General features: G+C 34.4%; 4 protein-coding genes and 2 long non-coding RNA genes across 6 annotated transcripts in view; 3 read left to right on the top strand and 3 right to left on the bottom strand.

The window, feature by feature from the left end:
* The first annotated feature begins 9006 nt into the window (after positions 1–9006).
* On the top strand, positions 9007–12386 carry LOC127879306 (uncharacterized). Its single transcript, XR_008049003.1, has 2 exons — positions 9007–9054; positions 9488–12386. It is a non-coding gene; the product is annotated as an uncharacterized LOC127879306 (long non-coding RNA).
* A 4986-nt stretch (positions 12387–17372) lies between these two features.
* Positions 17373–21924, bottom strand: LOC127879295 (3-galactosyl-N-acetylglucosaminide 4-alpha-L-fucosyltransferase FUT3-like). Its single transcript, XM_052426073.1, has 3 exons — positions 21707–21924; positions 20152–20492; positions 17373–18279 (listed from the first exon to the last, which is right to left on the bottom strand). Exons 1-3 carry the CDS (start codon positions 21759–21761, stop codon positions 17551–17553), a joined length of 1125 nt encoding a protein of 374 aa, XP_052282033.1. The 5' UTR covers positions 21762–21924; the 3' UTR covers positions 17373–17550.
* A 2937-nt stretch (positions 21925–24861) lies between these two features.
* LOC127879289 (sorting nexin-27-like) lies at positions 24862–78551 on the top strand. Its single transcript, XM_052426065.1, has 14 exons — positions 24862–25153; positions 36788–36870; positions 37611–37759; positions 39909–40101; positions 46111–46181; positions 50617–50718; positions 52859–52937; positions 57126–57286; positions 60364–60453; positions 61463–61612; positions 65896–66024; positions 66688–66747; positions 68109–68147; positions 68774–78551. The coding sequence occupies exons 1-13, from the start codon at positions 24894–24896 to the stop codon at positions 68124–68126; spliced, it is 1545 nt and encodes a 514-aa protein (XP_052282025.1). The 5' UTR covers positions 24862–24893; the 3' UTR covers positions 68127–68147; positions 68774–78551.
* Positions 78552–88387: 9836 nt separating this feature from the next.
* LOC127879293 (innexin unc-9-like) lies at positions 88388–90697 on the top strand. The gene is made up of 2 exons (XM_052426071.1): positions 88388–89520; positions 89790–90697. The coding sequence occupies exons 1-2, from the start codon at positions 88562–88564 to the stop codon at positions 90004–90006; spliced, it is 1176 nt and encodes a 391-aa protein (XP_052282031.1). The 5' UTR covers positions 88388–88561; the 3' UTR covers positions 90007–90697.
* A 6032-nt stretch (positions 90698–96729) lies between these two features.
* Positions 96730–99942, bottom strand: LOC127879305 (uncharacterized). Its single transcript, XR_008049002.1, has 2 exons — positions 99742–99942; positions 96730–97709 (listed from the first exon to the last, which is right to left on the bottom strand). It is a non-coding gene; the product is annotated as an uncharacterized LOC127879305 (long non-coding RNA).
* A 25973-nt stretch (positions 99943–125915) lies between these two features.
* Positions 125916–125945, bottom strand: part of LOC127879304 (L-rhamnose-binding lectin CSL3-like) — a 3475-nt gene continuing 3445 nt past the window's right edge. The window contains exon 2 of the mRNA XM_052426082.1: positions 125916–125945. This exon is cut by the window's right edge and continues 420 nt beyond it. The gene's annotated coding sequence lies outside the window, so the exon portion shown is untranslated.

The raw sequence follows: 125945 nt of genomic DNA, 5'->3' as shown, positions 1-125945 counted from the left end.
GCAACTGACAATGCACTTGTACAGCTCACACTGATTTTAATTAAAATAGCTTTAAAAAATCTAGATTAATTATAATTCTATACCAGAAAACAAAAATACAAAATCATTTATTATTAAACATAGTGAAATGTATTGTAAATATACCAAAGTCACCATACAATATAGCAGATACAGGATTTGCATCAAGGCGATTATCAATTATTAAATCGATTTTTCATATTTTATATTCAATGAAAAATATGTATTTTGCTATATTACAATGTTGTTGTTTTTTTTTAACTTAAAAACGATATTAGAAACATATATAAACATCATCAGAAATAAACAGTTACCTAGTATTTGGTACATGAATTTTGCTCAAACAATGAAAAATAGTAAGATTGCTCATTTGATTAATACTTAAATAGTTGATTGAGAGACAACATTTACTTTTGAAAGTTATTGTGCTCATCAAGTTTTTATTAAACATTTGATCGAACCCCGGATATTCACGAGTGGCATACTATGAACACAATTTGTAGACGAACACATTACGATGTTACGCACCAAATTTTAAACCTTAGTTTTACTGCTGCTGGTCTAATTTAATCTAATTTATAAACTCTTCAATCAAAACTGTAAGACAGACTGTTTTATTGACGTAAACTTTACAGTTTTTTGTCATTCACAAATAGTTAGTCATATATCAACATATACTTATGTCAACGTTAACATAATTGCATTTAACTAAATATAATTTTGATCGCGTAAGGTTTATCACATACATAATAATACATTTTGAGTGATTATACAAAAATAACAGAATATGCAACTGTAATAAAGAGTTTTGTTCGACTAATAAATGATAAGTCAATTTTTGAATATATATAATAAATTCAACAAACACGTCTTTGCAAATTACAAAATATGCAACTACAGTATAAAGGTTTTGCGCGACAAATAAATACAGGTATAAATGCTGGAAGTAATGAATTTAATTTTATCCCATTTTCACAGCGACATTGACGGTATAACACGTTGTGGGATATACTTGCTTGTATTCAACACTGTGGAATATACCTGTCGCGTGCACGGAATACTTTTTAAATGACGTCATGCGATATGCGCTAAAATTAGGTCGATATTGTTTGGTTCATTGATCGAATTTTAAGGTCACCCATTAGAAGAAAATGTGCACATTTTGCAGAAAAACATATATCTGACATATTCACCAAAAGAAATGTTGAAATAAAATATGAAATTACACGATTTTTGTTTTGTTATTTTTTTATTTATAACAAAGTCGACAAAACTTAAGCTTCAAAATTATACGACCTTCAACCTTTAAAACTAGTCATATGACATAATTTTTCGCCATCCGTATAATGAATCAGCTGATTGATGGCGTCATAAAATGGCATACTTGTTGCGTCATTTTCCTCATTTTTTTGACGATTTATTATAAACGCGACTTATTTCACATTTTTTCTACATGTACTGTATGTCGACATATCTGAATTGTCAATTGATCACATTTTCCTTATTTCGTGTAATGTGCATTGCTTATAACCAAAGCATATACTTTTGACATTTAACTTAAATATTAAGAATGTACAACAAGCCATACACATATCGCACAGTTCATGAATAATCTGCTATGTTTGCTTTCCTATTTAATTCACGTTAGGCATAGAGCTGTGTAAAGTATAAGATGGTAAAAATAGCACCACACTGGAATTGGGAACGTCCCATTTTGTACACGGGTATTTTCTACTTATTTATCTGTTGTGTACTGGAATGTTTTCCATTCTTTGTGTATTTATATATTAAATTATTTTCTCGTACAATAAGGGCATTTACCATAGATAAATAAAACATTGTGCAAGTTTAAACATAATTATGTTTGTATGCAGAAATCTGCAAATGCAACCGAGTTTACCAACGGCTATTATTAGATAAACTGCTCCGGTTCATTTGAACAGCAGTAATGTAGAGTACATGACGTAGCGTGTGACGAAGAAGAAAGTTTATCGCGTTCATAAACTCATTTGAATAAAGTGATAGAATGGCATAAGGGTCTTTATTTAACTATGCTAAAATAATTATTAAAGACCCTAGATGCAAAATCGTCAATTATTGAGTTAAATGGATTATTAGATGGATTTTAAAGGATAATTAAAGGTAAGATACTAGTTCTTACGTGTTTTGATTTTTGTTTGTACTTTTGTCGTTCCCTGTTCTCGGGGAAATGATTTTAACATGGGCGCCATTGATGCATCGGATCACACACGGCATACCCATAACATTTTATAAAAAACACGTTCTGCGCGTCCTTAAATTCGTCCGAAGTCGGAAAACGTATTGCCCTGTATATTTTGTCAAATAAAGTGTCAGTCGCTGCAATTGTCTGTTTACTCGTCAAAATTGTCAAGGTCTTCGATAGCTAAAGAAACTTCAGCGTACAGTTTATTAAGTATTGAAAGACCTGTACAAAGTCGCGCCAGTCAAAAATCATAAAAAGCGACATAAAGTTATGGTAGCCAGAACTAGGTCGTCGATGGTGTACATGTATGTTGACATCGACAGCATTTTGTCAGGAGCAATCGCCGCCATATTGGATTTGATCATTTTCTTTCGAAAATAAAATGAATTATAGTAAAGTAAAATCTTCTTTTCGCGGTCGTAATGTGTTAAAATTCGCATACTGCGTAAAATTGAATGTAGGCATATGGTGATATTTTTTACTTGTTTTACAGTTTGTGTGTGAATTTTTTAAAGACTATTTTGCGTACCAGAACAAATACATGTATATCACTACGCATGGTTACATTTGTTAGATTTTAAGCGCTTTTATGACTGAATTAAAATTATTGTTAAGGTTATTAGATCTATTTATGTTAAATGTCACGTTGAAAAAATCAAATGGGATAAATAGAATACTAGGATTAGCGTTGAATACAGAGAAGTTTATGTTGCTCGGCTCGAACACCGAAAGCGCTCGCCAAGGCTCGCGCTTCCGGCGTTCTAAGCCTCGCAACATAAACTTCTCTGTATTCAACGCTAACCTAGTATTCTCTATATTAAATTGTACATAGAATTTAGAGGATGAAACCATAAACATAGTACAAGATTAAAAATGAGTTACTAGTATTCAGCGTTTTGTCAGACAAACAAGTACACTAAAGAATAAATTGAATTTAAATATTAGGTAGCACAAAAAACTGCTTATGCGAATATACTATTCGATTAGTTTCACAAAAAGACGGAGGATTAAAACCATAAACAAAATAATACAGTTATAAAAACGTTAGACAAGAGGAGTTGGTAAGAAAAAACAACAACAACACAACACTTACAGATGAGGAGAAATAGATACATTAATATTTCAACAATTATGTCCAGGATGAGTTATGTTGGATCATGTGTAAGGGCTCTACAGATATACTTGCTCAGTTTTTCATTTGCTTTTTGTTTGACGAACCCATTAATTCAACAAATTTAAACATACTTGTTTTTTTATAGTAGTATGCTTTGATACACTCTTTTCGCAGTGAATTGAAGGCTGGGCATATCATAATGAAACGGTACTCGTCTTCAACATCTCTGACATGACATTTTGTACATAAGCGCTGAGATCTTTCTATATTGGTATGTCTACCTGTTTCAATGGCTAAGTTATGGGACGAAAGTCGTCATTTTGAGAGGCAAATTCGCAATTTCCTCGGCAAATAATCAAGATAAGCCTCGAATTCCAACGTGCATTTAAATAATTTGTAGGTCATTAATGAGCTGCTATTATTAATTGAGCTGTACAAAGATTGTTTAAAACATTTACAACCGTAAACTTAAAACCGATATGGAAGGTATCGAGATTGACAGAAGAGGGATTGAGCCAAACGTATGAAAACCCATATGAATCCAGAGGTTTCTTCACATTTAAGGCCCAATTACTTTTACAAGTTTTCATACTTTTGAATCGTTCATACAATTTAGATATAATTATGTTATTTGATTTGATGAGTTTACACCAGAACTTTATTATCCGAACGTTTCTGTTTATGTAGAGTGGATACCTTCCTAGTTCCCCATATACTCACATATTGCTGCTAGAAGATTTGATACTGAGCATTTTACAAAATGTGAAATGTATTCGTTCTAAATCAATAAACTTATCGAAACCCCAAATTTCGCACCCATAATTCAAAGTTGCACCAACGAATGCGCCATAAAGTTGGCAAGTAATTATTGGTCTCATATCAAGAATTTTTAGATTATGCATTAAAACAGTTAGGGCTTTGAAACCTTTTCCAGCTAGAGACTCAGCGTTAAGAGAAAACGAACCCATGTAATGAAATACTTTTCCTAAATAGTTAAAGTCATCTACTTTTTCTAAATATTTATCTTTAAATGACCACTTTTCATTATGCAAAGAAGGTCCTCTTCTTCTAAAAACCATTACCTTAGTCTTACTTATATTTACTTCAAGACCCCAGAGATCACAATATTCACTTAAGTGATTAATACTTTGTTGTAGGTCAGTTACAGACTTGCCAAATATAACCATATTATCAGCAAAAAGCATAAGTATGAATATCAAGTCGTCATAGGACAGTCCAGAATTGATGTCTTTTTCTAAACATAGTTCAAGGTCATCTAAAAATAAAGAAAATAGTATGGGCGATAATACCTCTCACTGCTTTGACAGTCCAATCACACAATTCAAGAAGTCCGAGTAGAAATTACACATTTTTACGCAGTATTTAACTTGGGAGTACATGTCTTTAATGATTGTTAAACATTTACCGTTAATACCTGCGTTGTAAAGCGTATACCAAAGTCCATTTAAATAGACGGAATCGACTGCACGTTTCATATCGACAAAACAACAATACAATCGTCCGTTAGTATTCACGATATTTTGAACAATAGCATTAAGTACATATATTGCGTCACTAGTAGAGCGGCCTTTCCGTAAGCCGAATTGTGCGTCACTTAAAATGTCATTACTTTCAATCCAATTATTTAATCGACTATTAAGAAAGCTCGTTAAAAGTTTAGACAGACAGCTCACCAGAGTTATGCCCCTATAATTACGCACGAAAATATCAAACACAACTTTGGGGCTTTCATCAACTCATTAAGGAAATTGACATTTTCATTACAATTACAATGCCAATTACAAATATACATTTTGATATTCATTCCTTTCTTAAATTTCTCCGTGATAAGACGTGCAAAGATTATCGATACGGAATTTGTTAGTTCAAGTACATATTCATGTATGTCAATAGTTAGTTTTACATGATATGATTAATGAAATAAATAACAAATATAAGGAAATTGAAATAATAAATATAAAATCAAAACTGTGTTTTCAATCCTTTATGACATTATACATTCATTAGTATTCAACCATTTATGCAATAGAGCACATACATACCGGTAGATAAGGTACCTGATAAAGTCCTACTAGCATATTTTGCAAAGTTTCAATCGACCCTGTGAATAAAGACCACCTGTGAACAAAGACCACAACGACCAAATCCCTTAAGTGGTTTTTATTGACAGATTAGACTGTATTTGAAATTGCGTTTTATATCTGGGATTTCGGTGAAGTAATACACGCTTTCTGACGCGGAGCGGGTACCTTAATTGCCGATGTTATTCCCAACCCGAACGACAAAAAAATCTTACAAGACTCGAGGTCCAATAACTTGAAAAAATTACCTCACCAGATTATCGGACCTTGGACTGCTGACTTTCGGATCGAGTTTTGACATGGAACCGCCGGCAACGGTCGTCTGGTTTACCGCTGCCGATTAGCGATCATCGTAAAATTCATTTCAACCGATTAAAACGTGTTATTTCGCCTACGTCACGAAACAATATTTGACTGGTTCTAAGAATCGCACTTGTAGTTTGTTGCGATAGCAAAGATAGCAAGTTCAACTTATTGGTAAAATCCGTTTTTTTAAGTTGAAGTATATATCAATGTGAAATACAATGTATTCATGAACAAAAGTCCGTATTTCTCCTGGTTGTCTGTCATGCCATTAATCAGAGGGGTTTTCTCGTGATAGTCGAGATGATGACGCTTATGCCGAGACAATTATTTTTCGCCGTTTTATACCCTTTATTACCTTATTTTATGAAATGCAGCCATTTTTTTCAAACAATATAGCTTTAACATTAGCAGCATATATTGGCTAAACAAAAGCAACAATTTTAAGTTTCGGGTAAAACATGGCATAATTTAATTATGAAAATAAGTACTGTCATGAATATTTGTGTTTTTAATTTGAGGGGATAATCGTTTAAAAGGAAAATGAAAAAAAAACAGGACAAGTTTCTGCCACTGCAACTAACTTTTATGCCGATGATTCATTGCAGATACTGTTCTCAAAGTTCGTCCTGGCAGCTGCGGGGCATGTGTAGAATATACAGGAACATGTAGGACTTCGTGGGGTACGTGGCATACGCGACTACGCATCACGATAGCAGACGATGTGCCGAGACCCTTTAAACTGAAAATTTACTATATAGCTGTAGTCAGTGATGATAACTCTAGGGTGAAATAAGACTTTGATATGGAATTGTACATGAATTGCTACACATAAGTATGACCTATAAAGATGGCTTGTGTATTTACAATTGGTTGTTGTGTTTTAAGATATTCTTTAGTTTATTTTTTCTATTAAAACACATTTGTATTTACTATAAGGATGACTTTATATTATAATTAAGCCAATAACAATAGTAAGTACGCCTTGCTAAAGTCAATTTAAAAATGACGTTTGCATAATTATAGCAAAGCAAACAGTGTTGATGACATTTTCGCATTTTGTTTACTACCAAGTTAGTCTAGTAGGAACGGAGGTCCACGGTGCATGATTGAAACTTTTTTTTATATGCTGATGACGTTCTACATTGTTTTGGATAAAAGAACATTTTTGTTCCCAAGAATATTTTTTGCCCACGGCTCCTAATCCAAGATGGCCGCCAAGATAGTCGACCAAAAACATAGGAAATACTGTTGTTTTTTTTTTCGCAAATGACACAAACACCATATATTTTCCAAGATTTTGGTAAACTTTTTAATTTAAGCAATTGAGAACATATTATACGTCCATATATTATAATCAAGCTTAAATCACACACGCAACATCTAAGATTTAACATATCTGAAAGTGATCTTCCGAAATAAAGGCATCCAACTAAGGAACTAACTTAACACCTTTTCCTTTTTTAGAGGACATACTTTCGGATACTTAAATTCGGATCATTCTCGCATAGCACAGCTTTATATGTGTTATTATTGGCGATGTTTAATTTAAGATTTGCTATTTATATCTCCGGTACAGTTCTTGAAGTCTTATCTGACCCTGAACTTTGGTCGATACTATATTATAGCTGGAAACTAAACGTGTTTTAGATATCTCATTCCATGCTCATACGTAAACAGGTGCGTAGTGATATGATGAAGAATGCAAAATGATTTCAACCCGTCACCATCTGAACATTTTCAATGGTGTAATTAGACGTCACATGAGGACCCACTATATTCTATGTGGTGTCAGTAGAAAGTAGTTGACGTGATATAATCGTTACAGGGTTCGGTCTCGCCCCGATATGGTTTTCCAAAGAACCTTATATCCCGTATCGGTCAGTAACTAGCCCTGTAACTATCAATTTCGGACAGCATTGTCATCAGTGCAACGTCACTGATGTCACAATAAAAGCGAGACTTAACCGGAAGCAGCGGCCTAGGTGCCTCTATTAGACTGAAAAGTTTCATCCAAATGCCTCTGTATTTTGTTGTTGTTGTTGTTGTTTTCAATTAAAACCAAAACTTACACAGCTGTAATTGGGTGGTTTTATTTCAATAGATTTTCTATCTCCGAAAGCGCGTTTTCTCGCTCTTGGATGCCTAAGTTACATCCGGCGACCGTCAACTTCGGCGCACGATTAAAAGTCGAAAAGACGAAACTGGAATACGGAACTGGTCCCTTCTTTCACATTCAGCCGCGAAAAAGGAACTTGACTATAAATAAAAACAAACATGTTTCAATGTACTAGATTGCTCTTTTACATTACATACATGTAACATATTATCATATGCTTTAGGTTTTGTTTATGTGAAGTAAGAATTCGAAGTAGAACATGCCGTTCCGTTTTAAACATGAAATCACATGCAAGCGCAAAGAAGAAATATGAATATGTAACATAATAACATATAGTAAATGTATTCGAGCTATTTTGTTTTGATTTACTTAACAAATGTTTGCATTTCTTTAAACCTTATATCAAATATGTTACGCGTGAATTAGGAGCTAGGAAAAAAGAACTTACTCTCAATGGCACCGATTGTCTTCCTTCCAAGCGCCCGGAAGTAAAGATGTTCATCAGTAATGGTGGCTAATTAGCCAAACTAGCTGGCCATAATCGCGAGGATGTGCACATGTACAAGTTTTTCATTTTGATTTTCAAGTGCATTCACATGTGTCCCTTGTTGCACTTGTTTTGGAGATAATTCGAAAGTTTCACAGAAAGCGGAATGCGTATATCCAATGCAGTGCAACACATCGAGGAAATGGAGCGATTGTTTAATCATGCAAATAATGAGTGAAGCGTAATGAAATGAAACCATATCATATCATATTTGTAAAAGAGATGAAAATACATGCACAAATAATTATGTATATCGTTACAACAAATGTTTGACTACAGACGTCAGTCATATTCTCGCTATACTTGATCAGGAGATTCCGTTCAAAAGCGGTGATATAAGATTAAATAATTTTAATTTTTATGTTTTGTTATATGTATTGCCATATATTGTCATTATATCAAAAGGCTATCGTAAATAAAAAAATTATCTCCTGATTGTGTTTCTCAAGTTTCTCTTTTCAGATATATATCGATTAAGCACACACGCGTCATGGCGTTAATATGTTAATATGTTGTGTTTAAACCGATCACGTCAAATGACGCGACGTTAAATGACGCTACGTAAACATTAGTTACAACGTCAAAGTAGAAATCCAGCTAGAGCAGTAGACACCATATCATCAACCGGTAAATGTTATCGTGTTTATTTGATTTTAAGTGTCAATATACAATTGTTTTTGTTGAGTAACATATGGAAAAAGTAGTCCATTTATAAAACCAAGTTTTGAAAAAAATATTGAGGCTTAATATAGCTGGAAAGAGGTGTTTTGTGTTTAAATATTTTGTCCTAATACAAATTATTAAAATGAAATATTCTTTATTTTTTAGCGTAACATTTTATTGAAATACGTTGTATTATCCGAAAGTCTATTAATATATTCAAGCAAAAAATAATAAGAACCCGTATTTATTGAGCAATTGTTTCAGCATAAAAACTGACATACTTTTTAAAAAATGCGCGGCAACCGACATAAAAGTTCATGGGTTAATCATTGATTACAATTAACCGCTCTTATTTTGAAATTCGTTATTAAAAAGCCGTTTATTTCTATTTATATAGATGTTCAATTTCGAGGGAATATTTGTGGTCCAACAAGGCGGCACCATGAAAGCAAATGGTCTGTTCAGTATCTGGATTGGTGAGAGATTCGTAGTCGTCGCCGGCATCAACCCCCGCGGACCGGAGATCGACTACAATCCGGTGTCTCTTACTCCGGTAGGTCTGATCGGTATCACGTACAAAAATGTCAGCATGATTGTTACAATCTCCAGTCCGCTCCACACTGTCTATCATCACCACCGGAAATAGATTACCACTACCAGCGAAGCGAAAGTAAACAAATTAACCATTGAGAGCAGTCAGTATTTACCTAAAATATCTAATAATAACTCGCTCCTGGATAACCAGTGCGTGTTTGGCATCTTACAGAAAGATACATATGCTTAAAAATGTGTATCTATCTTGCAATTCGTATTGACGAAGCGTTATTTACACAAATTTATGACTGCTTGGTACCGGGTTGAAATTAGAACTTCTCGAAGAAAAAGCTTTTCTTTCATGATTACATGGTTTGCCATCGGGTATGCTGTTGATTTCCTATTCTTAATATATACCATATTAAAGCTATTTCTTGTCTTGATTTGATTATTGTTCATGGAAATCTATTAAATTAAAATAACTGTAGTGTACGGCGAATAGTTGTTTATGGCAAAAGTCGTGTACGGTGAATAGTTAAAGTCATGTACGGCGAATAGTTGCAGCGTATTGGCCAAAGTTGTTGCAAATTAAAATGATTTTAAGAAAATACATTTTCAATGTACATATATATTCTTAAAGTCGGACTTTTTCCCCTTTTAATGATGTATAAATCGTAATTCTAAACTTTGTTTTTGCCCACCGAATTAATACGCAAACACAGCACATATGCGGAAATTAAAACAATTGCTACGCCATGTGCGTTTGCGGTTGAACGCTACAACGCTGTGAACAGAAAGTCAGCCGAGTTCCAATAATTACACGAGTTGTATATCAAATCCTGATTGGAATCCACTTGTTAGTAAATATTTTATCGATTCATCTTGATTTTAAAACATAAAGAAATAATAAAACAAATCGCTAAAAAGCTGCTTTTTTAGCGGGAAACAATATGAATTTTATCGTTTGACGTGTTAATAATGAGGTCATGAGCACGCGCGCTTAATATTTGCAAAAAGATAATGTTTTTTGCTGTCTGTGTTGCATTTTGTGTTTAACAAATACCACATCTTGGGATCAAATAGTTTGGCTTGTTGAATCTGATTCGATTTCACTAAAGATTATTACTTTATAGTTTATTCCTAGTAATATGACCATACTCCACACATGACTGATATACCGGTAAGAACTTCCTATTGACCATGATATAAAAAATATATCAGGAAACGTTATATCAGGCAGTTATCAATGCGGTTGTATGATAAAACGTTGCCTGATATTTTATTTTATAACTGCAGCTTTTTAGCGATTTTTTCATTATTTCTTTAAAATTGGGGGCGTAGAGGTATGATAAACAGAAAAACAGGTTAGATCTGTTTGTAATATATTGTAATATATCAGGCTCGGCCTTGCCTGATATATAACATAAAGATCAGGTAGTAACCTGTTATTCGCTATGTAGCATGTGCCCGTAATACAAAACATTTTTTTTAAATATCAACAATGCATCAGACGTATTCTTTGGCCATTAACGGTCTCATCGTAAAGAATATAATTGTATTTGTTTGTTTTATACCAAGATGGTCACGTATTTGCGAAATTTTCATTTATTTTCCCTTACAAACTCAAAACTATCTGCCGTACACAATTTAATTTTATTTTGCTATACGCCGTACACGTCAGGTTCTATTCGCCGTACACAACGAAGTTTATATTTTAGCCAAACATTTGCATACTAACTTGATTTGTGGGCTGAAGCTTGCAAAAACCGATAGTTTCTATAATTATTTGCACACCATTGAAATATTCGGCAAAATAATTATATCTTCCTCGGACAAAAGGAAACAATATGTCCCAATGAACTTAATTTTCGGTACCAGGTACCTGATGATTTATCTATTTCAACACTCGAATGTATTTATAAAGAACTCCAACTACTTACGATAGAAGTTTGATATGTCCACTATTAATTTGTCACACAGTTTTTTGAAAACGTTCGCGATAAAAATGGTAAAACTTATTCTTTTCACGAGCACTACCTCTTGCGTGATGTTTACTTTCGCTTCGCTGGTTATCTATTTCCGGTGGTGATGATAGACAGTGCTCCAAGGCAAGAATTCCTTTCAGTTATGCGGCAGTAGCAAGGCCGCCGCTATATGGGATTATTTCACCACCGCCATTGATAACCTAAATTAAGCGGCGACATTTGGTGCAGCGCGTCACTTAGTGTTTCATCATCATCATCATTAGACGCCTGTGTGGATACAGATCATGAATATACATATCAGAGGGGCTTCATAAGCCTTACCCTTCTCAATTACAGATGTCTGTCTCCGCAAAGGTTTTCCATTGCAGATAGAAGTTTCAGCTCTATTTTTTTGCCCGATATGGTATGTGGACCAACCGATGATAAGCACGGGGCGTGCCGTCAGCATGTTCTGAGAGGTCACAGTTTAGACTGTGTCGACATGTCATTAGACAGCTTCATCAATAATAATGATACCAACCAAAATGCAGCAATTCAACAGGAAGACTTTACTGCGCCCGATACAGTGTATTGGGCAACGTTGCGGGCAACTAACCGACGAGCGACGGACGGATATGTCAAGCAAGCAGCCCAGTTTACTTGAGAGATTCCTGCGCTTCTGTACCTGCTGTATAAGTAAGCGTTGATTTTTTTAGCATTTATCTTAGATTTTTTACTCGAGAAATCAAATTTTCACATTTTCGTTTATAGCAATACATTAAATGCATGAACAACGTCGATTTCGTTCTTTTTATGAAATTGTGTGCGAGTTTTTAAGATAATATATTGAGAATAACCGGTCTCGAGCAAATAGTAACACTAGCATTAAACCTTACGGACTTTAACTACGTGGCCCTGTAATATCAGCTATCTGACGAGATACCGTATTTACGACTGCATTTTAGTGGTTTACCACATAATGACACGCGTTGTTGTTGTTTGTTACATGGAACATGTCTGGATTTATATCACGTAAGGAGCTTTAGGAGCATCGCAGTCATATATACCCGGTAACCCGAATGCACAGGCTTGGCTCGAGCTACGCTGGTCGCATATGGCCTAAGACCAATTTTCACATGACGCGGTCTTTAGCAACCTTATGGCGTCTTGTGAAAAGAACATATAACCACGATACTTTTCGATAGAAAATTGAAAACCGACTGTGTTATTAAAGCAAACTGTCGGTAGCCTATTCTGGCTTTCGGGAACGATTTCAAGCCAGACTGACCGTGTACGTCACACATGTGTGATACGATAATTAAACGATTTTCTTCTTATCATGACTCTATACTTTAAAGTTTTTCGGTAGTGTTTTCTCACAATGCCGATTAGAGGCGTTTACCGATAGTTGGTTGCATTAAAGAAGTGATGAGGCCACCATTTTTGGGTAATTCTCTCAAATCAGCTGATGAAATATTCGGATTTATTCATTCGGATCTACTGCCGGGAAATTTCCCCACCATGTTATAAGCTGTTGAAAGTTCATTTAAGGTGAAAAGCTGGGTTAGTCAGATACGCCGATAAACTCATAATATATAAGTTTATTCCTCCGTTCATATCTATCTTAAATCAAAAACTATAAATGCGATCGAACGTAAGCAAAAGATAAATAAACATGTCTTTACACACATAATGGATTCAAGTCAATGCGTGCCAATGTTTAAGCAACATTAATTTTGTGCTGCAATGTGGCCATTGAATTCATTTTCGTGAAGAAGAATTGAAATCTCGCCAGGAAGACGATCTCTTTGCCCACTTAATCAAGTTTTTTAGCGTTTAGAAAAAACCTAGAAAAGCTAACACCAACGTGATGTCTATGCTTATAGAATACGCGATATTTTACAATTAATTGATTTTGAAGGACGTTTTTTTTAATAGTTATGTGGCAAGTATTTATTATGATAATGCAAAAACGTATAGTTTTTATTCAATACATAGCATTAGCTATCTATAACATGGATTATTGTAAGTTAAACACGCTCTCAGACTCTTGCGCGTATTCCGAAATAAACCGGGTTACTAGATGTTATGGTGGTTTAAAATAAATAACACTTCTACAATTGTATTCAACGATGTCATTTACAATTATATTTACAAAACATTGTTTCCACGTGTTTTTGAAAATACGGTTTATCTGGGATTTCGGTTAACTAATACACGCTTTCTGACGCGGAGCGGGTACCGTATTCCCGATGTTGTTCTCAACCCAGGCGAACGACGAAAGGACATGAGGTCCGATAACGTGAAAAAATTACCATCGCTGCGGTCGCCATTGCAACTCTTTTTCGGACCTCAGCGATACTGGTACCATACTTGGACAGAGTTTCGTCCACGTTCTTGAAGCTGGTCACTATTTCTTGCTTCTCGGCGTTCATGGTAAATGCACTGGTGTTGGTCGTGCTGTTCATCAAGATCTTCGACTTCTCAGTGCTGACCTCCATCCCGTATGATCCTAATCTGTTATCTGTTACTATATCGGGGAACTCTATTACATTTGTGACTTTATCAGTCCATACAGTAAATAAAGCACGTAATTAACACGATCAGTTTCAATACGTAACGTTTACCTATTACTCAGAAGTATGTCGCCGTTTCTTTTTCAGCATTCATATAAAAAGGTTAGTGTACAAATAGCAAAGCAATTTCCGGGGTGTACCTAGTTTAAATTTGAGGGAAATGACTGATTTTTAATAATTTATTTGCGGAATTATATTTACCAAGTATAGAACATAAATAGTGAGGACACCATGAGATTTAAAATGTGTTGTATCGTATGTAATTTTAAATAAGTGGTCTTCGCCTATGATTTGAATATACATATAGGTATATATGTTTCATTCGGTATGTTTAATATTCTTAAAAATAATCTAAAATATAGTGATGCGCTGATTTGTATTGTTTCGACTAATCAAGACGAACAGAGCCATGACGTAACAACGGAGATTTGAAATATTCGTGACCGAAAATTGTACATATCTTGAAAATACACAAACTTTCTTTCATAACCAAAATCCTATACAATAGTGATTTTATTTTTTTGTCCAATAAATGTTTTTTTTATACATTTATTTGCATTTTGTCAAAGAGCGATTATTAATATGTATATAATTTATAATATGTATATATATCTTGTAATATCGACTGCACAAGCAAAACTGTAATTAGTGTACTTGTATTTTATTGTAAAAATATTTTGCCGTATATTTAAAATCTTTTAAGTATGCTTATAAATATATATGTACAAAGTGCATAGTCGCGTGGTAGATGTCATTTGATTTATAATTACATCCAGACACACGTGTTTATGTTAGGAGTGATTTTTTGTATCGAAGGTGTCGACAAATGTTATTCGCATGTCATCATAAAAACACTATCAAGACAAGACAATATCATTCAAACATAACACAGTCAATATTTAAACTTCATAAAATAAAAGTAAATTCACGCCAAACAACCTTTCGCTGCACTTGAATTAAAACAAGAGCTGTCTCCATAGGATGACATATGCCCCTGAAAAACGGTTTGATAGAAGTTATGAGCATTCTTCAAAACCTCAACGCAGATTTCGAAACCTAAACGCGGACACTAAGTTCAAGGTCAAGGTCAAAGGGGTCAAAATGTGTGTGAGTATGGAAAGGCCTTGTCCATATACACATGCATACCAAATATGAAGGTGACATCTGAAGCGACATAGAAGTTATGAGCATTTTTCGAAACCTAAACGCATAGTGTAACGGACAGACGGACGGACCGACGGACAGTGCGATCACTATATGCCCTCTTTCGGGAGCATAAAAAGGAATGGATGATAATTTCTTGCATATGTGCCAACTGCTTGTTTTTGGACTGAGGATGAGCAACGCCAAACATGTACTCACAATCGTTATTAAGTTCATAATAACATTTGTATTACTTGATTAATGTCATTTAATATTTTTATTGGTTTTACAGTGTGTGTGTGTGTTAATAAATTGTGAATGGGGCGAAATGATTTAAAAATGAATACACTGCTGACTGAGTTTCACTCAATCAAGTGCCACGATTAGCCTGGCTTCTTACTACAGTGTGATTACTTTAAGGTGCACAAATAAGTCCCATATACAAGAATAAAAATTTCAAAAGAATTATTTCATAATCTCGTGCACTATTTGTCATATATTTTCAATCTCCAATCGCGTGTGTCGAATGCAAAGAGCAAGTTATCATAATTTTGTAAAACCTCCCTGATGTAATCACTCTACTTTTTAAAGTAGAAACGTTTTTTTTTTTTAAGAACGGATTGATGTTCCTTTCACACTTTACACAGTGCTCCAGCTAGGCATAAATCGAAGGGCGCCGCGCCCTGCCCTCCCGAACCTCCGCCCTGCCCCCCCCCCCCCCGAACGTCCGCCCTGCCCCCCCCCCCCCCCTAAATTTTTTTTTTTTTTTTTATTATTATTTTTTTTACATATGATAATTCATTAATCTCTTATTACATTGTAATTAGTTTAATCCTCATTGTAGACATTATATTTGAATGGTTTAATAATAATGGGAATAATACAATTAACATGCAATAGGAAGCATTCCAGAAACACCCGCGCGCTCGAACGTGCCCTTTTACAAAATACCGCGCGTCAAAAGTGCCCTTTGACAAAATACTGCGCGTCAAAAGTGCCCTTTTGACAAAAAAGCCCCCCTGCCCTTAATGCGTTAGTGCTTGAAAGGGAAGTTATTTTGCATGAACAGTGATGAATATACTGTCATGACCCCATGTTTGACATTTTTATTAAATAGGTGACGAGTTCATGTTTGTTTTTATGACAATGTTTTATATTTTAACTCTATGTCAAGTGTAATTACTTATTGCATATAAAACTAAACATCCTAGTATCAATATCTACTATGCTTAATTTACCATTTGTACATTTCATATCCATGTAAAATCCATTTTTGTTGGTCATTACAATCACATTTGGATAGACGCCATATTTAAAGGAAGTGACTTTTGACCTTTTTGTTGAATTATGGGTAGTGTACATTGACGACCTCTGTCAAACTTTCAGCAGACGGTTTTATCTTGCATTTTCGCAGTACATTTCTTCATCATGCGGAGGTTTGATTTTTATCAAACAATTACAGTCATGTGTATTTATATGTTCTAAACCTTATTATTATACTTAAAGAAACATTTCCAGTCATTTTAATGAAGTTTTTATTGTTTAAACTTAAGGCGGTAACTCTGTTTATTTTTGAGGTGATCGGTTACGCTCGGAAGATGCGCGGATGGTGTGCGGTTGAGTTATTGCTCGGATTTATTAATGTCATGACCGCGCAAGGCTCGGACCTGCTCGAAGCCTTAGTATATAAGCTCTGTAAATTTCACAGTGAAGGACTCTGATTTTTTTATGGAATTAAAGGCACATTCTCATTACTAAATTTTTCTCTATTAAATAATATTTTTTTAGGTATTTTCATTAAAAGTAAGTTAGAAACATTTTTCATATTTTTGCATATAATAGAGTTTTTGAATAAGATTTAAGACTAAGGTATAGGGATATTTTATCGTACAGTTTTAAGACTGATTGAGCATTGTAAATGTGAGTTTGAGGATTGTATTATTTATGATAAATTGTTGAATGCATTGATGTACTATTGATGCAAGTTAGTTAGAATAAAAATTTGTTGAACTTTATTTGGTTGTTTATTATAATTGTTTTTTGAGAGTCATTAAATGACTCAGGCTATTATCTTCAGTTTATTTTAACAAGAGTCCATTTTATTTTAAAATGTTTAAATACAACTTAATGAAAGAAAAGTTGGTTTGACACCAAGAGTAGACCCGCTATCACATTGAAATAAGGAAAAGAAAAAGAAGAACCGCTCGGCTCGTTACAATACTTTGTATAATTATTTAAAATTATTAACGTTGATGCTTCCTTTCTAAATCACTTGGGTGTTTACAGAAGTTGATTTCGTGTAACGTGTCTCGCAAGTTATCGTATCGCGCTACGTTGTACACTTCCGGGTACATAATTCTATCACAAAGGTTACACAATGACTTTTGGTACACGATGTGGTAAGGCAAGCTGGTGTAGGCGCTCTTACGTTCCAACAAGTTTGCGTACTTTTTATCATCGTTTAAGAATTGTTTCAAGTGACCTCCAAGCTCTTTTGGATTTTGAAAATCCATGGCATCTATGTAAACACCATCTGGAAGAATATCTTTAAAATTGGACTTAGTACCTCCCCTTGTAACAATGATTATATCGTAGTTATAATTTTCGAAAAACTTCTCCGTGATGTAATCTTCGCACAAAGAGTTTTCGAATGCTAAGTAGAACTTGTAATCATTAAGAACGGAAAAACAGTCGTCATGTTTCCACCGGTTTCCGCAATTCCATGGCGTCATGGCATCCGAGCACCTCCCGAATATGTCAACGTCGACGTATTTCCGGAGTTCCTTGACGTACATCTCCCGCCAAGACGACGTGTGGCAGCTAGAGGCTATCCATACAACAGAGTGGTTCTTCTTCTGTGCAATCGACAGGAAGTCTTTTTGCGGGATAGGCATTGTGGGAACTATCTCCCCGTAGGGCATGTACACGTCACTTTCTCTGTGGTACGTCATGGTCAGGTTGAATTCTTTGGCCTGTAATTAGAAAATAAAAGACTCATTATGTTAATAGTTCAATTTAAATGTTTATGGCACGACAGAGAACAACGAAAACTCGAGCCGTTAATAGATTAGATAAATATACATGTTTGCCATAACATAAGGCTCTTTCAGTTCACCAGATATTTGAATGCATACAAACACGTCTGATACATTTCAACTTTTTTAAAAAGATACTGATGCATTAAAGTTATAATAGAAATATTTGTTGAAAGTAGGCAAATGACACTTCTTGAATGTGAAGTATATATGTGAAGTTGGTGTACCAAAACCTTACAATGCACCGAGGCTAATGTGCGTAACTGTCATATGTTAATGATTAAAATGCTGAACGGACATACACGTGTAGGCGTTGACAATTGTCCCATGTTTGCTTACATAGAATTTAATGCATTCTCGTCATGCTATCTAAAATTGCAAAGCCGCAAAATAGTTCATGAAGCTGCGTGGTGTACATAGGCGCATAGAAGTATTGATGTTTACTTTAATGTATTGTGTGCATTTTAATGTTTCCATTTCCATTTGCTTATGAATCGCCAAATATTTAAAAATGATGCCAAATTCCCAGAGCGGTAATCTATGCAAAAAATGAATGACCATAAGATCTATCTCAATAGTTCAATCAAGGGTTAAACTGAATATGTACAATTGAAAACGTGAGATGCGAAACTACTACTTACGCATTTTTATTTTTTAAACGTGCGAACATAAATGCTTAGTAATAATTTATAGTTATTTGCGGTTAACAGCTATTTGACTCGTGCTTGTACTCGTATTATCTTGAATAATTTCGATCATGCTAAATGACATTGATTTTTATAATTTATTAAATTTACAATTTAGTTATTTGTTATGGTATATTTCATCTTGATATGTAAAACATATTTAGGAAAGTATCTTGCATATAAATAAAGCAGTATGTCTGTCAGAAGCGTAAGGCTTCGTTTAGTTCTTTGGATAGTATGTGCCTTTCTAATGGAGTATATTCTTATATTTGTTTTTAATATTTATGCTCGAAATAAATATAAGTTTGCGTTATAAAAATGTCTTAAGTCGTATATATGTTTAGTCATTTGTGGTCAACTACTGCAACAACAACAACAATAACAAAGCTCGTTTATTGATCGATCCAACTAAATTAATCATAATATTATTTTATCTTGTGACCGGGCCAATGTGTTTTTTAATCCTTTAATGTTACTTGTGATCGCGCGGTCGAACGCTGTCCAGATTCGCAAACATTTTAAAAAGATTCCTTCTGTATGTATACAAAATGTACAAATCCCATTGGTCCATGCTAGCGGCACTATTTTTAAAACATTTTTAAACAAGAGATGTGTTTGTAAGAAACACAACGCCCCCTATTGCGCCATATATTTGACCTTGAAGGATGACCTTGACCTTTCACCACTCAACATGTGCAGCTCCATGAGATACACATGCATGCCAAATATCAAGTTTCTATCTTCAATAATGCAAAAGTTATTGCAAAACTTTAACCAAGGTTAAAGTTGTGGGACACACACAATGAATGAATGAATGACAGACAGACAGACAGGTCAAAAACAATATGCCTCCGATATATCGATCCGGGAGGGCATAAAAATAAATATTCAAACATAAGATTGTATAATTTGCGATGACATTTAGATTTGATCGCATGTCAAGGACAAGAAGTATATACAAGCTCTATGGAAACAATATACGTATATACTATATGGTTTAAAAAAACTTAATTCATGCGGCATATTATTTCATGTTCTTGTTACTTAAACCAACTTGTTTGGTTTCCATAAAGAAACATCGTGTACATTACTTCATTAAAGATCTTTTTTGGAATTTACTTACGAAGTCCATCCATTCATCACCAGCCTCATTATACTTTGTAGGGGGCTCGTTACCCCAAAACACCCACATCTGGTCCTGGGGTCGGGAAAACGACTTACAATCTTTGGTCATCTGGCGTCCATCGAAGATGATAGCCTTTGAACTCTCCGCCTCACTTTGGTCAAAGGTCAAACGACAATTGGCTTGCGGGCATTCGTCGAAGTTTCTCACAAAGGCATCCGTTCGGCTGGTCACATAAAATGGCGGGTTGTACCATAGCACTATATGGCGACCATCGTGTGATTTTGACCATCGCTTGTAGATGTTGAAGATGATGAACAGGAATAGAAGCGCCATGCACACTGTAAAGAAGTCCACAAGGGTTGAATTATTGTGAAAATCTTGGTTTAATTATATAACGATCAGAATAAAATTAAATAAATGTAACTATCATAAACAATACTACGACTACGACAACGACTACGACGACGACGACCGCCGCCGCCGCCGCCGTTACCACCAACAACTACTACCACCTACTACCACTACGTATACCACTACTACCACTACTACTTCTACTACCACTACTACCATAACTACCACTACTTCTACTACTACTACTACTACTACTACTACACTACTACTACTACTACTACTACTACTACTACTTCTACTACTACTACTACTACTACTACTACTACTACTACTACTACTACTACTACTACTACTACTACTACCTACTACCACTACTATCACTACTACCACTACTACCTCTACTAACCACTACTACCACTACTACCACTACTACTACTACTACTACTACTACTACTACTACCATACTACTACTACTACTACTACAACTACTACTACTACTACTACTACTACTACTACTTCTACTACTACTACTACTTACTACTACTACTACTACTACTACTACTACTACTACTACTACTACTACTACTACTACTACTATACTATGACTCGACTAACTTACTACAACTACTACTAACTGACTACTACTACTACTTACTACTACTATACTAACTTACTATACTACTACTACTACTTCTACTACTACTACTAAACTACTACTGACTACTAGCTAGCCAATACTACTTACTACTACATCACTCACTCTACTAACTACTTACCGACTACTACCTACTACTACTACTAGCTACTTACTACCTACTACTACTTCTAACTACTACTAACTACTACTACTACTACTACTACTACCTACTACTAGTACTAGTACTAATGACTACTACTACTACTACTACTACTACTACACTAACTACTAGCTACTACTACTACTACTACTACTACTACTTACTACTACGACTACTACTACTACTACTACTACTACTACTACTACTACACTACTACTACTACTACTACTACTACTACTACTACTACTACTACTACTACGGACTACTACTACTACTACTACTACTACTACTACTACTACTACTACTACTACTACTACTACTACTACTACTACTACTACTACTACTACTACTACTACTACTACTACTACTACTACTACTACTACTTCTACTACTACTACACGTACCTTTTACTAACTGTCTCATGTCCGCTCTGGTCCGACATTGTAAAAGCCTTTTCATTGTTGTAGAAAGTTATATCTTTGCATTAATTATATAGAATCGCTTTTTTTCTTTTTCTACATCGGGTACCAAGTTACCAACCATTTAAAAGACCAAGTAAATGTACTACTGATTACATTATTTTGCAACAGGTTTTCAATTGAAACGGTCAATGCTTGGTGATCCGTGACTAAGCCGATCTTTGCCAACAGTAAGCATGATCGATTTATTGTCGTTAAATGTTTATACTAAGTATCCTACGATATGCTACCTCTTGTCATACATGATTCCTGTTCCATATTCGAAACAAATCAAAACAATTTACAATTTTTATTACCAATCTGATATTTTATATTACATAATCTTCTTGTTTAGTACACATTTTTAACATTGAGAAAGCAAATAGTGTCGTGTCATGGTTTGCTAATTGGCTGAAGGCTTGTTCGATCATGCGAGTCCATAGTGCGATTTTCTGTAGATTGATGGACAACGGCCTCAACCGAGAAGGTGTAAAGTTGTATTTAATAATCCGACTCTGATCGCTTTTGATCGTTAGCTAGCTTCTTTAATTTCCAAAAAGTGATATACGTAAACGACAGAAAACGGAAACGACACTCTTGTAATTTTGTTAAAACAATACGCTATAACATTGTTGGTAATAAGAACCCGAATGCAAATATTCCATCGAAAAACTTTTGACAAAGAGACAATGAGTCGCGTCGAGCAAAAATGGGTCTTATGCGATTTGTGGCCAGCGTTGCTCCAGACAAGCCAATCCATTCGCGCATTCTGGTCAGTAGCTATCATGTCCGCTTATATCGCTTATCAGACTACGAAACATTACGTGACTTCATCGTGGTAGGCCTTTTCACAGATGTTGGCATGTATTGAGGTTTGTCATTCAATTCTTAATATTGATAAATGTAAGCATTGGATCTAAAAAGTTCAAGTAAAAAAAACAAGAATCTAATTAAAAAAGTAACCCTCAACAGTGATCGAACCACTGACCCCTGGAGTCCTGAAGTAAAAAGTCTACCATTTAGACCACTCAGCCATCCGTGCCCATGCAATGAGTGATGTATTGTATACTTTATATAAGCGATCCGCGTTGTTTCACAAAATATTACGACACGACAACAACAGATCTCTCCAAATTATTCATTCGTTTTGCGTTGCAACGCTTTATAATTTTCATGTTTTTAAATCGTCAAAGATGCATAATTATAATGGCTATTTTAGAGCATGGAAAATGTTCAGTATTTGTGTTTCCTCACAAATGTCATAACTAAAACAAACATTTGCGAATCTGAAACTATTTTTTTAATGGTTTCAATTTACCAAAACGTGAGAATACCCCTTTAAACAAATGAAAAAAAGAGAAAAATTCGGATTCAGATAATTAACTCTAAACATTGTTTGGGTCTTTTGGGGTAAAAATAGTCATTTTATAATTAGCAAAATACACGTTAATGTTTTAAAAAGGAGAACAGTCTTTAACACAAAACGAGGAATTCTCACATGTCATGAAAGTAAACAAACAAAAGCCGGCTTTGAAAATTGGAGATCCATCACTTGATAATATCTTGTATAGAAATACCACTCTGAAACTATAGCTGCAAAACAGACATTTTCAGATCTACGGATAAATCAAGATCAAATACGGTTTCTTTAGGAAAGCTTCGTCGAGGGATTCTGGCGTATGATGTTATCCACGTTACTGGAAAGGATGATTTAGATTGATATATCTGAGTAGGATTCACTTTGAACATGCACCGTTTTTTCTCGTTTTTTTTCTGAAGCACTTTATTTTATCCAATTATGGTTAAAGGGTTTGTTTTGATATACCGGTAAGTGTTTTATCATACATGATATTATGTTGTGCATCGAATAGTATCGTTACCGAATTCTTTTATTATAGTCAGTGGCTAAATAAGGATCCAGTTAGTCTATCTTTTTAAGTTTATATGCTGAATTGTAATTGATACCATTGAGAAAATACAAGAAAACCAACTGCATTTACTACCGGTACATCTAAAGCAAAGAATATAATAAACACAGCAGATAAAGACCTCGATCTTTTACCCATATTTTCCCAAACGCTTAGATTTATAAAACATATTAAAATTACCCCCTCCCCCTCAATCCGACACACGACACACATCGGTGTGTGTAAGTAATTAAACTCTGTCTAAATTTCATCATATATTTGTTTGGGTTTAGCGTTTTTCTCACCTTTTATGCGATATGTTTTATTAAATTTAGAAATCAGTCTACAGTAAATGATCAGTGGATTGCTTTGCGACTTACTCGAAATATATAACTAATTTAAGACCCATCTTAAATACGTTCGGTTAATTATTTTGATTAAAAATCCATATTTTAACGTTATAATGTTACTTTATGATGAACATCCAACAATAGAAAGGGTGCTTTTATACATGTTTGTGCAAAAAAAGCAGTACTTGAGTTGTCATGCAGCTTTTATGTTCACTTCTATATGCATACGCGCATATTTTTATTTTAAAATCAAGTGGATAAGCATTTTAAAATGATTTTAATGATGCACAGTGCTAGTGTTTAAACAAAGCAACCTTCAAACAATATACAGTTGTGTACAAATGATGAGTGTAAGCGTCTCGTGCACATAAAGGCGCAAAATGAACTATACATATTTCTTATTATTCCACACGCATACGCATCCAGGTTGGTATAGAAGTTACACACGTGGACACAATTGTCAATTCTCACTAAAATATCACTTTTATGTCTTAATATTGGAGACCGCAGCCGTGAAACTTACGAGACGTCGTATTACAATCAACTAATTGGTAACCGGGGAAAAACGTTTAAAATACAACATTGAGCTTGTAAATGTGTCAAGTTCTTTTCATATCACATGACATACCTTTTTTATCTCTTAAATGCATTCAGCGCCTATTGATCATTCTGAAAATCAATGATTCTGTGAGTGCATGCTTGCAAACGCAGCCGCCAACGGTTGACTAAATGTTTACTTAAGTTTACGGTTTTACTTTAAATGAGGAGCGAATAAGTGTTTTGTGATCTTTAATAATTTGTAGTGTCGTATAAACCGTCGTCTTTTTATTATTTTAAAATTTATATTTTACAACACCGGTAATTAAGTTTGGTCACATGACCACTATGGCGGAAAGTGACGAAAGTCCCTCCCCTCCGGATAATTGTCACGACCCCAGCATTGGCCCCAGAAGAGTAATAATAACGAAATCGGAGACCGGGTTTGGATTTAATGTTCGCGGACAGGTTAGCGAGGGCGGCGTCCTTAAGTCGATCAATGGAGTCCTGTACGCACCGCTTCAGCACGTCAGTGCGGTGTTAGAAGGTGGGGCGGCTCAGAGGGCTGGGATCAGAAAAGGGGACAGGATTTTGGAAGTGTACGTATATTTATCGCTAGTGCAATATTTATCATAAAAATTTTAATTTCTGTATTTGTGATTATTTTGGCAACTTCCGGTTTGTGTTAAATCTAGGTCACTCTGACATGTCAAACAGTACTCCTATAAATATGAGGTCGATTTACATCGACCTCATATCGTTTAACGTTATTTTGCAATAGCATCGTTCCGACATGAATTCATGTCGGAAGCTTTAACGGCATCAAATTCATATAACAGCACAGAATAATCATGCAATAAATTATTAAACATAAAATATAAACATTATTTTACTAATTGCATTAGTAAAATGTTTATACAAACTTACAAGTAATGATAGTCCAGACCTTAAAACACTACCACTGTTCAAATTCCATATTGTTGCCATATAGCACTGTGTAAATTGAAAGTTGCATAATGTTACCTCATTGGTCGGTTATAAATACATTGTTTCTCTATATATAGTATTCGATTTAGACGAAAATAATAAATTACGTGGAATGTCATATTAGTTTTCCATTAAAACTTTGATCTTGCTGTGTGTGTTTATGGACGTTATTAATTATGTTATACTTATTTTTGTATTTCATTAAGAATTAGAACGTGTAGCCCTTTTTGTTAACTGTTTTTAGCAAACGATTCGCGGCTTAATAAGACACGGAAAATAGTTAAAGCGACACTTTCATTTAAAGGTTTAATGTGAACAATATTAAATGAAACCTTTTTTGGTATTAATATATTTTATTGACATGTTAAATTCGATACTTGAAAAGGTGTTTAGTCTTTAAAAAGATGTCGCTGATATTGTTAATTTCAATAACTGTTAATATGCTTAATGTTGTGTAAGAAATTGAATAGTTTCACTGAGTTTTATTCCCGCCTAAAATCCGATATCGTAAAACGCGCAACGGTTAAGAATAAGGTCTCAATAAGTTTAAGTATTCAGATCTGAATATCAGCAGCTGTGCCAGCTGGGAGCCCCGTTTTGGCTTTAACAACCGCAAGCGAAACAACATACTTTTTTAAGTCTTGCACTTAGACTCCATGATCACAAGTATAGGTCCCTGCTGTGGCGTATGACACCATAGTGTTATTTAGTATTGGTCGGCACAGTATCTGATCATAACGAGACAATTGGTTTGTGCTGAACACAGGGGCAATAAAACCACAGATCTATCAATAAACAAGATTATTGAGATATCTTTTATTGAACACCGCGATATAAATGCTCAAACCACGGACTCTAGATTACACGGATAAGAAACATGGCAACATTCTCAGAATCATCACTGCTATATGTGTAATCACCTAACAATTCGTCTAAAAATAATTTATATATTTGAGTTGAAGACGATGTACTGTTGTATAAGTCTGAATAAACTATCTGTCTGCCTGTCTAAATCAAAGCCGTCATCGTCCCAGTGAAAAAAAATCTGATTTTGAATAGTTGAACATGATGCCCTAATGTCAAAATACGAAATGACCCGCGTAACACCGACCGTAATTTTCAAGAATCTTTAATAAATTGATAATTTAAGGTAAATAACATTTCATATAATTATACATAATTCCCTCGTTGATAATTAACAGCAAACGATGAATGTTTTTGACACCCATTTTATTTCAAGTATGCATGCAAAGCCGAATAAAATCGAGAGGGTCCGCTATATACGCTGTTTCATCATAAATTTAACACCATTTCTGTGTTATAAACAAGAGCTGAAATAGTTAATTTATTAAGATTTATTTATAATAAGCTTTATTGATATGTTTCGTGAACAAAATACTACAATATATCATAAAAAATATAATAATCATGGCAAAGGAAATTCAATGGCCGGTTTCTAAACAAAAGCATAATCGCCGAGACCGTAGCATCAGTTCAGTGCGTTAGGAACGCGCGCTACTTTCTTCCGCCTTCATTCCTTAATTACTTTCGTTTTTAAACAATTTTTTTCTATCGTATACAGAATTCTATTCTCCTAAGCAAGATGTAATTTTTAAAACTGAACTCCAAATATAAACGCTACAAATTGGTATTAAGTACGAACATGTCAACCGTAAATCTAGATTCTAAAACTCCAAAACGGTATGATATTTGAAAAAGTTAAAGTTATAACTCGCCGGGCTGTCGAAATCAGAAGAAAAACTTAATATATATTTATATATCTGTTTACTACGTAACGTAAGCTTTCTTATGATATATAATTTGTCAAAATCGGCCGAGAAATGAAACTATAATTCAACAAAAGACGTGAGTGGGTACATCAAAATGTATAACCTCGGCGCTTCGCTGTACGCTAATTGTAAAAAATCGATAGGCACAATACGGTAAAACGCGCGGTGGTAAAACATAAAATGTTTATATCTTGTGTTTATCTCGCTATAAATCCATTAATAACAACGTGAATATACTAAAACGTATATTTTTGAAAGAGGAATTAATAAGCAACAAGATAACGTATAAACCAATAAAATCGGATGAATAGTTTTTGCATAAGATTGAATTTACTACAGTAAGGGTCAAATGCTCGATTCATCTCCTAACAATATACACTCCGTGATACAACTGGTAGTTTTAACACACACATATAGGTTCCATTTAATTAAAGAGAACAGAAAGCTAAAAAGTGATGTGGTTTGTTGTACAACAACAATTGGTTATGTGTAACCTATTCAAAAAATAATTTCGTTCAAGATAATTCAATGTAATTCTATAAACGACAAACACACGAAGTGTGTTGTGTATGTTTATTTTTAAAAATGTACATAAGTGATTAAAAGCACAATTTTTACACATTTAAGAGGTAATCGCTCACATATATGTCTAATTAATGATAATTTTATGCATTAGCAAAGATTTAACGAGAAAAACTGAAGTTTTAGTTGAACTCAATTTGCTATAGGAAAACGACGGTAGCCGTTTAGACGTAAGCGGGGTAGCTTACGTCTAATTATTTGGACTAGTCAAACAGTTGTTTTCCTGTTTGGCATTTCAGCATGCTAGTTGCAATAAATCAACTCTCAGCTTTATAACCCAAAAGGTTGCTGAGAGTTGCAATGCGCCGTCTTTGTCCAAAGGTGCAAAATTTCATCACCACTGCAAAGGCTTTGGAACACTGATACTGCAAAAACTTATCAACGTTTACCTCTCTAAAGCACAGGGATCTTTTAGTCAATATAAATTGCCACCTTAGAGTCTTTTGATGATTTTTGCTTTGGCAGACTCTTATTCTGAACGCGAATTATTTCAGCTAAGGGATCTTTAAGAAAAAAACCTACATACTATATAACAGTATACAGGGTACAAGAGATACAACTGTCAAATTTCCTGCACAACACCATGGTCTGAACAAAAGCCAAAAAATCTCTTCCAAAAGCATTAATTACACAAAATAAACGATATACCAACAGCAGAGACATCTATCTTTCAGAAAATAATAAACTTGGCAATAAACTACGATCATTCATTAAATTAAAACGATACCTTTCATGCAAAAAAGCTCAAAAATCCTAACTGCTACACAAGTGTGCACAACTGAAAACTGATAATTCTAGTTGTAATTTCCATATTCCTTTAAAACTAACCCCTTTTGAACGTACATATTCATTTGCTAATTTCTGTTTATAGTTTTATATAACATAATTACAATTAATTGTGATATTTTGCTCGAAATTCGTATAAAAACACTTCAATGTCACAATAACAATAGTCTACTTTCATTTTAGATATAACACTTCATGTATTTCTAACATACAATTTGATTGGTTAATTCTCCACTGCATGAAACAGCTAACCAATCACGTTGCGTGTTACATTACTTAACAACTTGCAGGGTTTTTTATCTGATTTAGGGGAAAGGGCCTGGCCTTTTTTGAGGGGAAAAAAATCGCGCAAAATGCCGGATTTTGAAAGAAAAAATCACGCGACACGCAAATTTTGGGGAAAATAAGGAAAGTCTTAAATAATCAATTCATTATATTTTGCTGTTTTTAAAACAAAATCAAGGCAACAGATAATTTAATTATGCAATATGTTATATTTTCTACACTGGATCAGGTTAACTTATGTATTTAAAGTTAAAATTTTTTTTTTTTTTTTTTTTTTTTTTTTAAGGGAAAAAAAAGAAGTCTGGGGGAAAATTTACCTGCTGAGGGGAAAAAAAAAACTGAGGGGAAAGGGCCGATTTTCGGCGGGTCCCAAAGAAGGAAAAAAAGCCCTGACTTGCATGTACACATGCTTGAAGATTCTAGATAATGTAAACAATTTAAGATTTACGGTGTTTTTACACATATGCAGTTACATGCCATCATAAAAGTTGTCTACTTTGATTTATAAATTATATTTGGATTATAAAACACGGTAAAATTTGCTTAACTGCTCAGTATTATTAAATTATGGAACAAAATATGTCAATGTGTGTGCACACTTTTGTCCAAGTTCGAAAATTTTACAGCTTTTCATGAAACTTCCGTTTCAATGAAAACTATTTACGCATTGACTGCTATAAAGATAGTTATATTCTGAAAGATAAATGTCTTGGCTATTGTTATATTGTTTATTTGGTGCAACTATTGCTGTTGGAAGCAATTATTTTGCTTTTGTTCAGATCATGGTGTTGTGCTGGAAATTTTACAGTTGTATCCCTTGTATATATATATTTGTAGTATGTAGAGAACTTTTATTAAATGTCCCTGTGCTCTAAAGCACAAACTTATGCAAATGGTACCATGAATCCAAGAAATAATTGCTTTTTATTTAATTTGTTATTCTTTTGTGCACTCTATCGACCATATTGGGAACTGTTGTAATGTTGCCGACAAAACGTGTCGCTATCAGTTAGGTCGCATTACACCAATATTTTCCACATTGTGATAATTGATGTACCCGTTAAGTCGATAACGATGTTTTGAGTCGTCGAATATTTACACTGTTCGAAATTTCAAAATGAAAGCGACAGCAAAGATAGTGTGTTGAAATATCACTGTGATTTTTAGGTTGCATGCAATTGATAACGTCCGTAGGCTGCCATTCAGGTAAACCTAATGTGTTTATGAATTTTATCTATGGCTCTCCTTAATTGGTAACGAACAGCGTCTGTTTAGTGATGCGCACAAAATCTGTGCGCAGATTTGCTCTTGAGTTTATTAAGGGGTGCATATGGACTCCCTGAGCTGCCAAAGCAAAAATCATCAAAGGCCCTGGGAGTACGTTTATATGGACTATTCAGCATGTAAGTCAGTTACTTGGACAACATTAACCAAATAAGAGATAGATAGAGATCCCTGGGAACTCTGAAAAATACAGTAAAATTATATGCAAGGGATACAAATATCAAACTCCGGAACAACATCATGGTTTGGAAAATACTACAAAAGCAACAATAGAGGTCGCAGTGGCATAGTTAACAAATGTATATGGTGTCCCCCTAGCGATCAGGAGGGCATAGGTTCCATCCACACTGTGGGAGCATTCTTTAGATAGTCCCAGTGCTCTTGATGGTTAAACTTTTGCCACTCATTTTCGCAATTTTAATATTTTTACCACTTAAAAAATTAGTCAAATTAATGGTCTCCCAGAGCCACCATACTTAAAAGTTGTCGCCACAATCGGGCTACATTTGGACAATGAAGATCATGTTATTTTAATACAAACAAAAACCGAGCATTTAACAGTATGTTAAAGGAATTGATTTAATAACAGTATTATTTATAATAACAATACATTTAACATTGTTCATTAAATAAAGGCACATTCAATCAGTTGTAAGTCTTGTTGATTGACACTTTCTTAGAAGCCTGTATATGTTGCCACAGCTTGGGTGCTTCAGCAGCTTTCTGGTAATCTGAAAATACAAAAAGGGAAATATAATATTAATATAATAATAATTATCAATTAATGTGTAGAATATAAATAATCTAAATGTGTGCTAGCATATGACCCACTAGCGAATGGTTTAGCACACCTAATCGAGATAAGAATGTCATTAGGGTGTGTTAGCATGTACACTGCGTAATCGATTTCATGACATGGGAATTTTAATAGCAAACAGAATCGGACCGACTGTTTGGGATTTTCAATAGGTCTTTCATGACCCCAATCGGTCAAGGACCGACAAAACCGAAAAAAATATGATCCCTGCCCACTACATAGAGCCCATAGCACAACAGTCAAATAAAATAAGCATTTGTGTATATCAAATGCCAAATTGATTTTTATGTGCTTAACGATGTTTACCTTTTTTAAATCAGTACATCCGGTAGTGAATGGATTGATTAGTTTTGAGGATACAAAGAGTACACACAGCATAGATTGTGTGTTGGAAATCATATTGAAGGAAATGAAATTCTGATTAACAACTGTTTTTGTTTGGTTTTTGTATGCTAGCTGGTGAATGTTACCAGGGAAACGTTTGCATTTTTCGAACGAGTCTCATAATTATCAGAATCTAATGTTCACTTTCTAAAAGTCGTTATACACTCTGAACTTGCCATTTTGAAGAGTAAAATAAAAATATGTCACCGTTTAAATAGAATCAATACATGTAAAATGTTGAATTGTTTTCTATAATTACACCAATTGTTCTAAAAACAATCTATACTTACCTTTTTGATTGTCATGGTTGTCAATGTAATGGTCTTGAATCGGCTTCGAACACTGTGACAAACACTTCACATTTAAGCGCAAAGTCGGTATATTTCAATGTTGTCTTATCTCTGAAGCAATAAAACTGCCGATCAATTAAGATAACAGTTTGTAACAACACCCCAAATAATCTCAATTATCACCATTGCATGCCACTTTGCGACAGTCGCATGCTCCATTGATTTCAGCAGTGTCGCTAACATCACGGAAATCGATTGCATAACGACTACCGTAAAGCGGCTGGTAAACAGCGCGTCCTATATGTCATTTGAAAAAAATTTAAGCAGACAAAATGCAGATTTTCGAAAAATCGCCATTTGCGAAAATTAGTCGCCAGAATATTTATTTTGTCGCCATTGGCGCCAATGGCGATCGACAGCGGGAACCCTGCATAGCAAAAATTATCAAAGGCTCCATATGTACCCCTTCATAAACAAAATTGCAGTTCTGTGCAGAGATTCTGTTGGAACAGTGTAAATATTCAACATCAGTTCGATATCGTCATAGACTAATGTTATATCAAATATCATGATGTGCAAAAGATTGGTGTAATGCGACCTTGCTGATAGTCAGCGACATTACCACAGTTTTCCAATATGGTGGATAGAGTGTACAAAAGAATAACAAAGTAAAAAAAGCAATTATTCTTGCTTTAATGGTACCATTTGCATGAGTTTGTGCTTAAGACAGGTAAACATTAATAAGTTTTTCCAGTATCAGTATTCCTTAGCCAAATAGGTGGTGATCAAATTGTGCACCTTAGGACAAGAGTCTGCGCATTGCAACTCTTAGCAACCCTTTGGATTATAACGGTGAGAGATTAATGATTGAAACTACTTACCAAATATGAGCCATTGTAACCATTGTTAAATCATCGTGTTTTATTCAATGTAAGAAACAGCTGTAAGTAACAGCTGTATTGTTTTAATGAGTTCGTCTGTCAATTACAGACTTGAACAATTACCAAGATATGTTATTACACAACTGGTGTGGTTAAAACAATTCACATTGTTTACATATTATTGAGGCTTTAATGCAAAATCTGAAGAAGACTTTTTTGACTGGCCTGAAATCTAAAACGGTTTTGTGCTTTTAAGTTGATTTTAAGATTGGGTAGTACAGTCAAACCTGTGGTAAGCAGCCAGTGAAGGGACATACCCAAACTGGCTGCATACGACAGGTTGGCTGCTTAGCACAATTTAAGAAAATTGACGGCAGGGTTTTTTATCTGATTTTGGGGAAAGGGCCTGGCCTTTTTTGAGGGGAAAAAAATCGCGCGAAACGTTGAATTTTGGGGGAAAAAAAATCTGCGAAAAGCCGGATTTTGGGGAAAATAAGGAAAGTCTAAACTAATCAATTTAACATATTTTTACTGTTTTTAAAACAAATTCAAGGCAACAGATAATTTAATTATGCAATATTTTTCTAGTTTCTACAGTGGATCAGGTTAACTTATATATAAAAAGGTAAAAAAAAACAACAAAAAAACAATTTTTTTTTTCTTGGAGGGGAAAATGAAATCTAGGGGAAAATTTACCAGCTGAGGGGAAAAAAAATCCGAGGGGAAAGGGCCGATTTTCGGCGGGTCCCAAAGAAGGAAAAAAAACCTGGACGGTCAGCTAATTTAATATACATGTATAGCACATTTACGACAAATGTATATGCATGTACTGCAATATAAAGAAACACATTTAATGTATAGCACAATTATGACAAATGTATATCCTTTATACTTTGTACTGCACATATGCACTTAAACAAAAAAGTTATATTCAGTGTTAAAAAAGGGATAAAGTGAATTTTAAAAGTTGTTATGACAAGCTTTTCTTCTCTGTCCAAGTTCCTAACATTTTTTTTCAGAACATTTTCTTCGCAAAGAAATCTTTTATAGAAGTTTGTTTGGTTGTTTTTGTAACACGCATGTCCACTAAAAACTCTCCATTGTCCATAGCAATCTTAAGCATGCCCTCACTTCCATTTTGCAACGCAAACTCCTTCAGTTTGTGAATGTACTCAGAAGCATCATCCAAAGACACTGGTCTACTCACACTGACACACTGCTCTTCTTCTCACGAAAAAACAACCCGGTCTCTTCCATATTAAAGATATCACTCTGGGCATATCCTTCGCAAACACTCTTGATTTGGCTTTTCCAGTTTGTCACGATGTCAACGTTCACTGAGGCATGTTCACCACTTTGCTTTTTGATTACAATGTTGTGTCTCTTTAAAAAAGAGTCCAACCAGCCACCAGACCCTTTAAACTCAGTAAGTCCAAGATCGCTTGCGAATTTCATGGCCTTTTCCTTAATAAGTGGCCCACTGACATTGATTTGTCTGGATGTTGCATCAAGAAACCATCTATAACACAAATCATCAATTTCACCGTAGGACACACAGACTTTAAAACGCTTAGGGTCTGGGTTCCCACATTCATATTCTTCCATAATGTCCCTCTTACGTTTCGCCACATTTTGAATTTGGGTCCTACCGACACCAAACTCGGACGCTATGTCTCTCGACGAACGTCCGCTTTCAAGAAGCCGCACAACTTTAACACGGCAGGTTGGCCGCTTAGCTCATGTGGCCGCGCCCTCAGGTTCAACTGTATTTGCATACCAACTCAAGAAAAACCATTTTGATTGCTCTACAGTAAAAACCAAACTATACAAACCAACAAATTTCTTCTCAATTTTTTACTGCACAATGAGACTGGTTATTGGACCAATAGGCCAGACCTTACAAGATTTTACAGGACATGTATGTCCAAAATCGCTCATTTTATGAATACTTTTGCAATATTGAAGATAGCAACTTGATATTTGGCATGCATGTGTATCTCATGGAGCTGCACATTTTGAGTGGTGAAAGGTCAAGGTCAAGGTCATCCTTCAAGGTCAGAGGTCAATTATATGTGGCCAAAATCGCTCATTTTATAAATACTTTTGCAATATTGAAGATAGCAACTTGATATTTGGCATGCATGTGCATCTCATGGAGCTGCACATTTTGAGTGGTGAAAGGTCAAGGTCAAGGTCATCCTTCAAGGTCAGAGGTCAAATATATGTGGCCCAAATCGCTTATTTTATGAATACTTTTGCAATATTGAAGATAGCAACTTGATATTTGGCATGCATGTGTTTCTCATGGAGCTGCACATTTTGAGAGGTGAAAGGTCAAGGTCATCCTACAATGTCAAACATCATATAGGGGGACATAGTGTTTCACAAACACATCTTGTTTAGCCTGAGTATTGATCTGGGTGATGTATGTAATAATCTTGGTCATGTGAGTCAAAACTAGGTCACCTGATAAACCTTAAAAAACCTTGTTACCTCTTTAACTGCCATAATTATGACTAAATCTTGACAAAACATGGTCAGAATGTTAATCTTGAGTTTTTCATGGCCGAGTTCTTATCTGGGTAACAAGGGTTAAAAAGTACTCCAGGTTAAATCTTAGAAATGCTTGTAATATCTTTGATCATAAATTTAGCTTATGTAACAAATGCGAGAATTATGCAAAATTGAATATAGGATTGATGCGGTCGTTCCACAGTGTTCAAGGGAGGATGATTAAGGCTCTTAACACTTTTCAGTTTAATTAATTTCATACTATATTACAATATCTTGAAGTGCTGAAGTAAGTATCAAAGTAATACATGACTAGATATAAAATGAATGCTAGTTCAAGCTACTGGCCATATTAACATTAACATAGCCGAAAAAAATGGAAAAAGCAGTTTCAAGTAAGAATGCATTTTTGTGAATGTAAACGAAACAGCAATGCAGTATAAAATTTCAACATACAGGAATACATCAAACAAATTACATTTGCACTTAACATGCACTGGCTCAAGTCTAGATCTTTCATTTGCGAGAACTGTAAGTTAATAACGTGATACAGTGCAAACAAACAATAGTGATAAAATGTTAAAATAACAGAGAGACTGTGAGACAGACAGACAGACAGACAGACTGACTGGCTGTAAAAATAGCAACTCTACCGAAGTCTCAACATTACAAATTTAGGTCAAGGAAAAAGAAAATTTAAGTAAACCTAGATGAAGAAATATGGGCAAACTGTGACAAAAGATCCGAGCAACGAGACAAGTACTTGAACATATCATTTGGTGAAAGAAGACAAATATTAAGACTTTTATAAAGACCCATTTATTGCGTAAATATAACTGCAAGGAGAGAAACAATATTAGAATTATTTCTTTCGTTTCAATCCTTTTCTTATACTGATTGTATTGTGCATGACTGATGAACATGTACACTGTGTTTGCAAAAATAAATAAATATGCTTAAACTATAAAGACAAAGATGTCTGACAGACCGGTCTTCCCGCTCAGAACTTAGTGGTCAGTATGAACTACATATAATTACACAACTTGCAGATAACTACACAAGTTATTAGCCAATCAAATTTAGTTTAAAAATAGAAATGATCAATCGTGCATAGAAACCAGTCTCATCTTATTAAAGGATGGAGAGGACTCGACTGACATATTCTAAAGTATGGAATGGTAAAAGTATGATATGGTTACACAGTCACTCCCCTATGACTGCATTGTTATTCATGCAAGTTCAGTTAATGTGTTAGGGATTAAGCTAATGCAGAATACCAGAGGACGATGCCTTCCATTTTTTAGGCACCACTCTATTCAAATATATAACTGACAGTAAAAACTGCTTTGTTTTGAAATGAAAAAAATGACTGCCACACTGTTAGACCATGTAAATATATATTGCACCAACAGGAAAATTGTCAGTCAGGTCCATGAAATCGATGTGAAAGTGCGATTTTATGTACAAGCTGTAAATTGGGCGAACTGAAACTGTTATCACTGCATTAGTGTTATTTTAATGACATTCATTTTAAATATTTACCAAATTAAAAATGGACACTAATATACAAAATGCTTGTAAATAAAAATCTAGCAACATGTTATTAAGTTATTAACCCTCTATTGGCATATTTCAGGAACAATGTGTCAGTTGAAGGTGCTACCCACAAACAGGTTGTGGATCTTATCAAGTCTGGTGGTGACACGCTTACACTAACAGGTACCAGTGCCTGTGATTTGTATTTCAGTTATTGATTAAATGCTTTTCTGTGGTTTATATGGAAATATAACTGATTTACAAGCAATAATTAAGTGGTTGAAACAGTGAAAGATAACAATGAAAATCATCAACAATTTTCACTATATTACAGTAAAATAACATTGTTTTTTGACATCATGAAGTCATTATTGAAGCAAAATTCACTAGTTTAATCTGGTAAAAATCTAAATAATAGTAATAGTGATTCAATCCCCACTGTGGGAGCGTTCTTTAGTTCTCCAATATAGACACTAAGAAGTTAGTACTGGTTCTAGTCCCAGGAAACGGACTCAAGAGCGGCTCACATAAGCTTTAGGCTTTCAATGCAATCATGCTAAAATAAATAGGTCTAAATTAAGTAACAGTAAAAAGTTTTGGGTATTAATCTTTTGCGAATTAAAACTGATTATCAGAATCTACAGAAACCAACAAATATTGCCTATGTTATTGTTAAGTGTCAAGTTATTTAAAATCTGCATCTGTGTACTTGTTAGACAAGAGTGCATTGTAAAAGCAATGCCAAAATTGACCAGTGTTTTGCATGTTTAACATTAAACACTTATTTTAATTATCCCTTATGCGTAATTTTATGCATGATTTGAAATCTTTATTTGTTAAAAAAAGTAAACCTTTATTGGACCTTGATGCATGTCATCTTGTGCCCTGGTATTGTATTCCTGTTCTTTATTTTTGTATTCCAGTCATAACAGTACCGGAGCAGGTTGCCGACCGCTTAGAGCCGAGTGACGACTCTTCGGGACCGTCTTATATTGACTACTCTGAGAGGCGGTCCCTGCCAATATCAATACCAGACTACCAGACTGTGGCACAAAATAATGATAAATATGTGGTGAGTTGGTGGGCATTGATGGTCATGAATTTAATGATGTAATGTGTGTTAACCGGAAAGAGTAGTGTTTCATTATCATACAACAGGTTTCACATAATTGGCAACCAAGCTAAAAGTAGCCAGATTGCATGTCTTAAACTGTTTATTTTTAGCTCATCTATTTTATTTTTTTTAAATAATATGAGCTATTGTCATCACCTTGGTGTTGGCGTCGGCGTTGGCGTCGGCGTCAGGTTAAGTTTTGCGTTTAGGTCCACTTTTCTCAGAAAGTATCAATGCTATTGCATTCAAACTTGGTACACTTACTTACTATCATGAGGGGACTGGGCAGGCAAAGTAAGATAACTCTGGCGTGCATTTTGACAGAATTATGTGCCCTTTTTATACTTAGAAAATTGAAAATTTTGGTTAAGTTTTGTGTTAAGGTCCATTTTATTCCTTAAGTATCAAAGCTATTGCTTTCATACTTGCAACACTTACTTACTATCATAAGGGGACTGTGCAGGCAAAGTTATGTAACTCTGACTGGCATATTGACAGAATTATGTGCCCTTTTTATACTTAGAAAATTGAAAATTTGGTTAAGTTTTGTGTTTAGGTCCACTTTATTCCTACAGTATCAAAGCTATTGCTTTCATACTTGCAACACTTATTAACTATCATAAGGAGACTGTGCAGGCAAAGTTATGTAACTCTGACTGGCATTTGGACGGAATTATGGGCCCTTTATACTTAGAAAATAGAAAATTTGTTTTGTGTTTTGGTCCACTTTATCCCTAAAGTATCATAGATATTGCTTTCATACTTGGAACACTCGCAAACTATCATAAGGGTACAGTAAAAGGACAAGTTGCATAACTCTGGTCGTCATTTTTACGGAATTATGACCCTTTTTTGACTTAGTAACTTTGAATATATGGTTAAATTTTGTGTTTCGATCCACTTTACTTCTAAAGTATCAAGGCTATTGCTTTCAAACTTCAAATACTTTCATGCTATCACGAGGTTACTGTACCTGGCATGTTGAATTTTACCTTGACTTTTGAATGACCTTGACTCTCAAGGTCAAATTATTAAATTTTGCTAAAATTGCCATAACTTCTTTATTTATGATTAGATTTGATTGATACTTTGACAAAACTACTCTTACCTGACATATCACAATAGACATCCCCCGTGCCCTCCCCCCCCCCCCCCCCCCCGAATCCTTCCCCCCCCCCCCCCCCGAATCCTCCCCCCCTAATTTTTTTTTTTTTAAGATCATCTCACAAATGACCACCACACCCTCACACTTTACCCCCCCCCACCCCCCCCCACCCCCCAATTATTTTTTTTGAAACAGTTAAAAAACACAAATATTTATTTTTATTATTTTATTTTCGAAATACTGTCCAACCATCGCACCCAAGAATCCCACCCCCCACCCCCGAATTTTTTTTGCATTTTTTTCCCCGCATTTTTGGAAGATAATGTAATAAATGTCCACACCTTCACACTATACACCCCTCTTCACTCCACCCCTCCCTGCTTTGTGATTGAAAATGAGAGTCCTTTCACCTTTAAAAAGAAAATAGATGAGCGGTCTGCACCCGCAAGGCGGTGCTCTTGTTTAAGCTTGCTGTGGGTAAATATGCTTAATGCATCTATGAAAGACTGCACAGGCTAATGAAGGATGTCACTTCACGCACATGAATCCACTGGTTTTCCCAGAGTGCATCTCATTTTAATTGTTTAAGAAGATAAAAACCTAGTGTCCACTGAAAAAAGTTACCTTTTCCAACATAAACTTAATGAAATAAACAGTTCCAAATTATCTGTTTTTGCAACATCTTGCAGAAGGATATTATAAGAGATATTAGATATTACTGATCGTTGTTTGTGCATGATGTCAATACTAGCCATTTCAGTGTGTGGGTAATTTAATTACTTGCAGTGAATGAAATTATAACAAATCCTCTCTCAGCAATGAATCTGACACTGGCTTGAAATGATTTTTCATCTTGTGTAGATTAGGTTGTTATAATGTGTTGCTCTGACAAAATTATACACACAATTCAGGACTTCTGCAATATAATATGCATGCTGTTCAAAGCCTGATTATTCATTTGATAATTAAACTTAAAGTCATATAGGTTTTTTTCCATTCTAGGTGTTCAACATATACATGGCCGGACGCCACTTATGTTCTAGACGATACAGCGAATTTGATTCCCTGCATTCTCGGTTAAAACGCGAATTCCCAGACTTTAATTTTCCAAAAATGCCAGGAAAAAAACTATTTGCATTGACAGAACAACAGCTGGACTCGAGAAGACGGGGATTAGAGCAGTACCTGGAAAAAAGTAATCCTAACAATATTGGACTATTACACTAAGTGTTGATGTCTTCTCCTTACTGTTAACCCTTTACAACTTAGATACATATTTTTACGCATTTGTAGTCCCTAAGAAAGTTATTTTTAATTTTAGACCTTTCTAATAGATTCAAGCTTTTAAGGCTTCATCTCCAAACCTTAGATACTGATGAGCAGCAAACAGCATAAAACCTGAACAGACTGCAAGTTACTTGAAGGCTGGTCTGTTTTTATGCTGTTTGCATATAGCCATTTTCACTTTGCTTCTAAGTCGGAAAGGGTTAATATCCTCCCTTCTTATGCCCAGGGCCTGTATACAACAACTCAGTCTTTTAATGACAGAAGTATAAGGAATAGACTTAGACCCAAGAAATCTTTCTCCAAAGTTTGAATAGATGCACAGTGTTCTATATGAAAAAAATAATGTATTTGAGATTTTACATGTCAAGTTAGACCCAGCAATAAAGAATCATTAGCTAATTACAGTTCTAAGAATATTTTGTATTATTAGACTAAAAGCTAAATATTGGTTAGTGAATACAAGGCCTGATTGTTTCACAAATAGTTTTTAACTTTGATATATTCAGAGATTGCGAAATCAAATGTTGGTTAAGTCCATGATGTTCCAAAGCATATCAGACAAGTGAAAAATTAACAGTGTTTGCTATAATATTGATTCACAAAAAGGTTTATCAATAAAGTTTTTAAACAGACAAGAAAGCCAAAATGAGACTTTGCCACCCTTTATTAATTATAAAGTGGAATCTTTATTAAGTCAAGTGCCCCAGATAAGCTGCGTATCTGCGTCTTTCACCCTATTAAAATGTTTAAAAATGCAAAGAAATACAATATCATGCGTATTGAAAACGCAACCAATTTGACTTTTACGCAAATTCGTAAAACTTGATGCGTACGATACAAAATCTTCGATAAAAAATGCTTTGCTCATTTTAGGTATTTTCTCTTTGGAATTATTATCGTAACGCCGTGACGCTTACAGTCAGCAAGCTCAGCAAACGGTCATAGTTATTTAAACGCTATGCGGACTGGATTTCATAGTTAAATTAAGCGTCTGACCAAATATTTACGACGACAAACGTGCGTTTTCAATCTGACTTAATTCGTCGCTCATTGTGCATGTATTTGTAAAGCGTCTGTACTTTTAGTTTCTATTACGATGCGAAATAAAAATTGCTAAGAGAGGTCGAAAGACGTCCGAGATTGTTGCGCCAAAATATCAGCCGATCACAACCTTTTTCGAATCAAGAAAGCAAGAGCCAATAAGTGCTGAATCATTCGTGTTATTGATTTTGTTAGAAACTGTGTATACAGCAGTTGAGTTGACATCCAAAAACATGATGGAAAGTCTGTGACTGAACAAACCTCTCAAAAGTATAAAAAGGCATGTCCTTGGTTAGAAATTATCGACATTTTTTTAAGTTTATATCATGGACAGTTTCAAGGATTAAAGATATATAAGTTTATTAAAATTTATGATGATAGTTAACAGTTCTATTTAATCAATACAAGTGTGCAGCGTCAACAGACTGAAGTAAATCAGCAATTATTATTTTTAGGTATGCATTTTTATTACTCATTTTGAAGAATGGAATCACCCGATTTTTCAAAATCAATGGGTGAAAACCCTATTTCCAAAATAATTATCTGGGGCACTGTAAGTCTGAAAGCGGTTAGGGACAAGATATTTTCATTGAAATAGCTCTCTTGGGGATATCAGTTCTTGGCTTATTTTTATAACTGATACCAGGTGATATTCCCAATGACCAAAAGTATCTTTTCCCCTATGCTGAATAAAAATTCCCTTTGATTGTTTAACTCTCAGATTTTTGGAGCCCTTAATAGAGCTGAAAATTACAGAAAGATTTTGATGTTGTAATATCCTGACTATTAACTGATATCTTTATGCTAATTTTTATGCCCCCGGTAGGGTGGCATATAGCAGTTGAACTGTCTGTCAATGTGTCAGTATGTCAGTACGTGTGTATGTCAGTCTGTCCGTCCGTCCGTCCGTCCGAAAACTTTAATGGCCATAACTTTTTCAATATTGAAGATAGCAACTTGATATTTGGCATACATGTGCATCTCATGGAGCTGCACATTTTGAGTGGTGAAAGGTGAAGGTCAAGGTCATCCTTCAAGGTCAAATGTCTAATATATGGCGTCTGTCTGTCCGTCCAAAAACTTTAACATTTGCCATAACTTTTTCACTATTGAAGATAGCAACTTGATATTTGGCATGCATGTGTATCTCATGGAGCTGAACATTTTGAGTGGTGAAAGGTGAAGGTCAAGGTCATCCTTCAAGGTCAAATGTCAAATATATGGCGTCTGTCTGTCCAAAAACTTTAACATTGGCCATAACTTTTTCAATATCGAATATAGCAACTTGATATTTGGCATGCATGTGCATCTCACAGAGCTGCACATTTTCAGTGGTGAAAGGTGAAGGTGAAGGTCAAATGTCTAATATATGGCGTCTGTCCGTCCGTCCCAAAACTTTAACATTAGACATAACTTTTTCACTATTGAAGATAGCAACTTGATATTTGGCATGCATGTGTATCTTATGGAGCTGAACATTTTGAGTGGTGAAAGGTGAAGGTCAAGGTCATCCTTCAAGGTCAAATGTCAAATATATGACTTCTGTCCGTCCGAAAACTTTAACATTGGCCATAACTTTTTCAATATTGAAGGTAGCAACTTGATATTTGGCATGCATGTGTTTCTCACGAAGCTGCACATTTAGAGTGGTAGAAGTTCAAGGTCAAGGTAATACTTCAAGGTCAAAGGTAAATATATTTTTTTTTCAAAGCGGCATTCTCTTGAAGCTGCACATTTTGTGTGGTGGAAGCTCAAGGTCAAGGTCATCCTTCAAGGTCAAAGGCCAAAAAAATAAATAATAATATTTTTTTTCAAAGCGGTGTTCTCATGAAGCTGCACATTTTGAGTGGTGGAAGATTAAGGTCAAGGTCATCCTTCAAGGTCAAAGGTAAAAATAAATAAAATTAAAGCGGCGCAAGAGGGGGTGTTGTGTTTCTGACAAACACATCTCTTGTTTATTTAAGTTTTATATTAGTATGTGCTTTATAATTATTTAAAAGTATAAATTATTAAAAAGACAAAAAATGTTTAAGCAATAATATTTTTTTCCAATTCAAAGTATTTTGATGCTTAGATTCCAAATTCTTGCTTTATAGTTAGTATTCCCTTAATGATGAGGAAAGCTCTGGACTTATTAACTTAAAGATATACAATTTTCTGAGATATTAAACAAGAAAGGTATTTTTAAAAAGGTCAATCAGTATTGAAATAAGAATTAAGGTGTTAGTTTTGCCCAAAAATAATGCATGATGGTCAAACTATGGCTAAGTGACTCTTGGACCCAATATTGATTTGTCACCACTAAGAAAGCATCTTGTGCAGTGATTTTTTTGTTTTTGTAATTTCATGAAAATAAGTACATTAGCTTAAATAAGTGTGGTTATTCAACTGTCATTAGATTGTGGATACATGTAAAGAAAATGTAAGTGAATAATAAGTTAAATTGTAAGACACCTAATTTAATCTTATTTCCAGCAAATGTACACTGTTGACCTTGCCATTTTGTTGACTCCAGTATACATAATGCTTTTTAGCTCACCTGATTGCTCAGGTGAGCTTTTGTGACCAGTCTTTGTTCGTCGTCCGTCCGTCGTCCGTCCACATTTGTTAGTAAACTCTCTATAGGCCACATTTATTGTCCGATCTTCATGAAACTTGGTCAGAAGCTTTGTCCCAGTGAAATCTCGGTCGAGTTCGAAACTGGGTCGTGCCGGGTCAAAAACTAGGTCACTAGGTCAAAAAAAAAGAAAAAACTTGTAAACACTGTAGAAGTCACATTTCATGCCCAATCTTCATGTAACTTTGTCAAAATGTTTGTCTTAATGATATGTTGGTTGAGATCAAAAGTGGTTTCGGTCCGTTGAAAAACATGGCCGCCAGTGGGCGGGCAGTTTTCCTTATTTGGCTATAGAGAAACCTTGTAAACACCTTAGAAGTCACAATTTTTGCCCAATCATCTTGAAAGTTGGTCAAAACATTGGTTTTATTGATATCTCGGACGAGTACGAAATATGGTCCAGATCAGTGAAAAAACATAGCCGCCAGTGGGGGGGGGGGGGCATTTTTCTCTATATGTATATAGTGAAAACATGTGAACACCTTAGAAGTCACATTTTTTGCCCAATTTTCATGAAATTTGGTCAGAACATTTGTTCTTGATATGAGAGTTGAGTTCGAAAATGGTTCAGGTCAGTTGAATAACATTGCTGCCAGGGGGGGGGGGGGGCAATTTTCCTTAATTGGCTATAGAGAAACCTTGTAAACACTCTAGAAGTTACAATTTTGGCCCAATTTTCATGAAAGTTGGTCAGAATCATTGTTTTCCTTGATATGAGAGTTGAGTTCGAAAATGGTCCAGATCGGTGATAAACATGGCCGCCAGTGGGCGGGGCATTTTTCTCTATATGTATATAGTGAAAACATGTGAACACTCTAGAAGTCACATTTTTGGCCCAATTTTCATGAAATTTGGTCAGATCATTTTTTTCCTTGATATGAGAGTTGAGTTCGAAAATGGTTCCGGTCAGTTGAATGATATGGCTGCCGGGGGGGGGGGGGCAGTTTTCCTTATAAGGCTATAGAGAAACCTTGTAAACACTCTAGAAGTCACAATTTTTGCCCAATCATCATGAAAATTGGTCAACACATTGGTTTTATTGATATCTTGGACGAGTTTGAAAATGGTCCAGATCGGTGATAAACATGGCCCCCAGTGGGCGGGGCATTTTTCTCTATATGTATATAGTGAAAATATGTGAACACTCTAGAAGTCACATTTTTGGCCCAATTTTCATGAAATTTTATCAGAACATTTGTTTCCTTGATATGAGAGTTGAGACTCAAATTATAAGTCACCAGGTCAAATCTTACAAAAACAAAATCACTCCATATGCCAGAGTTTTGGTTCAATAATGATGAAACTTGACCAGGATGTTTGTCTGGACAATATTTAGGTAAAGTTTGACGTTTGGTAAAGATTGAATGAACCGACTCCTCTCAGGTGAGCGAACTAGGGCCATCTTGGCTCTCTTGTTCCCAATTGGGACTGGTGTTTTTTATGTCCCCCACTATAGTAGTGGGGGACTTATTGTTTTTGCCCTGTCTGTTGGTTGGTCTGTTGGTTGGTTGGTCTGTTGGTTGGTTGGTCTGTTGGTTGGTTGGTTTGCGCCAACTTTAACATTTTGCAATAATTTTTGCTATATTGAATATAGCAACTTGATATTTGGCATGCATGTGTATCTTATGGAGCTGCACATTTTGAGTGGTGAAAGGCAGGCACTGAAAGGTCAAAGTCAAGGTCATCCTTCAAGGTCAGAGGTCAAATATATGTGGCCCAAATCGCTTATTTTATGAATACTTTTGAAATATTGAAGATAACAACTTGATATTTGGCATGCATGTGTATCTTATGGAGCTGCACAATTTGAGTGGTGAAAAGTCAAAGTCATCCTTCAAGGTCAGAGGTCAAATATATGTGGCCCAAATCGCTAATTTTATGAATACTTTTGCAATATTAAAGATAGCAACTTGATATTTGGCATGCATGTGTATCTCATGGAGCTGCAAATTTTGAGTGGTGAAAGGTCAAGGTCATCCTTAAAGGTCAAATATATGGGTCAAAATTGCTCATGTAATGTCACTTCTGCAATATTGAAGCTGGCAATTTTATATTTGAAATGCATGTGTATCTCATTGAGCTGCACATTTTGAGTGGTGAAGGGTCAAGGTCAAGGTCATCCTTCAAGGTCAAACTTCATTTAGGGGGACATTGTGTTTCACAAACGCATCTTGTTTCTGAAATATTTTTTGAGTGTTTCATTGTAAAATTTAAATGGTATTGATTTTGTTAACCTACCATACCGTTGCCATATTTCAGCCTGTGCAGTGAGAGTGATAGGGGAAAGTGAAACCATGCAGGAATTCCTAGCAGCCAACGAGGCAGAGCAGGTAACATTCATTTACTACTAAAAGTTTGGACAAATTGTGAATGTAAAGAAACAAATGTACAGGGCTGAACATTAACCGAAAAACCAACTTGCCCTGCCGGGCAAGTACTTAGAAAATCTACTTGTCCCTGAACGTAAAGCCGCTTGCCCAAACATGAAATATCACATTAACTGTAAACCTCATATATTTTAATAAAGATCAATATGATACACCACAAAACCTTTTTTTATTTTTGAATGACCAGGGCTTTCCTTTGACCCGAGCTCCCGGGTTTTGACGCTTGAAAATTACAGAAGACCCCTTTTTGACTCTTGAGAAAATTACGTCATGCGTCACATTTGACCCGGGGGAATATACCGACTTGCGTCAACGAGATCAAAAGTTGTTAAGACTAAGCGATAATTGGCTCGGGGCGGAGTATCTCATTTAGTACACGCTAATCGTTAACGCCCGTTTCCAATCATCGAAGCACAAGTCCACCCAGTAGGCGGAGTTTGGTTAATTAAGAAATCTAGTATTGACCAATTAAAACACTGCTGGTTCGATGACGCGTGTATTAACTTTCCATTATTTATCATAGCGTTTGTTATCAGCTGTTTGCGGAAAAGACGTGTATTAAACCCACCTAGTTGCAATAATCCAACTCCCAGCTATTGACCCTCTGAGCTGTACGTATGTACTCATAAAAGCTCAGAGCATTTAAGAAGAACTATAAACCCACCAAAACAGAATGGACTCATCCGCGTCAGTTTTAATAATATTCAATATAAAATAATAACATCCATATCCACATAACACCGTAAAGCATATTTTGAGATATTTCCAGAGTATGGCAGAATGTATTTCCAAAGCTGAATGCACCCATCACTGTTTCGCTTCATGATTGCTCAGTTCAAAGACGCGCGAAAGTTATGCTGGCATATGTACTGTCTACAACGTCAAATTACACGCTTTGCATCAAAGTTGCTAAAAATAACTATAGAACCGATACAACTGGCCTTGTGGCAAAGTGACAATTTTTGCATGAGCTAATTGATTACAAAATACATGTAGGCGTAATAATTGACCGTTGGATAAGGCATAGAAAACGGCGTGTTTGTCGCACATCTTCCGTGAAGATGGCACATGAAATAATTAAAGGGCGTCGGAATTTTCGATGGGATTAAATACGGAGGCACCTTTATCGGCGAGTAGAAATAATTTCCTTTTATAGTTTACCGATTTATAAAGGCTATTGTGTTTAGGTACCACCCGTATGTTGTTTTTTTTTTTTGTGATAGCCAGCGGAAATGGTTTTTTTTTCACATTTTGTATTTCATTCTTAATTTAATAGTCACGCGAAACGGTCAAACAAAGTTATTGGATAAAGTGTAATTGTGCAAAGTGTAATTGTGCTAGTGCATTCGGAAAATGTCGCAGAGAAACCTTTTCGAATTCGGAATCGGTAGTAACTCTGAAAGTGTGTGTAAGACGCCAACGACAAAGCGTACTTTAGATCTAAATGACAGTGCTCCTAACACCCCCAAACGTGCGAAAGAAGAACATATGACATATTACTCTGCTGTATACATGAAGTTAATGTTGTATTAGAATACATGTTTTGTATTTATTAATCATTGAAATATTGTGTTTAAATGCATAGTGTTGTAGTGACAGTAAAATGTAAGAAATAAATGTTAACATACATGTATCTTTTTATTTGTTGCTTTTTATATATTATATCTCAGTAATTTGCTTAAATTGCAAAAAATCATTGACTCTCCTGCGTTATTATTAGGACTCTCAGAAGTTTGATTTTGACTCTTGAAAATATGGTCCCAAGAGTCCTTGACTCTTGAGATTTGAGGTCTAAGGAAAGCCCTGAATTATTAACAAAATGATTACTGCAATTAAAGTCTAATGAAAGTCTAAATTACATGCTCTTTGTTCTTTTTTGCACTTGCCCGGGCGGACAACTAGATTATAAAATAACTTGCCCGGACCCAACTTTTACTTGCCAGGGGCAATAGGACAACCGTTAATGTTGAGCCCTGATGTACATTTTATGGAAAAGCACTTTTTATGAACAAGCTTTTTGGAAAAAATAACACATTTTGGCATCTGCATGTTCAGATTTCATAGCGCAGCCTTGAACATGTACGTCATGTACAAAATAAACTTTGTTTTTTATATACATCTTTTCAAAGGGATGCTATTCCTCATATGGGTCTGGGCTCAATTTTTCATAGCAAGGTTCTAAGGACCAGCTTGAAGGCTTTTATTCAGTTTTGTATTTTTTCACCCATATCAAATAAGTTTGAAGTTCAAGTTTGTTAACCCAAGTATGAAAGTTGTTGCAAGAAGAGACCTTTTTACATTAAGACATTTGCATTTATACTCTAAAGGTTGGTTTAAGATTTGTATACCCCTGAAAGGATGCCATAGGGCAGTGGCACCATCCGTCCGTCAGCCTGGCATGTGTTGCTTCCATTACTAAATGCTTTAAGATTTTTACCTGATTGGTGTGTGAGTCTAATGCATGACTTATAATGTCATAAATACATTACCTGCTATCTAATAGCTTATAGCTTTCCGAGGGGAATTAACTCATCCGGAATTTCAACTGGGAATCGGCCACCTCATTACCGTAATACAGGCCAGGTTAAACATTACTGCAACGCAACCTAGGCAAAAACCGGTAACCAATCCTCAATATTCGTTCCGGATCGACCAGGTGTAGACGTGTCTTTTACAGCTCTGAATTGAAAATTGTTTTTCGATTTATTTCACTTGGTTGATTGGGGTTTTTCATAGATAAATTGTGTTATTTATCTTTGTACTTCTTATTCGGAATATTTTATGTGGATTTTATGGACTTCTGTTTCAGTTGTAAAGGTAAACCATGCTTGCTTTTGTTGAACAATGGTTTATTTCTACCATGCTGGGTGTTTTAGGCGCGAAAGAGCACGTGCAAAACGTTTTTCTAATGCGTGAAACTTGTTTTCAGCTTTGCTGCCATTTAGGTACATGCTCATGTCTAATGCATGACTTTCAAGGTTGTATTTCGTTATGGTCCATTGATTTTTGGAGAATTCAGGGTCTTGGACTTTTCTCTAGAATAACAGTTTTCTTGATTTTTTTCCAAGACGCTTGAAGATATTAACCTTTTTATGCTCTCGGTAGGGTGGCATACAGCAGTTGAAGTGTCCCTCAGTCCGTCAGTCAGTCTGTCCGTCCGTCCGAAAAATTAAACATTGCCCATAACTTTTGCAATATTAAAGATAGCAACTTGATATTTGGCATGCATGTGTATCTCATGGAGCTGCACATTTTGAGTGGTGAAAGGTCAAGGTCATCCTTCAAGGTCAAAGGTCAAATATATGGCTTCAAAGCGGCGCACTAGGGGGCATTGTGTTTCTGACAAATATATCTCTTGTTTAGTGTTGGAGTCTATCTTCATGACTTACAGATCAAGTTTTAGTTTTGCCAGTCCATTGATTTTTAGCTCGGCAACCCGAGGTATTGTCATAGCCAGCTCGTCGTCCGCGTCTTGCTAAAACCTTTACATTTTGTTAAGGTTTTGAACATTGGCTTTTAAATCAAAGTGCTTCAACCTACAACTTTGAAACTTCACATGTAGCTGCACCTTGATGAGTTCTACATGCCACACCCATTTTTAGGTCACTCGGTCAAAGGTCAAGGTCTCTGTGACCTCTAAAAAAAAATCTGACAAGCTTTCATTTATTAATAAGTGCACCCGCAGCCGTGCGTGGCACCCGTTATGCGGTGCTCATGTTGAAGAAGTTACCTGTCTTGGACTTTTGATTTTTCTTTAAAATAACACTTTACTGGAAATTTTGGGAAACACTTTCAGAAACTGACCTTGTTTGTGGTGTTTGACGAAATTACAGGCCTTTGATTAAATTTTTTGTCTCAAATAACTCTTTTGGGATATAGCTGCTGTGCTGCTTCAAGTCACAATATTAGGTAATGTTTCACAAACACAGCTCTTATTTGATTGTCAATTTTCTCAGTATTGCTTTTTATTTCACATCATCAATTAATTGGTAAAAGCCTATTTCAACAAAATTGAGTTTTTTAAGTTGGAGAACATGTTGTCTGAAGAATAGTGTATTAGTAACATGTTCCCATGCTGTGACATTTTATCCCATAGAGGATCACTAGGATTTTTTGGGGGGGAATCAGTTATCAGGAAGATCCCATTATTAACACTTAAACTATGCCTAAATTGGTGCTGATACTGTATTGACACTTAGTTTATCTAAATGTAAGTGACTTGGCCCGTGATCAGAGGGCCACCTTGTAATATCAGAAGGCCACCTTGAAATGTTATCGAGTGCAATTTTAAAATTTCTTAAAAACATCAATGTTAAATTTTGATTGTAAACATTAAATTTGATGGGCAATGTGTTAATAATGAAACCATTGCCTGTAGGACTCTGTTACCACGGATGTTGAGCTGAAGGTGATGTTGCCAGACCGCACTATCTGCATCGTCACTGTACAACGCAATGACACTACCGACAATGTATATAATGTAAGTACACATCATCAGCTAGTGAACAGCACTTGTGTATGGTAAGCCATTTGTTTCCTTCTTTATAAAGAGCCTGTAAAAGGTACGTTCCCAATTGAGAAAAATCTACAAATTTCCAACTGCCGCCTGAACATTTCCCAAAGGTAGTAAATTTTCTTTCACAAAAAAGTGAACAAATAAACTGAAATTTAACATTTCAAGACAAAAGGCATGTTATGATTATTTAAATTGGTTTGTGCAACAAAGTACCAAGCAATGATTTTTTTGTAATAATTCTCAATCTAACGATTTCACAACACAACTTTTTCCGATTTCAGGGTTTTCCCAATTGGCATGGGACCGGTACTTTTCCTAAGTAGGCAAAAAAATGCTATGTGTGATAGTTGAACCAATTGACTGCTAATATTAAGGAAGTACTTAACAATTAACTATGTAAATTGTGAACCATTTTGTTTATGAAACACAAGCACCTATATGAAGCGGAAAAGTCAAGGGTCAAGTTTGAGATATGTGGTCTCTCATGTAAAACATCCTCATGGCAAAATATGTATCAGTTTTCAATATTAATTTAAGTATGTAGAAATTTTAGCTCAACTTGACATTAGAGATGAATGAAACACATAATATTGAAATAAACATTGTTTACAATGTTATATATTTTATGAAATTTGCAGTTTGTTGCATAAAATAATCTGGTCAGAATGAATGAGCTGGTATCTGAAAAAACACGTGCTTAATGACATGTGTGTGAAGTATTGTCCCACATGACATGAGTCTGTCTAATCAGGGACAATACTGTCTGTGGAGACTCTATTTTCATTTTGGAGCGACTTCCTTTAACCCTTTACCCTTTATAAACGCATTTTGAAGCATTTGAAGTCCTTTAGAAAATCAAATTTAATTTAAGTCCTTTCTTAATATATTAAAGCGAGACTATACGATTTTGTCAAATATTTATGAATTTATATAAAATGTGTAAAAAACTTATTATACATATTTCAATATAAATTGAAATAAAAGTTGAGACGAACATGTGTCAAAAAATGCGAAATAAGCCAGATATTTAATTCTGAAATCAAAAATGTCTGTACAGTCGAATTCGCTACAGGGCTCAACATTCACCTAAAAACCAACTTGCCCTGCCGGGCAAGTACTTAGAAAATCTACTTGCCCTGAACGTAAAGCCATTTGCCCAAACATGAAATATCACATTAACTGTAAACTTCATATTGTTTAATAAAGATCAAAATGATACACCACACAACCTTTTTTACTTTTGCACATTTAACAAAATGATAACAGCAATTAAAGTCTAATTTAAGACAAAATTTAATGCTCTTTGTTCTTTTTTGCACTTGCCTGGGCGGACAACTAGATTATAAAATAACTTGCCCGGACCCAACATTAACTTGCCAGGGGCAATTGGACAACTGTTAATGTTGAGCCCTGCGCTAGCATGTATTCATGCATGTACGATGTGAATCTAAATTTGGTTTAACGGTTCATTCCAAATTCCTGCAACGATATATATTCATATGACACTCAAACACTAACTCGGAAACTAATAAAAAAAACAAATGATTCTGTTATTGTAGGAAAATAAGTACGAATTATCTTCGTCACAATCGGCTCGGGGTGCTAATTTGGCTTTGCTGCATTTTATGAAATTCGTCCTCAATGTTTAATTTTTCTTGCCCATTTTGTGTTATTGTAACATATTTTTATCAATATATTACAAGTTAACACATATAAAAATCGTATAGTCTCGCTTTAAAGTTTGAAAGGCTTCATTTCCAACTCTAATATTATGATGAGAAGCAAACAGCATAAAACCTGAACAGACTATGAGTAAATGCTGTTTGCAAAAGCCATTTTCACTTTGCTTCTTATGGGTAAAAGGTTAAACAAAAAATCTTTAAAAGCGGAATGTGTCGTCCCTGATAATCCTGTGCCAATGCATATGCATGAAGCACAGTTTTCCCTGAGACTGGCTCAAATCTATTGAGGATATTTAGTTGTAAAGAAGTATTTTTGTGTGTATTCCTTACTTCAGTGTATTTTGTTTCCAGAAGTAAACATAGAATAGTTTGTTGGCTTTTCATAATTGTATATTATACTAATGTTCTGTTTTTGTTTTCAGGCGGTCGTTGAAAAAGTCAACCTTTCAGCTGGTGCTGCCGAGTGCTTCTATTTATTTGAAACTGTTGAACATAACTTTGGTAAGATTTAAAAAGTGTTGAAAGGGTCATCCCTGATTAGCCTGTGTAGACTGCGCAGGCTAATCAGGGATGTAAATTTACGAGCATTCATAAAGCCCAGTTTTTCCAGAACAAGGCTTATGTTATCTTAAGATCAGTACCCAACTGTACACGCTCTGGTTACAGGGTGGTCATGTGATATACAAGATTATGATTTGACTATGTCTGGCAACAAGTATGGAGTGATTTTTTTGCTTATTTATCATCTATTAACATATCAAATGTCACATACTATTCAATTATCATAATAAGTTTATGGATCAGTTACTTTTAATTTTCAAGAATTAAAATTAGTTTTTAAAAGGAAGTAGCCATAGGAAATATTTATAATGACCTTGCAAGCATTGTTTTAGATTCATCAATTAATTTTATGTATTGTTAATCAATAGAAATGGGAGCTTAAAAATCATATATTGTTGAATAGCATTGAACCTATTGAACATACCATCTGAATAATTTAAAATATAATTAATAGTTTAAATATTAAGATGACATTGTTCACTTTGGTTTTTTAGCTCCACTGGCCAAAGGCCAGCGGGGCTTATGTCATGGTCCTGTGTCCGTCGTGTGCGTGCGTCCGTGCGTGCGTGCGTTAACTTTTTCTTTAAACATCTTCTCCTAAACTACTGGTCCAAATCTGATGAAATTTCTCAGGAATGTTCCTGTGGTGAACCTCTTTCAAATTTGTTCAAATTATGCCCCTGGGGTCAAATTTGACCCTGCCCCGGGGATTCAAAAAATTGAAAATTTGCTTATATAAGGCCTATTTTGTGCAAACTTGATAAATCTTCGTGTCCATAACCATTAGGCTTATGGCTACCAAATTTGGTATGTATTGACATCTTATAGTCCTCTACCAAGTTTGTTCAAATTATTCCCCTGGGGTCAAATTTGACCCTGCCCCGGGGGGTCAAAAAATTGAACATTTGCTTATATAAGGCCTATTTTGTGCAAACTTTAAAAATCTTCTTGTCCGTAACCATTGGGCCTAGGGCTACCAAATTTGCTATGTAGTGACATCTTATAGTCCTCTACCAAGTTTGTTCAAATTATGCCCCTGGGGTTAAATTTGACCCTGCCCCGGGGGGTCAAAATATTGAAAATTTGCTTATATAAGGCCTATTTGTGCAAACTTAAAAATCTTCTTGTCCATAACCGTATGGCATAGGGCTACCAAATTTGGTATGTAGTGACATCTTATTGTTCAAATTATGCCCCTGTGGTCAAATTTGACCCTGCCCCAGGGGGTTAAAAAATTGAAAATTTGCTTATGTAAGGCCTATTTTCTGCAAACTTTAAAAATCTTCTTGTCCATTACCATTGGGTCAAGGGCTACCAAATTTGCCATGTAGTGACATCTTATAGTCCTCTACCAAGTTTGTTCAAATTATGCCCCTGGGGTTAAATTTGACCCTGCCCCGGGGGGTAAAAATATGGAAAATTTGCTTATATAAGGCCTATTTTGTGCAAACTTTAAAAATCTTCTTGTCAATAACCAATTGGCCTAGGGCTACCAAATTTGCTGTATAGTGACATCTTATAGTCCTCTACCAAGTTTTTTCAAATTATGCCCCTGGGGTCAAATTTGACCCTGCCCCGGGGGTTTAAAAAAATTGAAAATTTGCTTATATAAGGCCTATTTTGTGCAAACTTTAAAAATCTTCTTGTCCATAACCATTGGGCCTAGGGCTACCAAATTTTGTAAGTAGTGACATCTTATAGTCCTATATCAAATTTGTTCAAATTATGCCCCTGGGGTCAAATTTGACCCTGCCCCGGGGGTAAAAAAATTGAACATTTGCTTATATAAGGCCTAATTTGTGAAAACTTTAAAAATCTTCTTGTCCATAACCATTGAACCAAGGGCTACCAAATTTGGTATGTAGTGACATCTTATAGTCCTCTACCAAGTTTGTTCAAATTATGCCCCTGGGGTCAAATTTGACCCTGCCCCAGGGGGTAAAAAAATTGAAAATTTGCTTATATAAGGCCTATTTTGTGAAAACTTTAAAAATCTTCTTGTCCATAACCATTGGGCCTAGGGCTACCAAATTTGGTATGTAGTGACATCTAATAGTCCTCTACCAAGTTTGTTCAAATTATGCCCCTGGGGTCAAATTGACCCTGCCCTGGGGGGGTCAAAAAATCAAAAATTTGCTTATATAAGGCCTATTTTGTGCAAACTTAAAAAATCTTCTTGTCCATGACTGTATGGCATAGGGTTACCAAATTTGGTATGTAATGACATCTTATAGTCCTCTAACAAGTTTGTTCAAATTAAGCCCCTGGGATCAAATTTGACCCTGCCCCAGGGGTCACAAAATTGAACATATGCTTATATCGGGCCCATTTTGTGCAAACTATAAAAATCTTCTTGTCCATAACCATTGGGCCTATTTCTACCAAATTCGGTAGGTAGTGACATCTAATAGTTCTCTACTTAGTTTGTTCAAATTATGCCCCTAGGAACAAATTTGACCTTGCCCCAGGGGTCACAAAAATGAACATATGCTTAAATTAGGCCTTTTTTGTGCAAACTTTAAAAATCTTCTTGTTCTTAATTATAGAGCCTAGGGCTACTAAATTTGGTATGTAGTGATATCTTATAGTCCTCTACCAAATTTGTTCAAATTATTCCCCTGGGCTCAAATTTGACCCGGCCCCGGGGGTCACAAAACTGAACATATGACCTTTACCAGTGGAGATTACTGCGGCTGTTTGGCTGTGACCAACAACAACATCAACATCTTGTAAACATGAGATAAAACCCTGTCATTTAGTGCCATTTTAGGTCAGATGGTGACTGCTTACAAAGGCATTGAAGTAAAAACATGTGTTAAGAATGTTTTTCTTATAAACTGAAAAAAGTCGGGTTTTATTTAAATATGTCGAAAGTGACCATATATCCGGATGAAGATATTTTGGATGACATGTTAATTTCATGTCTTTTTTATAGTGTTAAAACCAGTTTAATAATATATTATTGATTTTAAAAACACAGCTTCCATGAACATAATTATTTCAAGGAAAGTCAATATATGATACTGCACGGTAAACTCAAACTTTGTATCGAAGAGAAGGTGTTGAAATTAATGAAGTGCAATGTTCTTAACTATCGTATATGCTGCTTTTTAATAACTAATGATTAATTGTTCCATTTGTGAATCATGACTGATCATGAATTGTTGAAATGATTGTCAATTGCTCAACAATCCATATATATTTCTGACCATTTTATAATTTTCTTAATACTAGTTATGAATTGATCTTAGAAGTCAAATGTATTACTTAATTAAATACATTTATAAATATAAAGAAATAATCTTTAGATTATCATAACATTCTCAGGCTTGTTGGTCTTAGGGATGTGTGGGTTGATGAGCAATTTCTCCTTTTATCACAATTATTTCTACCCTACCTGATCATTTCCTTCATATTCCATTTTAATTCAATTGACGTCTGCAACATCTTTCAAATTGGGAAAGTCCAAAATGTGTTGTTTGGTAAAGGGTAAAGGAATTTTGATTCCTATGGGTCTTGTGAATCTGTTTCAAATCAAATGCGTAGATTTGATCTTCAGTATCTAAAAATATGTGAAATAGAAAGAACGACAATATCTTTTGGAGAGATAAATGTACCTACGTTATAAGCAAAAGGCCTGTGCAACAATTCCCGGGCTTTTTTGTCTGTTTAGTTAACACGGTAGTAACTTTTTCCATATATAAAAATGCTCATCCTTCCAACTTTAAGCGCCCAGTGGGATGAGGGATAGAAAGAGAAAGTCACATGCTTGAGTACATTTCAACCCATGCGCATTACACGTTTTTTTCGCAATGAAAAAACAGTAGAGCGATGCAGGGCCATCATGGCCCTCTTGTTTCATAATGTTGAAAACTTTTTAATATCCTTTTTAAAAGTGTATGTTGCATACCAACCTTTAAGTGTTTATTGTAAAATGTATCAAGTATAAGTACTTTGTTCTTTTTATTCAATTTACTACTGATAGTATTCAACAGTACATAATTGTCATACTTCTTTAACAACAACAGTAACATTTAGACATTTTATTTATTTTCAAACAACACGAAACCAAAAAATATCTTAATATCTGTCTCATACTTTTAACCAGACTTAAGACTTCATTTTCAGAGAGGAAGTTACATACAACAGAATTCCCACACAATATTTACATACAGAACTACTCCACGGCTACAGCTACATGCATAGCTCTGAAGAAGTGGGTGTTTTCCCCTGCAAGGGAGAAGTTTCTCAATGCAGACTCAGTTGCAATTGGCTTCTTATACGGACAGGTACACTTAGTGTATAACTTGTTGTAAGTAGTAAGTTTTTATGATAACCAGTGATTCTGTATTTTTAGCTCAGCTGTTTTCAGAGAAAACCCCGAGGTATTGTCATAGCCAGCTCGTTGTGTCGTCTGAAGTCCACCGTCCACGTCGTGCTAAAACCTTAACATTGGCTCTAAAATCAAAGTGCTTCCACCTACAACTTTGAAACTTCATATGTAGATGCACCTTGATGAGTCCACACGCCACACCCATTTTTGGGTTACTAGGTCAAAGGTCAAGGTCACTGTAACCTCTTTAAAAAAAAATTAATCTGACAAGCTTTCATTTATTCAAAACTGCTCCTGCAGCCGAGCGTTGGCACCGTTATGCGGTGCTCTTGTTAGTTGAACATGTTAATGTTACATCTCAATTAATAAATTTACCTTAACGATACATCTCAATAAATAACTTTACCGTAACCCTACAATGGTGATTATTATTACACAAATTTGATTTTGTAGGCATGGCTGTTTTAATTATCAGAAATTAGTTTTTAAGTTTTATTCATGAAGATAAATTACAATCATTAATAGGGCTGTCACAATACACCGGTATATAGGTATATCGCGGTGCATGTCGTGAAAAAAATCGCACCGCGGTACGGCGTTGCCGCACCGTTTTTTAAAAATATTATTATATTAGCACAGATATAAATACATAACATAATTATTTTGATATAGATATCGTTTTGAAAACTGTAGAAGCAATTCAAAAGGGCTAAATAAATAATCCGTCAATATCCAGGTCAAGCAAGCGCTTCCACTTGTAGATGTTTAACTTTCACGTTTAAAATACGGCGATAGTATGGGTCTGTACCTATTTTTGAATACCGATTTCCTTTGCAAATAAGTTCATAATTATCCAAAAGATGTTTATTCTATTTCTTATTTTCTTTCCTTAGTATATCGATCGTTCAAAGCATGGCACTTCGGAATCATGTTATCTTAAGATTCTGACCGCTGACTTCGCATTTTAAACATGCCCTTGAAGCGTTTGATTTACACAGATCGTTGTCACAGCTATTGTAAACAACATGGCGGACATTTAAGAAAAAGATGCGAATAACAATAACAATAACAATGACTACTTCTATCAAGTTTATTACAGTTTCTAGTCATACTATGATACCAGTGTTTTCTGATTATTGAGTTAAATAAAGTTCATAAAACTTGTTATTCTGCTGTTCTCTTCACAGATACATATTCTGTAAAATATTGCGGTATGTACCAAGATACAGTGTTGCCGTACCACGATATACCGCGGTACGCTCACGGCGTATCGTGACAGCCCTAATCATTAATGTATGTTATTTTTAATCTGCCATTCTGATGCTTTTAACTTGTGTGCTTATATTTAAAGGCACTCTGTTCAGATTAATTTAAAATGGCTGTATTTTGATTTAAAACCAAGGTAAAACTATCTCAACTAGGATCCATGAAAGTGTGTGCGTTTTCATTTGAATGCTGAACTTTATTGTTTTTGAATTAAGTCGTTGTGTTGGTCTATATTGGTTGTTGTTCATTGTTTGCAAATTTTCATTTTGCTAGGCAATCATCAATACAATATATTCCTTTTGAATGGGTAGCATCATTCCAGAATATTTATATTGCTAAGCAACCATCAATCATGATAGAATATGTTTGTTGCAACAAAATCATGTCAGCATATTTCTGTTGCTAGTCAGGCATCATGTAAGACTATTTTGATTGCTCGGCAAGCATTATTTCGGAATATACCTGTTGCTAGACAAGGATCATGCCAGAATATTGCTGTTGCTATACAAGCATCATGTCAGGATGTTTCTGTTGCTTGGGCCATCATTTAAGAAAAGTACTTATTATACCCCCACAAACGAAGTTTAGGGGGGTATATAGGAGTGAACTTGTCGGTCGGTCGGTCGGTCTGTCTATCAGTCCGTATTAAGTGTCCGCTCTCTAATTCAAGTAGTTTTCATCCGATCTTCACTAAACTTGGTCAGAAGTTGTATCTTCATGATGTCTAGGCCAAGTTCGAACATGGGCTTGCCGGGTGAAAAACTAGGTCACGGGGTCACTTAGTGCGTTTTAAACATTCAGCATGTTGTCCGCTCTCTAATTCAAGTAGTTTTCATCCGATCTTCACCAAACTTGGTCAGAAGTTATATCTAGATGATCTTAAGGCCAAGTTCGAACATGGGCCTTGCCGGGTCAAAAACTAGGTCACGGGGTCACTTAGTGTGTTTTAAACATTCAGCATGTTGTCCGCTCTCTGATTCAAGTAGTCTACATCCGATCTTCACCAAACTTGGTCAGAAGTTTAATGGACATGATCTTAAGGCCAAGTTAGAACATGGGCCTTTCTGAGTCAAAAACTAGGTCAAGGGGTCACTTAGTGCGTTTTAAAAATTGAGCATGGTGTCCGCTGTTTTTTGTGAAGAAGACAGGCAAAATATTATGTGTCAATGCGGCATGTGGGGGTATTCGTCACGTCTGCGACAAAGCTCTAGTTTTGCTAGGCAAGCATTATGGCATATTATTTTGGTTTCTAGGCAAGCATCATGTGTCAGAATATTTTTGTTGCTAGTCAAGCATCATGTGTCAGAATATTTCTGCTGCTAGGCAAGCATCATGTCAGAATATTTTGTTGTTAGGGACAGCGATTTTTTTGTCCTATTGGCAAAAGTACCCGTACCGGTCCAATTGGAAAAAATTGAGACGTGAAAACCTCAAAATTGGGAAAAAATGAGTCGTGAAAACCTTGAAATTGGGAAAAATGCGTCTTGAAATCTTCAAATCGGGAAATTAGTGTATTTCATTTTTTGCTAACAAATACCTTAAAATTGAGAATAACTGATGTCAAGTTGTTAATATTATATTTACTAAGGTTCTAGCCATAGAGCTGCATAAGTAAATTAATTAAAGTTCATTAAAAAAAAAATTAACCTTCATTAGGGAAATATGTAATTTTTTCCCAGATTGGGAAAGTGCCGTTTTCCTGTACTTTACACAGAAGGAAAGAAATCGCTGGAGGGAAGCACCTTATTAGATTTCTTCTGTTGCTAGGCTGTGGAGGAAGTCAACAAGGGTCTCATAAAAACAGAAGACAAGCTTTATGAGCTGAAGTCTATGCAGGATGCGGGAAAGATGCTAGAGGTAAAATACACATTCTAACAATGACTGTGAAAATATTCTTGTATACAATGAAAGAGCCCAACAATTAAATATCCTGCAATTCGGGGCAGGGCTAACACATTCCATGAAAGTACTACAAACAAACATTTGAGTCAATTATTTATCCCAAATGTGAAAATAGCATGCATTGTTTATGAATGTCACATGCCTGAATGATATTAAAAAAATCTTTTAAGGGCCTGAATAATTTCTAACACAATTTACTTTAACATCACAAGATATATTACTCTTAAATATGAACACACAGCAAAAAACCTTGGTGTTTTGGGATTCATTGCAGTCTTGAACAAACGTTGTTTGTTAAAGTCTTGTTTCTGAACCTTTGATAAATTAATTGATGGAACAGATGGAGCTTTTCATTATGGGTGGATCTTCTTAAGAAATAATGCACACAATTGTAGTGACATATCAGGATAAATCGTCCTGTGCTAGTGTTTATATGTGTAAGAATGAAAATAATACTTTGAGGATCATAGTTTGTTGTCAAATAAACACAGCTGGAATGTTCGATGTGTGGTATTAAATCACTTGTGCTTTGCACTTGTGATTAATCCCCTATGCATCTAAATAGCCAGCAGTAGGCTATACAACAGGAAAAGAACTCTACAAGTACTGCTTCTTAATGCATTTAAAGATGCGTTGAGTGTTATGTAAGTTGTATTCTTGTTTTACAACCTATGATGCATTTATATTTGTTTATTTTAACAAATTTTATCAGCAACATGCATGTTTCATGTTAAATTGATGATCTATTGCTTATAAATATTTTAAAACAAAAAAACTGGAGTTTATATGTTTAACCAACTATGCTATCGGATATATGGACAATTAAACAGAGCACATCATTTAAAGAATCTCAAATATGCAGCTTTTTGTGTAAAGGTATTATTTTACTACAACGATATTGAATTACAATCATGTATATTCTGAAAGTATTTGAAAAAAAAGATTATTCTGTTTGATCTTTTAGTACTTGAAAACAGCGCGGCATCTTGAGGGCTACAGTGAAATACAGTTCCCACATTGCCCCTGTGACTCGAGGAAAGATGGACATGTGATAGCAATTATTTCAAGACCCTGTTTTAAATTAAAAGCATGTAAAGCGGATGGGACTCCAGAGGTGGGTGAAATTCTTCTTGATCATTTTGACTTTTTCTCACGTTATTTCATGCCATTCACTTTTTGCACTGCAAATATTCACAAAGTTGGAAAAAAGTTTATGCGTAAATGCTGAGAAAATTTATTTTTGTAAAGGGCATCAGAGGATGTAAGAACTTCTTTTAAGATTATTATTAACATATTAGTGCAAAAATTGGAAAGTGACAGCAGTTATGTGTGATATGCAGTTGAAATTCAAGTTATAGGTACCAGTATTACAGTTTTAAATGTAATTAATATTGCAACACAAACTTATGTCACCAGTCAAGGGATTGGCTTAAAACTATTGTACATTTCTTTGGTTTGTTGAACATTTTCTTATTGAATAAGAAAAAACAAAAACATACAATATATATAAAAGCATGTGCTTGTATATACCACACAGTTTTGTATTAATTACCAAAGTATACCTTTGCAAAATAATTTCATTGTTTTTAACTTGTTATTCATAGGATGTCATTGACCACAGAGTACGATTTTTAGATGATTATCATTTGATTATTTTAAGTACGAATTATGGATTCACACAAAATAACTATTTTGGCTTAAAAAAGTTGGTGTCCAGAATCTAAGTGTCAGAAAATATAGATAAATTACAGTAGTGTGCTCTTTCTGTAATTTGAATTTATGTATGAGATTAAGTGATTTTAGTTTACCTTTTTTTCGAATTAATTCATGATATCCAGTCTAATTATCAAGTGATTGAACAAACACTTAAATAAATTAATGTTTAACATTACTGTTGTTATCATGATTTGTTTTGAGCCTTTCTTTCAATGTATGAATGATCTTGTTTCAATCTGTTATGATTGAGTTTACCTTTTGTATCTCATTACTGAAATGTTATTACAAAGTCCCAGGAGATTGAGTCCACCCTCAATATTACATGTATTTATGTCAATTGGTGTATGATATGCAGCTCACCCTGAATTAAAATGATTTTATGAAATTTGTGTATTTATAATTTTACCTTCAAATTGCTGTCAGATATGATGCTGACTGAAGTGACAGAATGCTTCCAGAATTTAAGTTAATCTATGAAATTTGTATATTGGTATATTTTGTGAGTTGACTCACTAATGTGTGACATCACAAGGCAGACTAAAATTATAGATTACACACCCTAAATTAAAAATATTATACTAAATTTGCATATTTTGTGATTTCATCCTTTAAATTAATGTATGTCACTGTAATGCAGTCTCAAGTGAAAGAGTACACGCTCAATTTAAATTTACATATAGTGACTTCACCTCCTAATTACTTTGTGATAATGTGATACAGACTCAAATGATAAGAGTACAACCTAAATTAAAATTAATACACATGTATATTCAATATTAAGTACATTGTGTGACCTAAACCACATGATAACTGCATGATACTGTGATGCAGACGCAAGTGATAGGGTACTTCATCAATAACTGTATGATATCCTGCTGTAGTCTCAAGTGATAGGGTACTTCATCAATAACTGTATGATATCCTGCTGTAGACTCAAGTGATAGTGTACTTCATCAATAACTGTATGATATCCTGCTGCAGACTCAAGTGATAGAGTACACCCTCAATTACTGTATGATATCCAGCTACAGACTCAAGTGATAGAGTATACCCTCAATAACTGTATGCTATCCTGCTGTAGACTCAAACGATAGAGTACACCCTCAATTAATGAATGATATCCTACTGTAGACTCAAGTAATAGAGTACACCCTAAATTACTGTATGATATCCTGCTGCAGACTCAAGTGATAGAGTACACCCTCAATTAATGAATGATGTCCTGCTGTAGACTCAAGTGAAAGAGTACACCCTCAATAAATGTATGATGTCCTGCTGCATACTCAAGTGATATTGTTCACCCTCAATTACTGCATGATATCCTGCTGCAGACTTAAGAGATAAGAGTACACCCTCAATAACTGTATAATATCCTGCTGTAGACTCAAGTGATTTAGTACACCCTTAATCACTGCCAGCTATCCTGCTGCAGATTCAAGTGATAGAGTACATCGTCAATAAATGTATGATATCCTGCTGCAGACTCAAGTGATAGTGTACACCCTTAATAACTGTATGATATCCTGCTGTAGACTCAAGTGATTTAGTACACCCTTAATCACTGCCAGCTATCCTGCTGCAGATTCAAGTGATAGAGTACATCGTCAATAAATGTATGATATCCTGCTGCAGACTCAAGTGATAGTGTACACCGTCAATAACTGTATGATATCCTGCTGTAGACTCAATTGATAGAGTACACCCTCAATAACTGTATGATATCCTGCTGCAGACTTAAGTTATAGTGTACACCATCAATAACTGTATGATATCCTGCTGCAGACTTAAGTAATAGTGTACACCATATTAACTGTATGATATCCTGCTGCAGACTCAAGTGATAGGGTACACCCTCAATTACTGTATGATATCCTGCTGCAGACTTAAGTAATAGTGTACACCATCAATTACTGTATGATATCCTGCTGCAGACTCAAGTGACAGAGTACACCCTTAATAACTGTATTATATCCTGCTGCAGACTTAAGTAATAGGGTACACCCTCAATTACTGTATGATATCCTGCTGCAGACTTAAGTAATAGTGGACACCGTCAATAACTGTATGCTATCCTGCTGCAGACTCAAGTGACAGAGTACACCCTTAATAACTGTATGATATCCTGCTGCAGACTTAAGTAATAGTGTACACCATCAATAACTGTATGATATCCTGCTGCAGACTCAAGTGACAGAGTACACCCTTAATAACTGTATGATATCCTGCTGCAGACTTAAGTGATAGGGTACACCCTCAATTACTGTATGATATCCTGCTGCAGACTCAAGTAATTGTGTACACCATCAATAACTGTATGATATCCTGCTGCAGACTCAAGTGATAGGGTACACCCTCAATTACTGTATGATATCCTGCTGCAGACTCAAGTGATAGTGTACACCCTCAATTACTGTATGATATCCTGCTGCAGACTCAAGTAATAGTGTACACCATCAATAACTGTATGATATCCTGCTGTAGACTCAAGTGATAGGGTACACCCTCAATTACTGTATGATATCCTGCTGCAGACTCAAGTGATAGTGTACACCATCAATAACTGTATGATATCCTGCTGCAGACTCAAGTGATAGTGTACACCATCAATAACTGTATGATATCCTGCTGCAGACTCAAGTAATAGGGTACACCCTCAATTACTGTATGATATCCTGCTGCAGACTTAAGTTATAGTGTACAACATCAATAACTGTATGATATCCTGCTGCAGACTTAAGTTATAGTAAACACCATCGATTACTGTATGATATCCTGCTGTAGACACAATTGATAGAGTACACCCTCAATTACTGTATGATATCCTGCTGTAGACTTAAGTAATAGTTTACACCATCAATAACTGTATGATATCATGCTGTAGACTCAAGTGATAGTGTACACCATCAATAACTGTATGATATCCTGCTGTAGACTCAAGTGATAGGGTACTCTATCAATAACTGTATGATATCCTGCTGTAGTCTTAAGTGATAGGGTACTTCATAAATAACTGTATGATATCCTGCTGTGGACTCAAGTGATAGTGCACACCATCAATAACTGTATGATATCCTGCTGCAGACTCAAGTGGTAGAGTACACCCTCAATTAATGTATGATGTCCTGCTGTAGACTCAAGTGATAGTGTACACCATCAATTACTGTATGATATCCTGCTGCAGACTCAAGTGATAGAGTACACCCTCAATAACTGTATGATATCCTGCTGTAGACTCAAGTGATAGGGTACACCCTCAATTACTGTATGATATCCTGCTGTAGACTCAAGTGATAGAGTACACCATCAATAACTGTATGATACCCTGCTGTAGACTCAAGTGATAGTGTACACCATCAATTAATGTATGATATCCTGCTGTAGACTCAAGTGATAGAGAACACCCTCAATTAATGTATGCTATCCTGCTGTAGACTCAAGTGATAGTGTACACCATCAATAACTGTATAATATCCTGCTGCAGACTCAAGTGACAGAGTACACCCTTAATAACTGTATGATATCCTGCTGCAGACTTAAGTTATAGAGTACACCATCAATACCTGTATGATATCCTGCTGCAGACTCAAGTGATAGAGTAAACCCTCAATAACTGTATGATATCCTGCTGCAGACTTAAGTTAGAGTGTACACTATCAATAACTGTATGATATCTTGCTGCAGACTCAAGTGATAGAGTTCCAGTGGAAGGAGATGCTGGAGTTTGATGTGGAGGAAGAGGGCATGGTGTTCAACTTCACGTACAATCGGCCGGGCAAGAAACCCAGAGTTGTACAGATTCTAACCCCTTATGTAAGCTTATGTAGTGTATGTTATGGATCATTAACAATGTCCATGTAATTGTTTTAACTTTTTTATACAAGCATGTGTTGTTTTACATTTGAGGTAATTCTTGTATAATTAAAATATTAATTTAAAGAGATATACATAATAACATGCTTATTTTGAGCTCATTTCTGCTGAAGCTGTTGTATGAAGGACAATTAATGAAGAAAAGTTGAAACTTAAGTTCTTAAAACACATAAAATTGTATTTAAGCTCAGTTGATTCAGATATGATTTACTTGTTTATAAATAGGATTGTATGCTACAGAATCTTTTATTTTTAAAATATTTTTACAGAAGGGAGCGAACTAATGATAGTTTTCCCACATACACAAAGGCCATTGAAATGCATTAGAGTAGTTGTGCCAAACAAAAGCTCATTTTGCAGGTGTATGCAAACTTCTGACAAAAAAATGTGTTTTTATCTTTATATTCTTTTCTTTAATTTAATTAACATTTTGATTATAAGCTCATACATTAAGCTAATTTTATGGCAATGACAATTAGTAGTGGTTGCATACATTTTGATTAAAAGAGAGCCACACTTCAATTGAGTTAAATCCTTAATTTAAAATATTTGTGTTGCAGTAGTAGTCAGAAGTTGCTTACCTTTTTGTCTGACATGTTTCAGTATGTCTTCATGAAAGAGTGTTTCGATAGAATATATGAAGAAATTAAATGGGAGAAAGAGGTAGGTATTCATTTTGAACGATTGCAAATACCTGGTATTACAACATATTTGTGACCTGTTATACAACATAAATGTAACATTCACCAGTGTACGTGGTGCAGTGTAAACTTTTAGCTTGTTACCACTCTAGCGTTTATATTTTTTACTCAGCCTTGACAAAACTAGGTGGAAATGTTTATCTTAACAATATTAAGCCAAGTTTGAATCTGCATTATGTTTGCCCTTTTACTAATTCAACAGGTGAAATCTTTAACGAATGTTACTACCACTTCATAAGCCTTATTTATGATTCAATCTTGATAAAACCTAATCAGCATGTTTATATTGACAAGATCTAAGTCAAGATCAAATCTAGATCATGTGCCTTGAAAAACTAGGTTGATTAGCCAAATCTTAGGTATAGGTTATTATTATTACTCGATCTTTATGGAACATGGTCAGAATGTGTATGTTACCATATCTAGCAGAAATTAGAATCTCTCTTTTTTTCAGCTGATTTCTTTGTTTTCTGTTGAGTGTTGACCATGTTGTTGAGCTTTAGGGATCTGTTTGAAAGTGTAATGTTTTGAACAGGGTAGCTGGTTTTAGCTGATTTTCACATTGTCACTATTGTTTCTGAACAACACAAAATGCGAATCTGGGTAACCTGTGAACAAAAATTAGGTCACCAGTCTAAAATTTGAGCAAATCCAAAGATGGGGTATATTGTTTTGCTTGATGTTGGTCGGTCTGTTGGTAGACCAATTAGTTTTTGATCAATAACTTGTGAACGGATTGACCAATTGACTTGATACTTCTGATGTGCATTGGAATTTGCAATTAGATGGCCCCTATTAAAATTGGGGTCACTAGGTCAAGGTCACTGTCACACTAAAAGTGAATAGTGTTTTCGTTCAATAACTTGTGAAGGTAGGGACCGATTAGCTTGATACTTCCCATGTGCATTGGCCTTGGAAAGTAGATGGCCCCTATTGAAATTTGGGTCACTAGGTAAAAGGTCAAGGTCACTGTCACACTGAGTGTGAACACTGTTTCCGTTCAATAACTTGTGAAGGGAGGGACCGATTGGCTTGGTACTTCCCATGTGCATTGGCGTTGGACAGTAAATGGCTCCTATTGAAATTTTCAAAGAGCAAAACCTTGCATTACCTTAAAGCTGGCAGGGAAGCTGCTGACAAGACTGCACGTTTGTGGCTGGGATAGAGCTACTAGGCTTCATAGGACATAAGACCTGTTTTCACATGTAGTTCTCATGCTGATGATCACAATGTTTAATTCCATTGCATTGAAACTATTTATGTTACCAGGCTGTACTGTTTTGTATTATATATTTGTGCATAACATATTGTTTTATTGTATAGGAAGGCCTAGAGGGATGAGAAGGATACTCTATAAACATGGTTAGTTTCAATTTTCTAATGATCTTTTTTTAATCGAGTTACTCTGTTGTTTGGTTTGTAGAACAGTTTGTATTTTTTCAATTACTAGTATATAATTTGGTGAAACAAACTTCTTTTGCATTTCTCAAGTGATTCAAGATGAAACTGAAAGTTTGTCTCCATGCAGTTTAGATGTGCTAAACACTTTTATCACATGGGATCCACATATTCCTGAGATACTTGCCTTTGAACATAGTTGTGCATATTAAGGGATATTAGTCATGTGTGTAACAAAGCTCTTGTTTTATTTATTTCATCATCTTAAGTCGGCCTTGTAGCTGTTTCTGCTCTGTTACTCAAACAATTTTCATAAAGTGTTAATCTTACGTGACCAATGGTGTGCGCATAGTATTTAAAATTGGTTATGATTGAACTAAATCAACATGGATACAAATATACTGTCACCAATCTTAATAATCATATTCACAAACAGCTCTTCTTAAGAGTTGTTGATAAGAGCTCTAGAAAATACATTTCATGTAGGAAGTGAACTTTACCATTAAATCATTTCAATACCAACAATTGGTACTGATCACTGTAGATCTTTATAAGGTGATCTATAAAAAGATCGAAAAATTACTTTTCAGGATTCACTCTCTACAGTCAGAGCTTCATATCTGGGTCACCATGGTCAGTGTCATACAAGTAAAGGTCAAAGGTCAAGGACAGCTGATATGACTCCTGCTCTCGTCATATACCAACATTATTTTGCCATACCATGCCATACAGTACTGTAAACAGTATGCTGTAATTTTAAGTATGTAAATATAACAAATCTGAATCAAAGTTGTTAATACAGTTTGAGTGTCTTTAAGTAGTGATTCTAGTTGTAAATTTTACTTCTGTTCTTATATTTATTAAGTCTATGTATGAAGAAAATGTTTTAAGAAAGGTAAACATGTATTAATGAAACAATCATAAAGAAAATAACTTAACGTAATATGCTATCCTATGGCATGTGTGCTTATTTATATTTTGAATGTCTTTATTATGAGTAACAGGCGTTTTTATCAGTATTAAGTTAAAACACCATATATATGAGGTTCATAATTAGAAAACAAGTCTGAATGCAACTGCTGGGATAGAATGTTACGCCATCTGCCTTGACAATTCATTTAGACCTGTTCTCATAACATGTCTAATAAGAACAAAATGTTGAAATGGCCATGTATTTATGTGCCATTTTGTCTCCTCAAAAATATTTCCAAACTTAGATCTTATTTAAGAAAAGAGGCTGGTATCTCATAAAATCAGTCTGTTTGGTTCAGATGCATTAAATGGTAAAACATATAATCAGATAATATATTTAACAGTTTGGTTCAACAATCGGTGATTATGTTATTAGTATGTATTTTTAGCTTATTCAACAGTATTGTTAATAAGTAAATGCATCATAGAAAACCATTTTTTACAAATGATTCAGGTCAGTATTAAGCTCTACTCATGGATATTTTGGCCTATGTTAATGTCAAAGTATAATGTTATTAATGTGCTTTACTTTAATTTAAGGAAACTAGACATGGGCATATATGTTAATAATTTAAATTTAAAACAGACCTCTCCCCCTTTGTTCTGGGAACTAAATGTACATATGACCCGCAAAAAGGGTCTTATACCATATGCGTGCAGAGTAGTTACAGACCACCTGAGCATTCCCGCAGTGTGGTCAGGAGCTATACTGTCTGCCATATAGTCACTCAAAGTTTCATGTTCTTATTATTGGCCAGAGTAGCTCCTGTTCAGACTCCACAACCGGGAAATCCTTTACCCATTTATACCTAGCGTCTAGAAAAAAGGTCTTGGCAAACAGCGTAGACCCAGATGAGACACCACATGATGCTGCGTCTCATCAGGGTCTACGCTGTTTGCTTAAAGGAATTTCTGTAAGAAATATTCTAAATATAGAAAAAAATATACTAGAAATCCTTAATTTTGGAAATAAATTGATCCAATTTTGAAGGATGGGAGAGTCCATTAGGCATAAACAGGTTTAGCATGTTACTTTTTGTTTTTGGTCTGGAGCTATGCTGGCCGCATACTCAGTATTTCATAAGAACCATGATGACATTTTGTATTGTTTGACTGGTTATTAAAAGGTTACAATGGTTGTAAAGTGTGACATTTTTTAAAGCTTAAATTCTCATCCCAGCATAACCAGAAGAGATTGTGTTCATATTAATGTATAATCTGTTACTTTGTGTCATTATTTCTATGATTTTATGTCTGTCCAGAAACAATCGCACACTGGTTTATGATTATTAATTAACTTAATATTAATGGTGATTTTAAGATACTATCTGTTGAATTAGCCAAATAAATAAACTTCTGCAGTATTAGTACAATACAAATGGCTTTTCTAATTACTTGGCAGCAATGATAAACATGATGGGAGAAGTGTCATGTTCTCCACCAAGACCTCAAGGACAAGGTCACACTGCCAGGTTAAAGGTCAAGTGACTTTTACATAATCTGGATTTATTAAATAACTTGGCTCTAGTATCAATACAATTGCAGTTCATGGTCTAATACAATAATTATTCCCTTACACTTTGTGTGGATAATTACTCTTGTCTATCATCAAAAGATTTTCAAATAATATAAGTGACAAAGTTTTGTGCAAAGACTTGTCATGTACAATAGGTTGGTCCTTAGGTCTTTTTTGTACAGAGTTTGAGATTGGCAAGCATAGATGGGTCTTTGGAAAGGGGAAAAGAATGGTTAGATGGATTGTCATATACAGGAACCCGGCTTCTAGGTCAAGGTTTTAATTCAAGGTTAAATTGTCAATTTAAGACATAAATACTATGTCTAGAGCAAAACTTTGCCTACCATGAATGGATTCTGAAATAGGTCTACAGAAAGGACAGGCATTGTTTTGCAAGGTGTTATGCGCCATGCATGATGCCCTTAGGTAAAAGTCACAATTCAAGGGAAAATCAGAAAACATTCATAAGCATGACTAGGATTATTTATTAACAGTAGTAAGGAAGCACTAAGTGAAAATGAACAGTCATATTTCAAGACTGCGTAAACTTGTTTAAAAATCTTTTTTCTGATGTTACTTCATTGACTTTGTGAGTCTATATGTGAAGTAAACTGTTATCAATTTGTAGCATGATGGTGCCTATGTATTAGAATATAGTATATGTGTTAAGCACCAAAACCTGTTTTATTGGTTTCGATGATCAATTAAAACTTAATTAACTTAATTTTGTTTTGGGGCTGACATTGACATGTTCAAATTAAAATGATATGTACACCATTTTTAGCTCCACTGACCAGAGGCCAGCGGGGCTTATGTCATGGTCCTGTGTCCGTCGTGCGTGCGTACTTGCGTGCGTTAATTTTTTCTTTAAACATCTCCTAAAGTACTGGTCCAATTCTGATGAAATTTCTCAGGAATGTTCCTTGGATGAACCTCTTTCAAATTTGTTCAAATTATGCCCCAGGGGTCAAATTTGACCCCGCCCCGGGGGTCACACAATTGAAAATTTGCTTATATTAAGCCTATTTTATGAAAACTTTCAAAATCTTCTCGTCCATAACCATTGGGCCTATGGTTATCAAATTGGGTATGTAAAGACATCTAATAGTCCTCTACCAAATTTCTTCAAATTATGCCCCTGGGGTCAAATTTGACCCTGCCCGGGGGTCACAAAATTGAACAAATGCTTATATAAAGCCTATTTTGTGCAAACTTTAAAAATCTTCTTGTCCATAACCATAGGGTCTAGGGATACCAAATTTGGTATGTAGTGACATGTAATAGTTTTCTACTTAGTTTGTTCAAATTATACCCCTGGGGTCAAATTTGACCCTGCCCCAGGGGTCACAAAAATGAACATATGCTTAATATATCCGCGGCCCGCGAAATCTCTCCGCATTTTACACTGGTATATTCTGCCTAAGCATTATTAAATCGAGCAATATATTGGCTGTCGTTTCCCAATCTTCCAATTAAAATCGGTTTCATAAAATGTGTTTGGTATTTCGTATGCAAATGGCGCCGTTGTGAAGGTTACAGTATACTAAATAATCATATCATGTAGGGCTGTACTCTCTAAAAAAATATCATATTGACTCGAAGGCATGTTTTAAAGTTTAAATATTGTTCGGGTTTTATCTTTCAGAGATAATGGTAGGGCATAAATATGTGTTCACGACCGAATCCATGAAATATGATAAACTTGGAGACTTAAGTAAAGCCTTGCACTGAAAAGGTTACATTCCACTAAGAAACGGCCGAAAAAAAAGTTGCAAAAACAGTCGATTTTGATTTGTGTCAAGTTCTTTCTTGGATTGAACATGACCTATCTTTTTTATTGCATAAATCGATTCCGCTTAGAATGGCATGTAAGAAACGGTATGGTTATGGGGGTCTCTATGTGCAAAATGTTGCATTTATTTTCGCTCAAAGTTGTCGCTTTTACATTGAATTATATAGGGAAACTATTTAGTATATTCTGACCTGAAGCGAAAATTAAGATTATTGAAATGACAAATATCAATCGAATTAACAACTGACATCATATAGTTTGATAGGAATAATAACAAAAAAGACTACATTTTAGATACAAGAATCACATATTTTGTTTAGAAATGAGCACAGTGAATTTGTGTCACGGAAACCAGTGTTTCTGTTTGCAAATTGGGAGTTCAGTCTACTCGCGAAGTAAATCAATTTAGAAGAGGATCTTTCGAACATGGAAATAGACAAACATGATTTGATTTATACGATAGTGGATCTGTGTATTATCAGATTCATATGCATATTTTGCTTTATTATGTTGGTCACGCTGTTCAGTTAATTGAAATAGCATTGAACTAAAGATGTAAAATGCAAGATATTGAAAGGTAAACAAATTATATTTTATATTAATTTAACTCAGTTTAATACATCATTAACACAAGAAGAACACTCAAGTGTGTTTGTTTATATTTAGTCCATTAACCTTGTTTGTATATAATACTTTATAAAAAAAAAAATTGTATTGTTTTGTTTGTTTTCACCAAATGGTTAGTATTGTTCTTTTATGTTAACATTCTCAAAATTCTTGTTGTCCCCTACCGGTTTCAACGGAGGGGACTTATGGTTTGCGCTCTGTTCTGTCTGTCCGTCACACTTTTCTGGATCCTGCGATGACTTTAAAAGTTCTTAATATTTTTTCATGAAACTTGCAACATGGATAGATGGCAATAAGGACATTATGCACGTCATTTCATTTTGTTCCTACGTCAAAAATTGTGGTTGCTATGGCAACCAAAAAAAAATATTCTGAAAATGGTGGAATTTCTGACAATGGTGGAGCCGAGACAATATCTTTTGGAGAGATAAATGTACCTACGTTATAAGCAAAGAACCTGTGCGACAATTCCCAGACTTTTTAGTCTGTTTAGTTAACACCGTAGTAACGTTTTCCATTTATAAAAAATGCTCACCCTTCCAACTTAAAGCGCCCAATGGGACAAGGGATAGAAAGAGAAAGTCACATGCTTGAGTACATTTCAACCCATGCGCATTGCATGCTTTTTTCGCATAAAAAAGCAGTGGAGCGATACAGGGCCACCATGGCCCTCTTGTTAATTTTGGATGTGCATTTGTTTGCGTTGGATGTCAGGTGCACTCTGATATGAAGATTTCTGCCATTGTTTAAATGCACAACCCATTACTCCACTTGTCATATTTATTTCTTAAATAAGAATAACTGTACACAGTTTGAGAGAAAAATGACTCCTGGTAAATATTGTGTAGTATTGTTTTATTAAGAAGTAAAACAAAAACTTGTTAAGCAATTCGAGGGTTTGGCGCAAAACTATTGTAACTCACATTTTTAGAATTTTACAGGAGATCAAAAAAACATCCTTGTTTCCCTAATTTTCACTTCCTGATAAAAACCAGGCTAAAACTTGTAGTAAATAACTGTATTTAAACATAACAGTTAACAATTTGTTTAAATATTGATTCATTTAAATGTATTTGATTAATATCAAGATACAATACTGTTGCGTTAAAATTTATTCCTTTTTAGCCAATATAATTTGGTGCAAAACTATTGTATCTAAAGATACATTACTTTTGCACTAAGTTTTTATCTAAAATTGATGGTTTTGACATATCCAAGAAATATTGTAACTATAAAGGAAGATTTTTAATGGACATGTTTATAACCTTAATTTTATAATGTAATTATAAAGAAGGGAAGAAATCTTTTAATGACATTAAATTAAGTATACTTCGATGGACGGTTGGTTTCATTTCAACTGTTACAGTAGAAAATGCACACCATGACTGGCCAGGTACTTACAACTGATTAGACTGGTATCTTACAAAATAACATTCCATCAAAATAAACAAATTTAAATGAGTGTATTATGATAATAATATCAATAATCATTGATACAATGCCACATAACAGTTGCAAGTGAAAATAAACACTTAAGTCTTGATATGATAGGTATCTTTAATATTAACAAAAGTAGATTTACCTTAAGTACCTTTAATATAAAATTATAATATGTTATTTCCTTAATCTTATTTTTTTTATTTAGCAAAGATTTGTTTAATTCCCATTGTATTCCATTATACTAAAATGCCATAGTTATAATCAAATAATGTATAAAGACAGTCATTTAATTGCAGAACTTGTGAAATAATTGGCAATTGATATGTGAATTAAAAGTCTGCATTATGCAATTAAAACATGTATTGTCATATTTACACACTATTCCTATATTTCTAATGTTTAGGTCCATAACTTCATTATAAACAAACAAAACAAAAAATCCAAAACATCAAAATGATACTTAATGCTAACATCCAAACATTACTTCATCAGTAACTTTCATACAAAATTTTCATAAAGGAGGAGAAAGAAGAATGTATGGTGGACACCAATGGAATGGCATGAGCTTTGCAAAGCAATAAATGTGCCTTTTTCAAGTTTTGGTAAATTGAAAAAATTAAAAAAAGTTGTTTCAGATTTGCAAATTTTCGTTATAATTATGATATTTGGTGAGGAAACAGTAAAATTCGGAACAATTACGATGCTCTAAATTATCCATTATGCATCTTTTTACAATTTAAAAACCTGAAATTATAAAGCGTTGCAACAGAAAACAAATGAATAATTTGGAGAGTTCTGTTGTTGTTTTTATATTTTGTTAATCTACGAGGATTGCTTATATAAAATATCAAATACATCAATCATTGTATAAGCACAGATGGCCGAGTGGTCTTAGCGGTAGACGTTTACTCCAGGACTCCAGGGGTCAGTGATTCCAGCTCAGCTGAGGGTTACTGTTTTTTTTCTTCTTTTTTTATTTCATTCTTGTTTTACTGGAGCTTTGTTGATCCAATGTTTGCAATTATCAATATAAAGCATTTAATGACAATCTTCAATACATGCCAAAATCTGTGAAAAGGCCCCTTATGAGGTCTCTGTCTTTTTCCCATTTCAATTTGATTCAACAGAATCCTCCTTTGAATTTCTTGGTCGTTGCATCAGATTTAACTCATGAAACCATATCGGTACTGATAAAACACCAATACCCGTGTACATTTAACTTAATTGTACTAAATGTTATTTATCATAGTCAGCAATACCATACGTTGACTGATGTACCCGACCGTGTAAACTCAAACATCCTTAATGTTATTCATCATAGTCAGAAATATAATACCTTGACTAATGTACCCTTGTAAATTCAATCATCAAAATGTTATTTATCATAGTCAAATATGCCATACCTTGAATAATGTATCCGTTTAAATTCAAACATCCTGAGTGTTATTTTTCATAGTCAGATATACCACACCTTGACTTAATATGTACCTGTGTAAATTCAAACATCCTTAATGTTATTTTCCATAGTCTGAAATATCATACCTTGACTGATGTACCCGTGTAAATTCAAACATCCTAAATGCTATTTATCATAGTCAGGAATACCATACCTTGACTAATGTACCCATGTGATTCAAATATCCTAAATGTTAGTTACCATACTCAGAAATACCGTAACTTGACTAATGTACCAGTGTAAATTCAAACATCCGAAATGTTTTTATTTATAGTCAGATATTCCAATCCTTGACTCAGATGTACCCGTGTAAACTCAAACATCCCAAATGTTATTTATCATAGTCAGATATACCATACCTTGACAAATAAACCCGTGTTAATTGAAACATTCTAAATGTTATCTACCACTGTCAGGAATGCCATGATACCTTTACTAATGTACCCGTGTAAATTCTTACATTCTAAATGTTATTTATCATAGTCAGATATACCATACCTTGACTAATGTACCTGTTTAAATTCAAACATCCTTAATGTTATTTATCAAAGTCAGGAATACCATACCTTGACTAATTTACAAGTGTAAATTCAAACATCCTAAATGTTATGTACCATAATCAGAAATACCATACCTTGACTTATGTACTGGTGTAAATGTAAACATCCTAAAAGTTATTTATCATAGTCAGATATACCATGCCTTGCTTTATAAACCTGTGTAAATTCAAACATCCTAAATGCTATTTACCACAGCCAGAAATACCATACCTTCAATAATGTACCATACCTTGACTGATGTTCCTGTGTAAAATTATCTTAAATGCTATTTATCATTGTCAGGAGTACCACACCTTGACTAATGTACCTGTGTAAGTTCAAACATCCTTAATGTTATTTACTATTATAGTCTGAAATACCACACCTTGACTGATGTACCCGTGTAAATTCAAACATCCTAAATGCTATTTATCATAGTCAGGAGTACCATACCTTAACAAATGTACCGGTGTTAAAATTCAAGCATCCTTAATGTAATTTATCATAGTCAGGAAAACCATACTTTGACAAATGTACCAGTGTAATTTCAAACATACTAAATGTTATTTTTCATAGTCAGCAATACCATACGTTGACTAATGTACCCGTGTAAATTCAAAAATCCTAAATGTAATTTATCATAGCCAGCAATACTATATGTTTACTCATGTACCCATGTAAATTTAAACATCTTAAATGTTACTTATCATAGTCAGAAATACCATACATTGACCAATGTACCCTTGTAAATTCAAACATCCTTTATGTTATTTATAATAGTCAGATATACCATACCTTGGCTAATATGTCCTGTGTAAATTCAAATATCCTTAATGTTATATCATAGTCAGATATACTATACCTTGACGAATGTACCCGTTTACATTCAAACATCCTAAATGTTATTTATCATAGTCAGGAATATCATACCTTGACTAATATACCCGTGTAAATTCAAACATCCTTAATGTTATTTATAGGGATGCAAGAAGTAAACCGGCTAACCGGTTAACCTTCTGAAACGACCAGTTAATCGTTTACATTTTCGGAAAAGATTAACCTAGAAAAAAATATTTGATTATGTTGATTTTTTCATGGAATAATTTGTACTTGTTTACTTTTTTGGTGTGGCATACTGCCAACTTGCGCTGGCGACTTGTAAGAACAACAGGCCGCACCATTGCCAGTAATAAATAACATGTCAACAAAGTAATAAAGCAATTAATCAATATTTTAGATACAACATTTTTGCAGGATCACTATAAAATTGTACATGTTAATTATATAACTGTGATATTTTTTTTATGGATGCAGGGTATGAAAATATGTACAATTTTAGTGGAAAGTGGTTTTGAGAAAAAATCATAGTTACAATAGTTTTGGGCCAAACCCTCGAATTGCATTTATTAGTAATGTTTATCTTGTCCAAACTGTGAAAATCGCAGTGTATTTTCTGTCATAAACCCCCCCCCCCCAAAAAAAAACCACACTGTGTTTACCATTATTGTGACATATTTAGAAGTATCTTGTTGGAACTCCTACATATTTTTCCATTTTGTTGTTTGTAATTTTTATGGCCCCGGATGGAATGATTGGGGGTATATTGTTTTTGGCCTGTCTGTCTGTCATTGTATTTGTCTGTCTGTCTGTCTGTCACAAAATGTAACCTTAGTTAAACTTTTGCAGTAACTTTTGTAATATTGAAGATAGCAACTTAATATTTGGCATGCATGTGTATCTCATGGAGCTGCACATTTTGAGTTTTGAAAGGTCAAGGTCATCAGTCAAGGTCAAAGGTAAGGAAAATTAATCAAAGCCACGCATTTGGGGGCATTGTGTTTCTGACAAACACATCTCTTGTTTGTTAAAGCTAAAAAATCGTCTGTCATGTTTCCCAGCTTCCACTGTATAAGCGTTGTCTAGTACTGAACTACTAGAGTTTTGTTATTGTTACGTTTATTGCTGCGTATGTTGATCATTTATATATGAAATATGAACACACTTAATAAAATGGGACACCATTTTAGATGTAAGTTGTTGATTCACATGTAAATGCTCGCGGTTCCATTCCTGGTCGTGCCCTGCTTATGCACATGCAATACACACGAAAGTTTACACGGATTTAGAATGATAGCTGCAATATACGGCTATTTAATTTGGTAACTGATATTTAGTTTTGGTGTCGGTATGTACTGTGAGGGCTGAGGAAATCCCACCTTTCATGTGCGATGACCGAAAACCAAGCTCACACCCGCAGATAGTGGGATTGAACTCGTGTCGCATGGTTCAAATGCTCTTGTGCCTACCACTCACATAACAGTTCACGATTTTATTCTTGGAGACATTTGGCTTAACGAAAAACTGAACTTTGAGTAGCCCATACTAATATTAGGATTTGGGTTGCCCTAAAACTAACTGTGTAGAATATATAGGATATCAATGCATTATAGAATTCTCTGCAGAATGAAAATACTATTAAAACCCTCACAACTAAAATACTACAGAAGATGTTAATACCCTAAGAAAGTAATTATTTAATCTAAATTTCAGTTCAGTAAGGAGACTGCGAGGAGCATTAATGTTGTACTTTTTTCTATTAATTTAAAAGAAACCTCAAAAAAAAAAAGAAATATAGTGTCTATGTTAAGCGCCGACAACGCGTCCATGACAACAACAGCGTGAAATACAAAATAATACCTATTTAAATACGTTAACATAGTCTTTGCACTACCTGATATTTAGAGCGGCGCGATTCCTTGTAACAGCCCACTGTGCTAGCCAGACAGCCAGGCAATAACCCCGATATGCCCTTATATAGGGATTGAACACTGACTGATATTTAAAGTGTTGAGGTTGTAAAGTAATTTCAAATGATTAGTGTAAAATTGCGGAACGGAAGGTAAAGACTGTTTTACAATTAAGAATGGTGAAGTTGCCACACATGTTTTTGGCTAAATTTAAGTGTGTGGTTCTTATATTAAACTACACGGATTTTATATGAACATTTACGCTGCTAAGAAACATTCGATCACACTATTAGGTATGATGGGTGTACATAATTTGAAAACGGTTTATTTCAAGTTCCTTACTTGTTTAAGCATAACGCATGATTTTGAAATCTGTATGAATTCCTCAGAAAAACACAAACAAACAAACATTGTGCTTAAAACGTTGACCCCCATGACTAATGCCAATAACAGAAATGTTTCAGACTGGAGGAGTGAAAAATGTTTGCCCGCAAGTCACGCGTTTTAAGTGGCTGACATGCTGAGAAGGGCGCTGGAAACATCTGACAGAGAACCGTTTTAATCCGACATCACTTTGCGTGAGATCGTTTAACTAACATTGGGGCATTTATATGTTCACATATATAATTGTTCGATAGAAATAGCGGCTTAAGAAATCAAGCTAGTTCAATGTTCTTGAACGAAACTGAAAGTGGCGCGCGTGTTTAACGACAAGTGGAAATATGTGAACCTTCCCATTCAACTCCTAACACAGTGAATCTTGGAGTTCAAACTTGAATTCCAGTGCAGGACAGGTCTAGGATATCATATGTTTATGTAATGCATGTTTTTGTTTATTTATTAGTCCCCTACCAGTTTCACCGGAGGGAACTTATGGTTTTGTATCCGTCCGTCAGTCCGTCACACTTTTCTGGATCCTGCGATAACTCTAAAAGTTCTTAATATTTTTTCATGAAACTTGGAATATGGATAGATGGCAATATGGACATTATGCACGTCATTTCATTTTGTTCCTACGTCAAAAATTGTGGTTGCTATGGCAACAAATAGACTAGAAATACTGCTGAAAATGGTGTTTTTTTTCTGGATCCTGCGATAACTCTTAAAGTTCTTAATATTTTTTTCATGAAACTTGTAATATGAATAGATGGCAATATGGACATTATGCACGTAATTTCATTTTGTTCCTACGTCAAAAATTGTGGTTCCTTTGGCAACAAATAGACTAGAAATACTGCTGAAAATGGTGTGTTTTTTCTGGATCCTGCGATAACTCTAAAAGTTCTTAATATTTTTTCATGAAACTTGGAATATGGATAGATGGCAATATGGACATTATGCACGTCATTTCATTTTGTTCCTACGTCAAAAATTGTGGTTGCTATGGCAACAAATAGACTAGAAATACTGCTGAAAATGGTGTTTTTTTCTGGATCCTGCGATAACTCTAAAAGTTCTTAATATTTTTTCATGAAACTTGTAATATGAATAGATGGCAAAATGGACATTATGCACGTCATTTCATTTTGTTCCTACGTCAAAAATTGTGGTTGCTATGGCAACAAATAGACTAGAAATACTGCTGAAAATGGTGTTTTTTTCTGGATCCTGCGATAACTCTAAAAGTTCTTTATATTTTTTCATGAAACTTGGAATATGGATAGATGTCAATATGGAAATTATGCACGTCATTTTATTTTGTTCCTACGTCAAAAATTGTGGTTGCTATGGCAACAAATAGACTAGAAATACTGCTGAAAATGTTTTTTTCTGGATCACGGATAACTTTAAAAGTTCTGAATATTTTTTCATGAAACTTGAAACATGGATAGATGGCAATATGGACATTATGCACGTCATTTCATTTTGTTCCTACGTCAAAATTTCTGGTTGCTATGGCAACAAATAGACGAGAAATAATGCCGAAAATGGTGTTTTTTCTGGATCCTGCGATAACTTTAAAAGTTCTTAATATTTTTTCATGAAACTTGAAACATGGATAGATGGCAATATGGGCATTATGCACGTCATTTCATTTTGTTCCTACGTCAAAAATTCTGGTTGCTATGGCAACAAATGGACTACAAATAATGCTGAAAATGGTGTTTTTTTCTGGATCCTGCGATAACTATTAGTTCTTAATTTTTTTTCATGAAACTTATAATATGGATAGATGGCAATATGGAAATTATGCACGTCATTTTATTTTGTTCCTACGTCAAAAATTGTGGTTGCTATGCAACAAATAGACTAGAAATACTGCTGAAAATGTTGTTTTTTTTCTGGATCCTGCGATAACTTTAAAAGTTCTGAATATTTTTTCATGAAACTTGAAACATGGATAGATGGCAATATGGACATTATGCACGTCATTTCATTTTGTTCCTACGTCAAAATTTCTGGTTGCTATGGCAACAAATAGACGAGAAATACTGCTGAAAATTGTGTTTTTTCTGGATCCTGCGATAACTTTGAAAGTTCTTAATATTTTTTAATGAAACTTGAAACATGGATAGATGGCAATATGGGCATTATGCACGTCATTTCATTTTGTTCCTACGTCAAAAATTCTGGTTGCTATGGCAACAAATAGACTACAAATAATGCTGAAAATGGTGATTTTCTGGATCCTGCGATAACTTTAAAAGTTCTTAATATTTTTTCATGAAACTTGGAACATGGATAAATGGCAATATGGACATAATGCACGTCATTTCATTTTGTTCCTACGTCAAAAATTCTGGTTGCTATGGCAACAAAAAAAAAAATAATCTGACAATGGTGGAATTTCTGACAATGGTGGAGCCGGTAGGGGACTTTTATTGCTTGGCAATAGTCTTGTTTAAGATGTATCTGCGAATGTGTGTTTCAGAAATCAAAAGCTACTTTATAAATGTATACACGAAACAAGCTCTATGGAATATGTATTGGGATATACACATTTTGTTTTATGTTTAGTGTTTGCTTTTTGAAATCTATCAATCAGGCAGGAATTAACAAACAACGATTCTGTAAAATCTTCGTTATGGCAACTATTATGCACATGCAGACTTATATATGCAATTATTAGCATGTTGCTAAGTCAGACTCGATTGGTCATTGTCGGCTCGGGTACTACTTACATGTACCCTGGGTACTCTTAATTAAGTATACTGACATGTACCCCGGGTACGGTTAATATACTTAAACGTACCCGGTCTATATTAGACTGTAACCACGTTGCATTCCCGCCCAAAATCCGATGTCGTAAATCGCACTACCGATTACCGTAAAACGATATTGTTTATCTTGTACACACTTCTCTTTAAAAAAACAACTGCATCAACATGCTTTTTTAGTATGAGTTTCGATAATATAGAGGCCATTTAACAGAAAATTGACATAAACGTGAACATAATTAATGTTTAAAAATAGCCGACAACATTAACAAAATATTCTAGATAAGTCTTAACTCGATCAGTGTTATGTGGATATCGGTGTTCATGGTGTCGCATGTAACAATTCACACGAATTTATATCAAAGAATATCAAAGAATATTGAAGACCTGCAATAACTGAATACATATTTTCAAAAGTACATTCTAAAAGGACAATACAAAACATAATATAAACATTTAGTATAAGCGACAAAACAACCAATTCAGTATGGTCACATATATTAAGCTATTGCAAAGATCTATAAATACATCTTTAGTTACTGGTAAGCAGAGAAAATCACCATTCTAAACTATGAAATTCGGCGTAATGCATATTCTGCAATCAAGTGCTCTCCCTTTTCGATGTGACGTCTCGATTCGAGGAAACCACGCGAGTAGGAATGTTATTGCTGGTGTGTAATGAACAATTGGCTTTGCGTGGTTGAACACGTTGTTAATAAAAAAAATACATTGATATAACAGGATTATAATAAATCTTTTAAGGTATCGTTTACTTTTGCATTGTTTGCATTAATTCAGAAATTGTGTTTCTCGTTTCATTAACCGCTAAATACGCGGTAACAGGAGGATATTTCATGTTATCACATGTTTTGTCCTGTATGTATTGTCATTGTATACGTATAGGTCTTCCCTTCATCGACTTAATTATTTGTTTATGTATAAACATAAATTTGTTTTACACTTTAAACGACTTTGTTTGCCGTGAGCCCCACTCCAAAATATCTATAATCTATGATTGGATAATATAGTTCGGTTGGTAGGTCATCATGCTAGTGTTCAACTGTCGTTGGTTCGAGCCCTGTATTGTGCGAACTTTTTCTCTCTCTCTCTCTATATATATATATGGTTAATAAGTGTTGCTTTGTTTGAAGCGAAACTCGCTGGTCCGTGTGAAGTATGTTCAAGAGACTCTTATACTGAGTAAACATAACACTAGTTTGACTTTACATCTACTAAAATGAAGATCATTATCCCAACATATTGGTCACATTACAACAAGGCATTTTACGTGATAAAATGAAAAACAATACACTTCCAGTAGCCGTCGATAAAGTATGTCACGCTTTTTAAAACCATTTTTACCCCCCCCTCCCCCCTGTCACAAACTGTCACAAAATCGTGGACCCCCCCCCCCCCAAAGTATGTCACAAACTCACACTTTCGAACAAATTTTTTTTAAAATTAATACCTATTTCAAATTTATTCTAAAACACAATTCACTATTAAACCGTATAAAAATTTTACTAAAAAGAACTTTCACATTATTAAAATGACCCTTACCGAAAAAACAGGCTTCCTGCAAACTGTTCTTGCTAATTTGCAGCAAAGTTGCAGCAAAGTTGCCGCAAACATGCTTTCTTGCAAACTTTTACCATGCAAATGAGCTTTGCGGCAATTTTGCCGCAAACTTCATTTTCATATGGGTTTGCAGCAACTTTGCCGCAAACTTAATTTACATGGTAAAAGTTTGCTGCAAATTTGCCGCAAAGTTCTTGACATGTTCCTGCAAACTTTATTTGCATATGGGAGTTTGCGGTAACTTTGCTGCAAAGTTCGTGCAAAGTTGCTGCAGAGTTGCCGCAAAGTTCTTGCAAAGTTCCCGCAAACTTCATTTGCATACGGGACTTTGCGGTAACTTTGCCGCAAAGTTCTTGCAAAGTTGCCGCAAAGTGCAAAGTTCTTGCAAAGTTGTTGCAAAGTTGTCACATGGTGAATGTTCTGTAAATGAAATTGCAAGCATTCAAATATATAGCTTTCTTTTGTAAATGTTAGAAATTTCATATGAATGCTTCACCAAACATAAAACTAAAACAGAAAAGTTTTATGTTTGATTGACTATTTTATAATTTTGATTAAGTTACAAACTATATTATATTAAGTTTTTGCTTTACACCTTTTAAGCGATATCAATTAAATTAATATATAGCTTCCTTATATATGTAAGTAAAAAAAAGGCTTAACATTTCGTGGCAGAGTAGTTATTCATAAATAAATCAAAGTATAGGTTACATTGCCATTTCATTTGGTCACTGATTAAGCAATTGATTGTTACAACTATGCTGGTTTTGTAAGATAGAGATACCTTTGACTGACTTCATATGTCTTTTATGTGATCTACTGCAAAGATAATTTGTTTGATCAATTATTTTGAATGTAAATCACACACCAAAACAGGTATTTGAAACTGTTAAACAATATCATTAAAGTAAACTTAACATTATAAGAAAACAATTCAAGAAACACAATACAAACCTGTTTATCAGTTCAAAGCATTTCCAAAAGGGCCACTTCATAACTCACTGAATTACTCCTTTAGACTTGTTGACACACAACACACACAATATTGATTTCCACATTCTACTTAATTGTTTAAGAATGTTCATCAAAGTCAGTATTTCAGGATATTGTTTAAACTTTAACTTTAAAAAGTCCAAACATTGCTTTCAAACTACATTTCAAACCAGTAACAGGTCCTGCGTGGATCTATGCATGTTTACACATTTAAATTTGGCTCACAATCTGCAAAGAACCAATCAGAAGTGATCCTTTACAGAAACAGAATGTTTGCTGCAACTTTGCTGCAACTTTGCGGCAAACAAAAAAGCGGGAAGGTTTGCAAGAAAAAAAATGCAGCTATTGTCTTCAATCTGCCATCTGAGTCAGCGTGAATTGATAAGATTCTTGGCTATAAAGAGGAAACTTGTAAATCTGTGATAACGATAGAAAATTGTAGTATTATATACTAGTATATTATTTAATGTTACAAGTTGAAATATACACTTGCACGTGTGAGGTCAAAATTTAGATAAATTTAAGTTTTTCTTAAAGTCAATTTTGTATTAAAAACTATTCTAGATATCCACTTCAAACTTGGACCCAGGACATCTGTCCACTCCATAGTGGCAAGGCTGGTAACCCTGTGACCTGTATTCATAAAGTTATCTACCCTTGTTTTGACTAAGTACATAACTATAATGGCCATTTTCAACTTAGATGGATTCTCAAAAACTATCAAATCTTTCAACTAGAAACTTTATGCACATTATGATTCGATGACCTATATAATTCTATTGACTTGAGGCGACAACTGTGTCAAGAATTTGTAAGAGTTATTCCCCTTTTTTACTAAAACATTAGTATTCGTCAAGCACCTGAAGTCGAACATCCAGCATCCTTTGTCAGTGCATTTGTCGTCTGAAGAATAACTCCAAAATAAGGAAGGGATTCTACCGAATTAGTTTTTGTTAAGTACATTTTCATACCAATGGGAATTAAAAAGATTGCACTTTTAAATAAACATACTTAACCATACAATGAATGTTTTTATATTATTTCCCTATTTAACTTTACGTACTATTCAAAGAATAAGGAGAGCTATCATACTAATCAGAGAGCTTCTGCATTCATGTCTCAATGCTACTTAATTTGAAATATTATTTAGTACATTGACATATTTTATTGTTTGTATTGTTGCGCAGGTGTTTACAATCATGACCTCACATTTAAATCAGGCAAGAGTAGGAAACTCTCTGATGCATTTTGATGAAAGAATGCCCATTTTTTACTATGAAAACTACTATTACTATAGTAAGCCAATATTAAGAGTTTTTACAACAGTAATATTGGTAGGATCAAACTCAGTTCATATTCTTATATTAACATATAAGGCATTACCATTTTGTCATAAAATCCTGAGTTTCTGGCAAAGTTCCTGGAACATCAATATTATATGAAAGTTTCTTGCAAAGTTTCTGCAATGTCAATATTTTTAATAAAAGTTTCTTGCAAAGTTCCTGCAACACTAATATTTTGAAAATGTTTCTTGCTAACTTCTTGCAAACTTTGCGGCTAGCCGCAAAGTTCTTGCAACTTTGCAGAAACTTTGCGGTTAGCCGCAAAGTCCTGCAAAGTTCTTGCAAACCTTCCCGCAAACAAAAAAGTTTGCTGCAAAGTTGCGGCAAAGTTGCAGCAAAATTCTGTTTCTGTAAGGGGACTTTAATAGAGGTTATCAACCAAAGTTTATCAACACCATGAGGTCTGGCATTTACTGGCATTTCCAACACTGATAACAACCCGCGAGCCTTTGGCCTCTGGTGGGCAGTATGAATATTTATGCATGTGTTAACCTCTGATAAAAACGAAATTATAATTTAGAGTTTTTCTCAACCCTTTACTTACTAAAAAATGGAACAGTCCAATAAATTACTTCGTCAGTTACTAATGAAATCTGCGTGGAGGTTGTGCCTATTGAATAAGCCGGCCCAGCCTTTGAGATGCCTATTAAAAATTCGAACAACACATTCAGGAGATACGCAATTCGTCTTACTTTGACATAAAACTAATTCAAATGTTTCACAAATTTTTTGAAAATTATTTTTAAATTCTACTAAAGAAATAATAAATTAATTAGAAATAATTGTTTTTAAATAAATGTGTGACATCACACATGGCCTGACCCCCCCCCCGCCCCTCCCCCATGTCACAAACTGTCACACTTTCTTACACCCCTTCCACCCACCTGGAGAGTGACATACTTTATGGACGGCCCCTTAAATAATACATTTTGGTAAATTGCAAAATGAAGTACTCTTATATGTTCGATAAATACAAGAAGGTAAACGTCGCCTCTAAGTACACGTTTGCCTTTAAAGCAATGCACTAATTAATTCAATTTGTGTAGTTTTTATTTACTAAACAAACTGATCGGAATGATTCCATCGGTGTTTACGAGCAAGAAAACAAGATCCTGAAAAAACACACCAACATACATCGATACATCGACTATCTTCGGGATTCTCCGTACGATTGATTTATGCAAGAATCGTCTGTTGATCCAGAGCGGACAATACATCGCAATTACCAGGTTTGGGCCGAAATACATGTATACTGCAACACGGTTGACTCGCGGTACTTGAGGAAAATTCACTTGTGTCTAGAAACGATCTTCATATATCCTGTAAATGATAGAAAGGACAATCATATTTAACTTAACTTTATTGGACAACTGCCTTTTTATGGAAAAAATCCTTCAAAATTAACTGCCGTAGAAACAAATCCAACACCACTGTCCGCCATTGTTGTTTATTTTTCCTCCCGATAGATTCGCGGTAAATAGGTTAAACAGCACCAATTTTAAATTGAACATGAATTATCAAAGCTCTGACATACTCTTCAAAGTAACAATCAATACAGTATATAACAATTTAAATATATGGAATTTAAGACATCAAATAAAATAAATAGCACAGTTATTTTTAGGCAATATCGTATTTTTTCGTTACGACAATTACAAGAACTATAAAAATTCAAATATTGTTAAAGTCTGAGTTTTACGACATGTAATTGCCAAAAATAGATTTCAACATGTAGCGAGAGATGTTTTCTGTCAGATTTGACAAGTAGGTCACGCAGGTTTGTTTATAAACAAAATCCAGAGGGCGCTAATAAAATACCGCGACTCAACCCGAACCGCGAGTTAACCGGGTTTGAGTATATAGCTAATTTTCAATAAGTGTTGATTTATTTCCACGCTTTAAGTCCTTAAAAATTTAACTGAATGTAATTTAAATCTATTCTTTTCCGTTTTGACAAGATATTTGTCATTGCGCCCGTTGCAGAGATGTATATGAGAACATGGAAGGACAACTCTGCTGCGAATTCGTGATCGATCGTGTACGTCACAAGCGATACGCGCACGCATCGAGGAAAGTAGATAAGGTCTACGTAAGCTCATTCACAGGATTGTTGCTGAGCTGAGAGTGGTTGTTCATCCTGTTTATTTGGTTTATGCAAGGCGCTTGTGAAATATTTTAACTGAAAGTGTTGTGCAGTGAAACAAAGCAACAACAAATATGCCTACTATAAGCAAGGGTTTGTCTATGTGGTTATTCGGTCGAACTGCGGTCTTGGATGACTTCTCGGACCGGCTGAATCACGTGTGGACTTTCGGGCTGCTGATTCTAATCGGTTGTATTGTGAGCTGGAGACAAATGTTTGAACACCCGATACGCTGCTGGTGCCCGCCGGAATTCACACATTCAATGGTGATTTACACGGAAACCCAATGTTGGAACAGTTACTATATTGTACATAGAAGGGATGAATTTACGTCGTCCAGTTTAGTGCCATTATTAGTAAGGGATTATACAGATGCTTCTTCGCAAATACAAGAAAGCACGACGACCTTCACGCTCTACCAATGGTTGCCGTTAATACTTTGTCTTCAAGCCCTTCTGTTCAAGCTGCCCCACATTTTATTCTACATCTTCCATGTATATTCAGGCATCAGCTTCGATAAGATAAGCGACCTAACAGCTGGATACGAGCATAAAACCCTCGTCGAGCGTTCTGTTCTTGCAAAACAGGTAGCGCGGTATGTAAGCAATTGGTGTAGGCACTTGAGTTGCCTTCCCTGGCGATGGTTATCTGTAACATGGCTGATCGTAAAAATCCTGTACGTGGTGAACGTGGTGGAACAACTCGTCCTTGTTCAGCGACTCATGCGGATATCGGATTCGTTGGGAACAGATTCCCAGTCATATGGCTATACCATTATTAATAACTTGTTAAGCAAGAACCAAACTATGTGGAAGTCATCACCGGCATTTCCTCGAAAGGTTTTTTGTGAAATGAAAATTAGATACGTACAAAATGAACAAATGTATATGTTGCAATGTAATTTACCCAGCAACACTTTCAACGAAGCTGCCTACGTATTCATCTGGGTGTGGCTGCTCTTCGTAACTGTGGTTACCTGTACAAGCCTGGGTACCTGGATATTGAGGACAATCATACCAGTTCCAAGAAACAGGTAAATGCAATAACAACGCAACCGCTGATAATTTAGTAACATACACAATACTGTTCAGTATAAAATCTGTATCTTTATTGTGCTTGGTGCACTTTATATTTCATTCAGCAAAAAAAATAATTTCATGGAAACAATAATTTGGTATTTTACAAACGATTTGTTTAGGAGTAAGACCATATACTCGTTAATGCGTGTATACTTTATATAGTATTCTTAAACATTATTTCACTTTCTGAACCAATAATATCATCTCCGTTTTCCTGAATAAGGTACATCTCTAGAATGATGGAACTGAGCGCGAATTCTTCCTGTACACGGAACGATGTGGCCCGACTGTCGAGCGACATAGGAGAGGACGGAGTGATAGTCCTGAAACTGATTGCGGCCAACTCCTCCGAGCTGTTTGTCGCTGACGTAGTTCACAACATGACGGGAACAGTGGACCAGAAACACGAGACCGCGGTGCATTCGTTGGAAAACCTGTAATCAATGGGGTTTTAGTAATCCAACTTATAGCAACTGACCCTCCGGGTCACTGTGTGATGCAGTGTTGAAGGCTTTTTATACGATCCCATTGTCTAGAATCCGGACGGAACTTCAAACGTCATGTTTTTTTCGTGATTGTACACTTATATTCTTTGAAGCTGTGCTAACTATGCAAGTATAATAAATTTGTTAATTATTTTTCAAACAAGTCTAAATCTTTTCAAATTTGTTTATCCGTTGCAATGAAAAACGCAGAACAAATCTTGTTGAAACCAAAGAAAAACTCAAGCAAAACAGTAAACTGGTTTTGCCTTGGCAGGTGTACCAATACAATTTCACATAACGACGGACTCTTTTATATGTTTAATGATAGAATTATAATTATTTCTAACTTTTGGAAAATTAACAATCAATCGTTTTTTAAATGTATTACTATGAAAAATGTATTTGGCCGCAATTCTACTAGAATAGTTATTAGTTGGAGGTAATTGAAACGAAGCTGACTATACCATGCATGATATGTTTTTATTTACTTTTTTGCAACGCTCTGCTCCTCCGTCCCGAAACGATTCTATATCTGCTTGGTGGATTTCGTTTATAGAACACAGCTGAAGATGTAATCAATATATCCTTGTGTAAACCAGTATCAACCGTAGTATATATATGCGAAAATAAATGTGTAGGTTAAGAATTGTATTGTTGTAATTGCCTTTTCCGGGTCCACCCAGTTAACTGCGTGCATGTTTTGTTTTTGAAACTACATGAAAAATTTGAAATGTAAATTTAAGTAGTAGCTTGACATTGAAAGCTAAAATAGTAACATTGTTTAAGGATGATAATTCATGTTGACGAAGTTAATGATAGATTGAGTAAAGAATGGTACATCGAAAGATACCTATAAGAATATAATTGCGTTATATATAGCCATTGGTAAACATTATTTAATTACAAAACATAGTAATAGCAATGTGTGTATGTGCTATGTGAAATATACAAATTAGCTCGTGTTAGTTAAAAACATACATTTGACAACTCTAGTTAGCTCTAGGAGCGCATTTTAGCATATTTATACCCTTCATACGCTATCACACCAGGCTTGCATTCTTACATGTGCTAGGAGACCGTGGGTCGTCGTGATAAAGAAATAAGACGGCGATTAAACGCCAAGGACACGACCTTATACCCCTGTCACATCGGACTGGTTATGGGGTGTAGTGTGAGATACAGGAGACGTTCCGTTCCAAAGGCGAAGCTACACGAGCAAGTTTGAGCGGGTAATCGAACCTGCGAGCCGTGAGTGCTGGTCACAGAATGTTTACCTAAGGCTAAGTACCCGCTCACGACTAGACTTAGTGCTTTTAAATAGTCAACTACTGTGGCAATAGAAGATATGTGGATTGAACGGGTTATTAAAATAGTGCTAGTGCCGCCCTGGATGTCTAAACGTTGTGCTATGGTGCTATATAAAAAGCCAACAAATGCGCATCGACGTCGAGAATAATCAGGCTTCATAAAAAAATTATCGTTCATTCGTACATTATTGTTTGGTTACATATATTGATATATTGATTATATAATGTTGTTGCTCTGATTCGAGTTCAATTAACGGCGTTGTTTCAATTACGAGGTGTAACGTCTGCAATTACCATAGAATCCAAACGTTCAACCATAGTCACCTCATGTAATTAGTGTATAGAACTCACCAATATCAAATAAAAACAACAAATCACAACAATTGTGAGCCATAAGCCTCGATGAATGCACTTTATAAAGGCTTGGTCGAGAAAAAAATCTTAAAACGCTACCCAAATATACAGTTTTGATATCAAATGAGAAAGAGAAGTCTCGAAGATAGCAACCGCAAACTGTAATCGAACCTCCAACTATGATGTTAAAGGAAGAAACCCCATAAGACACTAGACAGTATGTGGACCAACTGGGATAAATCCTAATCTAGGATTAGCAAAAATATTCGAAATAATGGCTTCGAATATGTATCTATTGTCTATAAATACTCGCACTATTTTTCAATTATGTATGCTTTGTTTTTAAGACGTATATACAATATGTACGCATTAAAATTTTAATAGCTACTGTATTGAAAATAAAAAATATTTAAAGAACCGAAATGTCAACCATGTCAGTTCGGGAGAAAAATGCAGCATTAGTCATTGGAGTGTTGGTCGAGTGTGTTATATCTGAGCCCGTAATTACCAAACAATTATTAGACTTAAGTCTTAGAATAGAGAAAATTCTTTAAATTTGAATATTCAAGAATTTCTTTAATTTTGAGTCAGACTTGGCATGAGCCACCTCAATCTACATCAATATTTTTGTAGCACAATTTGTTTAAGACATAATCACAAGTGGCAGCCTGTATATATTCAAACGCTGGATGTTTTTTCTAGGCTCCCCTTTTCTCCATTCCCCTGCATGCAAACTTGTTAATACTATTCAAGCTCATGCCCCATGTAAACCACCTAAATCCTCAAAAAAGCCTCTATTGTTAACACTTTAAACCATCATTATTGTGTGATTAATCAACTAATTTGAACCATACTTACTGATGCTTATTATTATGGTTGTTATTTTATAATACACTAGGAAGACATAAACTATTATTTAAATACTATAAAATGTAAACCAAAATTCGTATTATTTTATATATTTTTGTTGTATTCGAGGTATATGTGTTTATCGTGTGTTGTTTTGTGTGCTTGGACTTATGCAATAATGTTTCTTGAAATCTATTGTTAATTCTAAGAATGGGTTAGTGAATACGAGCTAAGAGTTGAATCTAATCATGTATTCTTTTGAGTTGACTCTCTCAGAACAACTCATTTTAATGGCTTAACGAACTTTTACATCTTTGCACTGAAACACATGTATGGAAGTATACACCATATTTAAAATTGTGTACAAAATGTGGCTACAACGACAATTTTCAAGTATCGCACACCTATGTAGGTTTATTTATAGATCTTTTGCCTATGCAGCTATAAAACAATCAAAGCTTTGCCACTACATGGACCCCGACCAAGCGCACTATCGCGCGGAAGATACATTTTAAATAATCGCTTTGCTAGTGTGGACGGAGATTTAAGCAGATGATAAAAAAGTACAATATTTATTAAAGCACATACAGCGTTGGGAACTGGGTCTGCGAATATGATTCATTAAATTATATACATGTAGTAACTATAGGATTTTATGTTCGCTGACTTTCATTTTCTATGAAACAAACAAGGCTAGTTCCAGATTATGGAAGCCGTCGGAATCTCATCAAAGGAAATCAGACTTCTTACAAATCGGTATTAAAGCGCGGAATTTTCATATCTTCCTTTCGAAATAATGGCGCATTTAAACACTGCATACAAATAAGTATTTTAAAAATATCTCAGCAGCGTCGAATTTTAATATCTCACATCGGAATTATTTTTCTATACACCGGATGAAAATGCGGGGAATCGGTCATAACGTGAGGCAATCGACTGTTTGTGTATGTAATAAACGATGAATAATGTGTCGTGTACAATTTAATGAGAAAGCTTTTGTTATTTAATTCGGCCTCAAAAATGTCAAATAAGTATTTGGAAAAGGCCTCTAAGATGTATTTTACTGAAGCTCAACCTGTATTGTGTAGAACTGGTTTTTACAATAAGTTCATCTTTTATTCTTAATTAGTTATATAATAAAAATAATGTACTTTTTTTCTTTTAGCAGGAAATGAAACAGAGGATAGATGTGAGCTGATTACACGTGTATGAAAAATGGCTTCTTTAAACACACAACAGCAAAACTACAGGTTTTAGTGTGTTTTTCGTAAAATAAGCTACATGTACGTGAATTAGAATTATTAGCTCTACTGGCCGAAGGCCTGAAGAGCTTATGTCATGGCGTGGTTTCCGTCGTCCGTCCGTGCGTGCGTGTGTGCGTGCGTGCGTTAGACTTTTTCTTGTTTACGCGATAAAGTCCACAGTTTTCATCCGATTCTTTTCAAACTTGTTCAGTGTCTTTTTATTAATGAGGACTCGAACCCTATTGAAAATGGGTTACATCAGAGTAAAAAGTCCAGAATTATCTCCCCTTGAATTTGAAAAAAATTGTGAAATAAGGCTTGTTTACGCAATAAAGACCGTAGTTTTCATCCGATTCTTTTCAAACTTGTTCTGTGTCTTTATATTAATGAGAACTCGAACCCTATTGAAAATGGGTTACATCAGAGTAAAAAGTCCTGAATTATCTCCCCTTAAATTTGAGAAAATTGTGAAATAAGGCTTATTTATGCAATAAAGTCCACAGTTTTCATCCGATTCTTTTCAAACTTATTCAGTGTCTTTATATTAATGAGGACTCGAACCCTATGGAAAATGGGTTACATCAGAGTAAAAAGTCCAGAATTATCTCCCCTTGAATTTGAGAAAAAATGTAAAGCTTTAACATTTTGCCATAACTTTTGCAATATTGAAGATAGCAACTTCATATTTGGCATGCATGTGTATTTCATGGAGCTGCACATTTTAAGTGTTGAAAGGTCAAGGTCATCCTTCAAGGTCAAAGGTCAAAAAAATAATTCAAAGCGGCGCAGAAGGGGACATAGTGTTTCTGACAAACACATTTCTTGTTTGTTTACATATAAAGTTCTATCCTTTTGAAACTTCAACGGATGTTTTATATCATCAAGGGTCAGAACCCCATTGAGAGTGAAGAAAATGTGTCCAACTTATTGTTGAAAAGGAGCCATTTGAAGTTTAAATTTTACGTTTCTTCTTGTTTATGCGATAAATTTCCCATTTTGGGTCTTTTTATTTTAAACTTACTCAGATTGTTCATACTATCAAGGGCTTGAGCCCTATTGATTCCAGCCAGTAGAGCGATTCAGGCCCTCATGGGCCTCTTGTTTTTCAATACTTGATGTTGTGACGATTTTTCTGCTTGTTTTCGTGCACACAGTGCCCGATGAATTATTGGTATAATCTCTGCTGTATCGTTCGTATGATGTCAACTATTTTTATCGCTCTCATGATGGATCTAGTCTTTATTATTAATCCATCCGACAAAACTGACACAGTAAATGTGTGTGCCATTAACATGTCTCTGTATTAGTACTTGTATTTTTATTGAAACTTCACCCATTTGTTCCGGGTCATAGAGTGGTGCTACTGAACAATCTCGTAGTTTAGACCTGCAATTTATCTGCATTATATCCCCGCTACATACACAAGTTAGAATTAGGTTAATGTTATTTAAACAAATCAATACATCTGTTATAAATTATACTACTTAAGCTTTTCAGTTGCAATTTAATGACTTCCGGTTCATATTCATTATATGAGGTCAATTACCAAGACAAATCACTCTGACCTGCAATCAAGCACAATTTTCCCCTTTTTATTCTCAGGAAATTCATGCTAAGCTGTAGGTTCAACAACTTTTTATCTCTATATATACTTCAGATATTTATTTAAAACCTCTAGTTTTCTTCATGGTTAATATATAAAGTAACTCGCCGATGCTGATAACTTGCTAAAAGTGGCCAGTATTTCGCCGAATGTCAAACTCATTGAAATTTAGAAATGCTCAAGCCAAAGTTTAAATATACGCCTTATTCATGCAGATATTACATTTCAAGTACCGGTTCTAGTATTTTCTGAGTTATTATATCAGCATACTAACAATGAATGTTCATTATACTATACAAGCTTAGTAAAACATGGCAGACTGTTAAGGGCAGCTTTCGATGTTACTTAGAAAATGCCGTTTATAAATTGTGTGCAACAACGACCATCTTTGTAACTGCTGAAGGTATCCTATTCAGTCTTCATGGTCATTAGGTGAGGTCAGTGATTATAGCCGTAACACCAATCACGCAGAATTAAGGCTTTTTGTTCTGAAAAACTTCACATATGTCTTGATGGTCATTATTTAGGTATTTGACAAAAATATCAAGCGGAAAATGTAAGATTGGATATCTCTCTTTTCTTTAGAAAATCTTTTGTTCTGTGGAAATTTGTGGAAGTAAACACACACTAATGTGTTCTGATGTAATGCTCCATTGTGCTCTTACGAACTACATATGAAGATTGATATATTAAAGAATTAAATGAATTTGCTTTTGTTGATATGATTTGGAAAAGTGTTTCATTGGAAATGATTGAATCCACTTGACTTTCCACATGCACTTTCTTCTGCTTTACCAATTGGCATAGTGCTTTATCTATTAACACTCAGTTTCGAACTTTTTGATCAAGTTTAATTATGATTATGAAAACATGTGACGTCTTATGTCTTTACAAGCTTTTTTTCTAATGTGGACTCTTGACATAGTCTTTCACTGCAAGTAGACCAGTTTCAGACTCGGCTGAGATGAAGTGTTATCAATAAATATGACATTTGGAGTGTCCATAAGCCTTTTTAAATTTAACAGTGATACTTATTTTATTTTAATAAATCATTTACAATGAAGAGACGATTTATGAATATTGTGATGCAATACTTTTTAATTGCAACAGAATGTGAACCTGTTAAAAGCAACTAAAATACTGGAATAATTAAAATACTGGGATAATTTGTACATAATTTTATGACCAAGCTAATCCGATATGGTAAAGAGGAATTTATTGCTTGTATTGAGGTATAAGAAGAATTGAACTACATTGTATAATGAAAACAAGTTTTCTTGCAGCAATATGCACGTACTTCATGTCAATGACGGATAAAACATAGTTTACGCTAGTTTATTTTTAGAATATAAATGTCGGTCAACAACAGGCAATTTGCAAAGCTTCTTGCTGGTACTTGTTTCCAAGTGTTTAAAGCTCTTACTAGACAGGGATGTTCATGCGGTAAAAGAAAAATACATATTCAAATACATAATAAGAAGTTTGATATTGTTTACATATGCACTTCATTTGAAAACTTCCCATTATGAATAGACTAGCCGAATAAAATATTCAATATAAAGGAAGAAGGTTACTCATAATTCTCAAGAACTTGTTGAAGTATCACAAGTATGATTTCATATATCACCACATGATTAATTGTGAACTAATGAAAGCTTTGCCACGATGGCGTTTGGGGTGTTATAAGCTAAGCAAATAATGTGAATTAAGGCAAAATGCTGAACACTCCACTTGTATTGGAGACTTTGGTGAGCGACATATAGTCACCATTGCATTGATGTTGATAAAAGTGTGCTATTTATGGTCATAAACGTAATACAAAACAGTTTTCCGTTTGACAATAATTAGTAAGATAAACTTTACTGCATGCGTTTATTTACATCTTACAATATATGATTTAAAGTCATTTTGGTGATATAAAAATAACAAAAGTCAACAGAAAAAGTGCAGCCTGCTATAAAAACAGTCATGATTTGGATGCGCCCACCATATAACATATCGATTTAAATACAACTGTATTTTACTTCCAGATATTTAAATATCCAAGGACAAGGGTCTCCAAATTCGGCGTTGGTGGCAGAAAGGTGACACTCGTTGAGTCCATTGCAATTTCTCATCACTCGGTAACTGGTTGACGGAGCGTAACAGGTTGTAATCGGGACTAATAAAGGCGGGCATATGTGTCCTCCTCGAATGCGGCCATATATTGCCCTGTCACGTCCAAGTATTTCCCGTCGGGACGGGCCAGGATCATGGACGATGCCTCGCAGACGATAGCATGCACATAAATACGATCTGACGCTGAAAAGAATGATTACATGTATTATTGTGTACATAATACACTTATTAAAACACGTTTTTGTAGGTAACGATGCCATTTTGTTTAAAAATTCGTATTCATAAATCTTATTTTACGATTGATTTAACCTGACCCTCAAGCACATTTCATTAAAATCCGTAGCCGATTCTAAATTCAGATAACACTATCGTGCATTATTGATACGGGTGTTTGAAGACCTTTGTATCGTTTCATGTTTAAATTTGCAAAAATTTACTTTACTCGGTATCCGAAAATTAAGTGCGCTAAGTCGCTAAGTGGTTGATGTCTAGTTCGATGCGCGAATTCGGCTTGCCCCGGTAGATTGTTTATATTTGACAAGGCGGTTTAAGACCTCCAATGAACCTCGTGTAAAATCTCATTATTTTATAATTACCAGGAGCGGACTTCTAGTATGTGCGTTATAATTTCGTCAACATCAAAACAAAATATTTGTTCTAAAAATAATTTTAACACTTCAAATGCCTCTTTGGTGTATATGTATAGCATACGCGTTTCCTCTAAAAATGCCGGATACGATTAACGCGAAAGGCAAACTATTTTTAACATTTTTTCGCGATTATACTTTTTTTAGTGATAAGCCATTTCCCAACGGTAAAATGTTTTAATAAATTATATTAAATTAAATTGAAAAAAGTGTGGACATTTTTTTTTCAAAGTTCCTACTGTTTTATACATTATGTAGAACGTTTTTTAAATTCCAAGATTTTGGTAATTCCGTATCTGGAAAGGTAACATTCAAATTAATTGTTTGTTACGATTTAAGCTGATTATGAACTTTCCATCATTTATATATTTAAACATACGTTTGCCTACTTGAACTATTTTACAGGACTATGTTTAGTCAGAATATCAATTCGTAGTTGAGCATAATGAGCTGATCAATGCGAAATATTGCGGTAGTTGAGCATAATGAGCTGATCAATGCGAAATATTGCGGGCCCGATTTTTTTCGCTTACAAATGCTGTACTACATGTTATTAAAACTTTTTAGCAGTTCATGATATAAATTTTGTATAGCCATGCTACATTTTAAATAAGTTTATGCAACATCTAAAAGTCTAAATTACATCATGGTAACGACATGTTCATTTTTATAAACGTTGGTACCCTTGCAAGTTAACCTGGAACCTACTGTTGTACGGTGCAACTAATCTATTTGTTATCTTTCGATCAAGGTTAAATCAGAGGAAATGTCTGTGCTCAAAATTTATATTTTCCTTCTGCCATTATATGTTGACGTAAGTCTTGCTTTATCAATATTTATGTAAATACGAGTGAATTTCGTAATTAAATGGTTGTAAACAAAATGGGGGGGGGGGGGCTACAGATTGAACTTTCTGATGATCCTAATTGTTCTGTTCTTTTCTTATCTTAAAATTTCATGTTTAGACATAGAGACATAGAACACAATTTTCGATGTTAAAGTACTAATTAAGATCGCAGAAAAAGTTTTAAAACGACACATGCATATGTTTAAATATAGATTGATTTATGATTGCGTCATAAATAAAACAATCGTGTTATAATTGAAATAGTGCTATCGTTTTTATTATCTATATGCTTATAATTTTGTTTGAGCGAGTGGATATTACATACTCAGATAACTAACTCGTGGTTTTATTCCCAAGCATCAAAACTCAGAATCATTGTACACTTTATCAAAATGGGGAATCGAATACTAGTTCATGATGTGTACACGATTTGCTTAAAAATTACAAACGACAATAATTCGATAAAAAATATGTTGCGCCTAAATTTACGTGTTCTGTTATATAAAACTTTTCATTATAAAAAATCATATACTATTTATATTAAAATATGCTATTTTAAATCCTATTTAGCCCTATTAACGTTGAAAGCAAAATATTTGATACGTCATATAATCAAAGTTCCTGCGCTTTTACAGAGATTTCAAACAAATTCGAGTTATTTAAACATAATTATATATAAAATATATGATATATTGTATGTGTATTAAATACGTGTACTTACCGGTCTGTGAACAGCAAACAAGAAACACAATGATACATGTAAAATATGATGCCATTTTCCACAATTGTTCTCGCTGCGTGTACGGCTATCACTAGGAATATTTTTTTTAACACGGAACGTTATAAATATTCTTTAAGTAGTTAAATACGTTCACGTGATAGATGCTATCAGGCCAGAAAAAAACAGTTGTTTGTTTCCACTAACATCTGCAAAAAGTGCATGTAGTTTGAGCAAACTCTTTTCGAAACCTTCTGTTTACTAGCCGCATGTCGTTCCTTACTTTTAATAAGAAAGAAAGAGCTCTTCAAAATTTCTTTGTAACATATCTTTCTTTTGTTTTAAATATGAATTTTGCGGATATGATCAAATGATGCAAAAAGATCGAAAATTCAACATGCAATACCGAAGCCCCAAAACGTTAAAGCTCGACATTTATAATAAGTCAAATAAGTGGAAATAAAGCTGTAAGTCCTCATGTTGACCCAACCGACCAAGCAAATCATTCGCGAACTACTTCGTCAATTCGTAGTGGTATTTGATACTTGTTTTAAATAAAGAAAATGCATTTTGAATAAAGTGTTTGTATTCGTATTCTATTAATAAAATTGTATATGACATTAAAATGTTTATTTCTTTAGTTTCATATTTCGTTTTTTTTAAACCAACTCACACTTTCCTTATAAACGCTGGTTTACCAGTATTCATTGTACATACTTATTTCACTGACTGACAATTGCTCTTAAGAGTCAGAGGTAGGACTTTAATGGCCGTGGAAAGGATTTAATGACTATTCCCCGCACAAGTGGTGTGGCAGGGCCAGATATCAAACTCGTGAAATCTAGTGCTTTACCTAGCTCATTATCACATACATACGTGATTATCAGCGAATAAAGTACTCCAGCCAACCATATACAATGATTCCTAAAAAGAAACAAAAACATTGTACAACGTGCACAGATATTGAATGCAAGTGCATTTAAATTGTGCACAGTCCTTTTTGCAATGAGGAACATATAGTGACACGCTGTTATAATACTCGATTGTAAGATTATATTCATTGGATTTATAAAAAATCCCCCACTACTTGCAGCGTGGTTTCGCAACATGGATAATTGTATCGACATAACCTATATCCGGAATGTTTAGTGTTTGTAGTGCCGTTGAAAATGGAATTCGTGCATTTCCTGTTTATCATCCTTGATACAGACACTTATTTATAAGATGTTTTTGAACGCTTAACCTTGATACAGGACATATAGGACCCATGTGGCGATAAACTTTTTTATTGGATACATTATGAAAGCTTTTTGTTCACTTCACAATCGGTAAACCACACTTGACGCCATATATTGTTGTTGTTGATCGTGGCGGTGGTATTGTTGTGAGTGGCGTTACTTTGAAGCAAATGAGATCAATTGCTTCTTTTAAAGTATGACACTTGTGCATCCGTTGAATATTGAGTTTTGCATGAAAGCTGTTTGAAACAAATACGTGCTATTTATCTTACCACTGTATGATTTGATTGAATGTAACCCTCGGTGTCATTTAAACGTAAGCTTTTGATGTCTTCAAGCGTAGAGCAGTGAATATATAATGCTATCTCCTTAAATATAAATAAATATAAATAAAGCAAAACACTCATTTACATCAATTTAATAAAGAACAATAAAATATCAGATAATACAAATATTTTCACATTTGACATCTTATTGGATTGTGTAATGCAAAATAAACTTGAAGATGATTTATTGAATTAACACTCATAAAAAGTAAAGAGAAATTAAAAAAAAAATAGAATCTCAAATTTCAGCCTCATGGCAAGAACGGTTTATCCGGAATGATCATTTGAAATACTTTATCAAATTGTTCTAATTTGATTCCATGACATATTGTTTTTATTATGATGAATTCACAAATTGGATGCAGGAACATCCAGCAGCGTTCTAGTTCCTGAAGTGAACAAACAAAGCGAGGGCATTTCTGTGATCATTTTATAGACCTATTTCCGAGTACGAGAATAAAGCTAAATTTCAGAAAAACATGTTATCATCGAAAATTTTAATACTTGATAAATTTGACAGAAATGTAGGTGTCGAAACAAAATCTTTAAATGATTACACACCGTACGTTACGCCTTAAAAATATAATGTCAAGTTTGGACAGAAAACTAACAAACAAAACATTTCCTTTTATAATATTATGTCGAGGAATTGCCGCGAGTTCAGTTTTTCTATCTCTAGGGATGCCTTTGCAGCTCAGTCCAAAGAAAGAAGCAATGAAGGAGACATAAACCAAAAACTGCTTCGCCTATGACCAAATACATTATGTAGGCTTTGTACCAGACGCCAATTCTTGTTAGTCAGACGACAAAAGCATTACTGAACACAGTTTGGTACAGCTACTGTGCCCATTTAAGGCTTCGTAAATTCACAGAACAATATAATATTTTGATTGTTAAAATGTTTCGGATGTATTTCGTTTTTAGATGCAAATAGCTTTCTAAAATACAAACAAGAAACTAACATGAATTCGTGGATTATATGTCAAACACCATTATTCATTTTTTTTTTGTAAAATGTGCAGCAAAACGAGTACAGCACAAACTGTACAATGCATTAAGCATGTGTAGACACATCAGCATCAATGGTACATCCATAATTTCAATATAACATAGTATACAAAGATTACATTTGTGTTTATTTTGTTTGGAATCATAGTTTGATAGTTTGAAATCAAACACGTCGGTTTAGGATTTTTCAGTTTTTAGTAATCAAATTATGCTTTGAAGAAAAAAAAACCAGATTGCTATACATACATCATACAAACACTAGTCTACCTTTTGTTTATGTCAAATTCTTCAAAACTATACGCTTTCGCACATAGCCTTCATCACTAGAATTGTTTTCTTGTTTGTGTTTATTGTACAATATTTTCATTTATTTTTATCCAATAAATGCCATTACATCGAAACTTGTCAAGAATTTCACACATTTTTGTTCAGCCAGGAGAAAATTACCATCATGACTTCAACAGCTGGCACGGTGATCCTTCAAACTTATGGGCGCCAAATCAAAACAAGAACACGAGATGACGTCTCGGACGTCCTGAAATTACCGCAAAGGATTTATGCCACCAAGACGACACATGTCCCACTGCGGCATAAATGCTAGATGCATTAAACGCGATCGAAGGCTTTCTGTGAACCTGGAAGTCCAATCTACATGGCTCCGAGGTCAAATGCTTTTATAAGACCGAATATCCAGTGGCTCATAAAGATAAAGGTCTGCGCCAGGAAGCTCGGAAACATATTATGGAGCATTTCTAACATTGTGGGCAACGTGGTAACAAATCACTATGTTGGTTAAGAATGGTTCAAAAGCTAATTACAGCATTGTACAAACTCGAGGGTTGAAAGCGAAACAGCTCTAAGTGCATTTTTCAAAATTTTACAGGAGAAGGTTAAAACTGTATCATATTAACAATAACAACAAAAAAGGCTTTATATTTTCAAGTTTGATAGAGAATGTTCTGTTCTAATCACATTTATAACAAACATTTTTTGAATTTTCACAAACAAAAAAGTTATTTAAAAAAATGTCACTTAGACCCTTTTCGCACTGAAATTTCATATTTTTTGTACTTGGCGTCTAAGTGATTTTTAACCTAACATAAATAATCAGTTTACAGAATTAATTTTTATATAAAATACTTGTTCTATAATGAAAATAATAATATTGCTAAAAATGGCACTTAGAACCATTTCGCACTGAAAAAACACTTTTTTCAACTTATTTGTTCAGAGCGAAAAAGTTCTAAGCGACATTTAGTGACTTGAAAAAGTATTAAAAATTCTCTCTTAATGGCATATATTTGAAATTGATTAATATTTACATTTTTAAAAAGGTATTTTTTCAAATATATTTTGAAAAAAGGTTACTTATAACCATTTTTGCTCTAAACAGATAGCATTAATATATTGCTCTTATACTATTTAATAATGCTTAACAAGTCTATTTGTCAATTGATGTTATTTTATTCTTATAAAATACTTTTTGCAGTTGTTTTTTGTTTAAACATTGGAGATGTTCAAAAGTATTTTTTTTAAATGTCTCAAAAACCGAATGATTTTGTTTTTATTGAATTCACAAAAAAAGAATAAATAATAATGATTTGTTGTTGTGTTTCCAACAATCAGTAACAAGTAGGAAAAGGTGCATTTGGGAAACTTACTTGTTTTTCATTCTTAATTTAAGGTGTAGTTTTCAATTATTTATGCAACATTCTACATGTAGCATCTCTTGTGAAATTAATTAATGCTTTGGCAGATATTTGGCGTAATTTGTAGGTCTAAGCCATGTCATTATACAACAAAACTTATACCAAAGTAATTAAAAATTGAATATATTTAATGATTTAACATCATAATTATTAGTTTAGTACAGCCTTACTTTTACTTAAAGTGAATGTGATATGTCTTGACCTTTTTATACAAAGTACACACTCAAAAGTCAAGCACTAAACAACAACATCCACCATCAAACTTTTTCCACTGAGCACTAGTATAAGCATGACGGTGGTGTATGTCGGATGAACCTTAAAACACATTTAATTAAGAAGGGGCTTTTCCACTGGGATAACTGAACTGTTATTAGGCAATTATTACAAAATTTTCAAATGATCATAATTGGTATACATTTACATCATTCAGCTGTTTGATTTCTTCTCCACATAATTGTTACAAATTGAAACTCTCTGATGGACAACCATTGGCACAGAAACCAGCCAAATCACATCACTCCTGAATGGTAACTTACTGTAAAACATCCACTGGTACAGGTACAAAACAAATCACATCATCCCTGAATGGTAACTAACTGTTTAACATCCACTGCCATATATACTAAGCAAATCACATTGCTCATGAATGGTTACTTACTGTTAAACAACCACTGGCACAGGTACACAGCAAATCACATCATCCCTGAATGGTAACTTACTGTATAACATCCACTGCCACATAAGCCAAGCAAATCACATTGCTCATGAATGGTTACTTACTCTTAAACAACCACTGGCACAGGTACCAAGCAAATCACATCATCCCTGAATGGTAACTTACTGTAAAACAACCACTGATACAGGTACCAAGCAAATCACATTGCTCATGAATGATTACTAACTGGTTAACATTTACTGGCACAAATACCATGCAAATCACATCACTCCCGAATGGTTACTTATTGTTTAACATCCACTTGCACAAATACAGAGCAAATCACTTCACCCCTGAATGGTTACTTAATTGTTTAACATCCATTTGCACAGATACCATGCAAATCATATCACTCCTGAATTGCTATTTATTGTTTTACATCCACTGGCGCAGATAGCAAGCAAAATCAAAGCACCCCTGAATGGTTACTTATTGATTAACATCAACTGGAACAGATACCAAGCAAATCACAGCATTCCTGGGTGGTTGCTTAGTAATTAACATTCACTGACACAGATGCCAAGCAAATCACATCACCTATGAATGGTTACTTACTGATTAACATTCACTGACACAGATACCAAGCAAATCACATCACCCCTAAATGGTTACTTACTAATTAACATCCACTTGCACATGTACTATGCAAATCACATCACTACTTAATGGAAACTAACTGATTATCAATCGCCGACACAGATACCAAGCAAATCACATCACTCCAGAATGGACATTAACTGATTAACATCCACTGGCACAGAGACTAAGCAAATCACACCACAACAGAGTTGAAACTAACAAATTAAGAACCACTGACACAGATTCCAACCAAATCACATCACTCCTGAAAGAAAGCTAACTGATCTACATCCATAAGCATACTTACAAACCAAATCACATCACACCAGAAAGGTTGCCTACTGATTCACGGTTTATTTTCAGAGTTTCATACAAACTCAGAAAAGTAATTAGCTGACCAACTAATTCACATCTCACATCAGAAATCAATTAGTGTTGGTTAATACTACAATATCAACCAAATTGTTGTCATGTTTTTTTATATCTATTTATTCTTAATGTCATATTAAACTTTCTATGATGGTGTTTGCAACAAACTAGGTGTATTAGGTAATTACGAGAGGAGAATACAAAGATTTAAGGTATCAGCAATTTAACAATTTAAATACACAACTTCACTTTTCAATTATGATCACCTTAATTCTTTTATTGTTTTAGTTTTCGAAAACATTATAGCAAGATATTCTACATTAATAAATTAGGTAGAGCTCAAAAAAGGCTCACATCTCTCTGAAATTCATTTCAAAAATTAAACTAGCTTTTCTGCAATTACGTAACTTTCCATTTTTTCAATAAGCTTTATAGTTTACAAAATATACATGTATAAAGAAAACGGAATTCAAATTGTGATTTAATGCTTATTAAATTGTTAAAAAGTTATTTATTAATGTTATACATGAAAAATCATTTAAGAAAATGTGTAAATACCCAAATTCAGTGCGAAAAAGGTCTAAGTGAATCTAAGTGAATAATATTACTCAATGTATCAATATGTTTTCTTAGTTTTTATCAGTTACAATACATTATCTGTTCTGGGGGTTCTCAAATTACAATTTATTTTTATTTTTTGTAAATATATTCCTCAATTATTGCTTAAATGTTCATTTAGATTTTTCTTAGCATCAACAACCTTAATGCGATAGAGCTCTAAGTAGCACTTCACTGCACATAGAACCTTTTCGCACTAAAAAAAAATATGTTAAATTTCACTTAGAGCTTTAGGACAAATTTCAATTTTACTTTTTATATGATTGCCTGGAACTAAGATATTTTAATACATGATGGGCATGAATGTTACGATACAAAATATACAAAAAAGTCATTTTGTGAAAAAATGTCAGTTAGAGCCGTTTCGCTTTAACCCTTCGAACTGATATCAAACAATTCACTGGCCACGCTAACATATTGTATGTATGGAATTAAATTGCAATTTCAGAATGAAAACAGTTAGTCGGATAGTACAATCTGTCTGTTAAACGTCCGATTCATCTTCGCAATACAGCATCAGCAACTGAAACGTCCAATTCTTTGCCACCTGGTATTGGTGCCGAGAATGACGATGAGATTTTTACACCATCGTTCAACGCTGTTGTATTCATCATCCACACCAAGGACTGTCAACGTTTGGTATGATTGCAAATGTCAACCATGCAGGTAAATTATTCATTCCAATTCGATTACGGCATCAAATATCTAAACTATTATATAACTCACTGGTAAACACTTTTAAGCCAAACACAAGGATCCGCAAAGGACAATTTTATTTTTACCAAATTAAATTGTCCTTGGTTGTTATTTGTGAACACCTCTTCTGTTGACTATTGATATAGCGGCTGTTTCATTGAGATGATACAGGTTTAAATTATATGAAATGTGCGTTTGCAATAGTACGCTGAATGCTTGAGGTAGTATGCTGTGTGTTTGTTTGGTATGCTGTGTGTTTGTGATGTTATGATGTGTTTTTGTGATGATAGGCTGTGTGTTTGATTTTGGTATGCTGTGTGTTTGTGATGGTATAATGTGTGTTTGTGATGATAGGCTGTGTGTTTGTAATGATAGGCTGTGTGTTTGAGATGATATAATGTGTGTTTGTTTTGGTATGCTGTGTGTTTGTGGGGGAATGCTGTTTTTGTGATGATAGGCGCTGTGTTTGTGATGATATGATGTGTGTTTGCCTTAGTCTGCTTTGTGTTTGTAAGGGTATGCTGTGTGTTTGTAATGACATGATGTGTGTTTGTGATAATTCGCTGTGTTTTTGTGATGGTATGCTGTGTGTTTGTGATGGTATGCTATGAGTTTGTGGTAGAAATCTGGGTGCTTGTTGAATAAATTATTAAGTAAATTAATGACATTAATTTCCTGCAACGATCTTTTCAATTTCACTATTTGAATGTCCATTTTACCGAGTAGCTAAGTCTAGCAGAAACTGGATATATAATACAAAGAACGCACCCTTCACGTTATCTTTTTGAAGATCCGAGTGTTCCGAATGAAAATATCGCCAACTTACATCGAAGCAAATGAAAAGGTCATCATATTATATAAACCCGCAAGTTGGTATAACAACCACATATCATACCGAAATTAGCACTTAGCAAACCATTTCAAACACAAAGCATATCATCACAAACACACAGCATATCTTCACAAACACAAAGCATAACATCAAAAACACACACACAAAAACACAGCAATCTATCATTTGCACATATCACATGATTTAAACCCATATTATTTCAAAGAAACAGCCGATATATCAATAGTCAACAGAAGACAGAAGAGGCAACCATACTTAATTACTTATATAATATATTATTATTATGATCTTATGTTTTTTTTTATTATAGTCTACATTTTTATCTGTTTACCATAAACAGTTCAATAAGATAAAAAATAAAACGGAATTTTATAAAATAGCTTAAAACTAAAATTCCTTTTTAGTTCGGCCTCCCCTTATTTTCGTAAACGCCGAAAATATGCAATCACGAACATATGCCGTCACGGACATATGCTATGCCGGTTATATGGAAACCCGCAATTTTTTAATCTGAGACACTTATCATAAGTACGTTTAGCCATTTCCTCGCTATTTTTTTAAGCACACGGTTAATTAATTACGGTTAATTGAATCATTAATGTACCAATTCTATAAATATTTATCAAAATAATAATTTAATATCACTTGTTGTATGTTTGAATATACAAGTTTATTTGAGGCAGTTACATTTAGAGTTATTGCATGCTTTTCTTTCATGAAACACGTACTAAAGTAGTTAACTAACAAGATTATATTTACTGAAACCTTTGATAAACCTCGTTGTTTTATTTAAAGTACATTTAGTGCACGATTGCACACTTTCTCAACAAAGTCAACGTATAAAAAGTATTTAGTAATTTATACGTATGGATATTGATCTTTGCCAAACGATTGAATGACAGTTACACATTATTGACGATTTAGCTTAATGCATTAAAGTGTTGTAAACCATGTTAAAGAATAAACTAAAGTAAGTTTCAGTGATTCATAAATGTCGGCATTAACAGTCGATTATTTAAAGTGTATATATTTTCGCGTCATTGCGTGGATTTTATTCCGGAAATTGTTTATATCTTTATGTAAAATTGTATTCGAAGTGTTCTTTTCTAAAGCAATTGCTGCAATTTTGTTATTGCATTGATAGCTTTAAAATAGCTTAATGTTACAAATCAAAATAGAAAGTATGTTTTATTATGTTTGTAATATGCATACAACATATCGATGTATTTATTCGTTTGAAACTAATAAAAATTACACTTGTAATAATGATTGAATGTCTGTTTTCTATTTTAATGTCAACCATATTTTTCTCATATCAGTAAAAACATAGTTTCCTTTTCACCATATACAATACTGCTTTTAAAAACGCTAAATAGTTTCTTTTTTATAATATAAAAGTGCGCTCAAGCAGTATCGTCATGAAAATTAGATACATGTGTATTTAACTTCAAGGTATTTGAATGTTCCAAGACAAGGGTCCCCGAATAAGTCGTTGGTAGCTGTAAGCGTGTACATGATTTTTTTCGTTACACGTCTTTCGTACTGTGGCAATCATTGTCTGCGACCTACAGGCAGTCGTTTTGACGAACGCAGGTGATGCAGGACAGATAGCTTTCCCCTGTGTTCGACCATACACCGCCGAGATGATACTCAAGCGAAATTCAGGTGAACAGGACAGTGTCGAGTTGGAATTTTCACATGTGATGGAAACTATGATAAACATATGTATTTCTCAGTTACTAAAAATGTATTACAATATTACATATTACAATCGCACTAGATGTGTAAATGTATAGCAAATTATTTTATGCAAACTGAGCCCTTCAATGAATTAATACACAACGGTTAATAACAATGAAATGATTATCAGCATTGAACATGATAAAACAGAAAGAAATACCAGATTGGCAATTCCAACGAAAATCGAAAAATCGACTATCGAGCTAGCTCTGAGAACCATAATTAAACAATTTAGCTCTGAGATCAAAATCCAACGTTAACCGCGACTCTAGAATTGGGTTCTAATAGGTATAGCACTGACAATACTTATGCCTAGAACAAATATGTGTATATGTCATTTCGAATAAAGAACTTAAAAAAAAACGTGTTGGGAAAATAGGCTTGCGCTTTAATGTGTACCTTAAATTCTTAGTAAGACCATGTTTATTGTTGTTGTGTTAGAACGAAATCTGAATGTTTTCAATTTAACAATCAATGTCAAGGAAAATTATTTTATGATTATATAAACTCTGATATTTTTACGACGAAATCTTTGTGAACGAGTTAGTATAGTCAGTTAAAGAGCACACCAGTTGAACATACAGGTGTGTAATCCCAGCTGCCATTCTGAAGGCACGTCATGCTAGATTGCTGACTTAGCTCCACCCATCCCGGGTCACACTTGAACATCAACCGGGCACCGATGTGGTTCATATTACCAAGTACTTTGCCATGGTCAATCTTTGTGAACAATTTACACTCTGGGAAAAGAATATTGTAGTTTTTATTCCCTCTTAAGATAAGTTGTTGTTATCAATTTATGACATAGCTTTCTTTTATCTCCAACAATAACCTTATCAGGATGCATGATCACGTGACTTTTCTGGGTTCCTAATTAAACATTAATCGATGTAAACACGCCGGTAAGTGCTGCTATTCCTAATAACTTTTTAAAGCAACTTTTCTTAAGAATTTCAACTAGTCTAAAGACAATTTTTTAAGCTGTATATGTCAATTTGAAATACATCAGAGTAACTTTATAAAATAAGCCTTTGTTCTTGATAAAAAAATGCCGTGTATATGCACGATTATGCATCACGCAACGTGAAATTTGTCACCGATTTCAGACGTATTCAAGGATTTATTCTTATACCTTAAGATATCGGCACAAACTGTAAGAAAACTGTCTTTTATAAACTAAAGAGTTTTGTAAAGATTTTCAATAACTTGATATATTTGCAAAAAAGTTATTTAAAGTGTGTTTACATTTTTTCCAGCCCGTGTGTAAATATCTGAAAACCCCGCTTATTCTGCACCCTGATAATGTATTCAATTTTTATTAACTAGATTTCATATTTGCTTCAACATCAACAACATCGGTTTCTTAACATGAAATAGTTCAAGAGCAGATTCGGCTTTACAGATTAATTTGCACTACAGTATAGAGTATATAATACATTTATATAACACTACCATCGCGTTCTAAGAACTATAAGCATAATATTATATATATCAAGAACAAAAAAGCACTTGCCGCGGATGACACATTTCTTCGTTGAGGGATCACACGTTTCACCATGTTAACAGTTACATGGGACCTCTCCCTAGATGATATGATAACACTTTTGATTGGTTACACTTATCAAATAAACATTTATATACTTACATGGTGCCATTGCTTTTCTAAGTTTAAGGCTTAATGTGATGAAACGCGATGGATGCTCACTTGAATTGAATTGAAGATTAAATTCAAAATGGAACATATATAGGTGATGATAAAATATTTATCAAGCGTGGCCTGCTTCGTGTCTGACGCTTTATTATATCTTTTGTAGTATCAATTTTCAATTGACTCTACAAATGATACCGTTTTGTGGTTGTTTTGTGCGTTTAAAAATCACCGGATGTCATTTCCCGTTTAATTCATGTAAACTAATCACAGATTTTTAAATAAATTGTATTGGTGAATCAAAAATGTAGAGATGAAAATGTATACGTATAGATATAAATACCATACTATAAATGCAAACTTTTTTCCACCGTTAAATCCATTTTTCTGACTGTAATACATGCATTGTCCTCTTCGGTCTCCTCTGTCTTGTAGAGCTCACAAACGTTCATATATCTCCTGTGCCCTGAAGCCCTGCATAGCGGTCTGTATAGACACTCTTTCGCGCAGTCATTGAAGGAGATATCAAACAAGGTACGTATCTTCTCATGACTTTTAGGACACACTAACCAAAAACTATTTTCAATTTGGAAACATGTTACTAAGTTAATAACTATTATTAACAAAATAATATTGATCCACATGCGTATCATGTACATTTTTATTTATCAAATTGAACTGATGATATTCGTTAAACTAGTCTACAGCTTGTCGGTATAGAACCCAATGAAAGAGTCGCTTCCTTTTCAATCAATATATGTTGCTTTGTTGTGACGATGTCTAAAGTACTTAATTATTAATGTAACATTATCATTCCCTTATCGTTTTCATCATAGTTTTAGAGAAACATAAAAAATGAATTACCTCGGTGTTCCACAATCATTCAGCGATAGGAATGTAGTCAGTTTCATACCATATGTTCATTTTGCATACTGTATTTTCTGATTAATGAACAATGTAACGATGATTTCAAATTCAAGGCTTGATGAATATTATTTCATCGTATCGTCGGTTAATTTGAAAATATATTTACACGAGGCACTAAACAATTATCTCAAATTCCAAATTTTATCATCGAACTAGTATGAACAAATACAAGTTCTGCTTTAGAAGATATGAATGTTTGACTTTGATGACATACTGACCAAATAATGTTTCGTATGTAGAAAGTAAACAATTACTAATAATATATTGTCATGGTGCAACTTGACGTTTCAATAACTTCTTTTTTTCTACGTAGCTGTCGGAGATGGATTTTGAAAGAGAATGTTTGCTTTTATTTATGTAATGGAAGTATTGTACGCTGATCGAAATGGGCATATTGTCTCAATTAACGGAATGCAAACTGCCATTGTTTTACGTCAACCAATACTTCTTGGAAGTGATTTCTTCTAAATATTAAAATGTTCACAATTATTTTTAATTTAGCTGTTAAAATTAACTTAAATGGGCGACTATAGTTTATATTCTTAAAAGCAAATTTGTGTAGCAAATAATTGCCTTGTATTAAGTTATACTCTTAATGTTATGTGCGTTCATAGGATGAAATCACTATTGTGGCCTATGAAGTCGTAGTACGACTTACAATGAGCGCTGTTTACGAAGTTACTGCAGTTGATATTCCTGCTCTTAGCGCAATGAGCGCACAATTTCCTGACCCTAATATTAGGGATTTTTTAACGATAGGCGTGGTAAATGACAACTATTATTTATAACTATTTGGAATAGAAAAAGAAAACAAAATTGAGCCTACTTTTTCAATCTCATATGTGCACAGGAGAGGTGACCGTTGCCACAACATTCTGGGTAGCTTCACGTATGTTAAAAAATCATTATCATTTTCAACAGAATTCCCTTTAATATGTCATTAGTCAGAAAATAAAGTGTCCGAGGTTGCGATTAAATTGGGACCGCGTCTACAGTAGACATAAGGTCGCAATCATGATTAATAAACCGGTACTAAAATAAACGACACATACACCAGTACACGCAGTTCGTTAGGTTTCGGGACCAGAATTAACTAACATTTATACAGTGTCCCTTAAAACCGACTCCTATCAAGTGAATAATTCTTAAAATAGCATGCGGCAACGTTGTTCTTATATATTCATTTCGAGACAAATTTAAATGTTACCTATGGAAAGTTGATAGAAGAGTGCAATTATGAATATCCCCAATGTAATTCAACGATTATTACAATCAGAATAATTATTTACCAAAATACTATAACATGTACGACAATTAATCCCTCTTTGAAGTAAAGTGGGTATACCGGAATCATCCTGCATTTTTTTCTGTCTGTCTGTCCGAAGGCGTTCGTCATCACCTTTTAGTGTACACTATTCAAACCTGAGTGATGGTTCCGATTTATATGAAGCTTTGCTAGTGCAATTGTTATCATTCGATATTAAACAGTCAAAACGGTATGTTCCTTTTGCAATTTAGATATGCATATTACATCATGATAATTATATACTCTATATTCAAATATTTTATAACAAATTATCAACAAGTTGGTTCAAAACAATGACCGAAAGCTGGAAAAGCTCAATGGTACCATTTTTCCTGCTCACTTAAAGTGGGCTAGAAATAACAGTAATAGTTTTCGAGCGTAAGTTCGTGTCTGCGTGCGTTCGTCCGAGTTTATCCGGGCTGTAACTTTGTCATTCACTGTGTAATAAATTAACACAAATTTTCACTATCATGAGACGACTTGTAGAAAATAGCACCCATCTGCCTTGTTAAATAATCAAGGTCACACACAAATGTCAAATGTCTTATTTTGCCATAAATCTGCTTTTCTGGACACTAGATTAGTCATTTAACATGCAAAGTAAAATTAACTAATCACATATTACCTCCATGAGCAGAAAGCTAGTCGCGTGGACCAATAGCAAAAGGTAAAACATGTACACTGTTCCGCTTGTTGAAAAATTACAAATATTAATGACAAGTGGCCCGACAGGCGTCTAGTTGTATCAAGTTGCTTCGTATTTCAACGAGCGGTGTTGAGGTCTTTCAAATTGTGACAAGCTCTATTTGTATATAGAATATAATAGAGTCGAAGAAATCACGTTACCGGTCATCCTTGTCTACTTAAAATGGATACATGTAATATGGGATATGTTGGTCTAGATTGCCATGACGGAATATCGATTTGTAATACAATTTAGAAAACCCATATTGCAATACAATAAGAATTATTGGAATATTATTGTATACTCCAAACATTTATTTTTTCAAGGAAAAAGGTATTTGACAACAGTCATGTTTATTTGCGATTGGCTCTCACCCATCATTAACACCAACTATCGTCCACCCCACGATACTCACCCATCATTAACACCAACTATCGTCCACCCCACGATACTCACCCATCATTAACACCAACTATCGTCCACCCCACGATACTCACCTAAACACTCTTTGACCTAAGAATAACGCAGGTACTTTAACTCTGTTAACTAATATGCTTGTTGAGTTAAAAGGCTGTTCAGTCATAAAGGAAATCTTCTATGTAGAGACTGCATGAATTAATATTGGCGGGTAAAAACATAAATTTCAAGCATATAATAATCATATAACTGAACAGTTTAAAGAATATTTTTAATTCGTTACGGTTAGGTACAAGAAGATTACCTGTACATATAAGCCACTGGCCGAGAATATAAAGATCACACATTTTAATCATGTGAAACATAACAATTTAATCAAATTCAAATATACATTAGTTGTGGTGTTGAAAATGATTTTTTTTAAGTTACGAATAAAACAAGAATAAACATACTTTACCGATTTTGCGTCATGGTGTGTGTAAAGAATTTTTAAAAAATTGTACACGAATTTACTTGTAATTGCTTTTTGGACTTGTTTGACCAAAGTGTCTTTTGGTAGGATCCAGCAAAGTGTATATGTATACATCGAAGTACTTGTGTAACGGGACTATTTCGAGGTTACGACCTTGGCATGGACAGTGCTCATTACTTTTGACAGGGCAATCTCTTCTGGGAATCATTACCTAAAAATATAGGTTACTCACAATCATCCCGATTTGTAAACAAAATATTTGTATTTTGTTTATCACATGTTAAAAGTGAAAGGCTCTCTCTGCAATACTTTCATCGTCGGAGTTCATTGGCGCGATGATGTCGCCAATATCATTTGAAACAAATGTTCCGTGTTTTTAATATTTATGAAAAGACGTTATCAAATAATTATGAAAAGAGAAAATATCCTCACGGAAGATATACATAGTTGTTTTTCACCGATTTAAGATTTGAAAAGGATGCAAGTCAGCCGTCAGCCTTAACACTTGCCCTCAGCTTAGAACAGATGTTCTTTAAACTGTTAAATAATCTAGAGCTTTTAATCGACTTGAAAGATATAACATCAGCCTCGTGTCTGTGTTATATACATCTGCACGATATCTCATAAAGTTCGTACGAAAGGTTTTTCAAACGTAAGGATTCTTTTTTTCAATCTGAACCTTTAATGAAAGCAAATCTTACATATGGTATTATGGATTTGGCAATAAACACTACTGTTCAAGCAGACACTTAAGTTTAATTTTTTATTATGTTAAGTTTTGCAACGTAAAAACGCTTTTTTTTTCTCTTTTTTTATTCAATATAAGACAAATAATGTATACGTGCATATGATTATACAACAAACTGATACTACGTAGCAGCAACAATGTTCAAACATGTTATACAAGATATGCTAAAAACGCTTTTTAGTTTTCGAAAATTTTCTTGGTGAAGCCGGATTTATTAATCTAGCGTTTGTGGGTTTCGTTTAGTACGTATTTGGTGACGTCAATTGTGTAAACGAGCCTTTTAAACAAATACCTCCTGTCTAAGTGTGAGGTTTTGAGCCGGAATAACTGATGTAGTCCCGGAACAGTCAGATATCTGATCATGGGACATGTTTGGACTGTTATGGTTGACGTAGTGGTTCTTTTAAAGCATAATAAGAATTAATTAATAAATAGTTTATATTTTTAACGATAGCATACTGATGATGTGTGGCGAATTGTTTTTATCTCAAGAATCTGAAACTGACATCAATGATGGCATTAAAACAAATGATTCATTTCCCGAGATTACCGTTAAGATAATGTCAAGCTGTACCAACAACCATGAAATATTCATATGATATCTCGGCGTCACTATAATTGCGTCCCATTGAATTTTGAGTATCCTATCTATCATTTTTTAAATCAAACGAGGTTGTGGTTTCAATGCTAGCAATGGGTGATTTACAATTCACTTGCTATAGACACAAGTGCGCTTATTTTAATTGAGTGTAGCAAGTTCAACATTAAAAAATAGTTTTCTCTCATTGACACACAGCGTTGATGCAATGGTGAATAAAATGTTTGCATGACATGGTTAGTATACAGAGTTGTTTTAAATGTTTATGAGCACAGTCCTTTAAATAGATTCAGTTTTAATTAAAAAAAATATTTTAAAGTTTTAATTAAAACATAACGACCGCATCCATCAAACAAAAGTTTGTGCACGTGCAAAATAACAATTCTGCCTTTTATCAAAGTCTCGATAAGAGATTGCTTAAACCTATATTGTTTAACATTTACAAAGACTTAAAGGGGACTTGTCACGTTTTGGTAAATTGACAAAATTTAAAAAAGTTGTTTGAGATTCGCAACTTTTCGTTTTAGTTATAATATTTGCGAGGAAACAGCAATACTGATCATTTACCAAACTCTTAAATAACCAATATATGCATCGTTTGACGATTTAAAAACTTAAAAATTATAAAGCGTTGCGACGCGAAACGATTGAATAATTTAGAGAGTTCTGTTGTTGTCGTTATATTTTGTGAAACTACGCAGATAGCTTATATATTCTATATAAAGTATAAAATACTTTGTACAGTGAGTGTGAGGGCGGATGGCCGAGTGGTCTAAATGGATTATACTTTAACTCCAGGACTCAAGGGGTCGGTGGTTCGAACCCAGTTGTGGGTTACTTTTATTAAATTTTATTCTCGATTTTTCACTGGAGCTTTTATTTCCAATGTTTACAATTATCAACATAAAGCATTTAATGACAGACTTCAAAACATGCAAAAATCTGTGAATATATAATCCCTTTAATATATAAAATTGGTAAATTATTTATCGTAATAAGACGCACTAAAATGATATTTCTTAAGTGTATATGTGCAGTAAGAATGTAATTGTTGTATTACCCAGTGATACAAGAGAATATATAGATCAATTTTTTTTATCGATGAATCCCTACTGGTTAGGTTTATTAAGTTGAAAACATAGAGAATCATACATTCCGTCATGCGTTTATGAGGCCGGTAACCTCAATATTAATTTTTGCGCAGTTAGTCTTTTAGAAAGATATTTATGGTTTATTTTTTTAATTTATAAGACGTCAATTTGAAATATATTTTATGTTGTAATTTAGTTGTAAATATGTGGAAATATGTTTCTAAAGTCAGTAAGATCTCCGGAGAGGCGGAGTTATTGTTTTATATGCGCGCACGAAATAAAGCAGTGAATGTATTGATTCATTTAGTCAGTGATTTTGAAAGTAATGCCCACTATTGAAGTCCATATTTTGCAATTTACTAAAGTAAGCAATATTTAAACTCTCTTAATTAAAGAATACGTACACCCCAAGGGGACATACGAATGAGTATATTTTTCAACATGTACATAAACAAGTTGTTTCCCTTTTAGGTATATGAAGGGGATGTAATTATTAAAATAGCCAAGCCAAGGATATTGCAGATATAATATTGTACGTCTGCAGGCATATGTATGTGCAGCTTATGGTCTACTTAAAGCAAGTATTGTGCGTTCGTACCAAGTGTTCAGTAGAGTTTATATTTCATTTACCGCAAGCGCGTTCGATCACAATGTTGAGCAAATCAAGTTTGAACAATCGAAGTATGTGTCACTGCAAATAAACACCATAAGCCTTCATTACAAATACCTTGACATATTTTCGGTTGATATGGATTCGAAAATTAATTTAATCTAGCGACGATGGGAATACAGAAACTGTATCAGGAGAAATTCTTGTTCTTATCTCATAGTTTTATAAGTGAACACCAACCATAAACATAAAATCTGTGTAACTGCTATGAGATTCATATCCCTTTTATAACTGACTACCAACCATACACATAACATGATTAAAACTGAGATGACAGAATTGGTCAATGGAAATGATTGGTTTTTTAAACGGTTTCATGTTCAAACGTTTCTTGTAACACACAACGGGTATGTTAGCTGTTCGTTTATACTAATATGACCGATCCTACTGTGTGGTGTTACTGGTTATATTTTTTTTAGTATTGATTACATTGTCTTATTATGTCCCCCACCACTACAGCGACCTTCAATGCTACATTCAATTGTATTACAAGATAAGTATTGATGCAACGCATCAAAGGGCGTCGGGAATTTCAGTGTAAAAGGCACTCAATGAAGTTACATGGAACGATTTTTTTTCTACTGTAAATATTAATATATTGGCCAATTATTTAAAAAAAAATAGAAAAAGATACTGGTATAAACATTATCTATAAAATTGTGTTATAACCCCCAAATAACCATTATTGATGATGTTGTGTTATAATCCCCAAATAACCATTATCTATGATTTTGTGTTGTAACCCCCAAATATTTAATCGTTCATTTTATTAACATTGGTTTCCTTTTTACTGGCATCCGTGTGCAGTTTTCATTAATGGAACAGAACTGTGTAGGTTTTAAAAAATCTGCTTAATCTTGTAATCGTAATTTCACATTTTTCTCAACTTCAAGGAGAGATGATTCTGAACTTATTCTTACATTCTTACGTTGCTCATTTACGATAGCGTTTGAGTACTCATTGATATGAAAACGCTGTAAAAGTTTGAAAAACAATTGAATAAAAACTGTAAATTGCATAAAGAAGCTGCATTTCACAATACTTTGTAATTCAGTAAAAGATCATAATAGATTTATTTCTCCGATATTCATCATTTTCAATAGGGTTCGAGTAATACTGATATAAAACACTTAACAAGTTTGGAAAGATTCAGACGAAAGTTGTGAAATCTTTTAAACAAGTGGAAATTGTTTATTTTGTCAAATTTAATAGAAAAAAAATTCTGGACTTATTGTCCCGATGTTTTTTTTCATTTTTAATGAGGTAAAATGCCCATTGATATGAAGACACTGTAAGTTTGGAAAGAATCTGATGAAAAATGTTGACAAGATCACCTAACCAAGCAGTTTTTCACTTTTATTTTTAAATTCAAAGAGACATAATTCTGGACTTATGGTCCGATATTGCTCATATAGAGAATTTGGGTTGGGTCCTCATTGATAAAAAAAAAACTGTGCAAGTTTGGGAACAATCGGATGAAAATTTTGGACTTCGAACAAGGATTTCAAAATTTCTCAAATTCTAAGGAAGATAACTATGGACGTAATGGTCGGATAATGCTAAAGGGCCCATACCACCTGGATAGAAATACGTGTCGCGCTTCGCGCTCTATATTTTCATAAAAATACTTCGAGGAGTGCTTGACTCTATGGAAACGGGTTGCTGGGACACAGCTCATCCTTGATAAGCGGCTGCTTCCTTTATCGCAACTCATTGTTTGTATCAATCATACGTGTCGCGCTTCGCCCTCTATATGTGGTAGGGATAGTACTTAGTGCCTATGATAGACAACCATAAAAATACATGGATGATAGATGTGTTGTTTGCATTTATTTGTTAATATAAAAACACGTGTATTTTTTATAAGATATTTAAGTGATGTAAGAAATTTAAATTAACTTTGTTACCACGCGGCATCCATTAATTTTATTAAAAATGTCCAATTGTAGTAAAATGGATTTTAAAATGTCTACATAAAATAAAGCTTTATTATATTTATTAACCTGACTGAAAAAAATTGTCATCCGCCGAACTGTTCCGTTCGTGCCGGAACCCGGGATTGAAACGGGGGCCTTTAGATGATTGTTGCGTAAACAACTTCAGTCTAACGCTCTCCCAACTGAGCTATTCCGGCGGACATCATTTATGTACTGCTATTTGGTGAAGTTGTGTATAGCGATCGTTATTATAAGTCTATTAATAAACTTAAACATTGTACGTTTTCGTACCAATACGCTTTCCAATAAACTTGCTTGCGCGATAGGACGTCAAATATCGTACTTAATTGAATCTCCACTAAATAAGCAAATTAGAAAAACCACAAAATAAATATATTTTGATTATGTTTTTTTTATACAAAACCAGAAAGTTTCGCGTATTTGCCCAGTCCCTGTGATATTTCCCCTGTGATCAGTTGTGGATCAGTTATTAATTAAAACAATTAGCTTTACATTATTGGCAATAAATGAGGCGGAAAACTACAACGGGCGAGGCATGGTATGGTTTTGCGCAAGGGGGGGTTAGAGGGTTATGTTAAGGGTTAGGGTTAGTGTTATGGGTCGGGTAAGGGTTTTGGTTAGCCTAAACCCAACCCTAACCCTAACCCGACCCCTAACCCTAACCCTTACCCTAACCCTTTTTTGGGGTTATCACCCCTGACCATGCCTCGCCCGTTGTAGTTTTCCGCCTCCCATAAATGATGTAATAAATGTAATAGGCACAAATGCTGTACTTATTTACACTAATTTACACAAAAAACCACCACTATGCAAGATATTCTTAAAACAAAAATATATACATTGATCCTTAAAATAACTTCTTCCATAAGCGAAAAAAATGCATTACATACTAGTCCACGCTCTCCAGAGCGACGCCAATGACTTTAAAATGATAAACTCAAGAAGATACATCCGTAAAAAGGATTTGGAATATGTCTGCTTGTCATTTCATAGTCCTATTTTATGTGGGAAATAACTCGTGGGTCAGTAATACTAGTAGTTAACAAAATATCAAAGTTTAGTTGGTTTATCCACCATGTTTTTGCTATTTTTAGTAGAAGCTAATGATGATATATTTTAATTAAGAGCAGATGTAAGGCATATATTTCCCAAATAGGTAGTTGTCCTGTATTTCTTAACTTATGGACAACATATAGACAAGTCAACATATTGATTACGTATCGATCGCAAATGGAAAGCATGGCAGTTAACTGAATGTTTGGCTAAAGTTGATGTCATAATCAGTAATAGCCATATGTTAAGAACATGAACACACACTATATTATTTCCACACAGTGCTTTTGAGACGAAAACAATCCGAATGATTGTTAGGAATCATTGTTTAAACATGACTATACACATGAACATCATGAAACAATTTTGAATACATTATACTAAACGCAAAGATTGAAACTCGGAAAGTGTATTTGTATGTTCAAATACTTTCAACTTGTCGATTTATGTCGTGTTTGATAGTGTGTTTTTTTTCAGTTGTATAAAGGAAACGATGGCGAGTAACTCTTGCATTGTTCTTGAGAAATGATCATAGTCTTTGCTTTATATCAGTATCATAAGTCTTCACTATCAAAATAACATTTTTTTATAATATTTCTTCAAAATTTGTGAAATTAAATTTTAAGACATTGTAAACACAATTTTCAAGTTATTATAATTGGTCGTTCCAATTGTATTTCCAGTAAGTCGAACAATATCTGAATGTGAAACGTCTCTAAAAATTAAGCCTTAAACACATATGTACAATACACCTGAGTAAATGTGTGAACACTTATAAAGTAAACATCACGTAGTATCCTGTACTCAATGTATCACAAATGATTGGCTGCATTAGAGAAAACAACAGTTAACTTGCTTTAATATATATAATCTGCAATTTTGAAAGTCAGCATTCTTTTAGATGCATATTTTATAAAATCGCTATTACGACATTCAGTTGACATTCTAATAATTTATACGAAGGTTGAACAATAAACAGACTTTATAATTCAAATATTTTAAGTTTCAGACTAATAAAATATAAAAAGCACGTCATAACACACATTCGGTTCGAAAGAAAAAACATTAAAAAATTACAGAAAATGCACTGACTCGTCATTGCCCAGCGGCATGAATCCCATTTTGAAGGCAGCGACGTTCAAGCTGGTTCAATATCTAGCTAGTTTTCAGATCGAAATAAAAGCACGATCCTCGAGTTTTGAGCTAAGCTGAAGTTATAGTCAGCACGGATATCGTGATTCAGAAGCACACCCCCACCCCACCCCTAAATATAAGGCGTGTGCGAATATCGTGCTAGCTGAAACACATTTCGAAAATAAATAGCTTGGTAGATAGCCACCACTTACATCGACATTCAACTTTTTACGTTTGTTATGTATAATATCAGATAAATGTCATTTTCTCTAGTGATATTTGCCGACAAGTTTTCTGTATTGCCATCCAAAGATATGGTTGAACTTCGTTTCCCCTTCGTAAAGATCCGAACGCGTAACGCTAGACGGTAAACAGGTGTAATTATAGCAAAAGCTACACCTAAAACAATAATTTTGACTATTAAAATGTTTATGTCATATTAATCATCACAACATGTATTGGAAATTCAGCACCTTTATGTTAGTATTATTTCCGTTCAATAAAGTGTATTTACCTCGTGAATAGTTGTGAGTGGATCGAGGGCATCCCACTCCACACCGTGCATAGTTTACAGTCAATATCCAATATAACAACACATCATATACTTTGACAAGACATGACTTCTGTATATTTTCACAACTACTGAAGAAGTGCTGGCAACTGCATTTTTTAAAGGAATAGTTTACAAAACATATTTCTTTTCACAACTACTGAACAGGTTTTGACAATAGTTGCCATTCTTTACTTTTCCTCAAATCATTAAACAAATTAATTTCATTTTAATATATATATATGATAGTATAACGTCATTAAGAATTAATTAAAGTGTTGTTTTTTTTTCACTAAATGTATATCACTTAGAGTTCATATGGGATATTAATCTTGATGTTATGTTATCAAAACGCTTAGATAGAAATGGCGTCAATTATTTCACATATATGGTTCCACGGATGTAATGTTCCGCATGTGATTGGACTATAGATGTGAAGCATATTATGTGTAAAGCTACTGTTTGGCCTGGAATTGAACCGTTACATGGGCCTGTGAGACTTTGAAAGCCTCATCCTCAGCTGGGGATGATCTTCATATACTTAGTTGGCTTCTTCTTCGCAGGGGAAACCTTCTTTCTGGGTATTATTAAATTGAGAACAACACACGAACTTGGACTTATAGATCAGCAACTGTAAGGACCAGCCGTTCGCGGCCGTTTGTATACGTGGCAAGCTGCGCTTCCAACGAGGCCGAGCCGTGATTGGACAGTGCTTTCCCATTTTACGATCGTGCTCAACACATGATCAGCAGTGCTCCAGACACGATAAGGCCGCGGCTAGCCGTGGTAACTTGCCTCTTTTTTCCCCGCGTTTAAACACGCGCGAACATATTTCTAACCTTACGCGGCTGGTAAGCCGTGCTAAGGCATTGTTGCAGAAGTGGGAGAGCCGCCCGACGGCTAGACCGAGTACAAAACACGTCCTAAGCACAGCCAAGCAACATTTACCAGAAATTACCACTAACGACCATGTCCACTAGAATTTCAAACCTTTATGTACGTGATAATTCCATAATGCGCCGTGTGAATTGCTAAGAGCGTTTGGTAATCTATCACGCTCAACTGCATTTACGCTCAACAAATCATTTACGCAAGGCTACACAACATTAAAAATGTTGACCCACTGGCGTACGCTTGCAAACTATTCTAAAAAAATGACCGTTATTAAATTTAACTACAGTCAATGTTTACTTTGAATATTACAAGGTCCTGTTTGATGATGGCTTTTCCAAACATTCGCCAGAACACATAATCATGTTTTGCAGCTTATTTTTGTATCAATAATTAATACAAATTAAAACGTCAACATCATTTTTAAACAATATATGGTAACTATTTCCATTTTGATATTTATATGGGCAGCGTACAATTAGCTTTAGAACATATCCGAACAGTGTTCCCCACGACAAACTTCTGCATCCGTTTACTCGGATAAGTCATAATGTCCGCAAATGAAACCATATAACCATACGCGAGTTAATAGCGAACAGCGTAGCACAGGTTTGCCTTGAGCATCGATGGTCCCGTATTGCATAATACCAATACTTCTTCTGCACAATTTAATAACGCGTATTTTAACTGATCATCCGAAAAAGGAAAATGGACGCTTATGTATTATCCGTAAGCTAACGATACATGTTCCGGGAAGCAAAAAACAAACATACCTTAAACTAAAACCGAACGCATGATTTTGTTTGTATGCTACAGAACAGTGTACACAATGCCTAACATTCCAAGGAAGCAGTGTCTTTACAAAAAGAGGTATTTGCACGATTTAGGTAACAAAGATAATATATTGTTCATGAAGTTGAGTCTTGTTATTAATCGTGTCACCAAAAGGAAAAAAACCCATAAAGAATCACATGTTTCAAACATATAAGTATGACAGACAATGTCAGTCGAAAAAAAAAATCAACTTCAAGGTATACAGTTTGTTTCTCTTGTTAAAAGGATGGTTAATCGTTTCCCTCAGTAACATGATATCTGTTAGGTTGAGGGACCAAAGTGATCAATTCTAATTAATGTATACTACCACACCAACTTAAATAAAATGACATTTTTATCAATTCTAAATGAGATGAATTTTAATTAGAAACTGTGGCAGTGTTTTTAGTATACAATTTTCGTCTGTCTCTTATAGATAATTAACAACTGATAGCCTTAAGCTCCACGTTAAACTTCCGTTTAAAGGGTAGAATAGTCATATAAAACCATCATAACTGAAGAGTCCGTAATTGTTTAAGGCTGCAAATATATATAGGTGAACAATTTTGTTGAGACCAGGTCGAGCACAGTTGTTGGACAGTGTTCTAACAAAGCAAGTGAGCTGTTGTTTAACTTGATAGTTGAGCTATGCGTCAAGTCGGTGGTTGAGCTATGGTCTTACTACACGGTTGAGCAGTGGTTCAAAGCCATTGCTGGGCATTTGCCAAATACATGTGCTCTTTGATGATGTCAGATCATTTACTGACTCGTTGATATAAACCTATAATTTCGGCGGTTACTAGAACTCGTTACGTACACATAACATCGTATTACTGCTGTTAATATTACCTTTTAACGATGTTGGCTTGTTTGCGTCAGAAATCAGTCAGAAGAATATGCATTGAAAGCGCCATCTACCTAGTTTATGTTACGCCTTACTGTCCATGACATTGCTCAAACGAACAGTATTGTCCGATATCAGTCAAATTAGAGATATATCGTGAATTTGCAATAACGATGGTATTTGGCTTTTGATCGGCATTTTGCGAGTGTTAAGGATAATTGATTATAGGAAATCAACCGTTGCCTTCATATTGCCGTTTTTTAATATTGTTACATAATGAATACTACTGCTTACTTGTTCTGGTTAAGCGGTAAACAGCTGATCTTATTAATTATGCCATTCAGAAAAGAATATGTTCTAGTTTTATCTACTTTATGGCATTTTATAATGAATTCTTTTTTTCAATCAACAATATTGTGTTTGTCTTTCCTTTTCCCGACGAACGAGCCCGTCCGGTCTATGATCTTTTTATTACCACATATGACAATACATAAATCAAAACTGCTCGATGATCAGAAACTAGTTTATTGATCATATTTAATAATGCCGAT

Source organism: Dreissena polymorpha, chromosome 4 (genome assembly GCF_020536995.1).
Source record: "Dreissena polymorpha isolate Duluth1 chromosome 4, UMN_Dpol_1.0, whole genome shotgun sequence".
NCBI classification, from domain to species: Eukaryota; Metazoa; Mollusca; class Bivalvia; order Myida; family Dreissenidae; genus Dreissena; species Dreissena polymorpha.
This window is presented reverse-complemented; position numbering and strand designations above follow the sequence as displayed.

What these genes read in the sequence shown, in the direction of transcription:
- LOC127879289 (XM_052426065.1), top strand. Translation starts at nt 24,894, where the DNA reads ATGACCACTATGGCGGAAAGTGACGAAAGTCCCTCCCCTCCGGATAAT. An exon ending in GGGGACAGGATTTTGGAAGT is followed by an intron (nt 25,154 to 36,787) that starts GTACGTATATTT and finishes GGCATATTTCAG; the next exon opens with GAACAATGTGTCAGTTGAAG. An exon ending in TACAGATTCTAACCCCTTAT is followed by an intron (nt 66,025 to 66,687) that starts GTAAGCTTATGT and finishes GACATGTTTCAG; the next exon opens with TATGTCTTCATGAAAGAGTG.
- LOC127879293 (XM_052426071.1), top strand. Translation starts at nt 88,562, where the DNA reads ATGCCTACTATAAGCAAGGGTTTGTCTATGTGGTTATTCGGTCGAACT. An exon ending in ATACCAGTTCCAAGAAACAG is followed by an intron (nt 89,521 to 89,789) that starts GTAAATGCAATA and finishes TTCCTGAATAAG; the next exon opens with GTACATCTCTAGAATGATGG.
- LOC127879295 (XM_052426073.1), bottom strand. Translation starts at nt 21,761, where the DNA reads ATGAAAAGGCTTTTACAATGTCGGACCAGAGCGGACATGAGACAGTTA. An exon ending in CATGAGACAGTTAGTAAAAG is followed by an intron (nt 20,493 to 21,706) that starts GTACGTGTAGTA and finishes ACTTCTTTACAG; the next exon opens with TGTGCATGGCGCTTCTATTC. An exon ending in GTGATGAATGGATGGACTTC is followed by an intron (nt 18,280 to 20,151) that starts GTAAGTAAATTC and finishes TTCTAATTACAG; the next exon opens with GCCAAAGAATTCAACCTGAC.